The following is a 144,179-nucleotide window of genomic DNA, read 5'->3' on the forward strand; positions in this document are numbered from 1 at the left end:
ACACCATACGAAATGAGAAAAGGGCCTTAACTTTTTGTCTCCTATTTGGCGACAACTGGCAACTCATTCATATCCAAATGTGTCCTCAAGAATTTCAGACATCCAGCATATTTGTTCACTAAAATCACAATAATTACCACTATAAATTCGTAACCCTAAGACTTTTGCAATGGATGTTTCCATCCATTTCTGGAACAACTTCAGAAGGAGGAGGAGCACAGCCAATCTCCCAATCACTATGCTCATGTACATCCCGTTGCATAATTACAAACACCACATAACTTTTTATAAAAATTTGGTTCATATCATGAAAAAAAGTCTGCGTTATACGTTCAAACTTTGTACTCAATTTTTCAAAATTTTTCAAAATACATAAAAAAAATTTAAATATTAACGAACTTTAAACTTTTTAACCAGAATATCTTGAATTTTTTAAGGTTTGCAGTTTTATAGCCCATTGAATTTTATTTTAATAAAGTGCAGATTTCGAGGTATTATGAAATATTTTAGATTTTTTTGTAATTTTTCTTATTGGCGTTGCTGGGCTTATTCCATATAAAATTCGAGCTTTCGTGACATGCCAGCGAAAACAATTATCAGAAACAATGGTATGTTGCAGTCACTTGAAACTCGTTCCTTTATACTAAAATTTAAAACATATTTATTTATATATTCCATGCATAGTCTAAAATTTAAGTTCTGAACTCATGGACATTCCTAGCCTTACCAGCGCAGGCCTTAAATGAGTTTTCCAGAAAGAGAGTTTTGCTGCATACGTTTTTGTAAAAATGGTAATGTTCTCACTGTGCTGATGTAGATAATTTGATATGAAAATTTTTATAAGTCAATCAATATTTTTTAAATAATAATATAAGCTAGTATAATATATTAACCTTGACCTTCACTCAAATTTGTGAAAAAAAGTGCGTGTAGCGTAGTAACATAACATAGGTGAAACTTTCAAGGCAGACAAAGAAAGAGGGAGAGACAATCAGAGAGAGAGAGAGAAAAAATATGTATCCAAATAAATACACAGCGGTGGCAACAACGCGTACTACTCCGAACGTTTATCTCCCGCACAAAAGCAGCGATTCCAAGACCGCAGCAACGGCACAAATTACCGCAAGGCAATAGCAATAAATCCGACGCCGGAATGGATAGCACTTTATAGTACGCACAAGCACTAGCCAGGAAATGGAAATAAGCGCCAAAAAGTAGGCACCAAAAAAACGCCAAAGAAATATAACGCCGAAAAGTAGGCACCAAAAATATAGCAACCACAAGGAAAAACTCAGGAAAAATAGCATAAAGTGTATCTAAGATATGTTTAAGTTCGTGCGGTTTTACAACAGATGGCGTAACTTGATTATTATTCCATCGATCCACATTTCCAAACATTCATTGGAGAGCTACTGTCGTAAGGCACAAACGTCAGTATAAGTTTTTTATTTGAAGCGTAAACAACAATATTTTTACCACACTTGAAAATGTCGAATTTCGTGCCAAATAATGTGTTTTTGCGGGGAATTCTTTAATATGAAGAAAAAAGCAGCCGAAAGTCATCGTATCTTGGTGGAAGTTTATGGTGAGCATGCTCTAGCTGAGCGAACGTGCCAGAAGTGGTTTGCACGCTTTAAAAGTGGTGATTTTGGCTTGGAAGACGAAGAACGCGAGGGTGCGCCGCCAAAGTTCATGGATACCGAATTGGAGGAATTGCTCGATCAAGATCCGGCTCAAACGCAAGAAGAGGTTGCAAAAACTTTGGGAGTTGATCAATCAACCATTTCCAAACGTTTAAAAGCCATGGGAATGATCCGAAAGGTAGGCCATTGGGTGCCGTATGAATTGAAGCCAAGAGACGTTGAACGCCGTTTTATGGCATGCGAACAACTGCTTCAACGGCACAAAAGAAAGGGTTTTTTGCATCGAATTGTGACTGGCGATGAAAAGTGGGTCCATTACGACAATCCAAAACGTCGGTCAACGTATGGATACCCTGGCCATGCTTCAACATCGACGTCGGCGCAGAATATTCATGGCCTGAAGGTTATGCTGTGTATCTGGTGGGACCAGCTGGGTGTTGTGTATTATGAGCTACTGAAACCGAATGAAACGATTACGGGGGATGTCTACCGACGACAATTGATGCGTTTGAGCCGAGCACTGCGAGAAAAACGGCCGCAATACGCCGATAGACACGACAAAGTTATTTTGCAACATGACAATGCTCGGCCACATGTTGCACAAGTGGTCAAAACATACTTAGAAACGCTCAAATGGGATGTCCTACCCCACCCGCCGTATAGTCCAGACCTTGCGCCATCCGATTACTATCTCTTCCGATCGATGCAACATGGCCTGGCTGACCAGCACTTCCGTAATTACGATGAAGTCAAAAAATGGATCGATTCGTGGATTGCGGCAAAACCGACCGAATTTTTCACAAAGGGAATCCGTGAATTGCCAGAAAGATGGGAAAAAGTAGTAGTAAGCGATGGACAATACTTTGAATATTAAATTTGTAACCATTTTTCGTCAATAAAGTTTCAAATTTCGAAAAAAAACCGCACGAACTTAAACATAGTCCTATTATATAAAGTATATCTCTGTCTCTCCTTTTCCTCTACGTTATATCTTTTTTCTCTCTCGCGGAACGAATATGCTCAAAACGTTGCATGACCTTGAAATTTTACTCTCCATTCTCGCTCGTCCATCGACACCTAAGAAGTTTCACTTCAAAAAAAAAAAAAACATAATAATAATAATATTCCCTTCCCTCCCTAATAAAACTATTTTTATGACACAAACTTCCATTCCTCTGTAATTTCCATTTTCTGTCTTTGTATCTCCGCCTTTCCTTCCTGTTTTTCACCTCAATTGTCTACAAACTAACTGAAATACTCGTAACTAGAAAATCTCTTCTCAAACTTTATTGTATTTTACTACAGTTCGCGAAGTACTTAAAGTTTATTTTATCTCATAATTTGTCACTTAAATTTTCGGTTAGAACGAGTAGAGAGGCACAACAATCTGAACAATATGTAGACAAAAAGCAGCTGCATATCAGTGAAGTTTTAATCTGCTGAGAAGCTTGGAAAGTTTTCGGTGAATCGTTGGGGGTGGGCAAAAAGAGTTGCAGACGCATATTAGGTGACTTAAATGGAATATAATTAACCAGTAGTTTGACAAAATAGAACATTTACGAGCTCAAACGTACACATATACGCATAAAGGGAGCAATAAGTAGAGTCGATGCTGCTATAATATTAGATGTACAGGATCTAATTTGTTGGTAAACTGAAAAACTGAAAAAAATATATTGGGTTGGGAAATAAGTTCCTAGCGTTTTTACCGAAAACTTTTATTTAAACAAAAAACAACAATTATAAGAGCCACAAAATGGCTCCACGAAGTTTCCTGTGCAATACAGTGGTATCATAACGAAGCTATAAGGTCTAAGTGATTTGGTCGTATAGACCAACTATGAGCGGATTTAGCACTCCGAACTGAAAAATCGATTGTGCCCTCTTCATGGATTTCAAATATGTTTCTGAGTCCAACGTCTACAATATATTTAAGTATTGTCTTAATTTATTGAATTGTATTTCCTCCGCTGGTAAAATATATTTACCCAGGTGTTTGTTCAGCTTATGCATCAGTACTAGGCACTATGGCAGCGCATTATTGACGGCCTCGTCTGCCTACCTACAGAACCTGCAACCCAGGTTAGTGGACGGATGATCCAATCTCCAAAGCCCCTTTTCAATTCCTGTGAAGATTCTAATATTATTCCTAATTTAGTTCCATGCAATCATCAAATCGGTTTAGGTTATAGCTAACTCTCATTAATTTTGATTGCGATAAGCCGACTACATTTCCCCAGTATGACCTTCTTTGTCTTTCTTCAACTTCATGAAAAAGAGCGGAGGAGTTACCCTTCCCTATTATTATTATTAATATTATTAGGCAACTGCAACCAAAAGAGATTGCACAATAGATCTCTTTTGGTTGCAGTTGAGGTATCCTATAATTAAAGCCTTTTAAATTTTTAGCCCAACCTGTGGTTTATTGCTCCATAATTTATATGAATGCACGGCAATGCCCCCAAGGCGGGGGACCTAGTGCAGGGCATTGACAAATAATGAGTTTTGAATTGTCAGTATCCATTTCACAGAATCGGCAGATGATGATTTCAGAGAGACCAATTTTTTTCAAGTGATATCTCAGGCCTTTCCTAAGGCACAAATGGCTATGGGCCTATCAATGGGATGGCCACCTATTTCTTGGCTTATTTATATGCTACTTTATTCCGAGTAATTTCTATGTGCCCCATACGATATGTACCTGCTTTTTCTGGTGTAAGATATTCAGCTTATCTGTAATGGCTTGGGTTATGTAAGACGGTTGCCCAAGCGAGCACCCACTTGAACGAATGTAGAAAATTTCATCCGATAGATAAGATTGCGAGAATTCTGTAATACAAGGTGAAGCCCAAAATAAACAAGACTGAGCTAAAATAGAAACGGCAGGAGTTTTGTTCTGATAACTTCGAGTTTATTCACTTAAAATAGTCCCCCTTTGCCTCGATACACTGTTTTGCGCGATCTAAAAGCTTTTCGAAAGAGTGTTTCAGGTCATTGACCGGAATGTCCTTCAGGATATCGGTACAAGCCTTTTGGATGACCTCTACGGATGCAAAATGATTTCCCTTCATGGCCAAATGCAATTTTTCGAATAAATAGATGCCACAGGGAGCCATATGAGGCGAATACGGTGAGTGATTGATGGTTGAAATGCGGTTTCTAGTCAAAAAATCAGTCACAAGAGTTTATCGATAAGATGGTACATTATCATGCAGTAAGCGCCAGCTTCCTCCTTCGTGGTATTCAGGGCGAATGTGATGCAACAAACACTTCAAACTGCCAAGATAGAAAATTGCATTGACAGTTTGGCCCATTGGCATGAACCCCTTGTGGACATTCCCTTGGAATAGTAAAAGGAAAGGAGCATCGACTTGATTTTTGACCTCTCCAAACGCGGTTTTTGGGCGGTGGCTTGTTGGGGGCCTTCCATTCGGTACTTTGATGCTTAGTTTTAGCTTCATGTTGGAAATACCACGTTTCATCACCAGTTATAATGTTGTAAAGGAAGTTTTCGTCTCCTCTCGCCTCTTTAATGAGGTCTTTCGAATGTTGAATTCGGAGGAATTTTAGGTCCTCAATCAACTTCTGCGGAATGAAACGTGCACCGACCTTTCTTAAGCCCAAATGATCAGTTAAAATGCGATAAATCGATGTTTTAGAGATATTCAGCTCCGGTGTCATGAATTTCAACGAGATGATTTCGGTTCAGTTTTGATAAATTTACAAACAATTTTGATGGAGTTTTCGGTGATTACTGATTTTGGGCGGCCCGCGTGTTGATTGTCATTTATGCCCTTACAACCTTCCCTGAAACGTGTAAACCACTCATGATCTCTGGCACGAGATAGACAATAATCGCCATAAACTTTTCTCATTAATTCAAATATATCGGTAAACGTTTTACCGATATTAAAACAAAATTGGTATTAGCTCTTTGTTCGAAACTAATTTTTATACCGATGACACAAACATATTGACACTTTAGACGCACTAACTTCGCTTCCATTGAATCGAGTTTCATCAGACTTTCACAGGAGATCAGCCGGGGATGTTACTTCAAACGCACCAACTCATTAAAAAGACGCTAGTCCTATATAAATATTTAATAAATTAATAATAATAATAAAAAAAATATATATTAAAAAATAATTGCTTTAGCTGGTTTCGAAAATAGTTTCATGTGGAAAATTGTTTCGAATCACACGCGGCGGGTTCAAAATAACTAACTTTCGACCGATTGTGTACAATTTTACTTAGTTAATAAAATAAAATAAATTGCTAAATTGAACAAAAATGCCGAAATAAATTGTAGTATCCTTTTAAAATGCCTGCAACATAAAAATTTTACGCCAGACAGATAATTTTTGAAACGTAAAAAGTTAAATTGTCTCACTCCGCTGCTTGCCCATGAAACATCTTGTTTAATCTGTTTTAGCATTAAATCTCACACTTTCCAGTGTTAACATATGCATGCTTATTTAACGCTTAAATCCAATTTATATTCATGGAAATTGTAAATTAGCCTGTATGTCAGTCATGCAGACAGCAACGCTAAGTGGCAGGCCAAAAATATGCGACATAGGACCAAAAAAATTTACATACATACACATTTTGTACTTGCGCCACAACTTCGCAGTGCTGTCGAAAAATCAGTGCGTGGCGCTACGGGCAACAGCAGCAGCAGCATCATTAAAAGTTACATCATTAAAATTTAATTTAAATATTACTCATACGCCATGGCAATACTGCAAACAGTTAAGGGAGTGGTGTGGTGTTGGAGCTTTAACATGTCAATGCGTTGATTATTAATAACTGTTTATGACTTCTTTCATTGCAGTATATTGCGTTTTTATTGTTGTTATTGTTTTTTATTTGCATGAATGTATTTTAATGTTTTTTTTTAATAATTATTTTGGTTTTTTCAACGCTTTTGTGTGGTTATGGATCCTTTCATGCCATTAGTGGTAGCTATGTTTATTTATTATATTAAAATTTAGTTTTGCAGTTTGTTGCTGCCACTACTTTTAGGTTTGACAGCTACCTGATGACTTTGGTAACACAGTGCCACATAAAAAATACGCAGGTGTTCTCATAGAGTGCCATTTTGGGGCCTAAGAAACTCTGCTTTTTTGAAGTCGAAAAGGCACCAGTATATTTATGGTTTTTCCCCGTAACTTCGTTTAGAATTTTAGTGACTAATAAAATTATAGTTTATTACTCTTCTCGTTACAGCTTCAGGAAGCTATAGCTTTCATTTTTTACAGTCGATTCCCAAGTTTTTTCAGTGGTTGAAAGATAAGTTTTAGAAATCAGCTTGAAATTGGATAAATTCTGGTATTTTAACTAAAAGAAAACGATTCGAAAAGTCTGAATTTTCTGTCTCATTTGCGAGACCAGCTGGCTGCTGGCGTTCCTCTCTTAAGTGAAGTTTTCTTTCAATCCATGACTGTAAGGGAAAGGTAGGTGAGTATAATCTTCTTAGGTGACTGTCGCTACATCTCTCACCAAATTCGAAGTAAAAGCAGTAGTGACTTGAGTAGTAAGGCCCACTTATTGTGCCCTGACCTGAGTGTTCTGAAATTAAAGGTAAGTCAGAAGTTTCTTCTAACTTTAATCCGTCATACGGAATTACCATAAAAAAAATGTAAGCCAGGCTGAGAAGTGAAATATTTTTGGAGCGAACGAAACTACTTACAAAAAAAGTAGTGAACTAGAAGGTTACCTCTAAACCACATCGAATATAATAGAAAGGAGGAGGAATTCTAGGCTAGGCTTTATTTGTTTTTAGGCAAGAGTAATACCCTCGCTCGTGCAACTATCGCTGCTCGTTTGATCACAAAATCCACTAATGGACTGTGGTTATATTCAAACTACTGCTTGAAGCTTCGAAGCAGTAAGAATGTGGAGATTAATTCATCTATTCAACAATAGGCAAAATGATCGCAGCAAAGATTGATTTGCGCTGGTAGCCTGGTAGCACCTCGCGTACGTTGTTGCAGTTAAATCAAATGGAATAAAAACGCATAGGAGTTCATATACTATTGGCTCGCATTGACTCGCATTTGATCAGCTCTGCATATCCTACACATTTAGTTTTGTATACTTTTTATTATCTATCTTCCATCTAAGTCAGATTTAGATTTAGTTTTTTTTTTTCTCCTGAGTCCTGAGCTGTTTTTGCCCAAAAGCATTGTTTTTGCAGGATCATTTTTGAAAATTTATGTAGCGCCGCACTTAAATATGGTCTTTTGAATATGTCTTAGGTGAAGTTGTAAGCTATAAAAATCACAATTTGGAAAGCCAGTTCCTAAAGCGACACAATAAGATGGCGTATTTGTAGACAAGTGCAAAATTCTTTTTAAAAAGTACAACTGAGTTTTATTTACTTCATCGAACAGGTCAAAACATCAAACTTGAACGGTGTAACTTTGTATTTCTCCTGTTACTGCCAAAATATATTCCATTTAACTGATAATTATATTTTGTCTTTGGCCAATTTGTGCAATGACTTACAACTTTTAGCTACCTGCTAAAGAATACCCAATTTTACAAATTACTGTGACAAATTGGGATACATAGCCCAAAACCGTGTGCGTCGACGAGGAGGCGTAGTTGACAGCCTATTCTTCAGTCGGAGCTAAGGGAAAAGTTAGATATAATTGGCACCTTCTCCTATGTGTGGCGTGCGTCTCGATGTTGTTTCACAAGTGGAGGGAGCTACAGTTTTAAGCTGACTCCGAACGGCAGATATTTTTTATGAGGAGCTTTTTCATGGCAGAAATACACTCGGAGGTTTGCTCTTGCCTGCCGAGGGGCCTCTGCTATTAGAAAACACTTCTTCTTTATTTTGGTGTTTGACTGAGATTCAAACTTACGTTGTCCGAATTCCGAATGCCAGTCACGCACTAAACCATTAGGCTACGACGACCGCATAAGTATATACTCGTATAAAAAATGAACGCCAAAATAAGTTCACGCAAAACAATTTGTTCCGAATTGCGCTTACCTTAGAAATAGTCGATTTGGATTTATTGGTCAACAAAGCAAATTAATATCTTTTAATCGACAGCAGCAACTAAGTTCTGAAACAAAAGAAGACTTTGTTTTTTTTAACACTTGAATTGGCTATTTATTTTTTTATCAAAACTTTCTAGAACGTCGGCTGTGGGTTTAAAGTGCCGAAACAAATGAAACAAATAAGTTCCATTGCGGTCGATTTTCAGCTTTCAAATTTGTCTGTGGCCACGTGAGCGAATCGTCAACATCCTGATTTCATCACGTTCCTTTTGGCCGTCCTCTACGACAAGAGCCTTGCTGGCTTTACGATTACAATTTCGTTCACGAATCTCAGTTTAAGGGTCTTCGAGTAAGGGGCTCGTCATTCGATATCCAGTTAGGCTCTAAAGCAGCGATTTATAAAAGTTTGAATTCCTTTTGTGGTTGAGACCGCTACAAACCATGTATTACAGCCATATAATAGCACAGACTTAATATATGAATTGAAAATCCTTGAGCCTAAGCAATTGACTAGCAGATCAAGACATATTACTATTTTTTATTAATAAATAAAAAAATAATAATTCGTCTTGCTTTTTATATTCTTTGAGTAACTTAGAGTCTCGAATTTTATTAAGGGGTTATATACAGTTAGAAGACTAAAACAAAGCGAATTCTCCAGAATTTTTTCTTTAAACACACTTAAATTTATTGATCTAAAAATTTGTACACATATTATGTTATCTTTTAACTGTATTTTAAGACCTTGGGCATATGGAGGGAACACTTCTGCAATTTACTTGCTGGTGATGGCGCACACAATTCCGCCCCAGTAGAAGATCACCCGATACCACCAATCGACGATAATTTGGACGTTCCACCACCTAGTCATGACGAAGTCAGAGTTGCCATTCAGCTGCTCAAGAATAACAAAGCGGCTGGCGCTGACGGCTTGCCCGCTGAATTGTTCAAGACTGGTTGCGATGTGCTGATAGGGAGCATGCATCAGCTCATCTGCAAAATATGGCTAGCAGAAAGCATGCCCGACGATTGGAATCTCAGTGTTCTTTGTCCTGTACTGAAGAAGGGTGACCCGTCGATCTGCACCAACTACCGGGGCATCAGCCTTCTAGCCATCGCTTACAAGGTCCTGTCTAGCGTCCTATGTGGAAGACTTAAGCCGTTTGCCAACACACTGATCGGGCCTTATCAGTGCGGCTTCAGACGTGGTAAGTCCACCATCGACCAGATTTTCACATTACGCCAAATCCTGGAAAAGACCCATGAAAAGCAAGTCGACACCCATCATCTCTTTGTCGACTATAAAGCTGCGTTCGATACCCCGATAAGGGATTGCCTGTACGCCACCATGTCTAAGTTCGGTGTACCAACGAAGCTCATACGGCTTTGCAGAATGACGTTGAGCAACACAACCAGCTCCGTCAAGGTAGGAAATAACCTCTCCGAGTCATTCAATACCGTTCGAGGTTTCAGACAAAACGATCCATTGTCATGCAACCTCTTCAACTTCGTGATGGAAGGGGTGCTCCGAAAAGCAGGTGTTCATCGTAATGGCACTATTTTCTACAAATGTGTCCAGTTCCTTGCGTACGCCGATGATATTGACATTATCGGCCGCTGTAAGCGAGATGTCCCCGCTGCATTTTCTGCTATCGAAAAGGAATCCTCACGAGTGGGTCTGGCGGTGAACGAGGGTAAAACGAAGTATATGCTGTCTACAACACGGAACACACGGCGTGTAGGAACGCACGTCATTGCGGACAACTATACCTTCGAAGTTGTGCCAGAATATATTTACCTTGGCACCGCCGTTAACAGCAACAACAATATCAGCCTGGAGATCAAACGGAGAATCACTCTTGCTAATAGGTATTACTATGGGCTAGGTAAGCAATTGAGTAGTCGAGCTCTCTCTCGCATCACCAAGCTGACATTTTACAAGACGCTCATCATACACGTGTTGCTTTATGGCGCAGAGGCATGGGTAGTGTTACAATGCAGCCGCTCTTGGGGTGTTCGAGAGAAAAGTTCTTCGTAAGATCTTCTGTTCTGTGTGCGTTGGCGAAGACTACCGTTCAAGAATAAACCAGGAGCTGTATGAGCTCTACGGCGACATTGACGTAGTTTAACGCATCGCCATCCAACGCCTGCGTTGGCTAGGGAATGTCGTGCGTATGGATGAAGAAGATCCAGCAAAGAAGGTGTTCGAGGGCGAAGTCCAAGGGAGCCGACGCAGAGGAAGACCATTGCTTCGGTGGAAAGACCAAGTGGAGAAACCCTATGCTCGCTTGGTGTGCAGAATTGGAGAATGCTTACCTAAGTAAGTAAGTAAGTATTAGTAAAAATATTTATTTGGAAAGGAGCTACAGCTGATCTCCGGGGCTCCTCTCAAAAAAGACGTTTTGCAGTGACCACTATATCTCCGACCCGGATCCTCTGAAATTAAAAAAACCAAACAGATTTCGCTAAAGTAATGTTAAATCTAGTAAATAATCGAAGGAATAAGCAGAATTGGATTTTTTTGACAAAATGGTGGTTTCTCAAAAAAAAAATCGATTTTTGACCAAAATTTCGTCTTAAATTGTTTATAAAATGAAGAATATTTATCGGTGAGAAGAAATCTTCGATTAATTACTAAAAAATATATTTGAGAAGCTCGTGTTAAAATTTGAGACTTATCGGTTAAGTCGTTTTCGTGAAATGTTAGTCGCCGACTGCGAGAACACCATTTTGAAAAAAACGCGTTTAAAGTTTGAAAAGCACTACTGAAGCACTCTGAAACTCGCTGAAAGCACTCTAAAACGCCTTTTCGAATTTGCGTGTAACTTCAAAAATATTCATCGAAACGATATTAAATCTTCTGTGTGAATTCTTAAATACTCGTTAATGTACATTAACAAAAAAAAAATCAATTCTTTGAAAATGCTAACTGTTTATAACGCCTTAAATTCTATATTTTTTTAACCTCTTGCTCTTAGCTTCACAGTCTGGGGTGGACCACAGCTTCATCAACAATTCTCCTCGAATTCAATCTCTCTCTTGCCTCACTTCTCCAATTACGAACGTTCATCGTTGTTAAATCTGCCTCGACTTTATCACGTCATCTCTTTCATGGTCGTCCTCTCTCTCTTCCTCCAATTGGATGCATTCTTTCGTTGAGCATTCTTATGATGTGCCCAATCCATCTAATTCATCAACATTTTCACCACCAAAGGCTTTTAATTTCGTTGTTGTAACGGATGCGATATGTGCCGTCTTAAAGCCGAATAGGACCTTAGATTTTTCGCAATATGGTTCTTTCAAATCGCAAAAGCTGGTTTATATCATTAACTTTCAGTTTTCAGATTTCAGCACCATAAGTAAGAACCGGACGTATCAAAGTTTTGTAAAGGGTGGTTAAGTTCAAGGGTCGGTGTTGATTTTGAATAAAATACCATTATTTAGGAATTTATTGCCGTTTCTCTTTATTATGATAATATTGGTATGGCTCAATTACATATGGAATAAAATATCGGCCCAATGGCAGCCTCGGCCTCGGCGACACACCTCCATCCGAGGGTCAAATTTTCGATGACGCTGAGGCATAATTGAGGTTCTATGCCATTAATGTGCCGAATTATCTCATCCTTTAGCTCTTGAATTGTTGCTGGCTTATCAACGTATACCTTCTTTTTCAAATAACGCCAAAGCAAGAAGTGCAACGATGTCGGCCCTTGAAATTTCACCACCCTTTACATCTGCATTCGCGATAAAACCTTTGGTCTGACCAATTTTATATTTGCATGGTACGTCTTAAGTTAAATACAATCGTTGCTTTTAAGTATTTATTAGTAATTTGTTGATAGCTCAGTACCAAACAAACTTCGGATTCCGAAACCGAGTTCGTTTTTTCTTTCACTGATGTTGCTATCGTACGGCTCAGTAAGTTAAATTTGTTGGGTACTGCTGCATAGGTAAATCTTAATTTTTAAATATTTAATAGTTACCAATTGCTTAACGATTCTGCTGCCTTAACTTACTTCGCTCACCTGTGAATTTGTCACTTCAATTATCGCACTTAAATTTTCCGCCTCTGCCTCCGTCTCAAAGCTCATTTACACACATCCGACCTACTACATTTTTGTTCTTAACTTTACTGCGCTCGTGCTCGTGTTTCTGTTATTGCCCATTATTGTTGTTTTTATTACCCAGTGCGTGTGTCTTGTTAATATTTCACACACAATATTGTAATCAATTTTAAATGCACACAATCATTTTAAATATTCCATTGCCTACTGCTGGCTATTTTAATATAAAGTGCTTTTTAATGAAGTGCAACCCTGACAGGTGCCCGTATTCCCATTGCAGAAACTGTACACTCACACAACATACTCATGCGTGTGTATGCGTGTATTCATAAGAGCTGCAGTCACTACACGCCGTCTATACTTTGGTTATTGGGCGGAAAATATTGCCGTGGTGCTGCAGGTAATTCACATTTAAATGTTTAATAGTTGTAATAATTGTGCATTTGAGAGTTGCATTGTGGCGGCAAGTATATTATATAATCATTTTATTTTATGACGTTTAATAAACGCCCAATTGGTATTATCATTTAATATATGAAAATATAAAATTTGTTGTGCGTAATTCGTTTTTTTGTATAATTAATGAAAAACTAAATTAAAACATAAACACCTTAAGGGCCAAGCGGATTTGATGCAAATTTTCCCCATTGCCCAAGCAAATTTGCAACGTTCGCATCATGTTTTCATTTAAAAATTTTGTTACAAAACGGTGTGAAAGTAGTATAAGGTGGCGCAAAATTAATAATCTAATTTGTTTTTTTTTTGTTAACACTTTTTACTACAATATATAAAAAAAATATTGAGCGATGGAAATCTTTACTTTGGCCTTTGAATATTGAAGCTGTCCAGTTCAAATGACAAAGTGACAAATCTGGTTGACGTCGGACTGCAATTTCAAAAATTTTAAATCTTACGGGCAGGGTGATTAATTTCGCTACACTTAGTAATGTACTTATGCAAGCATATGTATTGATTTCCGAGCAATCGCCATCCGCTTTGTTGTTTATTTGGGATTTCATAACTTTTTTAATTATTGTAACGAAAATTGGACCAAAATTTTTTCAAAATTGCTCCGTATCCTTAACATAAAAAAAAGTGTATAGTTAAAATAAAATTAGAGTTAACCGTAGGTCCCCTCAAGGGAAGACTGGAAACAGAACGTTGTAAAATTTCGAAAAAAAAAATTTTTGTTTTCAAAAAATTTTAATATAATATAATACTTTAAAAATATGTCAAACAATTTTTAGAACGTAAATTGAAGTATTTCTTATATTATAGATTATATAGACGACTCTATTCTTGCTGAGAGAGGTACGAGTATTGTTGGTGTATTCAAACTTTAGACGCGTTTTTCTCAAAACTATATTTTTCGAATGGGCATACACGATAACTCGAAAAGTTATTAACCGATCTCCCTGAAATTTTGCACACATCTTTTTCATGATATTTTTTTCTATGTGTTTCAAGTTTTCGAAAATTTTTTGAAAAAATATGTTTTCGAAGCAAAAATAGTTGAAAAATTCGCGAATTAACCAGGTTATTCAGGTCACTGACGTCAATGCTACAATGCCCGACTATTGAGAAGCCCCGCTCCGGCCTGGAAGAATTGAGTGTACATCCGCCATTTTAAATGATTAAAATAAAAAAAATATTATATTATTTTAATGTATAAATAATGCCAATTTTGAAAAAAATATATTGACTTCTTCATTTTAAACAATTTTAATGAAAATCAGGGAAAATATGGCCGTTTACAGGTATCTCTCCCCTTAAAACAAGGTGAGTCGATCCGTGACTCAAAGCACGAGATCTGTGCGGGCGGAGGTGTACATTTCAAACATCTGAAGATCTCCTTCCACTTTGGACAACCCAACTATTGCAGGGTTTTTCAGGGTGAACTGCCGGAAATAATTAAGGCCCCGCGATACTGGGAAATGATATCTACATTTTCAGTGACAGCCAGGTGGCTCTTGAATCCCTCACACAGGAGTTGGCAACCTATAAAGTAGCCATAGAATGCAGGACTTCTCTTGACGAAATGGTTGAGTCATTTAACGCAAAGGTAACATGAGTTTCTGGCTATTCTAACATTGAGATGAGTTTTAGGGCCAATAAACTAGGGGCCAAAAGAATACAAAAACACTTATTGGTATACTCCTACAAACATGGAAGCTACTTATTTTTGAGAAATGTTTACGAAAAGTAAATGAAAGATCGCGTAACGAACCCATCTGCAGAATCGCTCGACATTTGTGGCTGACTTTCAATGCTAAATGCACAGCAATACTGCTAAGTCAAAGTAAGCATCTGTCGAAAAGAAGATACTGCCAGAGAATAGGCGTGCCGATGCACGACTTCTGTATAAGCTGTATAAATAGTAAAGAGGAATAGATGACCTCGGAACTTCAGAACTAGTCTTTGGATCTTGTCCTGAATGTCGCACAGTCGTACGGCCCTGCATGTATGTATATGACGAGAAGCTTTTTCATGACAGAAATATGCCGGGGGTATGTATGGAAAAAAAAATCGTTTCCATAATTTCATGTGTTTCATGCCCGCAGTGGACCTTTAGAGCAGACCCTCTCGAATGATAGGCAAGCACAATCCCATTTGACTATGGCGGCCACTTAGATATCTTTGAGTATGCTGAAAGTTATGATGATACTCCTTTTTCTAAACTGAATCCAATGCGACCCGTTTACACCTCTGAAGTTATCTTGAAATGAGCATTAAATCTCATCATATCATCGCATCATCACATCATCTTATCACATCACATCAAATTTTTTTATCACATCATGCTTTCAAATATTTTTAAAATAATTTTCGTATATGTTTGTTGATATAAAAGAGCAAAAACTAAGTGTTCTCTAGAAACATTTTTGCGATAATAATTAAAAACAAAAATTTTTTTTTCAAATAAAAAAAAAAATAATATATTTTTATAAATATTAAAAAAAAAAATTGTCATACGTTTTTTGGTAGGAATATTTAAAAAAAATGTTGATAAATTTGTTTGGTAAGAATATTAAAATAGTTTTTTATTAAATTCTTCTCAAATGATCCATTAGTTTCAATGGAGAGTAAATATGTATTCAAATAAATTTTCTTTAAATTGTCGAATAATTCAGAATGAAGTCGAATAATTGCTGATTTAAGGTAAAAAAAATTAAGTGTTCTCAGTAAGATTTGTTGTGATAAAAACTAAAAAACAAAATTTTGATAATATTTTTTGTAAGAAAATTTGAAAAAAATTTTGAAAAATTAAAAAATAAATTTGAAAAACTTTGAAAAAAAATTTAGGAAATTTTGAAAAAAATTTTGAAGAACTAAAAAAAAATTTGAAAAAAATTAACTTAAATTTTTTTTAATATTCTTACCAAAAATTTTGAAAGAAACATTTTTTGGTAATTTTGATAATTTTTTAGGTAAGAATATTTCAAAAAAAATTTTGAAAAGTGAAAATAAATTTTTAACAATTTTGAAAATTTTTGAAAAAAATTAAGGATTTTTTTTAAATATTCTTTACAAAAATTTTGATACATTTTTATTTTAAGTATTCTTACCAAAAATTTTGAAAAAAAATTTTTTTGATAATTTGTTTAGGTAAGAATATATTAAAAGAGTTCGAAAAGTGAAAATAAATTTTAAAAAATTAAAAAAAAAAAAAATTTTAGTAAGAATATTTAAAAAAAAATTGTAAATTTGAAGTTTTTTTTTGGTAAGAAACCAATTTTTTTTTTCTAATATTACAAATTTAGATATTGAACTCAAGTGATACTTAATTTTTATGGAGACATAATATTTCACGTAATCTTGAGCGTATTTGCATCTTAAGCGCACTCCTCCGCAACGTCATGGTGAAATCAACAAACTTACAGTTGTTAGAGAAAATCAAGTTGTGCGTTATAAATTTATTTATTTATTTTTTTAATAACCGTGTTATGGCGGGAGCGTCCATTCAAGAAAAAATTCGAATACTTTAATTCTTATTGTTTTTTTTGAGCGCTTTTCAACAAATTCTCACCCGTTAGAAGCACAAAAAGAAATTGGAGTGGCACTGAATTTTGAGGCTATTACAAGAATATTAGCAGCTTGAGTTCGTTGAGAGAACATTTATGTTGTTGTTATTGTATTTAGTTTGTTGCTGCTACAGTTTAGTGTCAACTATTATTTTTACACCCTTTTCTCTCTTCTACTTTTATTTTACTTTTTTCTCCTCGCTACCACTACGACTGCCACCTTTTTCTATTTTCCTATTTTTATTGATTCGCTGCAATACCCGTACTACAGTTTCTATAGCCTCTAAAACAGTTTTCTCCTGCTCAGACGCCCACCAAAGTACCGCTCACAGTCTGCCACTGGCGCTGGTCTTTCATCAATGTCTCTGATTTAAAGCTCGCTTCAAAGACTTAGTTGCACTTATATCTTGTTTGCTATTCATCTGTGCGTGGGGTGATAGTCGCATAAAGCCAATGACCTCCGCCTGCATTGCAATGCAATTCAATGAATGCAAAACAAAAAACGGAAAACAAAAATCGATAGCAATAACAACTCATATGTGCGCTTTTTGTTGGGTCGAGACGCGCTGTCGAGAAAATTGTTTGGGAAAAGTTGAAGTTGAGATTTACAAAAAAATGTTAAGTTAGATTTTTTTTTAATTCTTGTTTTTTTGTATCAGCTCTAATACATACATATGCATGCATTTTCGTTGCATTCCACCCACTACGGCAATCATTTTCAATAGACTGTTGCCCGTCGCCGGCATTTGAAGTCGTGCCTTTTCGCAGGCTCTTACTTATGCATACACGCGCACATGTGCATGTTTTTATATATTTTATTTACTAGTATTTCCAAGCGATTTCTTGCAGTTGCAACTTTTCGCGTCGGCGGTCGCAGCGCAAAACTTTTGAGACGTTTTTCGATTTGGCGACGAAAACTGAAACTTTTGTCACATATTTGCAGATGGCTTTTTGCTCTCTCTTTCACAGTCATCGGTTATTCATCTTCGCTAGAATTTCCATGCATGCGTGGGTGTCTAGTTGGTTGATGGCACTATGCCACATGGAAGGCAATCATACCCTGCAGGGAAATCCATTTGCATTGAACTAACGCAGTTTGAGTGATTTTTAAGTAATTGTTGCCAAAACATAGCAGAGTGCAATGCTCAAGCCAACGGATCTGTTAAATCGCAGCGCAAAGGATGACCATTGGTCATCATTCACATGGCAGCCGGTTCTATGACTCGGGTTTACCCCAGGTGAGGTATTCTATCGCTGCGTATGCCATAAACGGCTCCACCCGAACCCCACCTCGGTTAGGTGCACTAAGTGCAACGGGTGGAGCCACCAGACGACTGCACAAACTGACGAACGGTAGTGCGCCACTTACTTCCTCCAGTAACGGGGTTGATTTACTTTTACGTGAAAATATGCAATTAACTTTTATGCCAATATTTTTTTAGAAGTCCCATTTTTGTCTCATTTCAACTAGCAACTCTATTTTTCCCCCAAATCTGCCGTTTTTACTTAAAAACTACAAACTAAATCAAATTTTCTAAATACTTCATATATTTCCTGCATGGCAATTCATACCTACAAGCACACATATTTATTCTTGCATGTATGCGCGCTAAGCACTTTATATGTGCGACTATAACTGTTTGCTGCTGCCAGATTTACGCGTCTAATACCGAACTGATTACATCTAAACCGTTTTTGTTTTTCTTTAATGCTCAGCAATAACTTTCCAACACTGATAGCTATTAAAACTTTATCTACATAGTCATTCAGCGCTTCTGTGTATGTATGGGTGGCATGCGAAGGAATACTAAGTGCGCTTATTATAAGATGGGGAAGTGTCATAGGATATTTCACAAATAAGCTGTGTTGATTTCCTTCAAATCTTTGCATATGCGATACAGTTTGCTTTGTTATAAATAATTAAAATTTTTCCAAAAAAAATACAATGCCATCTATTGAGAAAGTAGCCAACATAGTAAGCACTGTAAAAGGCAATACGAATATATGATTTTTGAATTTGCCCATTTTCTTTTGTTACAGTTTATTATAATAGTTGTTAGTCGTTTATAATAAAGCTTTGAAGTAAGCGTTTGATATTCGGCTCTGTTAGGTTATGGGCCCAGCGCTCTAAAGTGAGGAATTTTAAATTGTCTTAAAGATAAGCACGCTCTCAGTAAGAGCACCATATGCCAGAATGTCAGGCTGGACGAACGAAATTATGATTTCTGGTCTATATAGATGCGTATATTGCTCGTCAATGCAGAACTTTTGGACGATGGCTAGCGGTCAATCGACGAAGAGTGACGATATGAAATTTGCAGACGTGTTTAAATGGGAAATGAAGGATGAAAAGGCTTGGCTTTAAATATCCTAATAAATATCCTATTTAAATATCCTGTCACATCAAACACGAAAACACATCCTTTGCAGCTTGGACCAAGTCAAAGCAAGCAAATTTTATAAAAATACGAGACATTTTTTTTAAATGAATAATTTTTTTAAATCAGGAGGCTTTTAACAACGTCCTCCTGGAGGTTATCACCAGATCTCTGGGTAAACTGGAGGTCGAAACCGACCTTATCAGATTTATCTATAAAATGCTTAGCGACAGAACTGTCGCGGCAGAATGCAGCGGCATCTCCATCCACCGGCAGGTGAGTAGGGGCACTCCGCAAGGTGGTGTTCTCTCGCCTTTCCTCTGGGTTGTTGTCGTAAATGACTTGCTGGAGGAGCTGGTGAAAGGGGGCTGCAGGGTGGTTGCCTACGCGGATGACGTGGCATTAATAGTTAGAGGAAAATTTGTGCATACTCTGTACAACTTGATGCAGGGATATCTGAACGTAGTTGTTAGATGGGCAACGGATTGCGGCATGTCGGTAAATGCTCTTATGACGGAGCTCGTCCTATTTACGAGGAAAGATAAAATACCCAGAGCTCAACTTCCTTCACTAGGGGGCGCTCCTCTAATGCTTTCTGACAAGGTGTAGTACCTAGGTATTATCCTCGACAGCAAGCTTACAAGGAAGCCCAATATTTAGGAAAGAGTGAGGAAGGCCACAATCACCTTGTATGGGTGCAAGGGCGTAGTTGACAAAAGATGGGGCCTTTCGCCTAGAGTTGTTTTTTGGCTATATAATACTATTGTAAAGCCTATCTTGTTATATGGAGTCATAGTCTGGTGGAACTCACTAGAGAAGACGACATTGATGAAGAAGCTGGAGAGAGTTCAGAGGTCGGCACTCATTTGAATCAGTGGGGCGCTTCGAACGACTCCTAGTCTGGTGCTCAACGCAATGTTAAATGTGGTACCCGTAGACATCGCAGGCAGAATTGCCGCTACACGTACCGCAATCAGACTGAGGGGCTCGAGCTATAAGCTCAACCTCACTTATGGGCACTCAAGCACCCTTAGAAACTTTGAGTTCATCCCTTTGTCAACAGACCAGTGTATACCCTCATTTAGTCCAACCGGAACATTCTCCACTCACATCCCGTCAAGGGAAGAATGGACGGGGGGCTACACTTGGGGGCAGGGCCTGGTGAATTTGTTCACGGATGGATTGAAGTTGGAAGGAAAGGTTGGCGGAGGAGGCGAGGAGCTTCCCATCAGACTCAAATTCAGGTTACCGGACCACTGCAGTGTGTTCCAAGCGGAGGTAGCCGCAATCAAAGAGGCAGCTGATTGGCTGCTCACATGCGTACTAACAGTCAAGAAAGTAAAAATTTACTCCAACAGCCAAGCGGCAATAAGGGCCATCGGGTCTATGACGATGCATTCGGAAGTGGTCAAGGAATGCTTGACCTTACTTTCGACTTCATCTGGGTTCCTGGTCACAGCGACATTGCACGAAACTGTGAGGCGGATGAGCTGGCCAGGCAAGGGTCATGTGAGGTGATTTCCCTGTGAAGGGAGAGAATTGGGATTCCTCTGACTACCTGCGGTCTGCTCCTGGAAAGATGGGCATCGCGCCAACTCAGCGAGCGCTGGGCAAGTACACAAACGTGTAAGGTCGCGAAATCCGTCGGGCGAGCTACTGAGGCTGACAAAATATCAGTTCTCTAATCTCATGGGTTCTCTCACAGGTCACAATGCGCGAGGAATGCATGCTGTGAGACTTGGAATCACCTCGAGTCCTTTTTGCGCTGGATGTATGGAGGATGAGGTGGAATCATCTCTGCACCTTCTCCTTAGCTGCCCTGCTCTGGCGGGGCTAAGATCCAGGCATCTTGGCTCTTACTTCTTTGCCACGCCTGCTGATATAGCTGGCGCTGACATTAAAAATCTGATGCATTTCATCAGCAGCGCAAAGCGGTTGGCGCAAACACAGCATAGCCATCGTTCGTAATCCTCACGTTTCTGACCATCCAGCACCACCTCTCCCCGCCCTCTCCCTGCATTCCATCGGTCTTTTTCCCTTTCACCTCACCTTCTTCATAATGGTATCACAAGGGATGAATCCTTTTCTTCGTCCAAGTGTACTTATTCCTTGGGCAACCATACCAACCTAACCTAACCTTTTAAATGAGGAGTAGGTCAGAAATAATGCGTTTTGAGGATGAAAGGCATACGATCTTTCCGTAGTATAAAATAACACATGAGCTGAAAAGTCCTAGGCCTAGCACATAAATGGCACTATTTTTATTGCATTAATCTCTTTTTCCGTTAGTACTAACTCTAAGAAGGCAGCTGCTGCAGTGACGCTACTTTTGTTATTTTCAAAACAATGGATCAAAAAGAAATCCGTGTTTTAATTTTACACTGCTTCTTGATGGGGAAAATTGCCGTTCAAGCGAAGCAATGGCTTGAAAAGCATTATGGGGACTCCGCTCCATTTGAGACAACAACGTAGAGACACCGACGATGCGCAACGCAGTGGATGTGCAAATGAGGAAAACATCAAAAATATCCACAAAATTTTGAATTTTCCATTTTGAATGATTGAAAAGTGAAGTTGCGTGAGTTAGCTGACATCGTAATGATATCAAAAGAATGCGTGGGCTATATATTGAATGAGCATTTGACTATAACACCGCCGTGGCCGATAGGGTTGGTGCGTGACTACCATTCGGAATTCAGAGAGACACCGTCGGTTCGAATCTCGGTGAAAGATCAAAAATTAAGAAAAATCGGTCGTCCCTAGGCAGGCAATGGCAAACCTCCGAGTGTATTTCTGCCATGAAAAAGCTCCTCATAAAAATATCTGCCGTTCGTAGTCGGCTTGAAACTGTTGGTCCCTCCATTTGTGGAACAACATCAAGTCGCACACCACAAATAGGAGGAGGAGCTCGGCTTAACACCCAAAAAGGGTGTACACGCCAGATATATATATATATAATATTGTATTTATGTTGACTGCCAATATTACATATATTTTCCTAATTTGGCTTGCTTTTCTTTACATTTGTGCCCAGTCAGTAAGGCAATTCGTACTGTAGATTATTAAAATAAATAAAATATTGTTAACACTGCAGTGTTTGGTACAGACTTTTGTTGTGAGTGATGCCCTTATTAAACTTCTTTGTTTAGATATGCTGCGGAGATGTTTATTTCGGTTGTAGTGGCATGAGCATTAGCGATCTTTTAGCTGCAGGCTGCATCGAGTCCACTTTCTTGTGGGGTTCCCTTTCGGTAATGAATATGGTCTAAACCTATCGCGAGATTGAGCCAAAAGCCTCCGACAAAGATTTTGAAAAGGAGTGCGCTATTGCAATTCCAGTTGAGCCAGCCCCATTAATGAAGTTTTGTTTCAATAAATATTGGGGATATTTTTTTTTTCCAAGTTAACTTCATACTATTCTATTGCTGCAAAAAAAATACTTGTATTTAGGCCACCTTTTATTGCTATCAATACTCGCCACTCACGTCCCAGCAGCAGCATATCAACAGTTAAATATGACAAAAAAAACTTTATATAGAATACAAAAATGTCTAAATTTGTCACTTCTAACCTTCACATTTTGCAGTAGTAGCAGAAGCAAAAAACATAGAAACAAAAACACCAAAGAAGACTACACCGATCAACCCAGGCACAGGCAAAAGCACGCACTTCCCTGACAATGTCTTTAAATGCAGTTGACTATGCGCGTGTATGTGTGTGTGTGTTTGTGCATTCGATTGCATTTTAATGTATGCGTTTGGGTTTGTTGGCTTCTCTGGTTTGTTGTGTGCTTTCAGTACTGCACTGCCATCTCATTGATTGCATGCCTCATACGGCAAATGAAAACGATTTCGAAATTGCAACTTGGCCAAGACTTAACGTCTAAATCCGCTTGCAAGTGAGACAAGAATTTGTGGCAATTGTGTAAAGCGAACGATGTGAGTTCAATATAAAAAGACGCACTCAATGATAAATGCACGCATGCACGCATGCACGCATTTGCAACGACACACTCACGTATGCACAAGCGCAAGCTCACATTGCAACAAAATATACTGCATTGTGGAAAAAAGTGTTATTGTATGCTGGGGGCACACATCGTTGGAATTGCTGTCATGAAACTTATCAGGCTTATTCCTTTGATTCTCTGCGCTATAAATCGTGCACCATCCCTCACCTTCTTTGTTGTTTTTGCAGGCGCTCCAGTTTTCAACTTTCAGTTTTCAGTGCTGTCTCTCCACCTGCTCACTGCAATTTGCTTTACGCATTGAATTCGTGTGGCTGTCTCCAACTTACATACGTCTGCACCGAGCAACGTCCACCACCCGCCGCCCATTGCCTTTGCTGCGCCACTTTAATCAACTATACTGCGCTTAGCATTGATTGTACGTCAACTATTTCTTCACCAAACAGTTTTCGAATTTCGAGAGGTGCCTCAATGTAGTATGCAAATCTCAAGCTGGTTGCATGTTTACTTGCCTCCGCCCTCTCTTTGCGCTTGCTTTCGATTGCATCTCTTTCGGTCTTTAATAGCGGCAATTTTAAGCTATCAACAACAATGTGTGCACTTGCCGTATCGCATCGTTTCGCTGCTCTTTTTTATTACTCTCCACTACGTGTACCTGCTGCAAGTCACGTTACGCACACAAGCAATGCAATCACAAGCTTAAGAGCGCATGGTAATAGTGTACCATATCCCTGCAGTCAATGGTAGCAGTTCTGAACTGCCTTCCATCCAACTCCCTTTGAAGATGATGTAGTTCGTCTTTTTCCTTTTTCAATGCTGGCAACTGGTATTTTTGGTATGTCAGTGCTATATGAAAATTCTCGCATGTGCAATAGCCTCAAACCATTTAAAACTACTCAGCTTCTGCCTCAGCATTATACCGGTTAATGGACTATTCAGATCACGCATCCGTACTATACCACTTAATCATCTGGTAGGCCTTCGCATCAGCATTTCAACAGTTAATCAACTAGTTAATAATGGGCAAAAAAGGCGACTAACCACCACACCAATAATTGTATTACCACTTGAGACATTCTTATTTATTGTAAATAGAAGAATATTCATGCAGCATACACTTCCATCTGATCATTTTGCGACTAGTACAAATATAGTTACTCTCGAGCTGGTATAATTTTCACTCTCAAATATGAGTCCACGAACTGAAGTATTTTCTGAGTAATTTAGCTTTTTAGTGCAGGGACATTACTTAGATCACAATGATATTTAGGTATATAGTATATTTTAGGTGTATGGGAATAATCGATGTCGATAACATTGGTTTGAGAGCTGAGAATGGTAAATTGTGTTGACATTTCTGTTCAGTAAGGTTTGGCCAAGACGCATTCATTAAAAGTGGTGGCATTACGACAACAACACTGTTCTGTACGTTTGATTGTCAAAGCAAAGTATTGAGAAACTGGAAAATAAATAATGAATTCGCCGTGTTTCATTCTAAGGTGACAGCCACATGGGCACAGTGAAAAAAAAAAAAACACTCAGCTGATTTACGCAAACCATCTTTAATAGATTCGCCTTGGGTTTGGCAAATTGAAAATCGAAACTATGGAAATTTACTTTGAAAAAAAAAAAAAAATTTGTTCAGACTGGTGACATCATAAGTCCTTATTTTTTTCGAAATGAGAAAGGAGCTACCGTTACGGTGAATGGCGAGCCCTATCGAGCCACACTGACTGAATTTTTGTTTCTAAAAATTAATCAGCTAAACATGGACGATATTTGGTTCCAACAAATGAGCACGAACTGCACTGATCAAACCTAACATAAAACTCGTAGTCACGGGAGACACATGCCGGTTATCATATTCAAAAATTGAATGCCATGAAATTATCTAAAAAAATCATTCCAACACAATTTTTTTTTTTATTATCTCTGTAAGTTCGCAAGCTCTTGAAAAAGCGCCTGACACATACAGATGTGCCCTCCTACTATAAATTCGTACCCGCACTACTTCTTCTTATATACACCCTATTAAAAAATTAAAAACGCAGCACTTCTTTTTCATAAAAATGTAGTTGATATAAGAAGAAAACCATATAACACAAAATTTAAAGATTTACAGATTTTTCCAAATTTCAACAACATTTTTAACCAGAATTTTTCGAGTTTTTTTGGTAAAAAGTAAGTAAAAGATAATCAGATCGGCTGCGCTTTTTTCAATACGGTTTTTTGACAGATCTCACGTGACTACTGTCAAACTAAATACATTATTTTTTTCAGTATTCATTCAAATTTTATCTTCCAAAGACCTACGCCTTAACAATGTTTACAAATCGTTTAATTTTGTCACGAAAAGCGACGCTCTGTGAAAAGTGTCCATTGCGCACGCCGACCAACTAAGCGATGATCAGCGATGATTCCCATTTTTGGCTTAATGGCTTCATAAATAAGAAAAATTTCCATATTTGGACTGAAAGCAACCCGAAGACGTTCAGGAACATTCAATGAAAATAATCGCTTAGTGCAGTCCATGGGCTAGAGGAATCATCGGCCCATATTTCTTCAAAGACGAAGCTGGCGCCAATGCAACCGTGAATGGCGAACGCTATTGCGCCATGATAAACGATTTTGGATGCCGGAAATTGAATTCCGTGATCTTCGTAACATTTGGTTCCAACGTTCCAACAAGACGGTTTGTCATACAGCCCGTGAAACAATGGACCAGTGGACTGGCTACCAAAATCGTGTGATATCACAACTTTGGACTTTTAGTTGGGAGTATGAAAAATCTGAGTGCTTTGTGAATAAACCAGATTCGATTGAGGCATTGGAAGTCAGCATTACTGAAGTTATTCACGACATACCGACCGAAGTCCTTCCAGCGAGCCATTCAAAATTGATGTTTACGGATGGACGAATTACGGCGCAGTTGCGGCCAACATTTCAAAGGGATTATCTTTTAAAAAACTTAACCATTAATGCCATGGTTCGACACAAAAATAATAAAAATTGTCCAATCAAGTTTAATTTTCGTTATTTTATTTCAATTTAAAATTCGATATATCTAAAGTGGTCACCCTTTACATACTCGAATTTTTTATATAGAGTATGACGTCGTTAACAAAAAATAAGGGATCAAAAATCGGTCGAAAAATATTATTTTAATAAAAAAAATTTATATAATTTTATTGAAGTTATTAATTTATTTTTCTAAAATTAGTACTATTTTAATAATATATAATAAAAAAATATTTTTGGGAGTTTACTTATTTCGGGATTTTACTTTGTAATGCCGTGCCAATAAACTAAGAGCCTTTTGATTTTGTTAAAATTAGTCCCGTGTTTTTCGGGACTGACATCTCCAATACAGACATATTTTATTACATGGGCAAAAGACTCTACACAAGTGCTTGCCTTCAATGAGCAACGCTTTTCGTCACTTTTGTCAGTTTATGGCCTTCCACCTGTGCTCGCTATTGCAAAATGAAGCTGTGATGATAACCAAATTTTTATGGCCGATATTGGGAAAAGTTGATATGGACAAAGTCCTTCTACTGAATGCATCTTTGGTCATCCTTCGAAATTAACTGGTTCAGCATAGTCGGTATGGGTTACCTTGAGATGCAACTACATCTTCAGGAATAAGAAAAGCGGCAGAGGGTAGTATCCAGGGACTTCTTTCGCCAACAACTCTTGAACAATGAAAGAAAGAAAAATTCAACAGTTTAACCGTGAATGGTTTATATTTATTTCAGTACCTAAATTCTTGGACCAAACACTGATATGTCGGTATAGGCCAGCGGTGACTAGAGCAGGTAGACGGCCGATATTTCAGGTGACTTCAACTTCTTCATTTGAATTGGAGTTTATCAATTTACCATAAACGGATTCGTCCATGCAAGTAAGTTATTTGGGAAAAGGTACCAATCTTCCTATACAATGTGCAATTTTTAAAGGTTTTCTAAGGATTCCAGATTTCACTAAAAATTGGATTTAAAAAAATTGCCTGTAATGTGTTGTCTGATCCATTTCGTGAGATCCAAGTACAACAGCAAACTTTTTATCTCTGTATCTGAGATTTCATTAATTTGCCCTAGGAAAGTTAAGTCGGGCTGCATGATTCCCTTCCTTCTATTGACCTGTAAAGGAGTAAAGATTGCAGCGATACGTTGCCTGTTTGGGTGTTAGCACCTTAACAGGTAGTTCGTCCTTTGAAAGTTGTTCGCTATGACAATCGTTAAATTGTATTTGTAAATCCTCTATGGAAATCTTGTTTCGCGGTCTACATAAAACTTTATTTAAATTTTCATACAAGAAACCTCAAATCCTTATTCAAGTCTCGTACCGAAAATATAAAACCCCGCTTACATCTTCCAACACTATGAAAAATGTATTTAACTTTTGATCTGGTTGCCTACTTAAAGTCAGTTTTTTCGAATTTATATATATTTTTTTTTGCTTTTTTGTGACATTTTGCTTGATGACAAAGCTATTGACTCACAAAATTTTACTCAAATAGGAAAAAAGGTATGACAAAAAATTTATTTTGACGCTCAACCTTTCTTCGTATTTACACCACATAATGAGCGATAAATCACGGGGAGAGCGGTGAGTTATTCCTTACTTATCACTGCATATCATCCATTATTTTTTTCTCTTGAATTTCTACAGCAGACCAGAGGATGCCTCAGCATCTTCAACAAACGATATCACGCCATATTCTTCGGTGCAAAGTTTCACCTCCCCTCTACGTACGGATGCGAATGCGTCATCTTTTGAATCTGCTTTGTCACCAACGCCTCTGCCCTCGCCTATCCATGGAAACGACGAGCGCAAGATAATTACAAACGTTTTGACCTCAGCATCAATTGGCACAGCAACTGAGTACGCCAATCGAGATTTAAGTACACAAACTTCGTTTAGTATAATTCCTCCCAGCATAACGCAACCCGGAACCAATGAGTTCTCTGGACAAACTTCTCTAATCCCCATAGAAGATCGGCAGAGTAGAGCAGAGATCGAGGTGCAGACCATGTCTAGTACTGATCTACTTCAAGTGGCACAATCGGGTACAGAGAGTGCAGCAGATATGGTAGACGAACGAAATACCAAAGATGTCGGTGCCCAAACAACACAAACCACTGCCGAATTTGGCATGCAAACCGTGGAGCCTATACCCGAAAGTAGTATCGCTGAGACTTCATTGGATAGTATGCTCTCATCAGTAGATGAGGTGCGCCTCTATGATGAGGAGTCGGACCAAACGTTACAGCATCGTCCGAAGAAGCTAACGAAAAAACGCACGAGTGTTAACGAACCTGAATTACGTGCTGGATCTTCCTATATATTGTCCAAAGTAAGAAGTCATTCTCTAGAGGATTATGGTATCCCCAGTTACGGTGCCTCAGCCAGTGTGGACAGCCAAGGAGAACGAAACCTTCTATATAGTACTGAACTGCTATCCACTACAGAGGCAACTACGGGAATGGAAGAACTTTCTTCACAGTTTATTAAATCAGTAAACGAAACCGAAAGTTTACAGGACTCGGATATGCCAGCAAAAAGGCCGGTAGTAAGAATCCTAGTATCTGATAGTTCATCATCCTTGTCCAGTGAACCGAATTTCGAAGATGGGCTTACAGATCTTGACGATGGAATTGTAAGTACCCATGTAATACAATTAGAATTACTCTCTACCGCTCACCTCCGCATCTTTAGTTGTATATGATTGTGCCACCGGATGGCGGTTACGGCTGGTTCATTGTGCTCATGTCCTTCCTGTGTCAGGTTGTTGTGGATGGCATCATTTTTTCGGTCGGCATTTTGCTGCCCTATATTGAAGACGAATTTGGCCAGACGGATACGACTATAGTACTCGTCGCTTCGATTCAAGTTGGTAATGAGCGCAACATATGCACAATTCTCAATGTAATTTAATGGAAATGCGTTGAAAGGTTGCTATTTTCTTGTAGCACCTGTGGCGAGCGCATTCATCAATAGGTTTGGCTTTCGATCAGTGGCATTGGTGGGCTCTGTATGTTCGATTGTCTTCATATTGATCGGTACCTACAGTCACAATATCGTAATGTTGATTTTCTTTTATAGTGTGCTGGGTGAGTTGAAGGTGAAGCCGTTTTTAATTTTTTTTTTTGTTTTTTTTTTTTTTTTTGTTTTTGATGATCTCACTTTTGTTCGGTTTCAGGTGGTCCTTCGCTGAGTCTCATTTGGGTCTCCTCACAATTGATCGTTGGCTATTATTTCGAACGTTATCGTCCCATCGCCAATGGTGTTTCGTGTGCTGGCGCCGGTGCTGGTATTTTAATATTTTCCTTTATGAATGCAATAATTTGCCCAAAAATTGGTTGGCGCAACGCCTCACGCATTCACACGGCGCTGTTGCTGTGCGTTCTCCTCATGACGATCACGTATATTGAGGTTACACCGATACCAGTCGCAACAGTGGAAAAGGTGAGTTCTTAATATTTCATCAATTAGTTTGGAGAAGCTTTATACTCACTCTAGAACAGGAATTGTGAAAGTAAAAAAATGTTTATATAATAAATTGTGTTACAGGAAGCCACTTCGTCTTCAACAAGTGTATCTGAAATCATAGTGCCTTTTAACGAAGTGCGCTATTCACAGTTTCATGTGCCACTACCAGCGCCCATCACCAATAGAGGATTGGAGCAAATGATTGGTAAGATGAACAATTTTTTCTTCAAATTTTTGCGCAAGCATTACTTTTCATTATATTTTTACGCTTTTGAAACAAAATGAATTAAGGTAGATGAAGTAAAATATTCGGAACATTTTTCACTTAATTTCGACGCTGAAATGTAATTTTAATTATACAAGGATAAAACTAAATTTGGGCTAAGCTCCAGTTGCTGGGCAATGAAATGGGTACCCGTAGGTCTTTGCCACAGCATGATTTTATTGAAATTATTCATGATTTGCCAACCGAAGCATGTCTTATTGCAGATTGGTCACAGGCCAGCCTTTAAATATGAAGGTTATCTCTCGGAGAGGTGATCACAATTGGCCACCGAGATCTTGTGATTTAACACCTTGTGACTTTTCTCTTTGAAGCCACGTGAAATAGAAGATCTACGCCAACAGCCCAGGGTCGATTCAAAACGTCAAAGGTGGAATTCGTGAGGCTATCGAGGACGTAGGGCAGCCACTTTGCAATTCGGTTATGGAAAATTTCGTGAAAAGGATATTGCCTTGTAAGCGTGGTCGTGGTGGTCATTTGCCTGGTGTTATTTTCCACTGTTATACTTCTTTATAATGAAATAAAAATCCGATCATTTATATTAAAAAATAGCATTTTTCTTTGAATATCAAAATAAACCCTCTTATTAAAAACCCCTTTACAACGTGTTTGTCACTTCATCCTAAGGTTTCATGCCATGCAGGTATTTTACTCTAAAGACACTTTCTTGTTGCGGGTCTCAAGCCAGAGCATTTGAAATTTCGAGATTTGTTATTTTTTTCTATTGCTCGTAACGCTTCATCGCTGAAATCGGGTTGCTGTGTGATATTTTTAAGAGCGTCTTACCCGTCTTACTGGATTCTCATTGATTTAATCTTGTAAGTTAGAGCTTTTGTCTGTCGCTCTGTGATTGGTTAGTACTCAAGCATATCATGGATGTTTTCGATAATAATTGTTCGTATTTGATGATTTATAACAGAATCGACTTCATCTCATGATTGTGTGTGCTTACAAAACAAAAACTAGTGAGCGTACTTTCGAGTTCCATAGCTCAATTATAAATATTTTTTGGGTAATTTCAGATATGGCTTTTGCCATAGTATCTTAGAATCTTTATATAAAATGAGAATTGTAGACTTCGAGGTGGCATAAAATCATTAAAATTGCTGATACAAATACAGGTATTTGGTAAAATACGTGTCTCCTTATTTTTCACAACCCATCAGAAAAATACTATGAGAGCACAGAATTAAATTTTGTTTTTTTTTTTTCGTTTGACTCACCGTATTATTTCACTATATCACTAGGTTATAACATTCTGTCCCTTCCCTCTTTAGAACAAGTTCAGCTATACTCTCCTATTTCCTCTAAAATGGATGAAAATTAGTATTATTTGTACTAATATTATATTATATTTTAAACTGTATTTTTTTTTTTTTTTTTTTTTTTGTAAGACCTAATCCTGAGAATGACTTTACCGATTTCGCAAAATTTTTTTATATAAATAGCTTTCGAACATCTCCCGGTTATAAGCAAAAACAAGTCTTTTAACACATGTCTTAGTAAGGGAAATCCACACTTTTCAAAGTCCCATAGTAAATACAGCCGCTAATATTTGTGAACTTTGAAAGCGTTGCTAAATTGTAAAGCCCATTGGATAATTTTCGCTGCTCTTTTTGTTTACAGCCTGTTCAATTTTTTTCATTCCACTTACTTACAATTTCTCTTAGACTCAACCGGACACATAGCTACCAGCAGCTGTTTTTTGTATTTCATTAACTTCAATCCACAGGAATATTTAACGCTAATTTTACCCCATTCACAGCCATTTTAATACTCATTTGTTCGCTTTAAATCCATTTCAGAGGTATATGACCCAGAAAGATTACGGACTGCTGAAAGAATGTGCCCTTGTTGCTATCAACGAAAACGTTCAGCTTCCGTTGATACTCAAGTCGTGGAGCGCGATGATGAGGTAGAGGAAGATGTTGCAAATACGAGTATACAAAGGCGACCCACCTATTTCGTCCGTTTAGATCCAATCGAAAGAGAAGACCTTTTCTATACTGGAATCGCTCTATATGAATCTGATGAGGCAGTCACTACACTCCGTTGCACTACGGGTCATCGAATTTTAATCGATAAAGAGCGGGTAAATTCACAAAAAAAAATAAAAGTAAATAAAAGTTTAAAAAAGTTTGAATTGTTTGGCACCTCTAGGCTCCAAGTATTGAATACTCATTGTCGGTTATGCGCGCACAACGTCAGCATCGGACAGTGCGTCGCACAGTTGTCGAGCTGCGTAATCGCCATAAATACCCCTACTTGGCGTTTATATCTCCGCGAAATTGGATGCCTTCGAAGATGTTTAACGCATTTGCGAAGCTGTTCGATATGAATATGTTGAGTATTATGGAATTTCGTTTGTTGGTGCTGTCGGCTTTCTTCTTTCCCATGGGCTTCAACATACCTTTCGTGTACTCCAGCAGTGAGTGACAGCAAATGTGAAAGATATTTTTTTTATTTTAGATAAAATCTATCAACCTTTTATTTAGTACGTGCTGAGGTGGATCCGTTTAACTCGAGTCTTATCTCACCAACTATTGGTCTTTCCAATTTCATTTTCCGCATTATTTCCGGTTTTGCTGCCAATAAGTATCGCTCCCAAACGACTTACATATGTGGTGGCGGCATCGTCTTCGGCGGCTTGGCAGTCCTTGTGAGCGCATTCTATGGCGAGGATGTGGTATGGTTTCAGTACACATATGCGGCCTGCTATGGAGTGGCGCCAGGTGAGTGGTTATCAGTTACACTAACTATATTGCTCACTCAATTCAAGTCTAGAAGGTCTTACAGAGAGTTCTTTACAATGCATAAAGCATTTTTTATTTTAAACTTTTAAAGTACTTTTTTAATTTTAAAGTACTTAACCAAACATTCCTAACTCAACAGCAAACCCTATTCAGGTAGGTTCTTTAAATCATTGCCGATTGAATTGCATCGAATTTTCTGACAACTGCATTGAAATTTACTCGGAAGTGAATTACGGAACCAGCCCGATCACTTCTTTTTTCATGCCAAAATACTCTCTTGCACGCTCCCTATTTCATAAGTGGGCACACTTCTCTTTAACTTTGCTTTTTCTCAATCATTTTTTCTCTCCCCTCTTCCAGCCTTCTTTTCAACCTTACGAGCCATTATCTATGTTCGCGCTATAGGTTTGGAGAAACTAACCAATGCTTTTGGTCTCACCACTCTGGCCATGGGTCTTGGCGTATTTCTGGGCACCACTGCTGCCGCAATTCTGAATGACTTAACTAATCATTATAATGCCGCATTTGCCTTCTCTGGGGTTTGTTTGATAATGGCTGGTGCATTAAAATTGATTTTACCAACCTTGATACGTCAGAGGACTGAACGTTTGAGTGCTGAGTGGGATGGTTACACAATGTGAAATTAAGAAATAGTGTTTTAAGAAAATGCGTTAGATTTAAATTGATGAGAATAAAAACCTTAAAAATAAAAATTGTGTTTTTTATACAAGTAAGGAATTATACAAGTAGGACCTTTTCAAATTGAAGAAGAGTCTGTCAAAAAAGTACCGGGAATCGATCGACATCCTCGAGATCAAATGCTTTTTTTTTTTGCTATTACCCACGTCTTGGTTTGAAACTAATTGTGTAATTCTAGTTTTAACAGTAAACTTAAAATCAGTAGTCAATTTTTAAAGCAATTTTTATCAGATTTTTGATTTCCGCACTAGAAATTATTTATTTAATAATTTTTTGGCCGCCGCGCCGAATGACTTGGTGCGTGACTATCATTTGGGAGTACGTAGGTTCGAATCTCCGTGCATGAAACACCAGACCGATAGAAAATTTTTTCTAATAGCGGTCGCCCCTCGGCAAACCTCCGAGTGTAAGAGCTCCTCATCAAAATAGCTGCCATACGGAGTCCGTTTAAACTGTAGGTCCCTCCATTTGAGGAATAACATCAAGACCCACGTCACAAATAGGAGGAGAAGGTCTGACAGAAACCCAAAAAGGGTTTACGAGTCAATTATATATATATACGAGTATATATTATATATAATTCTTTTTTGACATATGTAGGTGGCAACCCTCGGAAAATTATATTTTGTTTAATGCTCTATCAAAAATCTTTTGCCAATTTATATTGTTTAGATACCACATTTTGTTGAATAAAATTTTGGGACAGGTGGCAACACTACCAAAATATGTGTATTACCGGCTTAAAATGTTTAAGAACAAAAACTTCTCGTGGGATACCCACATTGTAATATTTTAACTAGCTTACATATTTAATTTAATAAAACTCTTGGATGGGTGGCAACCCTATGTGGAAATAAATTCGATTCAAAGTATTTTTAAAAACCTTTAGAATGATAGTAACCTTGTAATATTTTAACCAAGTTACATCTTTATTTAACTAAAATTATTGAAGAGGTGGCCACCCTATATGGAAATAATACCAATTTAAAGTAGCCTCAAAGGCCCTTCGCGTGATATCCACTTTGTAAAATTTTTACCAGCTTACATATTTAAAGAACTAAAATTCTTGGGGAGGTGGCAACTCTATTTGGAAATAATACCAATTTAAAGTAATCTTAACCACTTCTCGTGGGATACCCATCTTGTAATATTTTTATCAGCTTGCATATTTAAAGAACCAAAGTTCTTGTAGAGGTGGCAACCTTATATGGAAACTAGCAAACCCGGCCCGCTTCGCTGGGCACAGTAAAATAGAATCTCTTTTCTTCTGAAAATTGTTGACAATTTGCATGATAAGTCTATTAATTTTTTCATTAAAGTTACGCATTTTTCGTGCTCTTGTTTTGCATCCTTTAACAATTCCTTTTGTTTTTTCATTTTTTTTACCACTCATGGTGTATCGTAGCTTATCGCATATGAACCGAAAAAATAAATCCACAAAACATAATTTCATTTGAGCACTCGGATTTCACATTAAATTCTCAAATTTCGTAAGAAATTATTCACTGTTCCAAAATCCACTCCAAAAAAATTCACAAAAAATGTTTACACTTTGCACTTAAGTCTTCTCCTTATGGCGTCCATATCAGAAAGAAATATTGACACATTGTAACTCACACTGTCAATTTGACAGTTCAGTTCCACCCCAAGCGTTAAAAAAGTAAACGACATTATGGCTGGTTCAAAAGAACGCTGTACGCGTTGCCGGTGTTCCGAATTGCAACCAACAACAGCTTCCATTTGATATCCATATTATACAAACTCATCCTAGGGTTACCCGGGTCCACGTTTTGGCCTATTTCTCGAGACCCTGGTATCCGATTATTAAAATTTCAAAACACAAACCTGCTCCACATGTGTCTCTTCAATGTGGCAAAGTTTGGTTAAAATCGGTTAAGCCATTCTCCGTAAAGTTCATCATAACACGAAAACCGGCTGAATTTTTATATATATAGATAATACCAATTTAAAGTAGCCTCAAATGCCCTTCGCGTAATACCCACTATAATTTTTGAATTAACTTATATATTTAAAGAACTCGAGCAGATGACAACACTATTCGGAAAGATTTGCAGTTCAAAGTGTGCTTCAACACATTTCGTCTGATACTTACATTGCAATATATAAATTTATTATAATATATACATATGTATATTATAGCAATAAATCATTATTTAAATTTTTTAGATTGTTCGGAATCCTATTGAGAAATATGCTTATATTTAAGATTTTTTAAATTGTTTTCAACGATAAGTTTCATTGCTGTTTGTCGGAAAAATGTGCTTATTAGACCTTCTGTATGTCGCCCGCATTTTATATCGCCGTAATAAAATGATTCAAATGAGACTCACCTACCTTCTTTCAAGTTTCTTCAAATCCATTTCTCGGATTAAAACAAATAATATTCCTTGCTTTTTTGTTTTTGTATTTCATATATATGTATCTCATTCACATTATATATATGCTTATATATTTACTTATTTCATACTTTATACAAAAATCATTTAATTTTACAGTTTATAGATTACTTTTATGTTTTTTGCGTTTTTTGTTTTTACATAAATTTTAATTGCATTTATTATCATCTTCATCATTATATTGATCAGCGAGATAACAGTGAAACGAGCTGCCAATTTTTTTCCGTTCTGTTTTTTTTCGTTTTTTTTTGGTTTTTGCTGTATCTGTCAACTTTTTCAGTTGCTTAAATATGAAAGTTATTTTTTAAACGAATTTTATAGCAATTAGTGAAATCAGCGCCAGAATTCATCGCTAATGAAAATTAGGTGATAGAGCTTTGAAATGTATGGGTATAATTAGATCAATCGTCATTACTACTGTCGTTTGCCAAAAGATAATGAATATATACCTAGGGTCGCCCTACAGCTAAAATTTAATATTTTTCGTACTGAACAATGGTTGATTTATAATATTAGACACTTTGGCAGAGCCATAATCATGACTTACTGACCGTTCATTTGTTATGGCTGGAGACTTTTTTCTAACTCAGAAACTCTTAGCTATTTATGTTATTTTTTTCATTTAGTATTCATTGAACTCTTTTATAACCAGTAAATTTTATATTTAAAAATTAATTTTGTAAGACAGGCTCTAACTATTTACAAAATTAATCATACAAATTAAAATAAATTTTTAAAATTTGTTTCACACATTCAATGTTTCAAAAACAAAGCCGAAATGCCTTCCAAATACTATTGTGGATTAAATTCACACAAACAAAACAAAAAACACCAAAATCTCCAAACACAGTATTTTGCACATATTTGCAAGCTGAATTAATCAGAAAAAGCAAAACCTAAGTTTAAAAAATTTTCTAAAATTATACTTTCCCAGCTAATTTTCAAAATTAAACAAGAAAAGTGTTTAAAATTAACTTTTATGTTGTTTTTTTTTAAATAAATTTTTGTAATTTTATTTTATGTTCTTCTAACAAAAATTATAAATGCATGCCTTAAGCTAAAATATGTGCCAACGTACTGGAAAATTTCAGAGGTAATAATGATACCAAAACCTGGCAAAAGTCCTCACGAAGTGTCATCATACCGTCCAATCTCTTTGCTACCTATAATGTCCAAACTAGGAGGAACACTGATTTACATCGTGAACTAAAGATGTCATTAGTATCAGAAGTTGTTAAACATTACGCTGTAGCTCATGCCGAAAGGCTCGAAAAACATACTAACCCGGAGGCTCGGCGACTTGCCAATTTAGATGACCAATGCCGGAGACTTAAACGAAAAAAAACCAAATGATCTTGTTCCAGAAATTTTGATGACAGACAAATATATGTAAATTCTGTCAGCTGTCTTCCAGTTATATACGTATTTCCTGTAAATACTGTTGAATTTAATAAAATAATATTACTTGATAGTTGTGAACTAGGTGTAATTGAATGAAATGTATTTAAATATTAATAACGTTTCAATAAAAAAAAAAAAACAAAAAAAAAATGTTCTTCAAACTTTCTTCAAACAAAATTTTATAAAGCAATGAAAACTACTTTCAAATAATTTTTCAGAATTAACATAACCAAAAAAAAAAACAAAGAACACAAAAATTTTACAAATCTCACAAAAATATTTTTCCATACATTTTCAAAACAAGTTAATAAAAGGAAGTAAAAACTAACTAGTAAAAAAATTTTAAAAATTATTTAAACATATAAAAATTTTATTTTAAATATCTAAATTATTTTTGAAACGTTTTTACTTTTATATTCAAATAAATTTTTAAAATTAATAGTTATTAATATTGTTAATTAATAAATCTAATTTAAATATTTAATAATTATAAAAAAATTAAGTTATTTCAAATTATTTAAATAAGCTAAAAAAAAATTATTTGAAATTTAAGTTTTAAAATATTTTCAAAACCAAAAAAAAAGTTCCTTAGAATTTCTTTTTAATTGATTTTAGTTATGTGGCTTCAATTACATTTTGATTATTGTTTTAAACAAAAATTTTCAAAACCAACAAAAAACTGTGCAAAACCACCAAAAAATTACCAGGAATATAATTTTTTCAGAAATAATTTAAAACAAAGAAAGAAAAGAAAGAAAAACGGAATTTTACAGAAATGTATTCTCAACATTTTTTCCAAATAGTGTAATTAAAAGGAGTAAAAACTAACTTTGAAAATTATTGAAATATTTTTAAATTATATCAAAGGTTAAAATTTAATAAAAAACAATATTGAACTTCTTCTATTTCAATGCATTTCGATTGTTTTTTTTTTAATAAATACGTTTAACCGTTTTTTTTATTATTATCAAAATATTTTTTAAATAAAACTTTTATAAACAGTAAAAAAATTCATACATTTTTCTTTCAAATTGCCTTTTTGTTGCTGTATTTCAAATAAATTCTTATAATTCTTTTGATGTTCTTCTTTCTTTTCATGTTTATGAAAAGATTAAAAGAACAAAACTAGCATCCAAATAATTGTTCACAATTAATATTTAAAAAAACAAAAAAAAAATATTCAAAACCAACAGCAAAATTCTTTCAAAATAATTTTTAAGAATTTATATTTGAAATAAAAAACACGAAACCTCAACAAAATATATTTAAACAAATTAAATTAAAAGAAGTAAAAACTAATTTTGCAAATAGGTATTTTGAAAATTATATTGAATAGGTTAGAAATTAATTCAAAGGTTTTCAAATTTACGAAACAAAAAAGTTTTCAAAATCTATAAAAATTACTGACTTTGTTTTCAAAATAAAAATAGCTTCAAAATAATTTTTCAGCATTAACACTCGAAAAAAATTTCAAAATCAACGAAAAAAGAAATCAAAAAAATTTTAAATCATTTTCAGAATTAATATATCGAAAAACAAAAAAAACCAGATCCCACAGAACTATATTTTCAAAATGAATTAATTTAAAAAAATAAAACCTAATTTTAAAATTTTCTTGAAAATTATTTCAATATCTTAAAGATTAATTCAAAATTTGTGTAAACAAAATGCTTTCAAACTGAGTTTTGAATATTTCAAATATTTGTCCAAAAAAATTTTTAAACTGATTTTTTAAACGAAGTTATTATAATAGTTTTTTATGTTTTACTTTCTAAGTTATATTTTCAAAAGTAGAAATTAATTCTCTCAAATAGTTCTTTTCAATAAACTTTTCAAAAAAAACAAAACAAAAAAAAAACAACGGAAACCAGAAATACGCCTCTCAAAACATATGAAAAAGTATTTAATAAAGAATTAATTGACAAAGTTAATAAAATTTAATCTTCACAAGATTTCGAGCATTATTCAAAAATTAATTACATAAATGTTTTTAAAATTTAATTTAAAAAAATGGATTTAAAGTGCATTTTCGAAATATTTTCAAAATAAATATCCTATGATCCAAAAGTATCGGAAATGTTCAAATAAAACAAAACAGAGTTAAATTTCAGGCAAATTTATTGTATCTCCTTCAAAGTATGACCCGTCTGAAGCAACACACATGTGCCATCGTTTAACCCAGTCCTCCATGCACCCCTGGTAGGCCGACGAAGGGCTGGCCTTCAGCTCCTTCGTCGCATTCTCTTTGTTCTTCTCTATCAACTGAAATCTCCTTCCACGAAGTGGTAACTTCAACTTAGAAAACAAAAAGAAGTCGCGCGTGGCCATATGAGGTGAATACGGGACTTGCACGATGGTATTTACTTGGTGTTTGGTCAAATAATCCAGCACAATTTGAGTTCGGTGCGATGGCGCGTTATCATTATGCAAAATCTAAGAATGATTTGCCCACATTTGCGGCCGTTTGCGGCGTACAGCAACTCTCAAACGCTTCAAAATGGATAAACAACATTATTTATTGACTGTCTGGCCCGATGGAAGGTACTCATTGTGCACTACGCCTTGGCAATCGAAGAAAACAGTTAACATACCCTTCCCGGTACTTTTTGATCATAGAGTAAAAGCAACTTCCTTTTATATTTTTTGTAATATATTTTTAATGTTTTTTTCCCCTAAATATTAAAAAAGGTAATTGTAAAAACAAAAAAAATCTTTTTAAAATATATGTATGTGTTAGTTTCCTAATTTTTTTTAATGAACCAAAAAAAACAATTAAAATTAATTTTCACACAATTTTTAAATGTACGTAAATATTTTTAAGACTAAATTTTCAAGATAAGAAGCAAAAGACATTCGACATTAATTTTTTTTTGGAATTTTTATTATATTTTTAGCAAAATATTTTCAAATTAAATAAAAAAAATTGCCTTAAAACTAATTTTCGAAAAGAACTAATTTCATTATTTTATATTATATTATTTTGCGCTGCACTTATATTTTTTCATCTTGTATTTGTAATTCTTGATTATCTTATTACTAAGTTTCTTAATTGCATTACTTTTAAGGTTGCCCTTAAACGCTCCGCTAAGTCTACTGCGATCCGTATATTTCTTATATTTCTTTCGCTCAAACAGTTTTTCTTAGGCTATATTTTTAAATCTGGTTTGTTTTTACGGTTCACTTAAATTTGTAATCAACGTTACTTTTACCTTGTTTGGAGTTGCAAATTGTTGTGCACTAAGAACAACAACACACTTAGCAAAACACAAAAAGAAAACAAAACAAAAATTAAAAATAAAAAAACCAATTTAAAAGTGCGCATGCGAATCCGGAGAAAGATAAAAAAACTGACTTAAGTTTTTATAAATTTTTGTTTTAAAGTTTAAAGTTTTGTTTTAAGAAACTCAGCACGGCGCGACCATCGTACAATGGATAGTGGAGGAATAAGATTTAATATTAAGCAAAATCCTAAGATTTCCAAAAAATACTTTCAAGTAATGCAAAGTTTCTTGTTCGTTTTCCGCTTAGCATATCTGGGAAGGCTGACCTGGAATTGGACAGCATTGATAAGCCAATAGTTTCAAGAACGGGAGTGAAACTGGTCTCTGAATCGTGAATCTGCATGTTAGGTGAGCCTACCACAATTTGCTTCACCAGTAAACTTCGCCAAATGTCTCGCTCTTCTCTGCGTCAGATATGCACACCAGGTACTTACATGTTTGGCCCTTGCACTGTATTTCCGGGTGCCCTTGAGTTTATTGTGTACTTACGGATATCAAATTTATATGTGTGGTTTAAGGAGAAAAAAAAAACAAGAAAAAAATATCGCACACGTCTTCTATTGTCTTGCAGCAATGCTTCAATCTTTCCATGCACAAAACCAAAATCTGAGTGTGTGGTTGCACAGTGCACGACTTTATTCCTTCTTCTCTTTGCCTATGCTTTTCTTTCAATTTCATCTTTTCTACACTACTTAATTTTATTTTTATTTTTCTTTTTTTGTTTTTACCTTCGATTAAATTTCTTACTTTTTTACGTCTACTATTTGAGTTTTATATTAATTTACAATTGATTTCATTTTAAATTTTTGTATTATTATTTTTTGTATTTTCAATTCAACAACTCAAATATTTTCCTTGCGTACTGAGCTTGAAAATATTATATATCGAATTGCATGGATTTCAAATTAAATCTGTAAATGCCTTTATGATTTTTACATTAGCATCTTAAATGCATACATACACACACATATTTGTCTATGTATTAATTCATTTGAAATATAATATTAAGCATTTTTGGGTTTTCTTTTTTTATTGCATTTTTTTGAATTCTAAGAAAATATGTTACATTTCTGGCTCCACTTTCATTTCTTTCCAAAGCTGTGTTTATATTTTTACATTTTATATATATTTTTTAATTGAAATATTTGAGTTGCTTATTTCAATTAAAAGTTAAACAGTTGATTTATTTGATTGGCTGAAATGAAGGAAAATGATTTGGTGTACGGAAGTCCAAGCTAGTGGGGGCAGTTTTCGATTGGTATTGTCCAGAAAGTGGACAGAAAGAAATGTTTTCCACATGTAGCTTTCCTCCTGGGTCAAGTATTTTCTAGGTACCCAGCAAAAGTTACTAAATCACAAAGGAAATAATGGCAAAATATAAAGTAAATAAAAATAAAAGAGATGTAAATAAAACACAAATATAAATACATTTTTACAGCGCAAACAGCCAAAGCACAAACAAAAAAAGAGGAAATCAAAATAAGCAAAAAAAAAAACGAGGAAAAATCGAATAATTATATTAATAAATGAAAAAAATTAATTTTCCAAATGGCAAATAAATCACCGTCAAAGGTCCGGCCACAAGAAAAAAAAAAAATCAGATATCAAAATAAACAAAAGAAACATAAGAAAAATAAACAAATCAAACAATTAATAAAAAAATAAATAATTTTCTAAATGAACAACAAATCAAATTTCAAGATCTGAGTTAAGCAACAAATTGAAAAACAAGGACCAGCGAAGAAGTTTACATACATAAATTCAATTGTATATTAGAAATTTAAAAATGAATAAATTTTTTTTTTTGGTTTCTTTTGCTTCAAATAAATCAATATATTAATAATAAAGAGGTAGGACAAAAGGAAAAAATACTTTGAAACTAAAACAGGGAACTAAAATTACCAAAAAACAAAAACACACCGAAAAAAAATTTCTGTAAGCAATTTTGTGCTAGAATAAATCTTTGATGACCCGGATCGGGTTAGGTTTTAAAATTTGCCCACAAATATGGATGCCAAAAAAAACGGCCTTGAAATCCAACGAAGAATTTCCCCACGGTAATGGATGCCTAAAAACAAAACAAAAAAAGGCCTTGAGTGACGAAGAGTGTGCTACTTTGGACTAAGTCCTCTCTCGACGAACAAAACTAACACTCTACAAAGCTCAACAAACGACTGGCTGATTGTTAAGCTTGGCCAAAATCGCGTAAGCGGTTATCCCGCCAATTAAGGAGAAGAAGAATGGATGCATCGCTCCACGATGAGATCAGGACTGTCGTAAGTAAGTAACTAAAATTGTCACCTCAGTTTATTGCCAATGAGCGTTAGGCTGTGCGAAGCGAATACAATGTGGCGCAAAATGAATCATCCAATTTGGTTTTTGAGTGACTTTCCTATTAAATGAAAAATAAAAAATTATTCTGAGTAATGGAAATGTTTAATGTGACCTTTACGAGCTTGCTTATCTGTTCGTGTGCAGCAGCTGTTTAGTGAAGAAGTATAAAATTTAATATTAAAATTATAAATCTTCCAATAGGGTGAATAATTTTGTGCCATCTTGTACAGAAACGGCTGGGTGAGAATGGAAAAAAATGTCGTTATTTCACTCAAATTTATTGAGGAAGTTGGGGCCAGGGAAATATTCTGAACACATGAAAACGGCGCAATAGATCTTTTAGGTCGGAGTGCTAAATCGTCACATAAAAATAATAACACAAATAAAATACGAAATATGAAATACAAAATACGAAAAAACGATTAAAAATAAATCGATAACCCTTAATGCTAAAATTTTTTTTGGAATCAAATTTTTGCAACAAATTTATTATTATTATAATTATGAATAATATTAGTACTTTTAATCACGAAATTAGTTATACTAAAAAAATTTCAAAAGTTAAGGAACTACAAAAAAAAAATAAAAAATAAAGAAATATAGGTAAATTCCTAAACAAAGAAATGCTTTAAAATTCAAACAAAAATTAACAAGAAACTTTATTTTTGTGTTGCAAACATTGAAATAAACAAGAACAAATAAATAAACACAAGCAAAAAGTTAATATGTCAATATATAGTTTTTTTATCTCCTATGGGAGCATAGGGCTAAAAAAAAAAAATTAAGCCAAAAATTAATTTCTATATATATTTATATATATATAATTGGCGCGTACACCCTTTTTGGGTGTTTGGCCGAGCTCCTCCTCCTATTTGTAGTGTGCGTGTTGATGTTGTTCCACAAATGGAGGTACCTACAGTTTCAAGCCGACTGCGAACGGCAGATATTTTTATGAGGAGCTTTTTCATGGAAGAAATACACTCGTAGGTTTGCCATTGCCCGCCCAGGGGCGACCGCCGAGATTCGAGCCGACGTTCTCTCTCAGAATTCCGAATGGTAATCACACACCAACCCATTCGGCTACGGCGGCCGCAGAAAAATTACATTTTGTTAATATATAAGAGACTGTAATAAAGAGGATAAAAAAAAACAAGTTAAAAAAAGTAACTTTTTTTGGGGAAAAAATAATATGCAAAACATTTAAATAATAAAAGTTAATAAAACAAAATTAGTTATAACTTAGGCAATATCAAAAACGAAATTTGTTTGCTCAAAACTTGAATTCAAAATTAAAAGAAAATATTGTTTCTTTTTTTTTTGTAGAAAAACATGTCTTCCTTTCCAGGCCAAATATAACATGCAAAGCATTTTAAATAGAGTAAAAAAAATTATCAAAGCTCGAAAAACATATTTCTTTTGCAGAAAAAAATGACGTGCAAAGCATTATAAAATAAAGTAAAAAAAAAATAATATTAACTAAGACAATATCATAAAAAAAAATTGTTTATCAAAGCTCTAATTAAATATTTAAAAAAATTATTGTTTTCTTTTGAAGAAAACAACTTATGTTTGCATAACATAAACTCCAATTCAAATAAAAAATGTTTAAGAATTTTTTTTACAATACATATTTTCTTTATTTAACATTTCTATGCCAAATAGTAGCTGCGGCGAAGATTTACAGATTTATGCCTTTCTTATATTTTGTTTACTTTTTCTCGATCTGAATTTTTTCTATATATTGTCCATGTGTTTTTTTATTTATTTATTTTTTTTGTTACGAAACATTGCATTACATATTTATGTGTTTTATTTTAAATAAGAACTCGTTTAAACTATTATTTACTTTTATTTCCAAGTTTTGATGCAACTAAAAATTATTCATCTTATTTTTTTCGAACTCAAGGCTGTGCCTCATTAAAACGTATTTTTTTTAGTACAGCTTTTCACATTTTCAAATTACAAAGCCAACAAAGTTCGGTGTCTATTTCCAAGTATCCCTCAGGCGGAATTTGAATTGTCCCTCAGGCGGAATTTGAATTGTTAACAAAGAAACATTTTTGTTTTAATGAAATGCTGGCCTAGAGCTCTACGGAAAACATAAAATCGATATTCACAGGTTTCCTATGCCTAGGCTACTTACATACAAACTAAAATAATTTGTTTTGCTCATAAATTTTGATCATTCAAATTAAAGGTTGTAGTTATTCATATTTCCATTTTATTTAAAATATAATTTTTTTTCAAACTTTATTACATTTAAGGTCGTTCGTGTTCTTCGTAAATTCTGAATTCGCGTTTTTTAATTTTTTGGAATTTTTACTTAGTTTTTCCATTAAATGTTTTTATTTTCAGCTTTTCCTACATTGCTGGTATTTATCCCTTGTTCTATTTTTTGTAAGTTTTGGTTTCAGTTTTTTTATTACTCCTACATTAAAACATAAACCTTTTTTATTTAACTTTTTTGTATTTTTTTTTATACTTTTTTGTGTTGCAAGTATTGCATTAAAATCGAAATATGCCTACTCATATCGGGTAGTGGGTATTTTGCAAAGCGATTAATAAAAGAATAAGATAGAAATGTTAAAACTGTTAGAAGGAAAGAGATTTAAAATTAGTGAAAAAAACATATTAAACAAGTCTTTGTAATGTAAAAGAGTTTGAAGTATTTTAAATTTTCAATTTCTTATTTAAAATTCAAGTTTTAATTCCTTTCGAAAAAAAAAAATAAATAAATAAATGGTTGCCCTTGATATTTTGCTACTTGATTTAAATATATATTTTTTTTAATTAAAACTTTATTGTTTGTAAAAGTATTCTTATGTTTTTAGAGAAGAATTTATTTTGATTCAAACTTGCATATTTTTTTTTATTAAAAAATTTAAAACTTGAAAATTTTGTTTTCTAAAAATAAAAAATATGAGCCTTTATTTTTATCAACATTTAAAATATGTAAAATTCGTAGATAATTTTTTTTTTTAATTTTTATTAAATAATTTTTTAAATTTATTTTTAAGCTTACAAATATCGGGTGTACAACTAATTAATTTGTATTTGTTACTAACCTCATATCTATTTATGTAGTCAATATTTTGACAGTGACAGCTATTCTATGTTAAAGCACGGCAAAAAATCAAATAAATTTGATATGCCACAGTGAATATTAGTAAACACACAAATTTTTTTTATTACAGTCAAAATGTCAAATTATGTTCCAACACAACAACATTTGCGGGGAGGTTTGCTTTTGTTCTTCAATTTAAAGAAAAGGCACCAGAAGCACATCGTTTACTCTCAGAAGCTTATCCTGAATATGCTCCAGAGGTTAGAGTGTGTCAGCAGTGGTTTGCACGATTTAAAAGTGGTGATTTTGACACAGAAGACAAAGAGCGATCAGGTCCATCAAAAAAGTTTGAAGACGAAGAATTTTACATTACTCGATCAAGATCCATGTCAAACTCAAGAAGAACTTGGAAAAACATTGGAAGTCACTCAACAAGCCATTTCTAAAGGTTTAAGAGCAGCCGGATACATTCACAAACAAGGAAATTGGGTGCCACACGAATTGAAGCCAAGAGACGTTGAGAGACGATTTTGCATGTCTGAAATGCTGCTTAATCGCCAAATCGTTTTTGCATTGTATTGTCACTGGCGATGAAAAGTGGATTCATTACGACAACTCAAAGTGTAAAAGATTATATGTGAAGCCAGGCCAACCAGCCAAATCAACACCAAAGCCGAATATTCATGGTTTGAAGATAATAGTCTGTATTTGATGGGATCAGAAGGATGTGCTGTACTATGAGCTGTTAAAATCGGGCCAGACGATCACGGGAGAATTGATACGTTTGAAGCAAGCAATAGCTGAAAAACGGCCAGAATAGGCGACGAGACACGAGAAATTGATTTTTCATCATGACAATGCTCGGCCACATATTGCAGTACCGGCCAAAAATTATTTGGAAAATGCCGGACGGGAAATCCTACCTCACCCGCCTTATAGCCCAGACATAGCTCCTTCTGATTACCACTTGTTTCGGTCGAAGCAGAATCACCTTTCTGGAATACGGTTCACCAATTTTAAAGGTATTAAAAAATGGCTTGATGAGAAGTTTTTTTGGGATGGAATCCATAAACTGCCTGAAAGATGGAAAAAATTGCCGCTTCCGATAGAAAATATTTTGAGTAAATTATTTTTTCATTTAAATAAATGATTTTTTTTTAACAAAAAAATACGAAATTAATTAGTTGTACAGCCAATAATTTTTCAATAATTTTAAAAGAATTTTCAACTTTATAAAAAATTTAAATTTTTAATCTGAGAATTAGAGCCCCCCCAAAAACGTTGAGTATAATTTTCTTTGTCTAAAACCAAACTCATTCTCAACATTTGTTGGAAAAAATTTTACAACAAATTAAAAATTATTATTTAACGCAATTTTTTCACATTAAATCTGAGAACAAGAAAAATGTACATATCATAAAATTTTCGAAAAAAAAAAAATTTAAATTATAATCACAAAATAAATGTTTCTATTGTGTAAAAAAAAATTATAAAAAATATCGTTTATTATTGGTAAAATTTTTTTCTTTTAAATTTGAAATTATTTGCATTTCTTAACGAAAAAAGGAGAATAATAGCAAACTCTACCTAACATACGAAATTTACTTTAAATTAAACAAAAACAATATAAAATTGTAAACTAAAAATTGTTGGCTTACATTTTATATCGTACTTTTTTTGTTTTATTTAAAAATCTTTTTTTGATGTTATTGTTTAAAATAAAAAAAGTTTTCGTTTGAGATATCGCAAGTTGTATCTGAAAAATGTAATATTTTATTTTTTTATAAAAATTGTAAATTTAAATAAAATAAAGGAAAACTAAAATCTTAACTTTCATATAAAACGAAAACAATTTCAGATTCTATTTTACAAAATAATGAAGCATAAAGCTAAGTACCAAGTATGTGTTTCACGTGCAATGGCATTCAAAATGTAAATTTTATCATGAGAATTGTAGCCTATTGTGACTAGCACTAATACGAGGGAGGGCCAATAAGCCCGTGACTTTTTGTATTTCTGACCTCTTTACTGAAAAAGAAATACTGCTCCTGTCAACAGGCATCTGTTAGTTGACAGCTACCTTTATCAGACTACCCAGTAATTTGAGGAAAAAATGGAAAAAACTGATTTTCGTGTGCTTATTAAGCCGATTCATCAAACCCACTGTTTCGACTGTGGTCTGATCTCTGGTGTGTGGTGATGGATCCATGTTTCGTCTACGGTTACAAAACGGTGCAAAAACTCCTCCATATTGCGATTAAACAACGCCAAACCTTCCTGTGAAGTTGTTATACGATTGCGTTTGAGGTCGACTGTGAATTACTGGGTAGTTTAATAAAGGTAGCTGTAAAACACAAACTAACTGACGCAGCACGTTCAAATTTTGACAGCAGTCAACTAACACATGCCTGTTCACAGGAGCAGTATTTCTTTTTCAGTAAAGAGGTCAGAAATACAAAAAGTCACGGACTTATTGACCCGCCCTCGTAATTATAAGGTTCATGCTTGCTATGTTAGGATCAAATCATTAAATAAATATTTAAAAAAAATCCGTACAATTTGCATTGCCATGAAATATGCGTGGATTTTCGTATATATCTCATACAAAGTACTCAGTGTACGCCGTGAAGACACCACGCAACATGTTGCCAGCAACATTTGTTGAGAATGAACATCTCATTTGCGGGTAAAGTGTTTGAGTTCGAATACTTCGAAGATATGGCATTTTTAAGCAAAACTTTTTCGCAAAGAGCGTAAGTAAGTCTTCTGTATATTTTTTGTGTCAATATAAATGTGCCTTAATTAGTTAGAAAAAACTTTTCTTGCCAAAATTTGTGAATTGATTCAGGGGTGATGCTCACATACTTGACATTTCTTCTCATTTGGCAATGAATGTTGCTAGCAACATTTCACGGCAAGTCAGATGCAGGTTGCTGGCAAAATTTCGCGGCTGTAAAGTTAAGATTGTGGAAAAAAATTTTTAAAATTTTCAAATATTTTTTGTCTCATAAATTAAATTTTAAACATAAATTTTAATTATTTAATTTTAATTTTAATTTTATTTCATCGGCTTGTCAAATATATATTTTTGACTCAAACTTTTTTTAAATTTTTTGATGATCGCAAAATATAATCGTCATCGCAAAATACCCATTCTCTCGCGTACTAGCAAACATTAAACGGTTTTACATGTTTTTGTATTATTTTTCATGTAAGTGTGTATATATAGCTTTTAAATATTTTTTTTAAATACTTTTCACTGTTTTTATATATTTTTTGCTGCACTTACTTATTACTTTCATTTTTTTTATTTGTGTTTTTTGTATTTTTTGTTTCTTATTTTTTGTAAAAGAAATCATACGCTTACGTTACAAACTACGCTTGCTCGCGCTGCGTCCTTCATGTAGTGGACCTGGAAAGGTACGAAAAAAATATGTTAGCCTTTTAAATTTATTGCCATAAAATTCACAACCATATTTATGTATACAATTTGCGCTTTGAATTATGTGCCTTCCATTCCATTTCCATGCAAATTTTCTTTAAAATGCAGTCTCTCATTCCTCGCGCTGTTTTCAATAAATCCAAATCCAAATTGATATTTCCAATATTTTTTAAATTCGCACATTTTTTTATTCCTTCTTACTTATGACCACACATAAAAGTTGAACTGTCAATCTTTGTCCTGCTGAATGTCACTGCTTGTCCAACTGTCAATCCAACATTTCAAGCCACCCCACTGACAGCACGATAAACTCGAATGCACATTTTCGCACACACACACACACACACTCTCATGCACAAAAATATTTCTGTAGTGCATTCAATTCACTTACCAATTGAAGTAGGTCGCCGGCGAGTGGCAACCCTTCTCTGTGCCGCACCATTTCGACTCTTGCAGCGCAGGACATGGCCGCCCGCCACGCTTGCCATGCCTGATGACCTTCCGATATCGATGCATCTCACCGATGCCGCAAGTTTTGCTGCAGGGCGACCACTCGGACCAGTGGCTGACGCGGCAATCGCGTGACTTCGTACGAGATTTCGTGCGGCGACGTTTCGGCAGCGGACCCATCCAGTTGGCAGCAGCATACGAGGACGGCAAAGAGGATGCTGGTGCTGATGAAGAGGAATTGTAGTTCGCCTCCGAGCGACGATAGCTGTTGGCAATGTTTTGCATGATGGCATTTTTATCATTTTTCGGCACTACATTCGCGTTATTGCCATTGCTGGCAATGTTGCTGCTATTATTGTAGCTGTAAGCAAAAGCAAGGGGAGAGAGAAAAAAATTGTGTCAGCAATTACTTATGGCACATTCGTGGGTGCATGTATGTGTAGATAAGCTGATATGTGATATTCTATAAAGTGTTCGTGTTATACGCTCCCTTTCCCCTCCAAATGCCTAGGCTATAATTCTATCCAGTATTCTGTGCATGTACTCGTATGTGTATGCTTCTTCTCTTTTACTTGTCCACTTTTGCATGTGTAACTAAGTATGTGCACCTATGTATGTGGCACGTATGTGTGGTGGCATAGTGGCAGCAAGAATGTGAATGCCGAGTTGCTTGCGCTGTTACAATTTTACATGAAATTAATTTCGCGCAATTTCCATTAACCTCAATTGAAAACGGTGAATCAATATTTGTGTGAGTGGAGTTGGGTAAGATGAGTCAGGTGGTAGTTGTAGGTGAGGTGAGAAAGTTGAAAGTTGGAAAAACAATCAGTGGATGGTTTGGTGGATAATGCAAAAAATCGGAGGTGACGAGAAGAGGAGTGCTGGTGTAAAAAATAACTGCTGTAACGAGAAATTTTCACTGGAATTTGAATGCGTGTTTTCAATATTCGATTATTTTTTTTTTTAACTTGCACTGACTTTGATTGACTCGACGATATTAAAAGCGTAGGCGCACATAGGTAAACACGCAGAGGTCTATGTAATGAAAATACCCTACAAAGAAAAACTGAAAAAGTAAATCACATGAGGAATTCCAGTATCGCACGATTTCGGAATACCACCCAACTTGCCGCTGACTACAGTTTAAAAATTTAATAAGGAAAAAAATGTTTATAATGTTCGTTCGTCAGGTTCTGGGAACCATTTTTGATTTCAAAAGCATGGCCTTTTAATCGTAGTTGGGGGAGTGGAGCAATAAGTTTAAACATTTTATAAGGAAAAAATGTTTATAATGTTCGTTCATCAAGTTCTGGGAACAATTTTTGACTTCAAAAGCATGGGCTTTTAATCGTAGTTGGAGAAGTGGAGCAATAACGTCCACTGATTCAACTGCTGATGCTTCTGAAATTTATATCGTTGTGTTGTTGCTGTTGTTGTAATAGCATAAAACATTGCTTCGTCATTTTTCTAAAAACAGAACACCTTTTGTTGTTTCTCTTCATAACTTGTGAAAGAATCGGAGGCGAGAAAAGCCGAGGGGCACCGAGTTGCCCGTGTTCGAGTAAAACGCGTTGTCTTCCCGCTCTTCTCAATGTTGTTGTTGGCTGTAGGCTGCAAAAACTAAAGCAATTTCCAGTAACAGAGTTGCCATGTGTGAAAATGACGGGCAACACGAAAAGAGAATTGGAAAAGTGCAAGGAGCAAATTATTGCCTGTATGAACGCTTTCAAAAAATGCTGCTGAAGTGAGAGTTATGAAGTTATGAAGTTATTTTAAGCGTATTCCCTTTCTTCCCCTCTACTATCATCACCTCTAAGAAATTATTTTGCTTGCCTTCTTCGGCTTCATCATCATCTTCTGAAACGAACTATTTTTCTCTCCATTCTTCTTCTTATTTTTATCATCATCTTAAACGTAGTATTTTTCTTCCCCTTCTTCTTCTTCTTCATCATGTCCATCATCATTATATTCGTCGTATTAATTTTCCCAAACTTCTTCTTCTTCATCATCTTAAACGTGTTCTGTTTCTTCCCCATCCCCTTCTTCATCTCCTTCTTCTTCTTCCTAATTTTCTTTGTCGTATTAATTTCCCTCAACTTCTTTTTCTGCATCATCATCAACTCAAATGTATTAGATTTCTTCTTCTTCTACTTCTGCTTCTTCTTCCACTTCTATTTCTATTTCTACTTCTACTTCTACTTCTACTTCTACTTCTACTTCTACTTCTACTTCTACTTCTACTTCTACTTCTACTTCTACTTCTACTTCTACTTCTACTTCTACTTCTACTTCTACTTCTACTTCTACTTCTACTTCTACTTCTACTTCTACTTCTACTTCTATTTCTACTTCTACTTCTACTTCCACTTCTATTTCTACTTCTACTTCTGCTTCTACCTCTACTTCTGCTTCTGCTTCTACTTCTACTTCTACTTCTTCTTCTGTTTCTGCTTCATCATCATCAAATTAATCGCTTTTCTTTTCTTCACCTTCTTTCCTTATTTCGACTTCCTCTTACTCATCATCACCTTTTCAATGCAATGACCGATTTCGGCTGAATTCCTCATAACGCGTCAGTCGCTTCTTCTTCCTCATGCTAATTAACCGGCGCCAATTCAAAGCGTCAAGTAAAGCCAATCCTTCTTCCATTTGGTCCGTGCGGGGCAAAGCGCAGTTCTACCACAACCAGCAGCTGCCTTGTCGAATACTTTCAGGGTTGTATAGTAAGCTACTAATAGATAAACACACCACAAAATCTGCCTACGCGGCATGGGTTCAGTCCCTGACTTGTGCAACAGGCTGACGTGGTCAGAATGGAATATGGGTCGCACAAACTGACTGTTGAAACTAACAGGAAGGAGGTGAGAAATCTTTTTGGGATTCTTTTTAAGGGGGGGGTAGGGTCACAAAATCGAAATTTTTTTTCTTCACTCATCTTATAGTACATCATTTCAAGAATGTTGTGTCAAAATTTTAAGTGGATCGGAGCAGAACTCTCAAAGTTATAGCCTTTGTAGGCACTCTACCTCGAATGCGGAGCATCGATAATTTTTCAGAGTCATTTTTTCAAACGCGTTTTTCCCGAAACGACTTCTTAAAATTCGGTGCCAATCACAACTCCGAAACTATTCAACCGATTCTTTTCAAATTTAGCACACGTTTTCTAAATCAAAAATACCTCCTCCCCCCACTGGTTTTTTTTTATTTTTTTTTTTAAGGTTGTTTTTCACTTACAAATATGGCGAAATTTTTCGCCAAAAATGCTCGTTTTACGTTTTTTTGCCACCAAAACTACAAAAATGAAAAACAAAAATGTTATTAATGGGGGGGGGGGGGGGAGCATTACGTCATACTTTAACTGAAAAATTCGACTTTTTTAGTTTCAGATGATTCTACGACGAATGCCGATTGGCACCGCAGAGCACCTCTCGAAAAACATATCTCCAAAAAAAACTCTGTCATGGGCTTATTTGTCAATATTTTATTATTAATATTTTTTAAAAACTTATTGAAAAGATGTACAATAACATGCAACTGATTTTATTAAAGTATCTTAAGCCATATTTCTGTAAAAAATTAAAAAAAAAAGTGTTTTTTTTAGCGCTAAACCCTACCACCCCTTAAAGACAGATATGCCAGTGGACTGGGGCACCCTACAACGGCTACTGCAGAAGATGTAAAAACGTTCAAGAAGAAGAAACTGTGAAACACACTCTATGCAGGTGCATGGCTCTCGGTAGAAGAAGGTTCAAGATTCTAGGATACGTTTTTTTGAATCATTGGGAAGACGTAGCCAATTTAAAACTAACAAAGATTTCTAGGTACATTAAAGCCACAAGTTAGTTGATTGCGGATAGTGAAGAGTAAGGAGAGTGACAGTACTGAGGAAAGCTCAATGGGCCCACAGCTGGTGCGTCAGTAGACAAGCACTATACCTACCTATCTATAATTGTATTCATTCGTTCAAGTTGACGGAGCTAGAGCAGAATCGTCGCTCTAAAGTAATGTCCTTGTAAAGCTCATGCGAGCATTAGCAACATCGTCTGCGATACTCGCCTTCGCCAATGTCGCATATGTGTTTATGTGCATATGTATGTACATTTTCCTTTCTCTCAAACACTCCAAAAGCTATCTAATCTGAGTTTTGTATAGTTCGAACATCTATATACGTCATGCATTAGGCCGCGCTTCTTGAGGGAGTAACCGTTCTTAACCCTTCATTAGGCACGTGGTCTACAATCGTAGACCACTTCTTTTCAAAGTTGTGCAACTCCTTAAATTTGTCTCTTAAATTACCTAAGCTTTTTAATAGCTGTTTATAATTAATCTTTTTATCCAAGTAGTGCATTCAGTGCGGGTTTGACGTGCAATTGAAAATTTTATCAAGGTCTGAACAGTACTGGTCTACATATGTAGACCAAGTGACTAACGACGTTACTTTTTCTTGCGGCAATATTACTTGATATATTAAATATTTGAATTAAGTTCAGGTAAGTTTTGCTTATATTTTTTTTACAAAAGTGTGTTAATTTAATTAGTTTCAGATAATATTATATCTGATTCCAAAAAAAGACGATTGGAAAGCAGCAAAAATCCTGAAGTATGGGAAAGATGGCTCTCCGAACTATCAAGTAGTGAAGAAAGTGCTATGGATGAAGAAAACGAGACGGAGGTTGACGAAGATACGGATATCAATGTGAATGCTGCTGAAGAGAGTGACCACGAGACCGAATCGGAATAAGAATAATAACCGTTTCCACAAATTTGTATATTCAAAAAGTACGGGGTAACTTTCAAGAAGATAGAATGAATCAGGATGCAAGAGAAACCGATGACACCGAAATTCGCGCTTTCATTGGCATTTTGTTTTTGATTGGTGCTCTTAGAAGCTCGAGAAAAAATCTTCACAAAATTTGGGACAATTCCCAAGGAAAAGGTGTTGAATCGTGCTACCTAGCGATGAGCGAGAAACGGTTTCGATTTCTGATAAGATGCCTGCGATTTGATGACATCAATACACGACAGCAGAGAAGAGCAATTGATAAATTGGCGCCTATAAGAGAACTTTTTGAAGTATTCCTGGTCAACTTTCAAAGTAGTTTTATTGGTAAAGAGTTTCCTACTGTGGATGAACAACTATTAGCATTTAGAGGACGTTGCGCGTTTAAGCAATACATTCCTAGTAAGCCGGCCAAGTTTGGCATTAAAACTTTCGCGATGGTGGATGCAAAAACGTCTTACACTTTTAATTTGGAAACTTATGTGGGAATTCAGCCGGACGGACCATACAAACTTAGCAACAGTGCGGAAGAGATAACTCTTCGATTGGTAGAGCCAGTCGCAGGAACTAATCGCAATATTACTGGTGACAATTGGTTCAGCAGCTTATCGTTGGTTAATAATTTGCTGAAGAAAAAGCTTACATATTTGACAACTGTGAGAAAAAATAAACGCGAAGTTCCCAAAGAATTCCTTCCCAGGAAGAGTCGTAAAGAAAAGTTAAGTATTTTTGGTTTCCAAGAAAATTGTACACTAGTGTCGTACTGCCCGAAAAAAAACCGGTCAGTGATGATAACGCAATAGATGAGCAAACAAATGATGAAAAAAACTAATTATGATAACCGATTATAATCACACAAAAATTGGTGTAGATCTTGTGGACCAATTACGTCAGAAATATAATGTTGCAAGGAATACGTGTCGTTGGCCAATGGTAATATTATATTTTACAATTTACTAAATATCTCTGGTATAAATGCTCTTTGTGTATAAATATAAAGCAAATAATCCCCAAAATAATATAAAACGGAGTGATTTTCTTGAAAAATGCGCTTGGGAGCTCATTCGACCACAAATTGAAGTTAGATCAAAGAATCCTCGACTACCCAGGGAAATGAGGCAGCGAGCCCACAAACTTCTTGGCATCCCACGCATTGCACCACAACCCACTCAATCACCAAGTAACTATGTCGGACGTTGTCATATTTGCCCTCGTAATATGAACAAATCATTCCGAAAGTCGTGTACTAAATGCGCCAGATTTCCTTGCAAAAATCATATGAGGGAAAGCTGCACGGAATGTTTCAGTGAGGAAATATAAGCAGTTTTCAGAAACCACAACATATAAGTTTTGCACTGAACTTTTATTTTTGAAGTGAAAGCTTCTTTAGAATCGTTGGGAGTTATTTGAGAAAAAGTGAAACGAAAAAAGCGACACTCTTGGCTACGAATATTACATATAAACGTAGCGACGAACTAAATAACTTTTAGGCCAGCGCCGACAGCATGGCGCGATAGCCGAGTGGCTAGCAATGTGAGCTTCCGATCCAAAATTCTTGGTTCGAATCACAAGAAAAAAAATTTTTGTATAGAGTTATTTTATTTTATTTTATGATATGTTTATGAGGAGCTTTTTTTCATGGCAGAAATACACTCGGTGTTTTGCCATTGCCTGCTGAGGGGTGAGCGCTATTAGAAAAATAGTTTTCCTTAATTTTGGTGTTTTCACCGAGATTCGAACTGACGTTCTCTCTGTGAATTCTGAATAGTAGTCACGCACCAACCCATTCGGCTACGGCGTTTGTTTAATTTTGCTGATGCAAAAATGAGGAAAAATATATGAATAAAGTTTGCTTACTGTTAACACATTTTCCAAAGGTGACGGAGAACCAAAAAAAAAGTCGATTTTCAAACAAATACGAGTGCATATGTGTAATTGTGTTAGAGTTTCGGTCACGCCCCAGCAAAACCTGCGTGCATATGTGTTCGTAACATTCAAAAAAATGTAATTGTGTTAGAGTTTCGGTCACGCAGGTTTTGCTGGGGACGCTCATAATAGCAACCGCGTGTGTATTTTTATATTCGTAAATATTTTCATTTTTAAATATTTACCGCAATTATGCCGAAAAATAATGCAGAAAAGTGTCGTGAATATCGACAGAAAAAAAATCAATAAATAGCATCACGGAATTCATTCACGAAAATTTAATAAAGTATACACCAGAAGTATCGCGGATACTTAGAAAAGATTACAATAAAGTTCCAATGATTTTAAGTGGCGATTTTAACGTAAATTTTGCATTGGACACAGCGGTTCCTTTAATTGACGTTCTCAATACAACATTCAATTTAAAAATGTGTAACAATCGCACTGAATCGACAACACGATCAAAAACAACCATTGACGCGGTATTTCAAAGACATGTTGACAACATCGAAACCAAAGCATTTGTATCATATTTTATCTATCATAAGCCACTCGTATCATTTGTTGACATTGAAAACATTGAGGATGAATAATAATAAAATGAAGGAAATAAAATATGAATTTTATAGCAATATTATTATATAATGAACCTATAATTATCCCGCTCCTAATGCTGCTTTCGTCTCATTCTCTCTCAGTTTGTTTTACGGAAGGTTTCACTTCTATCGCGTCTAACCGTTAGACTGGTATTTTTTTTTATTTAAAGAAGTGAATTTTACATATTTTTATTTTAAGTTTTACGAATAATAAAAACTCTTTTGTAAATCGACCATTAGTTATAAGTAAAAACTTTTATGAATTGCAATAAATGTTAAAAAACACATACATTAATGTTTTTATTGAATTTACAGAAGATACACAAATATTTTAGTGAAAATATTTGTTTATATTCCTCACATTAAATCACAGAATATACTTATGAAGTATTATTAAGAAACACAAATGAATAACTCTTTTAGTCATAATATTAAAATGGTCTACGATTGTAGACTACGTGCCTAACCACGTTACAAAAATCCACGTGCCTAACGAAGGGTTAAGCGAATGTAAATATGGTTCCTTCTGGTTTTAAAGACCGGACTGTCGTAGGAAGGTTTAGTTTCTATCTACATATGACTTGGATTGAACATTTTGGTGAGAAGTATTGCATGGCCAAAACTCACATAGAAACTTACAGCCGCTTGTTGATGAACGACAGGTGTAAGGATATTATATTTTCTCCCAATTTTTAAAGTTTTCTATCCAAGAACTAGCAATCAAACTAAAGACCTTCCAACTAACACTCAATATGCTAAGCCTAAGCACTACTTGCGATAATGATAGTTCCAAGATTTTCCTTTACCGAAAGTGTGCTTTCCAATTATTACGAATTAATTTGCAAATTATTTCATTTTCGCTTCACCTTTAAACATTTGTTCTTCTTCAACGCGAACACACACCCTCACAATACAGCGCCTATACAACACCTATTCACATGCCATCGCTATGTAGCCCAACCTGTTTGTTGGTCTTTTTCTACTTTGCGTCTAAGAAATTTTCAATTTCAATTTAAATTTGCATTCCAAATTTCCATTTTTATTTTCATTTGACGCTGCCACAGCCTCGTTTAAAACACTTGCCATTTCAAGGCGTGGAATAAATAAAAATAAAGGTGTTTGCGTTCAACATAACCGTTTTGTATATGAACATACACACTTCAAGAGGATTTTCAACACATGGATATGTAGGCATCTTGTTCCGTGAGACTATGCTCGTTATCTCTGTGTCGAATGCTATGTACCAGATACAATCTCACTCCCTCTGCATATCTCTTTTTTTTATTTCCCGCACTTATTCCGTTAACCAAAGGGAGGCACCATGGTTTCCTCTTCAGTTACACGACGCCAATAATAATAAAATTCCAAATAAATTGGCTTTCGAGCATCAAAAAGAAAGTGAAATGAAGAAGCAAATACAAAAGCAACAACAACAGTGCGAAGGAAAAGGCAAGTAAGTTTAGCAAGCATTTGTGGATTTGTTTGTTTGTTTGTTGCGATGTTTCGATCGAATCGCATAAGCGTGTAATACAACGGTACGCATGCTAGTGCTTCACCAGAGAAGTATCGGGTGATGTTTTAGCTATATACGAACTGTCAACATCGATAACTATGGTGTGACAGCTGAGAATGGAAAACTGTGTTGCAGAAAACTTTCAAATGTCGATTAGTCGTTGTTCTCAACTTGTCTTTACCTTTTGGCCTTTATTTTTCGACTATATGGAAAACTTTATGTAAAGGTCTTGGCTTGTCGAGCTAGATGAGGCAATGATTTAGATGGCGTGGAAAAATCTAGCAGATCATAATAAAAAAAATTCATTCCCACAATATTTCTATTTTATAAAGGGTGGTTAAATTCTAAGGGCCGATGTTGAATGTGAACCACACCTAAACGCTAAGTTCTTTCTCCATTTTATTTGACATTTTTAATTCCAGGCTAACTCAATTTGAATTATGGAAAGACATATAATCGAGCAAAGCGTTTAAGTCATTCAGGCTTATTATCAAAACGGGCGTTCAAATCAAACTGCATATCGCGCACTTCGTGATTTTTTCGGTCAATTTAATCGTCTAAATGTGCGTACAATCGGAAAAATGGTGCAAAAGTTTGAGCAAACCAGGTCTGTAGGAGATGTGAAAACACAAGTGCATGCTCGTACAGCTCGTACTGCAGAAAATATTGCTGCGGTTCGCGATAGTGTGGTTGAAAAGCCGTTCACCTCAACTCGTCGTCGTGCCCAACAATTGCAGCTCTCACGCTTGTCGTTGCTGAACATTATACCTAAAGACTTGCATTTTCACGCTTACAAGGTGCAGCTGATTCAAGAACTAAAAACACTTCAAGCGTCGTCAATGGTCAGAATAGTGGCAGGAAATGGCAACAGTGAATGACCAATTTTCGAAGAAAATCATCTGCAGCGATGAGACCCATTTTCCCCTCAGTGAATTTGTCAATAAGCAGAATTGCCGCATTTGGGCCAATGATAACCCAAGAGCCGTTGCCGAAAAATCAATGCACCCACAAAGAGTGACTGTTTGGTGCGGTTTATGGGCCGGCAGCATCATTGGGCCGTGTTTTTTCCAAAATGAGGCCGGTCAGGCAGTTACTGTGAATAGTAGATATGAGTTTGGACGATATGTGGTTTCAACAGGACGGTGCCACTTGTGACACAGCTAACGAAACAATGGCTCTTTTGCACGAAAAATTTGATGGCCGAATAATCTCACGTCGCGGCGATGTCAATTGGCCGCCAAGATCATGTGATTTGACACCGTTGGACTTCTTTCTGTGGGGTTATTTGAAGGAAAAGGTGTGCGTCGATAAGCCAGCAACAATTCAAGAGCTAAAGAATGAGATAATTCAGCACATTAACGGCATGGAACCTCAATTATGCCTCATCGGAAATTTTGACCATCGGATGGAGGTGTGCCGCCGAGGCCGCGGCGATATTTTGTTCTATACGTAATTGAGCTATACCAATATTATCATAATAAAGAGAAATGATAATAATTTCCAACAAAAAATTGTAGTTTATTCAAAATTAATACCGGCCCTTGAAACTTAACCACCCTTTATTATCATTTTGATTTCTCAAGCTCTTCAAAATACACCATTTATTTTCCACTGATTTGCTATAGGTATTTGAGTATAACCGAAAAGTTATGGGAACTCCAGAGGTATTAACCTGTAGTTTTACATGGAATCCAAACGGCAGATAGTTTTTTATGAGTAGCTTTTGAAAGGCAAAGTTTGCACTTAAAAGTTTGCTCTTGCCTCCATTTCTAGGATATTCTCAAAAATTTTGAGTAATTTAGAATAAAAGATAAGAGCTTAGGAAGTATAGTGTTTCCAATTATTAGGCCAGAGCAGCCAGGTTGGTCGCATTTTAATACATTTTTGGTAAGACTGAAATTTGAATTTGGTTGATATGATTTGCTAGTGCTTGAAAGAAGGATTCTCGTTTGTTTACAGCAACTATTTATTTTTATTTATTTATATGTAAGAGTAATAGTTGTAAATAACCAATACACTAAAATTTAACAAGAACTTTGGCTACTAAGGCCTTCGCCTCGAGATTTATACTTATAAGACTATTTCAGATAATTTAGAGATATTTTACATTAAGTATTAAAAAACAAAAACTTTCTGTTATGTCGGATGCAAGTAACAATAATTTTATATATTTAGTTTAGCTAAGATTTGAAATTTAAGGAAAGCGTTAATTTTATCTGAGTTTGCTAATTTCAGATGGTCAGAGGGTTTGCTGCTTCCAAAAACTGTTTGGATGGGACTTGGGCCAGGGCATTCGTCCAGGAGATGTTGTACTGATAAATCTGGTATATTGCAGTATGAGTATGGAGGCTTCAAGGCTCCATTTAGTAAATGACTATGAGTGGGAATTGAACGTCTGATTCGTAGACGCACAAAAGTTCTGATACCTCCATATTAACTTTTTAACTTCTTCTGTTAATCCCAAAAATTTTACGTTAAAATTTATTAAAAACATTCGCTTAGCCTTTCTCCAAAAATAAACATTACTCAGCCATTTTCCAACACTAGAACAAAAAAAAAAAAAATATTTCGCAGGTGCAGGTAATATGCGAAATTGTATGACGTGTCAAATATTTTATAGTCAATTCATTAATCGATCTGTTATTCATTGTTACATAGAAAGAAACTGATGACAACATTTTTCTCTAATTGCATGTAATTAAGTTAAATTTTTAAGCCCTAAAATCGTACAGAAACAGTTAATGTGATTTTTCATACCTCGTACCAACCTCCCTATTGTTGGCGACGCTATCGAAGCGGCCAGCTTAAGTGCCAACTGATAAGAGATGTCACGAGCCGATGACGAACCCTTTCCCATACATCCAAATTATAATTATACGTTGATTGATTTGCCGCAAAAGAACTAAAACAAGTATTTACTCACAAGAAAGTCTGCTGCCAATGCCTTGAAAAACCTCAAGACAGTTGGAAACGATTTCTTCACGAATCTGAACAGTTACACACCTAGCGCGAAAAGCATGAGTGAAAATTTATTTGCAAACTTTTAATTTTCGCACAAATCAGAGAACGCTCGCCACCATAATCGAAATATGCGTGGACACGGTGGCATGGGATTTAGAGCCGCTCCCGGTCCAGTTAGAATGAACATGGGTGGCATGGGTGGTCCTGGACCAGCAAGAATTGGTATGAGTGCAGGCGGTCCTGGTCCAACAAGAATTGGTATGAGTGCAGGCGGTCCTGGTCCAGCAAGAGTTGGTATGGGTGGCCCTGGCGGTCGCCCACCTGGGGCAACTGCATCAGGTCCTGGTCCCGCGCGTCCGCCACCTGCGCCTGGACCCACACAAGTGAATGTGAACGTTAATGCAGCACCACGGCCAATGGTAAACGAGGTAGTTGTGGTTGGCGGTGCTGCACCTCTACTGCCGGCCGCTGGTCTGATGCTTGGCGCATCAATGGTTGCCGGAGCGGCAATGGGAGCAGCTGCAGCCTCAGCTATGTCTGGACCGAGAGAAGTTATTGTGAATGCACCACCTCCTCCTCCATCGTCGACTGTGATTGTGAATACGCCGGGCGTACAACAGCCACCTGCATCGACAGTTGTTGTAAGTTCATCAGCAGCAGCGCCAATGGGCTCTAATGTCGTTGTAAACTCTGGTATGGGCCCTGCTGCAGCCGCTGCTCCACCAACAACGGTAGTAGTAGAAGGAGGCAATCAGAGGCAGCAGCCTACAACGGTGGTGACAGAGACGGTGGTCATACCGCCGAAGCCGAGTAGTTGCTGTTGTGTGATATTATGAGGTGTGGACGGATATGACAAGAATATTTGGACCCTGTTTATTCTCATTTAGCTATAAATTATCTGTAAATTAAAAGAAGAAACTGACTTATGAAATTGGTTTTATGTGCAATATTTTGTTTATATTTTTAAGTGAAAAAAAGAAATATTAGAAAAACATAACTAAAAATACTGAAAGTTTGTATTTCCATTTGCTTTCAGGCTTCGAACTTCAAAGCAACAGATTACTTAACAATGTTAAAGATCTGAATTACACCTGAATTGTCGACACCATATAGATTCTTCTGGGGAAGTCAACATAAAAACACGATCTAGCTGGTTATAAACTCTCCCCCGAGGCGGCCAAATGCCAAACTTAGCGCAGAAAAACCGATTATTTTACCTTTCAAAACATGCTTCTGTAACCACAGTTCGCACAGGTCCTGCCCTTAATAGTGAATTGGGCCATACCTTTGTCTATGATCATTTTGCTATACCTTTCGTTAAGCGAAATAGGTTTTCCAGCAGTAATTACAACAAATGTCTTGAGCTAATGATGCCATCAACCAAAAAAATGCATTCAGTTATAAGGGCCAACGGCTACAAGACTTTCTCCATAATTTTAGCTAACATTAGTGATTTCGTAAAAATTATATCTATACTTTGCCTATTTTAGTGTATGAATCGGTTCTCAAGATAAATGTGCAATAACAAAGTGAGTAATATTTGGGTCGAGGATCTCAGCGTATGGTATGAGAAAGAGCAGCAAGCTTTTAAAGCTTTTTCAGGAAAAAAAATTCCAGAAAAATTTTAATTCGAAAAGCATTGTAAATATCTACTATGTTAACGAAAAAATCATGATGCACGCAGTTATGCTCGTCCTGTATATATTTATATACTACTATAAGCAGTCTCTTCCTTTGAATTTTTTTTTTTTATTGAAATGTTATAAATTTTTATTTACATTCCATAAAGATTACACCTAGTATAAAACTAAATAAGTAATTTTCATTTCACAATTTGAAGTAGCTTAAATAATATTGACAACTAAGTCTTGAGGTTTCTTTCTTTTTAATCTTCTTTTTACAGTTGCTTCATCGCTTAGTACGGAAGCTTCTGCGTTAATGTGTTTTTTTTACTTTTAAGCATGCTTAACTGCACAGAGATTGGCTGTATCTGAGACGGTTTTTAAATTTAAATCCTTGTGCAGATCTTCATTACGCACGTACCAAGGAGCTTTAACGATTCCCCTGATTACTCTATTTTGGAGGCGCTGTATAATGTCGATATTGGTCTTTGCAGTACATCCCCATAATTGAAGACCATAGGTCCACACCGGCTTTAGCACTTGGTTGTAAATGAGGAGTTTATTTTGAGTTGATAGCTCAGAGTTTCTGCCAATTAGCCATTGTAGTTTTTGCGTCTTTAGATTCAGCTCAGCAGCTTTGATTTTCACGTGCTCTTTTCACTTGAGCTTTACATCTAAAATCGTGCCTAGATACTTTGCACTATTAGCATTTGGCACTATTGCTGACAAAATATGAACTGGTTTGTAGATAATTTTTTTATTAGTAAAATCCACGTGAACTAATTTGGTTTCATTTAGCTTTATGTTCCAATTTTCAGTCCATATGACTACTTCGTCAATGGACTTCTGCAGTTTCTGGATGGATTCGTTTTCAGTTGATCCAACAGCTAAGATGCATGTATCGTCAGCGAATGCAGCTACTTTGTACATTTTCGGTACTGGCAGGTGTGCGGTATAGAGTAGGTACAGTACTGGACTGAGTATGCTGCCTTGTGGTACTCCGGCCAATATTTGTTTTATTTCCGAATACGCCTGCTTTTGCTTTACGATTCCAAAATGTCAGTGAACTGCAACGGAAGAAGGGCTTTTAATTTACAAAGTAGTCCTTCGTGCCATACTTTATCAAATGCCTGGGCAACGTCAAGGAATATTGCTGAGCAGACTTTATTACTCTCTAGCGCGTCTTCTATTGTATGTGTTATCCTATGTATTTGTTCGACGGTAGAGTGTTTTTTCCGGAAGCCAAACTGATGTGAGGGTATGATGTTTCTACATGCAGTTATATGGTTTACCCATTACTGGAAGCAGAGCGATTGGCCGGTAAGATGACACTTCATTCGGATTTTTGCCTGGTTTAGGTATCATTACTATTTCGGATAGTTTCCATTGGAATGGTATATATTATATTTCCAATCTAGGCATGCATTCATTATAAAAGTCAATTTCATTAGCGCCTTAGTTGATATATTTCTCAAAACTTCGGCGGTTATTAAGTCGAACCCTGGACTCTTCCTTAATTTTAAATTGGAAATTTCGGTAGCAACTTCATCTACATATACTGAAATGCTTTATTTTAACGAACTCTTGTACAGTTGATGGCGGAGTGAAATTTATTGTTTTTCGGTGCATTTGAAAGATTTTCTGCAGGTGGTTGGCAAATACGTCAGCTTTTTCTGCATCGCTTTTAGCCCAAATGTGAATACCATTTTGCTGTTTTATTGGCGGAGTATGTTGAATTGGCCGTTTGACACACGTCATCGCTTTCCAAAGCGAGAAATCACCTGTTTTTTCTGCTGATAAGTTTTTCAGAGTGTTTTTTATGATATTGTTTTTATGCTCCTATATTTTTTCTCTGAGCAATTTTGTTAATCTGTTTAGTTCAGTTTTCTTGGAGGGCAACCTTGTTGGTTGCCACTTTTTTCTTACTTTTCTTTTTTCTCCTAATATTTCTAATATTTCTTGTGGATATCTTTATAGACAGACAAATTTTGTTCACCTAATAAATAAAAATAACTTTACGCCCAAAATTAATCATTCAATTTTGTGTTTGAATAACTCTTTTACTTAGATAAAGAATAATTTTGAGTGATGGAATTTTGAATGAATAATTTCGACTGTTACGCACCCCGTTTGTATGCTGCAGCAGTCTAGTTTATAAAAATGACTGATGTGCTACGCCATTTGCAAAAACTATAAGTTTTCCGATAAGGTGATTAATTTTGTGTGTGTTTTCACCCCCCCCCCCCCAGTCTAAATGTTGGATCTCAATTCAAAATTAAGAGTTTCCAGTATTTTTCTACTTAACTAAGTCCATAGCATATTCAAGACTGGAAAAAGTAAATATAAAAAAACCTTTTTTTGCTCTACAGTTAATTTTTGTTACATGAGAAGCTTCAATTTTTTACAATAATGGCATTGAGTTGAGTTTTGCGGAATAAAATACGTTGAAACATAATATCTTTTTTATATTTATTTTACATTTCAGCTATTTGGCCATTTTAAAATACTCATACTACAATTCGGAATACTTGATTTATCGTGAATCATTCCTGCCCGCAAAATATGAAAAAATAATCACTCATCAGATAACCCAAATGACTTCTGCACAAAATAGCATTCCATCAATTTCGCTTTATTTGCACTTTTTCGTTTTATATTTTCTTAATATTTTATTTAAATACATTTTTTCACAAATCAATGTAACTTTTTAAAACTATTGCCACTAACACTACAAAAAAAATTATAAAAATCGGCAGCATCACAAAATCGCACAACAGCCACCTGAAGTGGTAACCGTCATTGCTGGTGGCCGTGGCATGCCCTCAACCACCACGGTAGTCGGTTGCGGCCGTGGTGCACCTACAAACACAGTTGGTGGCGGTGGCGGTGGACCACCTCCAACGATAACAACATTGGCGCCTTGTGGGCGCGGTGGTGGTCCTACGTTGATGTTCACTTGAGCGCGTGGCGGTGGTGGTCCATAGCCGGGCGGTGGTGGTCCGTAACCAGGTGGTTGTGGTCCATAGCCGGGTGGTGGTGGCATGCCGAACTACTGTGTGTGTAGAATTGATGGATGTGAAGTGTCAAAACCGCACAACAAAAACTTTTTTAAACAAATATTTGCAGTTAATTTTGTTGCTGAGTATGACAGCAACCGTTCTGCTCGCCACTGCAGTGATGAGCTGACTGATGCGGTGCAGCCATTTCGGTAGTAAATAATTTTTGGTTTTTTTATTAATATATTTTCAGAAAAAAAATTCAAAATAATTTAGCGTTTTGCTTTTTTTCTACAGCTGCACATCCATCAATTTGTAATTAAATGCTTAAATACACATTTGCCGGTAAGCGTGCATGTGTGTGCGTGTGTATGTGTAGTTGGTAGATAGCACTGATGTCTGTTTATACTGTACGCACCGCAAAGTGCGATATTATCTTATCTTAATGAACTAAGGCGACGATATCGATATTGATACATAGGTACATATGTAGGCAGATATTTATGTAGATCTCCATTCATACGCACATATCTGGGGTACTTTCCAACGGCTGATAAGCGGCAGCACCAGTGGCAAAGGCAACGGCGCGATATCCAAAGCTTGTCTAAGTTATATAGGCAGATGTGTTTGCACATTTCTCAACTAGATATGTATGTATTAATGTACTACTCCAAAATTCACTAATTACGTATTTATATTCAATTAAATTGGCTTTATGAAGAGTCTTTCAAAAGACGCGCCTAATTAAAAAAAATTATAAATATTTAGATTCTTACAGGTTTCACTAATTTTGTTCAAAATGCGGTTCTTAACAAGTGTCTGTGAAAAATGTCATCATTTAAATGTCCACCATCAGCACGTCTACAGACAAAAGCCGCCAAACAGTCGATTCACGATTGCCTAATTGTTGAGAACGTTGAACGTCGAGATATCGATGTTGTTGCTGTTGTTCAGCAACTTTTTGTGCTACAGCAGCAATATTCTCAGCAGAGCGCCAGTTTTCGGTCGGCCAGTAATTTTTATATCCTAGACAAAATCAGGTTTTTCAAATTTTCCACCAACCTTTAAATTCTCCATTCTCTATCAGACGTTTATTTCCACCAAAAAAATCACGAATTTCGCGATATGTTGTCCTCAAAGATAGACCATTTTGTTAATAAATTTCAGTAGTTCTAACGCGTTGTTCTATCGCATAAAAGTTTTACATCTGTCTACCCGACAAATGTCAAAGACGACGTAAAAAAGGGCACCATTTAGAAATTATTCACTATTGAAATTTGGGTGTCGCTTTTGAAAGGCTCTTTATTGCTCTGGAGACAGTTTTCTTTATTTTTACAGTTTTTTTCTGGAAACTGTTAACGTATAAACTGCTAATAGACTTCGAGTTTATTTTCAGATGAGTGCTTAGAGGTAGAAAAAATATGTTTTTGGCAAAATTCTGGCCGAAAATTTTTGGCTCAACATTTATTATTTTTCTGCCACCTCCTAAATTTTTGTATGGCAAATATTTTTTTATTTCATACTTAGTTTTTCATGCCTAGTTTTTATACGACCACTGAAAATTTAGTTTTAATTTTTTTTAATTATTGACGGGAAATCTATAAGGAGATTAAGTATTAAATGTCTTTAAAAATTGTATACCAAATTTAAGGGAAAGCGCATTTTCCCAAGGGAATTTAATGTTAACTTTCGAAGCGTTGACGACACGGCTGTAATTTTTTTTAGATATGAGATAAATTTAGGTGAAAACATCAAGAGAAAGTACATAATTTTGGGTCATGCTAATATGCAGGCTATCCAATCTTAATCTGCAGTGCAATTCACCAACTTTAAGCGATTCGACAATTGTTATTTTTGCCTCCATTTAAGGGGTTACGGGTAGTCAGCATTTTCAAAAAATTGAATTTTTTTGCATTTTCTTAAAGTATAATATCATAAAAATATTACGTGAAAGTGAAGTGAAAAATATTATGTTGAAGTGAATCTGATGAACACTTTTCGAGTTATTCAACAATTAACAAAGGACGCTCGGGCGCTCAGCGAAAAACTTTAAATGCGTGTCTCTCAAAACTATGTTTTCTGAATTGGTGATCACTGTAACCTTAAAACCGCTTGGTAGATTTTAATAATAGGACTATGAATAAGTTCGTGCGGTTTTTTTCGAAATTTGAAACTTTATTGACGTAAAATGGTTACAAATTTAATATTCATAGTATTGTCCATCGCTTGCTACTACTTTTTCCCATCTTTCTGGCAATTCACGGATTCCCTTTGTGAAAAATTCGGTCGGTTTTGCCGCAATCCACGAATCGATCCATTTTTTGACTTCATCGTAATTACGGAAGTGCTGGTCAGCCAGGCCATGTTGCATCGATCGGAAGAGATAGTAATCGGATGGCGCAAGGTCTGGACTATACGGCGGGTGGGGTAGGACATCCCATTTGAGCGTTTCTAAGTATGTTTTGACCACTTGTGCAACATGTGGCCGAGCATTGTCATGTTGCAAAATAACTTTGTCGTGTCTATCGGCGTATTGCGGCCGTTTTTCTCGCAGTGCTCGGCTCAAACGCATCAATTGTCGTCGGTAGACATCCCCCGTAATCGTTTCATTCGGTTTCAGTAGCTCATAATACACAACACCCAGCTGGTCCCACCAGATACACAGCATAACCTTCAGGCCATGAATATTCTGCGCCGACGTCGATGTTGAAGCATGGCCAGGGTATCCATACGTTGCCCGACGTTTTGGATTGTCGTAATGGACCCACTTTTCATCGCCAGTCACAATTCGATGCAAAAAACCCTTTCTTTTGTGCCGTTGAAGCAGTTGTTCGCATGCCATAAAACGGCGTTCAACGTCTCTTGGCTTCAATTCATACGGCACCCAATGGCCTACCTTTCGGATCATTCCCATGGCTTTTAAACGTTTGGAAATGGTTGATTGATCAACTCCCAAAGTTTTTGCAACCTCTTCTTGCGTTTGAGCCGGATCTTGATCGAGCAATTCCTCCAATTCGGTATCCATGAACTTTGGCGCGCACCCTCGCGTTCTTCGTCTTCCAAGCCAAAATCACCACTTTTAAAGCGTGCAAACCACTTCTGGCACGTTCGCTCAGCTAGAGCATGCTCACCATAAACTTCCACCAAGATACGATGACTTTCGGCTGCTTTTTTCTTCATATTAAAGAATTCCCCGCAAAAACACATTATTTGGCACGAAATTCGACATTTTCAAGTGTGGTAAAAATATTGTTGTTTACGCTTCAAATAAAAAACTTATACTGACGTTTGTGCCTTACGACAGTAGCTCTCCAATGAATGTTTGGAAATGTGGATCGATGGAATAATAATCAAGTTACGCCATCTGTTGTAAAACCGCACGAACTTATTCATAGTCCTATTAAAATTTACACTGCTTTTGGAAAACATGAAGAACTCGTGACTATTCAAAGGATTTTTTTCCAAAAATTTCGATTTTTTTTAAATAATTAATTTTCGGTATTTTTCTCGAAAGTCTGAAAAATATTTCCTGAGGCCGCCATGTTGTTAATTTTGAAAAAAAAGCTTCGATGAGGCACAAGATTATCTATTAATAAAACTAATTTTTCTTGTGTGATTGATTTTAGATGAATCTCCAAGGACTTGTGATGATCATCGCAAAGCACTTCTGGAGAAACGGACTCCACACAAACAACACAAATTTTGCCAATTTGTCAAGTCGAAATATAATCCATTAGTGCTATGTAATTATATAAAATAAAGCAACTGACTAGCAAAAAAAAAAATGATAGAAAATCATCATTTTTTCGGGCCTCTGCCCCTTTAGTATGACATCGACAGCTCCTAAAAGAAGCCGCAACACAGCCGAGAAACTCAATCCAATGTTTCTTTTACAGCTTTCCGCTCTACGTAGGTCATAGTAAAGATAGAGCGGTTGTGCGAAACATGGAGCGGTTGACTGTATCTCTTTCACGATGTATGCTACAGCTCACGTACGACTGACTCATAGATATCCCCCATTGCCACCAAAAGGCCGTTAATAACAAAGGCGCAATGTCGCTAGAATCCCTAAATTGACTGACGCGATGAGAAATTAAGGCTGAGCCAAGTCTGAAGTTAATTTGAATAGTTTTTTAAATTCCCCTGCAGCCAAATGGTAAAGATTGCCCACATCCCGGGGCACATTACGTGCCATTGTTTGCGGGTACGCTACCTCCTTCCCACGCAATAAGTCATAAGTCAAATACCCAAAGGACATATTTGTGCTTATTTATAAGTTTATGTTAAAGTAATATCAAAATTTTAGCTTAAACTACTAATTTTTGTTTTCTCGTTTAATTTAACGACAACAAAATTGTCGTTATCGTTAATTTAACGGCAAAAAAATGTAACGAAAAACAAAATTCTTGTCGTTTAGTTTGCAATAATTGACAGGTTAACCAAACAGCTGATTGTGTTTTATCGATTATCGTTGCGAAATGGGTTAACGAATAGCAAAATCGTTAAAATTGTGCTTCAGGAAAGATAACAATGCGAATATCGTTAAAATGTGTTAGTGATTCGCACTACTGGATAAAGAAATTTTTGAAGACACATAAATATTTTTCTGCGAAGTTTTTTTATTGGAAAGAGTAAGCCTTGCATAGAATATAATTTCGTTCCATTAAAATGGCAGTAGTGACAGGCGTCAATATACTTTTTCTGTACATTTTCGCGAGTTCCGAAATTTATCGTACGACGACTTGAATTTCATGTTTCATCCCTCTTGGACCATTTCTGGATGGTTGACTTACGTCACTTGTTGTTGTTGCAGCAGTAACTTTGCGCTGTCAGTTTAGCGTAATCACCGATCGTCTTCGTCTAGCTCATCTAACGGTAGGCCCAGGGAACTAGCTGTTTCGACGGGTTGGGTCCAGAGGGAGAGGTGTGTTAGATGTAGGTTTAATGGGGCATGTGAAAAGGTGGTTAGTGTCTTCACATGCTGGATATATGCTTAGTATGTCGGGGTCGATTCGGTATAAGTAGGAGTTTAACCTGATACAGTATCCAGAACGTAATTGTGCCAAGGTTACGCGGGACTCTCGGGGAAGTTGGAGCTCTTCGTCTGTGTTTGCTGGTGGTTGGGCTCCGATAACGGCATTCGTCCTCGTAGTTGAGAAATGCCTCCTGATGTGCCTGGGAAGCGGCTCAGGCTCAAGCAGGTGTCTGCATGGGTGAGGCCTGCGGTAAAACCCTAGCAGAAATTGCTTACTCAGCAATTTGTTATGCTCCTTAACAGACAGCATAAGGCCTCATCGTGTAGGTGATGTATCGGTGACATCATAAGGCATCCTGTCGCGGTCCTTAAAGCAGTGTTTTGGCAGGTTTGAAGCTTTGTAAAAGTAATTATTGCCAAATCAATCGAGCTTAGCTTTCAATTGGTATCACCCTTTTGCTGATTATTCAAAGCCAAAGCAGAAGAGATTATTCTTTTGAAACCAAATTTTGTCTCTGGGTGCGTGAATACAAATGAATGACAAATCTTGGAGTGTATTTCAGCCGCTCATAAAAAACCATCTGTTGTTTGGAGGCGGGATAAAACTGGACGCCCCTCGATTTGAGGATTAACATCAAGACACGAACTACAAATAATATATAGAAAGAGACCGACCAAAGACCAACAAAGCGTGTAAGCGCCAATTTTTAGTATTTGACAAAAGAGAAAATTGGTTCACATGCCACGGTAGTGCTCATTATTGATAGTAATGAGAAATTTATTGTCTCTTGCGCTATTTCGAAATATTAAGTAGAATTGCCACCCGATCAAAATCCATATCAAAGAGTCACTGATTGTGGATGCCTAGGCTTCTTTGGGGCGAAATGTGAATTTTTTAACTTCCAAATCTGATCTGTTTATTTGTCGCTGCTCGGCAAGAAATGAAAACAATTCGAATGTATTTCTGCCAAAAAAAGCTCCTCATAAAAAACCCGTTCGGAGTATTTTTAAACCTGTAGGTCCCTTCATTTGTGGAACAACATGAAGGCGCACGGCACAACTAGGAAGTGGAGCTCGGCCAAACACCTAACTGAAGTGTATACGCCGATTACTATTTACACATTTTTTATTTCATTTATCCGCCGAGCAAAATAAGCTTCATTCGAAATTATGATATTTCGGTACAAATGCGTGTCTTGAAGCAAGTGTTGTTCAACCCATTGGAAGAAGCGACCCATTTTATAATTTTCTAGCAGTAAACTGAATTTCTGACACATCGCGGACGTTATTTTTGTTGCTAATGTAAAAACAAACATAGCGCAGTATTCAAACTCAGTAGATAGGTCCGCTGTACTATATTAAAAAAATTCGACTTGCCAGTCACTTCAACCATCGCTTCCATTATCTGGTGCCTCTACTGTAGTTGTGAAGATGCATGCGAATCAATACCACAAAGCTAACTCCAACACACCACCCATCATCTTAGCTGGAAGAACGCACTATCCAGCGTCAAATCGCAGCCGGCCCACTGTTGGCAGTGATTCATCTCGAGCACTCGAACACGTCCGCTTCTAAAGCACTTCACTGTCTTTATTGCAGTTTTCGCTTTTTGTGTTCAGTTATCATACTCGCTAGTTTTCTTTTCCTTTATTTCTTTTTACCTTTTTTATTTCTTAGTTTTTAGTTTTTTTTTTTACATCCCCAGTGACTTAGTGACACTTTTTCATGCGTTGCATGCTTTATTCGTTCTCATCGTTTGGTTTTGCTGTTGTCTATTCATTAAAGATTCAGGTTACCAGTGCCAAAAGCAGAGTCTGTTACAAGTAGTAGGAGGAATCGCAGGCAATGCTTGTCACCTTCGAACTTTACAACTTTTATATTCCGAACCGTCGTGTGGCACTGCTTCCTCCTTCTGTTACATCACCTTCGACTCCTTCATTCACTGCTACTTAAACTACTACTTGTACTCCAATTCTTCTATCTTTTTTTACTCAGCAACCGTAGCACTTCATTTTTTAGTTCACACTGCTTCCTTTTGTTACTTCCCGTTGCTCCATTTTTGTACTCCACTTCAAGTGAATCTCTAGTTTTCGTTGAAGCGGCGAAATGAAGGAGTAGCTGCTGCCTGCAAATTTCACTTTTTTGTACTTTCTGTGTTTATAGTTGTTGTATTTCTGTTGAATCTGTTTTGCCAGCGTTCAGATTAGTTAGTTTAAAAATGCAAAGCGGAAGCTGTTGTCATATTTTTTTTTTGTTCCTTTGTTGTTTTTTTTTTTGTAACAAGAAGCGTTCTTGTTGTACAGTACCAGCGGAAAAGTAGCTACATCGACTCGCTGCCAAGTGCTATTGACCCTTTAAGTGGTTGGTGACGGTGGCTGAAAACGTGCCAAATAATGCTGCTGATTGTGAAGGAAGTCAATAATTTTAGTTGGGATTCTAGCAACGCCGGGTAAATCAGAAATATGTCGGAAAGTTTGAAATTTACGCAGAATTTTAAGGTCCTATGAGACCTCGACTGGATAAGAAAAATATATTACTTTATTATTGAGCTAGATATTCAGCAACACATTTAATAATTTATAGACGTACAACTGAATATGCGAATGGTTTAGTTATTTGTCGAGCATTCAGAGCATTCGAGATATGCTTGCAGAGCCTTCATTAGACAATTGATCAGTCGACTCGTTATTTCAGCTGACTACTCAGCTATTCAGCACACTATTTGGCACACTATTCAGCCTCACTCGAATACCCGAAAAAGGCGTAAAATGAAGCTGTAAGTCATTCAAAAGTGCTATTCTGTCCAGGCCACTTACTTGGTTAATCAGTCAGTCAGTTAGTGTGCCAATTTTATGGGCGTACAGTGTAGGCCATTTAGCCTATTTGCATAGCATGGAAAAGGCGTTTTCGAGCTATTTCTGTTTTTGTATTTTTTTGTTTTTTACTCTGCCCATCCGCATAGATTTATGTGTGCCGATATTGCAAGCAAACGCTGCTTCTAACTGTATATCTAGCATTTCTAGGTAGAGAAATTTATTCAAGCTGCTTTTATGGATTTGTAGGTATGAAAGTTAATTTAATCCCTGGTGCAGTTGGCTCGCCTTCACATGTTGCAAATAGCCAGCAACTAAACACCGTAAATCACTTGCATGTCATTTTACCATGCCACAGTAGTTTGCATTTCCGAAGCAGAATTGACGGATTAAAACTAGTCCTTATTCCAGTATTCCACTTAGTAGTTGGCGCTTGTAACTATGAATGTTTGTGTGTACTTATATATCTGCCCATTTAAGTATTTTGCCAGATATACTCACACAAATGAGTGTCCTTCTGAATACAACAAAGTTGTTTGCTCCACCGTTTTAAATTATTCAGACTCTCAAATCCATCCAGTTGTCAGTTGTTAAGTAGCCTAAGTAATGCGGCCTAAGTTTCGACTGGTGTCAAGAGGGTATCATTAAAGCTTAGATCAACATACTTGGCTCTGTATTTGCATGTAGATATGTGCACATTCAATTAGACTTTTGCTTATCTCAATTAGAGAATATTTTAAGTAGAGAATTAGTGTTGGACGCTGATGTAATGGCATCGCTAATACCAAATAGCGGCTAAGAGGGTAAAGCGACGTATGAGTATGAGTACGAATGCTTTAAAGTAAGTCATTACGAAGGGAATGCAAGTGAACATACCACCTTGATCAAAAAGTTTCCGGTATATATTCAGAAAACTCAAAGTACAAGTTTATTCCTCAAAAGTGATATTATCGCCTTCAAAGTACTTCCCAGCAACTGCAACGCAGTTACAGCTTTCGAAACATTTTAGCAACTCATTTTCCGTCAAGTCATTTTCATTACTAGAAATCACTTTTGCTATAATTTAATGTTTCATGTCCACAATAGATTTTGCACCGAATGGTAGTCACTCCCAAGCTAACTTTACCATTGCAGCCATATTAACTAACACACATTTGTCTCTCTCTCTCTTTACTAATGTTAGTTCTCCTCTGTTAACTTTTTGTAACACAGAAATAATGAATAGAAAATTGCCCTATTTAACAGAAATGTTGGTAACATCTGTTTAACATTGATGAGTTTGGTACTTTGCTACGTAAGACTTAATACATTTTTCACCAGCTGCAGTACCTGTAAACAACACAAAAAAAATCGTATGACAAATCATTTGGAGTATGATTGCCATTACAAATATCTAATTTTATTTGACATATAAATACTTCCGTTGCCATATGTCATAACTTAGGTAGCCTCAAAGTGTTTGAGGCCATTTTTCTGGCATGTTCTAATAATTAAAATGTAATGTTTATAATTTTGTAAAATATACATTTTTTAATAATTATTTAAATAATTCACTCAGTTTTATTTAGCTTTACTTTTTTTTAACATCTGGTGGCATTGCCCGCGATTGAAGGTATTGTTGGTGTTCTTCTGCCTTCGGCAGTCAAATCTCTCTCTCGCTACTGCAGTGTTACCTAGCTTTGGATATAAAAGCGCACTAAAATACCCATTTAAAGAAAATAAAACACTAAATTTTTATTGAATCACTTAAAGAACTTTGTATGCGTGACAAATTGTTTTTAGAATGTGCGTTTTTTAAATAAATGTGTTATGCTTATGTACAATTTAATTTATGAGTTTTTTTGTTAAGCGAGCCTTTTTTTGTTAAGGGAACGACTTATTTGCTATATTTGAGGTTATGTAAGAAGATTTTTGTAAAAATGCCAGCATGGTTTCTTTGGTATTTTCTGATAGTTTGTGGCTTATTTTTACAATGAATACACCTCTTGATGCCCTATGTCCCACTAAGGATTGATGACCGGAAGAAATGATTACACCTCTATGGTTTTAATCCGCATTCAGAAAGCTCAAACGCTTTTTAAAATGTGTAAAAAGGTTTTCAATCTTACGAAAAGTTGAGAGAGGGACATTTAATATTCTTGAATAACCTTAAAAGAAGCAAAACATTAAATTTTCACTTTCAAAATATCAAATTTTATAAAATCAACAAATTTTCATTGGCACTAAATTCTTCTCAGAGTGACCTTTTTTAACCTTCTTTTGTATAATAGTAGAGCTTTTTTTTAACTTAAAGCATCGGTAGCTTTAAATTAAAAAAAAAGAAATAAACACGAAACTTCAAAATGGTTGGCAATACTGAACAACTTGGAAAAACGTGACGTCACGTTCTCTCTGATGGACGCAATCTTCTTTCTATTATATCATTCTTGATTCAAATGTGTGTTATATGTATGTAAAATATTACGTACTCTTCTACTTTTTCCTCTTACCCCCAAAAACTTGTTTGGATTCGTTTCAAGCAATTTTGCCATTCTTCAACAATTTTCAATACTTTTACTCACCCCGGATTCATTTTCGCCAACAATCGCGATCGTATGCGATCTTTTTCCGTCACCGAAGTGGGTTGTGCAGATATTTCATTTTGGCGTTCACGTTCAATGCTCGCGGAGAGTTCGTTATTAGTAATGGTGGAACTGCGGAATAGGGAAAGAAATTTGAAAAGCGCGTGCAATTTTATTGTCAAGTAAATCAAACAAAAAACACAAACAAAAGTAAAAAATAAATAAAAATAGAAATAAGAAGTACACAAAAAAAAAACTACAAGAAAGGAATAAAAGTTACAGTTTGGTGGGCACCACATTGAATGAGGCTATTAGTCTTTTTTATTTAATTTTTTTTTTTGTACAGCATCAAGATTTGTGAAAATTTGCAAATTTTTCTATTGTGTAAGTTGTAATTATGGGGGAAAAATCTGATATATTTTAGTATTTTTAAAATAAAGGTTTCAAAATATTTAGGTATAGAATTTATGAAATATATGGAGCTATTTTTAGTTATCGACATCGCTAATTATAGTTTGACAGCTGAAAATAGCATTCGAAGTTTCTATTCAGAAAGCTGTGACAAGTCATTATGAATCGGTTAAGGGGTTACATACGTTTAGAATTTTTCAAAAATAAATTTTTTTTAAGATTATTATTCTTTATAGTTTTAGGCGTATCTCTGTGGAAGTCGATCTTAAAAATTTCGCATAGATACAAAGTTATGGAGAAAATGTAACTGTCCGACGAGAGTTTGATGCGCACAGGTAGATGCACTTTATCAAGCTGCCAGACTACAGCAGTATTTTCCAAGCGGAAGTTTTTGCTTTGAGGAAAGCCGCGGAGCTAGCCTACACTAGAACAAGAAAGAACTCAACAATTAATATATACGTGGACAGTCAAGCAGCAATAAAAGCAGTAAGCTCATATTGTATTAAGTCCAAAAATGTTGGACGGAGCAGGGAGGCCATGGAAAGGCTAGCCGCAAACAGTAGGCTGCATATCTTCTGGGTAGCTGGTCACAAAGGCATTATGAGGAACGAAATAGTAGATGAGATAGCAAAAAGTGCTGTTAGACTACCTTTCGAGCAAGAGAACGACATTCCAAAACCGCTAAACACAATATACAATGAAATGGGCGACTACATGAAAAGGCGAGTGGAAGCTAAGTGGACTAACCTGACCACATGCAAAACAGCAAAAGTCATGTGTAGAACTAGCGACAAAAAACTGACTCAATTCGTACTTACGCTCTCGCGAAAGGACTGCAGACCTATCATAGGTATGCGGACAGGTCATAATCTATTGGCTGCACATGCGTACAAGATAGGGATTGCTAACACGGACAAATGCAGGAAATGCAAAGAGGATTTTGAGGAAATTTTAGAACACCTTCTGTGCGTTTGTCCGGCATTATTAAAAACGCGACTAAAATGTCTGGGAGCCCCACTGTTTGAGGGCCTGAAGGACGTCTCAAAAGTGGAGCTCCCAGCCCTACTTAGATTCGCTGAAAGCCCTGACATCCTACATGATGTCTACTTTCAGTATTCATATAGGTCGGTCCTCATCTGGTATCGCTGGGTACCGAAAGGTCTATGCGTGGTTTGTTGTCAACCAGGCTAACCTAACCTAACCTAAAACTCCAGCTCGACAGACTATAACAACAACTTTATTTTCCAAGAATTGCTTACTTTTTACAAATCCGTCAACATTTCATAGGGAAATGGTGCAGACCGTGGATCAACTTTTTTTTTCATTGTACTTTGGGGTACGTGATTTTTTATATACTAATTTTGTAAAGAAAAATTAAAATAAATTGTTTTATAATATAAAGCTTAAGTACTAATAATAATGTATACATTTTTTGATATTTATTTCTATTGTTATCCCTTTTAAAAGCAGTTTTTCTTTTAGCGCATTTTTGGTGCTGCTGGACGTATGTAACCTCCTGAGTGTACGGCGCTGCAGCAGCTGTTTCTAAACGCAAAAAATATGAGGAAGAAAAAAATGTAATCAACAAGTCCAGGCGAACATTGAGGAGGCTCTTCAAAATCAATGAGTGCTCTTGCACGGGAGCTTAATGCTTCTGAGGGTCTTATCCGTCGACTTGTCTATGGAGATCTTCGGTATACTCGTTATATGCCTCAGACATTTTATATCGGAGAAAACACGAGTACAGCGAATTAACCGATCAAAATGCCTTCTAAACAAAATTAAACAACTTGAAGCATCTGACATTTTATGACTTTTATCTGACAAAAAAAAACTTTCATCTACACCAAGCGCAGAGATTACAGATTGGCTATGTTTCAATCCTACGGCGGTTCCTATTGTCATGCACAGGAAGTTTCCAGCCACTGTTAGGGGTTGAGGTGTTGTGAGCAACAAAGGCCATGTCATGACAAAACGCTTCTTTACTCAAGGATTTCGCGTGAATTCTGCTGCACATGTCGAGATTCTAGAGCCAGTGGTGAAATCTTGAATTGATAATGTACGCCATGATAGCCCATAGATCTTTCAGTAAGACTCTGTACCGTCATACAAAGGGATAGCGACGCAAGATTGGATACCTGAGAATTTCCATGACCTCATTACACCGAACTTATAACCCCCTAATTCCTCAAAGCTTAATTCTCTGGACTACCACATATGGGAGGTAGTTGAGGGTGAAGCCAGGAAGCATTCTCATAAAATCACTTCTTCTCTGAAGGCTGCAATTAATACCGTTATGGTCAATATGATTAAGAAGCACTTGCACTCGGCCATGCAACCGTTTCGCTACCCGGGTAGAGGAGGTTAGTGCAGCTAATGAAAATTTTGGTGCAAGATTTTTTAGTGTATAATAAATTAATGTTGTGTCAAAAATTCGTGAAGATTCACTAAATTTTGTTCAAGGTAAAGCTAATTAATTTTACTCTGAAGTTGTGTTCAAATACCGGCCTCACTAATAAGGAAATGGTCCCATAGAGACCACATCTTTAGATATTCATACCGACAAAATCTGGCAAATATTTAAGTCAAATGAAGTTGAAAGATGTTCTAAAAATTATATTTTCTTATAAGTTTTTGAACTTCAGTGGGTAGCATTGCAGAAAATATGAACTAAATATTTGGGTGGAAGGATTTGAAAATAAGTAAATTTTTTTTGTGTTTCTTTTTATGCCAAAATTTCACACATTATAAATTTAAAAACTATTTTTAACAAAAAAACGAAACATATTTTTCCTCTTAGTGTGCTTAATGAAATTCTTTTAATCACTTAAAATTTCATCACTTAAACTTTTGTGCTTCCTAATGACTTACTCGTGTTCCGCTTCCAAATGCGTTTGTGTCTTCACCGTCTCATATTTGCGATCATCTTCGGCAAAGTTGAAAACTTCACTCAGCTCGTACTCCTTCAGCTACAAAAATAAATGCAAAGAGAAATAATTAGAGCACAAAAAAAAACAACAATAATATATGTAAGTACATAAAAGTTAGTTTAAAACGTGTAGGTAGAGAGAAAAAAGGCAGCGCACGAAATAAAAGGAAATTGGCACAAATTTAAACGCCAAAGCCGCAACGAACTAAAGCACTATTTTCGTGTACTGGTATAGTATAACGGCAGTCGACAAAAGGCGCGACTAAAATGGCCAATTAGCAGAGCAATCAGCTTAAATGGGAAACGCTCAATACGGCTCATCTCAGCTCAGACAGGCAGTGAACACGGCGCTGGCGTTAAGTCAACAAAAGTGGCAACTCCAGTGCGAGTAGTTGAATGTTAAGGTGGTGTAGGTGTGCGCGAGTGTTAGTGTGTGCGTCTGTGTTAGTGTGTGCGTCACTGTTAGTGTGCGCGCTTTTGTTTGCACGGCTTGAACATTTAATTGTATTTTGACAGACACTTAGTCTCGTGAATTCTATTGTTCGCTGTTTTTGTTTTTTTTTTTGGGAAAGTTGTCAAAGTTTTTTGTGATAAATGATGATGAAATGAAATTTGTTTGTGTGAGTGAAATTTGTTTCTCTTTAGTTAGATTAAATAATGTGACTTGCATGAAAAAAAAGTTCACCAACCAGATTAGTGGCTTCCGCTTTAGGCGTAGGAGCTCTTATTGAATGCCTACCGACATATAAAATAAGGATGAAAATATACATTGTAAGTAAATGGTTTTGTTAACGAATTTTGCTTGTGTCTACAATTTTCTGACAAATATTTTCCTGGGGCAGTGTAGTCCTTGCACTTCTGGCTCATACACCGGGAGACGGTTAGGGTTAGAGTTTTATAAAAATTATCCTTGTGAAATTTCGCTATAGCACATTGATGATAATATTTCCATCGGAAATGAACTTAGAATACTTTTTAGATATACTCCAACAAAGTTTTTTTTTCATTTTACATTTTTTATTGGTTTTTATTTTTATTGAAACGTTAAAATAATAAGCATATTTCAATTTATATGATGAGTTTCTATGCAAAATAAAAGACATTTTATTCTATTACACTTTCATCAAGTTCTACCTCCAATACCGACATTTCTTTGTAAAGCAAATCGAAGAACACGTTGACAGTTTACCTGGTGTACCCCAAGGCAATATAATACGCCCAATCCTATACTTGCTCTACACCCACGACTTATCACTCGCTGAGGAAACTATCCTCGGAACTTTTGCAGATTACACTGCTGTTCTCGCATTTAACTCTAACCCCCAAGAGGCTTCGATTAATCTCCAAAAAGGACTTCATGTTGGGTATGGAAATTAGTTTCCTTCCTTTCTTAGCCAAAGTTACGAATTACTGAAACATTTAAACAATACATTATATTATGTGAAGTAAGTGTCATTGGAAGCTTCAACTTTATTCCATCTTGCACGCTCCATACGGATTCCTCTGACAAAAAATTCGAGTTCTTTTGACTTGATCCATTCATTGAGCCAGTTTACGATGCTCTTGGTAGAAGTGAATCGCTCTCCAATAAGGGCTGACTGCACTCATCGGAGCAGATGGTAGTACGAAGGTGCAATGTCTGGCAAGATTTTCTCATTCCATCTCTGAATATTTCTAGACCGATTTAACAACTTGTGACCTGGCGTTGGCATGCAGAAAAATCAGTTTGGCATGTCCACCGTCCCATTCCAGCCGCTTTTCTTTGAGAGCTCGATTCAACCGTATTAGCTGCAATCGGTAAGGATCGCCAGTGATGGTTTCAGACGGTTTAAGGAGTTTATAATAGATGTCACGCTACTGAGCCCACCAGATACACAACATAAACTTTGAAGCATGAATATCTTTTTTCGCTGTCTATGGACCGGGTTCACTTGGCAGGCTCCAAGATTTTCGATGCTTAGGGTTATCATAATGGATCCTTTTTTCATCACCAGTGACGATGTGATGCAGAAAACCTTTTCTGCCGTTGAAGAAGCATCTCACACGTCACCAAACGTCATCCCTCTCCTTCAATTGATGTGGCACCCAGTTACCTGCTTTCTGGACCATTCTCAACGCGTGTAAACGTTTTCCGACGGTTGATCTGTCAACATCTAACTCAACATCTAACTCAAAATCTTTAGACATATCATCAAGGGTTCGACATGCGTCTTCATCCAATAATTGTTGTAGTTGAGTATCTTCGAATTTTTTCTTAGAGCTCTACTGTCTTGGACCACTACTTCGAAACAATGCGTAAGCAATCACGAGATTAAGGGAAAAATCCAAGAGAAGAGGAGGGAGGTTTGTAGTGGAATCACCTCACACGTAGTAGCGACGGTTACTATATGGTGCGAAGGCATTTTTCACCCAACCTCACCGCCAAAAAAACACAAAAAAGGAGAAAACAAATTCCCCCGTATCGAGGTGGTACACTACTCACCTGATTTATTTCACTTATCATAACCTGTCTCGTTAATCACCTTTTCTTCTCTTAATACTTTTATTTGTGTGCTTTCTCCGATTTTTTCGTGGTGCAGAATATCCCTGTTTAGTATTCTGCTGTGCTTTGCCAGCACTTCAATCTACTTTTCGCTTCTCATAAAGTTTGCTCGTGCACATTTCCTTTTAACGAAAACTATTCAATAAATTCTTTATTTAGTAAAGTTTTTGTTTGTTTTGCGCTTCAAATTCGTATAAGCTAACACTTCGAGTTTCACCTAGAAGCTACCAGCTTACCTACCACTAGCAGGGTTATCTGCTACCAAGCAGTAAATCGTACCACTTTAGAACTAGTACCGAATTAGCTCTTTAAGAGTATAAGGTGCCATTTTGGTACATCTCTAGTAAAACCACTGCCGTTATTTAGTCAAACCATCTTGATTTGACTATAAATTTGCCCATGTCACTTATTTTCTTTCCTGCATTTTCTACCAAGTTCCTCATTGAGAATTTTCCCAACATTCTATGTCGTAAAACAGCCAGACTTGGGAGCTCACACAGATAATAGAAGACTGTCTCCCTAGAATTTTCTTGATTGCAGCTTCTACATCTATCGTTATACGGCCAGCCCATCTTGTTGACGTAATTCTAAAGATGTATGTTTTTTCCTTACTTAACAGCTCGTCAGTTCTGGACTTGTTAAAATCTGGCCATGTTTCCATCGCTATTTTGCAGATATCCGTATTGATCCAACTGTCAACTGTCTGCTTCTGGAATTACAAAAAGCTTTCCCTTGTGTAGATGCTTCGGGGGCAGCCTACTACTACCACTTTGGTAGCCCTGTCTGGCCAGCTCATCAGCGTTGTCATTTCCTTCTATGTTCCAGGTACCCAGATGAGAGTGATTTCTGCCATGTGTACTAATTCATTTAATTCTTCTTTGCATTGTCTGACGATTTTTGAATCGGTTGTTAGTGATTAGATTATGATGGATGCTTGAGTAACTGAAAAATACTGGTTTCTGATAGTTGTTGTGGATGGTTTATGATTATTCTGCAATCTTCCCTTATCCCGAGAGCCTTCGTAATCCATCTTGGATCGATCAGTGGAAAGTGCGGCAGTACCTTCCTTGACTACAAAATTTAAATCCCAATCCTTTCGCGTGGGAGACATAACCTTAAATTCTAGTCTGAAGTCTTGGGTAGCGGTAATGTAATCTGATGGATTGACGGTTAAGAGGACGAAGACTTGCTTTGGTGATGATTATGGGAACTTGCTGTATAATTAGCTTAGGAGAAAGAGACCGAAGATGGAGAAACCGCCTAATGAAAAGAAATTATCTGAATTAGCAGCTTAAGTAACTAAGATTAAGAAGACGAAGCCGCCCACCAAAAGCGATTTCTTTAGATGTTCTAAAAGATTTTGTTAAATACCTAGTCAGCATCAAAAATTCCTGGAGTTCTAAGATGGACCATAGGGCCACCAAAGGCTCGTGATTTAAAAACTATGACAAATACCTTTTCGAACAACCAGGCAACCATGAAATCAATGGAGGCAGTTTTACTAAGATCAAAGGTTGCTCAGGAATACCTGACAGCTCTAAATGATATCAGCACCGTCTTCAAAGTCATCCTTATATGAGTTCCGAGACGTTGAGGTATTGAAGGAAATTGCAAGGCCGATGAGCTCGACCTACAGTTTACTGTGAACTCAGAGTGACAATCAAAGAAGCAGCTATTTGGCTACTTACTTGCGTAATAACAAGGTAAACATCCACTCCAATAGCCACGCGGCAATTAGAGCCCTGGGCTCTATTATGGTGCACTCGAAACTGGTCAGGGAATGCCTGGTTTCACTTTCGACTGCATCCGAATTCTTTGGAATAAGGCCAACCCGGGTACTTGGTCATAGTGACATTACGGGAAACTGCGAAGCGGACGAGCTGGCCAGGCAAAAGACCTATAAGGTATTGTACCCGCGAAAGGAGAAAATCGGGATTCCCTTGACAACCTGCGGTCTATTCCCGGAAAGATGGACTTCGCGTCAACTCAGCGAGTGCTGGCAAGTACACAAACGTGTATAGGCATGAGTGAATCAGAGGTATTCGAGGGATATTCTGATGATGACAAAATCTCAGCTCTCAAATTGCGTGGACATCCTTACGGAGCACTATCGACGGGGTATACATGCGGTGAGACTTGGACTTTACCTCTTTTCGCCCTGCGGTAGTATCACAAAGGATGAACTAAATTTCTTCGTTTACGTGAGCCCACTTTCTGGGAATCCATTATAACCTAACCTAACCTAACCGAGCGGTAAATGGTTTTATTTTTATGAGAAGCTTCCCCGTGGCAGAAATTTACGCGGAGGTCTGCTATTGCCCGCTTTAAAAAACAAGTCTTTCAATTCGGGTTACATGTCTAATATTCGTACCTGCATAAAACGATTACTCCACCCCACATCTACTTTTAACTAGTTTAGAAATAGTCATGAAATGGATTGTGTCGCATTAGCCCTTCTGGTGGTCTCTTACCATTCATTCTGTACTGCGGGGTGTTTTCTCGCTATCACATCCACACACACTCACATTGTACGCCACTAGCGCCTTCAGAAGCCTTGCACGAAGAGTGACTTCTTGCAGACGACTGCCGGCAGCCAACGCAACATAAAATATGTGGTGTCGCGCATTTTAATTTGTTTTTAGCTGAGCTGCAGAACAATGTGTTTCTTTTTGTTGTTGCGCTTGCTATAGCCGTCGTCTTAAACACAAGCGGCGCAGTTTGTTAAGTATTTGTTTGTGGTTATCGTTACAATTTTGTGCTTATCGTTTTTTGCTGTTACTGCAGGCAGCTCAATTTGCTTGTCGTGGTTTGGCATTACTTGCGCGGCAGACTTCAGCATACTTTCTTATAAGCTTGCTGTGGCTTTCTTTTCTCTTTTATCGAGCCCTTCAAATGCCTCAGCATTGTTTGTTTACTTATTTCTTGGCTTTGTATGTATGTAGGAATGTATACATGTGGCACTAAGAAAATTCCTGCTGCTTTAGCTTAAGCTTAACGCCTTTTGCTTGGCTTGACTTGTAGAAGCGAGCAAATGAGCAACAGCAAAATAAATAAAAACAACAACAACGAAAATAAGCATGGCAATAATCATTCCAGCAGGCAACCCACCGGCCTGTAATCCGTGCAAAAACTGTGAAATTTTCTACGCTGGATTATCGCAACGCTGAAAATTCCTTGCCGCAGAGATTAAGTACGATTGGAATGTGTAAATGAGCTGTGTACCAGGCGGCTTCGTGTGCGATGGCGGGTATGCGGGATGTAAGCGCAGCAGGAGGACAAACAAATATACGCATTCTATCCTACTCTGTGTAATTTTGCTGGCATGCATTTGTTTATTCAATCTTTTGTTGTTCAAAAATTTCTGTATGCTTTGGAGTGCAGCAGGAGTTTTTCAGTAGTTTTCTTTTATTTTTGGGGTTTTCTCACATTTACATTTTTTACTTTTATAGGTCACTTACATATATCTTATACGGGTCTTACTCCATATCTTGATTTCATATTTGTTGCCCTTTTTTAATATGTTCCACTACGAATTAGTAGCGTGGCATTGATAAGAAATGTATTCATACCACATCTCAGAAATATGCAGTGTAGAAATTTTGGTTAGTATGGGAACTGTCAGGCTCACTTTCACAGGAGCTAAGGTGGCTAATGAAAAAATTTCTGGTAATAAGCCAGAAAGCGGAGTGAATGCCGAAATTTAAGCGCATAGTCCTTATCTCAGTACTCGTAAGAATGAGTTGCACATAAAGCGCTTGCAGCCAACATTTACCATAAAAATAAAATACAGTTGCATGAATTTTTGAGTAATGAAAGGTCGCAATGCGTGCCCTAACCCAAGACCCACTAGCTGTATATCGTACACAAACTCCTTACTGCCAGATTGACCTCCCAAAATATGGAGCTAAATTTGTCTGCCCGACTTTTGAACCAATCTAAATTTTCCACTCGCCTGATTGAACGCTTCGCGCATAGCTAGAGGCTTGAGTTACGATACGGCTATAGAAGTAGGTATTTTAAATGCTACACCGAGTACTGGCGTGTTTGCTAATGGTGATGAGTGAAGCTACCAGCCTTAAGCAGACTGTATCAACCCGAGACCGTTTGCTGCTATAATGGCAAATTTAATGTGGGTTACTAACGCCAGCATTGTGGTTTAGCTGCTTTCGCAATTACTTTCTAACTCTTAAAGCTGCATTTTCTAGCCAAATAGCCGTACATTGCCTGCCTTCTGCGGTTACGACTACTGCCGTTGTTAGCTTCCAAATTTTGTTCACTTCACCATCGTACGCCACTCTCCGACTTTGATGCTCAGTTAGCATCGCTTGCGGTCATAAAATAGAAATTGGAGGCGTTTGTATAATTACAATGAGCCCTTGCGTACTTTCGTTGAAATGGCCTAGCCGCAATACACCACCCACACACATAAACCGAATGGCACATAAATAGCGGCCACTGTAATAAAGTCAACGCACACCAAGATGTATAACTTTCGCAAAATTACGCCCACATACATACACGCACTCATATTTATGGAGCTATTGCGGTAGTAAAGCTAACGCACACGTATGCATTTGCATTGCTTACATTAGCATCATCTGTGTGCTATTTGCAACATCAGTTAGCCCCAAGTAGATTTTTGCATGTGCGTGTAACTACTTGGCTGTGTTGGTGGGCGTAATATTTGTGGATTTGTGGTTATGTGGGACACTTTAATGGGCGTATACATGAATTTTGTTTTAGCCCAGTTATTTTGATGATGGTCAGGCAGCATTTAAATTGATGGTACATCTACTTTTAGCTGCTCAAGGCACCATATAAATCTTATATACCGGGATGAGTATACCTATAAGTTTACAAACCCTTATATCTATTTTTAGTTATTTACATACCCATACATATGTAATACATATACGAGTACTTGTATACCAGCACAGACTTCAAGTATTCCATTCGGCTTTATGGAAGAGAGCTTTGGTTAGCTTCACCGACACACTACGTACTTATACATTAGGGTGGGAAGCCTTTGCCGTATCAAATGAGCAGTCTATACATAGATGGTTCTGATTTGTAGAGATTCAGTTTTGTGCATTAGAGGGTTAATATTAATCAGGCGGCTTTTTTGTTAATGTAAGAAATGCATTTCTAGATCTATCTCATATCTAAACGATTTTTTTTTGTTGTTATAAGATGAAGTGTTGCTTTTCTTCAGTTTATTCTGGTGAATCTGCTGAAATTCTGATATAATTTTCGCTAATATGCTATAATTATTTTTAAACCGCTATAACTGTGCTAAAATTCTTTTTATTCTATTATAATTCTATTATAGTAGGTATATTATAATTTTTTTTATACTGCTTTAATTCTGCTATAATTATCTATATTCTGTTTTTGTTCTTTTAAAGTTATACTATTCCCTAAATTGCTATAATTGTGCTATAATTCTGCATAATGTGCTATAATTTATTAGAATATTTTGATAAGCCTATTGCAATTTTACTATAACTTCCGCTAATATGCTACAATTATTTTGAAGCCGCTATAATTCATCAAAATTGTGGTATAATTCTCTCTTAAAACGTACAGTTATTCAATAATCATTTCTAATGTTTTTTACTTCATCTAAAATTATACTATAATTCCAAAAAATAATGCCATAAATTGTGCCATAGTTATCTTTAATATGCTATATATCTACTATAAACTTACTAAACTGCTATAATTACTTCTAATCTTGTGTATTTATTCTAAAGCTATACTATAATTGCATAAAATCTTGCCATAAATTGTGCCATAATTTTCTTGAATATGCTATAATGAATATATATAATGTACTATAATCTTTCTGAACTGTTATAATTCTACTATAACTTTCTCTAATTTTTTATAGTTCTTCTAAATTTCTACTAAAATTCCATAAAATCATGCTATAGTTGTGCTATAACTCTCCATAATGTGCTACAATCATGTTAGTTTCTTTATATTATTCTGTTATTTTACTATATTGACATTTTACTGTAACTTTCATTAACATCCCATAATTATTTTCAAACTGCTATAATTCGACCAAATTGTAATACTTCTGCTATAATTATTTCTAATATTTTGTAGTTCTTCGAAAGTTCTACTATAATTCTCTAAAATCTTGCTATAATTGAGCTATAATTCTCTATAATTTGCTATAATCATGTTAGTTTCATTATTTAAATATTAATAATTAATATTTTAAACTGTTAAATAATTGACATTTTACTATAATTTCCGTTAGTATGCTATAATTATTTTCAAACTGCTATAATTTGATAAAAATTGCTATAATTATTTCTAATATTTTGTAGTTCTTCGAAAGTTGTACTGTAATTCTATAAAATCATGCCATAAATTGTGCTATAATTACATTTAATATTCCATGTATCTACTATAATCTTTCTAAACTCCTATAATTCTGCTATAATTATCTCTAATCTCTTGTAGTTCATCTAAAGTTATACAATAACTACCTAAAACGATGATATAACTGTGCTATATTTCTCTCTGGTGTACTAAAACTATGTTCGTTTCATTAGATTATTCTGATAAACCTCTTCTTACTACAACTTCCGCTGATATGCTATAATTATCTTGCTATAATTATATTCAAACCGCTATAATTCTGCTAAAATTGTGCTTTAAACTTTTTAAAATGCTATAGTTTTACTATAACCTTTCTAAACTGCTATAACTTTCTCTCCAACTTTTGTAGTTCTTCTAAATTTATACCATGATTAAATAAAATTATGCTATATTTGTGCTATAATTCCCTGTAATGTGCTATAATTTTGCTGATTTCATTAGATTATTCTAAAAATCATATTGTAATTCTACCACATAATCCAAACCGCTATAACTCTGCCAAAATTGTGCTATAAATCTTTCTAAAACGCTATAAGTATACTAAAACTTTTCTGAACGGCTATTATTCTAATGTAGTTTTGCTATAATCCCGTAAAATCTTGCTATAATTTGTCTACAATTACCTCTGATCATATATTTATCTATCTCTCTCTCTCTCAATAATTCTCTCTAATTCTACAATAATTCGACTATAATTCTTTTTAGCCTGTGATACTTTTCTTTAATGTGCGTTAATTCTATCTAATTTGCTATAAAACTATATAGTATTCCATAATTCCGCTATAAATCTGTCATCTCACTTATGTCAAATTTTACTATAACTCCATCTAATCTGCCATAACTAAATAATTCTTCAGAATTTTAATGAAAATAACATATTTAATCCATATTTTCCTGCTCAATTTTACAAAGAATTATCTATTCACTACGTTTCTTTTTGTACCGAAAAATAAAAAAAACAGTCAAAATCAAAGAAACTCAACCCTAGTAATTATTATATTTTACATACACACATTTAAGTATATTTGCATGCCTTTTATTTTATGCACAGTCAGTGTTGACATCGTTTATTTGTTATTGTATTTGCATTGTATTGTACGAATCTACGAATTTCGCCGTCAGCTCCCAAATGACCAAAGAAGCTTTAGTCATCAAGAATTTGACCTCGATCACAATCGCTTGGCTGCTTGATTGAATCGCTTGTAGTTGATTATTTTGCTTGGGGATTTTCAATTCCAATAAATCTCAGGCTTTGTTGTGTCAATTAATCATTGAATTGCTTGCGCAGTGTGGGACCCACGGAACGCGGTTAAATCTCGGTATGTTGATAAATTTACAACTGGAATTCCTAATCAATCGCATTGGGTCAGGTGAATATCGAGATTGACAAACATATAATTCAAATTAGCAAACTGGGAATAATTAGCATTTTAGTGAAATATTTTGGAGATTATTTAATTAATAAGAACGGAATAATAAACAAAAAGTAAAGGTGTGCTTGCCGCTATTTTATAATTAGCTTATTTTCAAAGTATATTTTTTGGTTATATACCCAGCGCACCATTACAGTGTTCTTCTTTGTCTGAAGGAAACTAAGCCTTGACAGCTGCTTATCAATGTCTAACAGTGTAGCATTAAATTCGCCTTTCAGATATTTGCCAATGTTTCGGACGATAGTACAGGGTTGCCCATATTCGACGGACCCATCTGGCAACCCTGTATTTTTGACAGAGACGTCAGATCGCTTAATGACATATCGCGTTGGAAGCGTCAGTCCAAGCAGATTTTTACCATGGAACAGTACCCGCCACGCGAGCGCTCCCAAATTGTTGAAATTTACATTGAACAAAAGAAGAAGAAGAACAAAAAAATCATCATGTCCGAGGAGGCTCATTTCTTATTGAATGGGACGGTAAACAAGCAAAATTGTCATATTTACGCCACTGAAAATCCTCGCGAAATTCAAGAGGTACCTCTTTTCGACGAAAAAGTCACTGTTTGGTGCGGCGTTAGTGCGAAAACGATTGTTGGGCCGTTTTTCTTCGAAAACGAAGATGGTTTACCGAAGCTGTTACCGTCAATCAGGAGCGTTATCGCGATATGATAACTACTTTTGTGATGCCAATTGTTCGTCGAAAGCGTATGAGGCAGTTGTGGTTTCAACAAGACTGCGCTCCACCACACACAGCTCGCACCACAATCGATTTTTTGAAGAAATTGTTTCCTCGTCGTTTGATGTCGAAAAATGGCGATTTTGACTGGCCTCCGCGTTCGCCCGATTTAACGGCACATGGCTTATTCTTGTGGGGATATTTAAAATCAAAGGTTTATATTAATAAGCCAAAGACCATAGAAGAGCTCAAGAGCAACTTCAGTGAGGAAATATCTGCTATTCCAGCTGAAATGTTAGCCAAAACTATAGAAAATACTGCAAAACGGGCACAATACGCCACACAGGCTCAAGGCGGCCATTTGAGAGATATCATATTCAAAAAGTCATGTCAACAACTTGAACCAAATAAAATGATTATTATCGTCAACATCAAAAGAGTTGTGTTTTTCTTTGATTAAAAAAAAACTACATGGGTCCGTCGAATATGGGCAACCCAGTAGTGGTAAGGAACAAAAGGTATCTCATTGAAACTTTCTATAATATTGAATGTCATGCAAAAGCAGTAGGCCTTAGAATAAATGAAGGCAAAACTAAATGAAAATGAAAGTCTCCCGCAGCGAAGAAAGAAGAAGTACTGAAAACATCAAATTCGGGGCATTTATCTTTGAAGGTGTTCAACGCTTCAAATATTTGGGAGTGTTAATAAAATAAAAAAAATATAAGAGAGAATAATGGCAGCAAACAAAGATCACAAAATTGCTGAAGTCCAAACTGCGAACGCGTGAATGTAAACTCCGCCTCTATCAGTCAATAATATTACCAGTGCTGTCCTATGGCTGCGAGTGCTGGACACTAACAAGCGAAGACGAAACGAGCTCAAAAGTTTTCGAATGAAAAGTGCACCGAAGGGTGTTTAACCCCATAGAACGTCCCGGTAGAACGTACCCAATACGCTACAACGATGAGTTGCTAAGCTTATGCCAGGGAGAAGATGTCGTGAGACACATTAAATCACAAAGGCTTCGATGGTTAAGGCACATTGCGCGCATGGAAGACAGCCACCCCCAAACCTGTTGCTTAACAACGAATTACCTAACAACCCGAGCCCAAGAACGTACAAGCCTCATAGCCGACCTGAAAAAGCTACAAGTTAGAAGCTGGAGATTTATTGCTATGAACCGCACAGATTAGAAGAGGATTTTGGATGAAGCTAAAGATCACCCTGAGCTGTAATCGCTCCTTGATGATGATGATTATGATTGTTTTCCTAAACATCAAGCATTAGAAAAAGTTTTTTTCTAATAGCGGTCGCCCTTCAGCGGGCAATGCCAAACCTCCGAGTGTAGTTCTGCATTGAAAAAGCTTCTCATAAGCAAACTATCCGCCGTTTGGAGTCGGCGCTTTGTGGAATATCATCAAGGCGCACGCCACAAATAGGAGGCGGATCTTTTCCCCTAAGTCCCCAATAAAGGGTCTAAGCGCTAATGATACATGTATACAAGCTTTAAGATACCGTTAGGGTATTTTGAAAAAATAAAAAATATCCATGATGGTGTTGCATTGCCTCAAATATAAATGAAAATTGTGGTTTTTGCACACTTTCAAGCCGGAATTTTTCGAAGATGTGACGTGCAGAGGCTATTCTAAGTGTGTGTGTACATTCGGATTCACGAAGTCAGAATTTAAACTCAAATTATTGTAGTTTATCTGATATCTGCAGCTAAAAGGAAGCTATGAGTAAAAATCACGCCCCGATATTACGCCGAGTCGAATCTTGAAAGCAAAAAAAAAAGTCAACCACAAAATTAAAACGCTTTTTAATGTCTGCTTAGTGCGACGTTTTCTATTTCCCAACAAGGCAATAAGAATCGCACACGTACACACAATTCACGCCCATTTCACTCAGTTTACTATAAATTTGCGCACATTTCAACGCCCCTTGTCCCGACTTTTATGTGCTACACTGTAATTAAGCGGATGTCCCCATTGCGAGAGCAAAGGAAACGGCGTAAAAGGGCGAACACACTGTAGTAGTTGTTGTATGTGTATGTGTGTGAGTGTAATGAATCCCAGCGCCTGCATTTAACTTGTAATTTTTATGTAATTAAAAGCTTTTTTTTTTTTTTGTTCTACCTCAAATGGAATGCGAAGTCATAAAGGCGTTTGTATGGATGTATGACTGAGCCGACGTTGCGGTGGGAAGTTTTGCGTGATTTCTTGCTACTTGCAGGCCATAAATGTGCGCCGACACATAAGTAATTTTTAGTTTTTATGCACGCACATTTGATTTTATTTATTTCAATGCACGCACACGCGCCGACACAGCGCAACCACGTGAAGTTGCGCAGCTAAGGTGGCCGGTGCCGTTAATAGGTCATTAGTATGCTCGTTTTTATTCTATTTCATTTCAACTGCACGTCTGTTACTATTTTAGTCACTTTTTTTCATGTCGTGTGTGCGTGTGTATGTGAAATATGCCACACGCATTAATATTGGTCGTCGTAAATTGCTGTATGTGGCAAGTGCAACTGATTTGCTGTTAATTAAGTGCGGCAACAGCTGCCAACGAAGCACAAAAACAAAACAAAAAATAAATAAAAAAAATAAAAAATAATAAAAAAAATCAACAAGCAAGCCTGCTGAGAGGCGCGCTGTTTGACTACATTCAACATTGGCGCTGTGTTGTTGTTGGTCAATTAATCAACATATCAAAGGAAGCGCAGCGGGCGGCAATCCACGCATATGTTATCATTAACTGGCCTATGTGAGCGTACATGTATTCGTCCACACACACACATGCACACATGCCACACACCTCCACGAAAAATATATCTGTAAGGTATTTGCCATTTTCGTCACACTGCCGTATTTAATTGCCTACTTTTACGGTCGCCCAATTTCATCAGCGCTCATTCGCTTACCTTAATAAATTGAAATGTCGCTATTGGCGGTAATCGTTTGCTCTTCGGATAGAAGAAGCTGCTCGCCGGATGTGCTGGATAGCGTGATGTGATGCGATAGATGACACCTTGCGGCGATGTCGGCCAATTGGGTGCGGTGAAGGTGAAGCCATTATCGGTGCCCGCATCGAGTGGATCCATTTCAATGGTCACAGTGTCAATCCAGGAGCCGCCGACGCAGAGCTGTAAGTAATTAATTGAGAATAATTAAATAATTTATTGCTGCACATTTTAAGATCGTAAATCGCAGTTAAATGCGGAAATAAATTGAGTAAAATCACAGTTGATTTGTGGCATCAATAAACAATTTTACGCGTACTTTTATTAACTAATTACGCTTCTGGAGTATCAGGCACTTTTGCTTGAGAGAATTTAATATTTATTCATTTATTTGTTCGCTTCGACAGGTGATGACATGTATTTTTGCCATGAAAAAGCTCATAAAAAACCATCTGCCGTTCGGAGTCGGCTTACATTGTGAAACAAATCGACGGAGGTCGCCCAAATGCCAAATAATGGAAGTGAGCACAACAACTCAGAACCTCTGGACTAGTACTGTGTATAGCAAAGTTAGTCCCAAAGATATCCTTTTCCATACCAGAATTTGCTTCTTTTAAGGAAACAGAACCCCACCATCGTAACGGAAGATAGCAATTTGTAGAATAGTCTTTTAATAAATACAAGGACGTCTAATCGATTTTGTAGTAGAGCATTTTCTAATGGTTAATAATCTGACAGTCTTGAGTTTGATTCTTACTGAAAAGCTGAAACAATGAAGTAGTAGTAAAAGCTATTTCTATCAGCAGTGGCCGCTCACAGGCGTTAATAGTTTTATCGCAAAAATCTGCTTTGTCGGGAGAGCTGCTGTTTTATGCATTTGCTTGCATGAATATTTACTTTTGCTAATATGGGGATATAAATTATTTACCCTACAAGACAGCTGATTATCATATACCTAAGTACTCATATTATCATCATCACTATGCTCATCGAACTTCACATTTTCGTTCTAGCCATCGGAAAGTTCTAATAGTTTCCCCTTGTCGGTGTGTTATTCCATCTCTCTTTTACCAATAGCAATTTCTTACAACTAAGAAATATATCTACTATGCTCTAAAAGTCAAGGGAACTAATAATTTTTATTCCTACAATGTAATAACTACTGACAACTAAACTCCTCATTTTCGTTAAAAAGTAATCAGCACTGATGACAAAAACACCTAATTTTCGTTAAAATCGTTTAAAAGTGATCAGCGCTGATGACAAAAACTACTCAATTTCGTTATCATAAAATGTTTTATTTAGAAATATATAAAATTTTCATCATCACAAACTTCTCATTTTTGTTATCAAAAAGTAATCAGTACTGATGACAAAAACTCCTCATTTTCGTTAAAATCGTTAAAAAGTAATCAGCACTGATGACAAAAACTACTCATTTTCGTTATTATAAAATGCTTTATTTAGAAATATATAAAATTTTCATCCTCACAAACTTCTCATTGTTATCAAAAAGTAATCAGTACTGATGACAAAAACTCCTCATTTTCGTTAAAAAGTAATCAGCACTGATGACAAAAACACCTAATTTTCGTTAAAATCGTTAAAAAGTAATCACCACTGATGAAAAAAGCTACTCATTTTCGTTATCATAAAATGTTTTATTTAGAAATATATAAAATTGATATCTTTTTGTATTCATTAAAAAACCCTTACATATTAATTCGGTATTTCATCCACAGAGATACGAACTTAAGCTAATTCAAATGTTAGCCAAGCATCTACTCATTCGGCTATGGCGATCATATAGCAAACACAACAAAATTTCACACTAGAACTTTCTTCAGAGCAGCCAAATTATAGTCAAATTTCATATAGCAGCCAAATGAGTTGCCTTGCCATTTGAAGTACAGTGGATATATTTTCACCTATATGAAAAAGTGCTCAGCACTGTCTTCTAGGGTATGTATGTATGAACATACAGTCACTCAGACTTTATTGGAGCACCTCGGACGAAGCTGCAATGGTGATCGCAGGCATGACGCCCGCCGATATATTGGCAGAAGAGCGAGCAAGAGTGCACGCGCTAAAAGAGCAGGGTCGAACTAACATAGCAACGATCATAAAAACAGAGAAGGCTATATCCTTACTCAAGTGACAAGAACATTGGGAAAACTCCACAAAAGGAAGGTGCACCTATATGCTAATCCCAAACATTGAGATATGGCTAAATCGAAGCTACGGTGAGTTTAACTTCCACCTAACACAATTCTTGACAGGTCATAGTTGCTTCCAAAAGTACTTACACCACCTTAGGATACGTGACTCGCCTTTAGGTACAGTATGCCACGAAGAGGAAGATGCAAAGCATGTATTTTTCGTATACTTACAATTTACAACTATCAGAGACAATTTAGCTGCACTATCAGAATATCTGATAGTACCAGGAAACATAGTCGACATCATGTTGTCTTCAAAGTATGTGTGGGATAAAATTTCGTCAGCAATCAGTGATATACAACATGCATTAATGCACGCAGACATACACGAGGTAAGCGGTAGCTAAACAGACGATTCTTGACAAAGAAACGGACTCTAAGGTCGAAGTGTTACAAGTATGGTGGGAGGGGGTAGACAGGCCCAACCGAGGGAGGATTAAAGTATATGCAACTTTTGACGGACTGCATGTGAAGAGTAACTGACGTAGAGCTTAGTGCTCAACCGCCTTCCCGACAATTAACTTAACTGTTACACCGGTAGGGAATCGTTACATTGACGGTAGGAGGTGTAGTTTGGGTTAAAGCCCTACACTGACAGGGTACAGGCTTTCGATGCTTCCTACTCGTCAAAAAACAAAAAAAAAAAAACGCCCTTATGGGATTTAGATACGATTGTTTTGTAAAATATTCTATAATATTTTTCATAATATTTTGCAAAAAAGGAAAAAGAGAGTATGCAGATATTTTATATATTTTGCTTTATTTCATTTCACAACATAAAACTTACAACATTGCCCACTCTTTTTAATGCAAAAACATACAGAGAATTCACGTCGCAGCTTAAATGATATAGTTAATAGTATCGCTATTCCCTGCACAAGTTTCAACAAACGAAATTGTACTTTTATATTTCGCAAAATATTTTGAAATATAGAACATTTTACAAAAAAATCGTATATGTATCAAATAAAGTGTGAGTGACTGTGGGCAAAAAGTAAGGTGAATTTGGTTGTAAAATGAAAAATCTGTATTTAGTTTTGTAAATTAATTTCATCCCCTTCAAAATAATCCCCTCTCGATGAAATACTCGTACACTTATGCCAACGATTTTCCCAATCCCCAAACATGCCATCTTATCTTCTCAATCGACTCGAAACGCGTACCCGGAGTGGTCTCTTGAGTTGTGGGAATAGCCAGAAGTCACACGGAGCCAAATCAGGCGAATACGGTGGTTGCGGAACGATATGCGTGGAATTTTTGGCGAAATGGTCACGAAGAACGAGTGCAGTGTGAGCCGGTGCATTATCGTGATGCAAAAACCAAGAGTTGTTGGCCCATAATTCTGGTCTTTCTAGACGAATTGCTTCACGCAAACGACGCATAACGCTCAAATAATATTCTTTATTAACAGTTTGGCCAGGTGGAAGGAATTCATAGTGCACCGCACCACGAAAATCGAAAAAAACTGTCATCAAGACCTTTATTTTTGAACGACTTTGACGGCCTCGCCTTTAGCACGATATTCGTTTGATTGGTCCGTTGTTTCAGGGTCGTAAGCATAAATCCAACTCTCATCTCCCGTAATGATGCATTTGAGCTTGTCCTGATAGTCTGAAAGCATTGTTTCACACACATCAACGCGACGACTTTTTTCCAAGAAATTGAGAGTTTTCTGTACCAAACGAGATTTGACTTTTCGTAGGCCCAAATGGTCTTTCAAAATGGGTTTCACAGATCCTTCTGATATTCCGATCATATCAGTAAGGTCTTTAACATTCAACCGACGATATTTGAGCACTAACTCCTTCTCTTTATTGACGTGTTGGTCATCTGTTGATGTCGATGGTCGTCCGGAGCGCTCCAAGTCATCAACACGTTCTCGACCCTCTTTGAAGTCTTTGTACCACTTGTAAACATTTTTCTGCGACATGGTCGAATCACCAAATGCCTTCTGCAACATGCTAAACGTTTCCGCAGCCGAAATTTCATTCCGTTAAAAAAATTTGATGGCACTTCTCTGCTCAATCAAATCAGACATTGTAAAAATCGAAAAATGCACTCTTGGTCGTTTGGTAAACACAAGCGTAAATATATTACTGATATTGACATTCACATGAAAGTTGGCCCAGATGTTATTAACAGTGCTGCCAACTCATGAAAAAAATAACTAGAGCGAAATTTTAATCCCGAAAAGTTTGACAAATAAATTCACCTTACTTTTTGCCCACATTAGTATATCTCGTTAAAGGTTTTAAATGGAAAACCTGCCGAAAGCCAACTTACCAACCCTACTCGCTCAAACTGCCACTCCCACTTCCATCTATATTACGGCTTAGTGCTTAAAATTGAAGCATACCTACAAGCGCCACTTGTAAACAACTTTTCGAAAATCACCAGAAAAGAAGAAAATTGTATTTACCGCGCAAATAAGCAATCGAATTACTTTCCTTTTCTATAATTTTTCATTACTTATTTCAAATGCGATAATCAAACAACGCATAAAGCAACATGACAAAGCATACTTTTAAGCGCAAACATACAAGGTAAATACATTAAATATATTTCCCCCCTCACAAGCTGATAATTGAGTTTCAATTTGAATGTGGCAATGTATGTATGTATGTGTGTATATGCGCGAGGCCCATTAATTGGAAGAGCATTGCTGTCAGCTTAAGGCTATCGAAAATGATATTCATTGCCAGCGACTACACCAATCTGAATTGCTATCTGAATGCGCCTAAGTGTATGCTATACAGACACAAAAATCTTTAATGTCAATGTTATTAATGCAAATCGTCACAAATCGCATTAGCTAGAGTGATATGAACCGCAGAAAGATTGAGCGTAATACGAGTGTGGCAGGAGCAGTAAAGGAAGAATGAAGAGGAAGAAAGGAAAATAATTTACAGAGAGAGAGAGAGAGAGAGATTGAAATAGAGCCAAAAGCGACATTAATTTAGGGCGATTCAAATATAATATTCGACTGTGGTCAATTTAGAGGGGTTGTGGTATATGAAACTTCTGAAAATGTGTATTGACAGGAAGCTGATTGCTACGTAAAGCTGAAGTTTACATGAACGCGGCGCCGACAGACGAGCACATCTACATATTCACAGTCAGCAGCAATCAAATTGAAATCAAAATCCAAATACAAATCGAAAGCAATTGGAGATGAAAGCTATTGATGACATTCTAGACATATAATTCAGACAGCGTTGTTGCTGTTTTTATTGCATGTCATAAAAATTACAAGAAACATCAGCATAAAAGCGAAAAGCTACCAACCAAGATAATGATGACTACACAAATGAGCGCTGCGGTGAGGAGTAGCTGAGTAGATGAGTAGTACAGCGACTCGCTGCTTGTTGGTAGCTAAGTTGTTAGGGGGAAAAATGATAATGCGTTGGATTTAAGTGTGACTGACGGTTGCAGACATTTATGCTATTTGCTTTTCTGTCTTTTTTTTGGTTTTTTTTTTTTTTGTTTTTTGTTTTTTAATTTCGAAAAATCAATGTACCTCCATCCTATTCGGCTCATCAACTACAAAGCTTCCTCGGTCAGGGTATTAGCAGTTACTTCACTGGCTTGTGAGGTTGTAGCCTATTGCTTTGGCGCCCATTTACATGGCTCCTCTTATTGCCATATTCGTCTATAATGATATTCACCCTCCACATCTCACCTCTTCTCGCCTACACTAACTGTCACATTGCATTTAATTTGATTGGTTTGTCTCACACGCTTGTTGCTGTTGTTCTTGCTCTTGTTTGTCCTTTCCGCCTCTGTCAACCAGGCTGCGCCACAGTACACTTCAACATAATCTTAATGACATTGTCGCTGTATATTTAGCCACTGGGGTTGCATGCAATTTGCTTCCCACCACTATTTTACATCAATAATCAGCTCAGCGCGTCGACAGCCACAAACGGTTGCGGTTTATGCGGTGAATGCATTAATATCGCCACTAATAAATTGGTTTGACATTTTGAGTGAGCCGACCGAAAATTGCCAGCGCATACGAATATATTGTGTGGCATGCAACAATAACGCTTCAGAGCACACTTATGATGCACGCTTGTCTTATGCATAGGTATATACAGATGTGTGAGATATTTTACGTACAAGGTGTAGCATAAAGTTCCCTGAATTTAGGCAAAACTCCACAGCCGAAGTTTGAAAGCAATGGTTTGAGTTTTACGCTGGTTTTTCGAATATAAGTCTTTAAGCCATGCCGTGGAAGTGATTACTTATTAAAGGTAAAGTTATGCGTTCCAAGTTTTTTCTGTCTCACATTAAATTGTTTTAATATGAAAATAGCAAAGTGCCGAATCACGAACATATTTGCCATAGAAGCTAAGCTGCAGGCTACTGGACGAGTCATGGCCGGCATGTAATGGAAATATTTTCTCTGGAAGCCAAGCTGCAGGCTACCGGACGGGTCATAGCCGGCATGTAACGGAAATATCCTCTCTGGAAGCCAAGCTGCAGGCTACCGGACGGGTCAGAGCCGGCATGTAACGGAAATATTTTCTCCGGAAGCCAAGCTGCAGGCTACCGGACGGATCATAGCCGGCATGTAACGGAAATATTTTCTCTGGAAGCCAAGCTGCAGGGCACCGGACGAGTCAGAGCCGGCATGTAACGGAAATATTTTCTCTGGAAGCCAAGCTACAGGCTACCGGACGGGGCAAATACTTCTAAGTATAAAGATTAACTGCAAATAAGTTAGAAATAACAAATAAGCAGTCCCGGGAAAACGGCGGCTGCTCCATCAGACTTTAGTGGAGCTCTTAAATGGGTTCTAAACTCCTCTTATTAACAAACTTCAGGGCGGGAGGATGTCGCCTTCAAATAAACATCTAGCCCAAGAACCTTCCACAACATCTCTTTCATAGTGGACGGCTGCGAGCAGCCTCTAACTTGTAGCAATCGGTTGAATTTGAAATACTCCTCCCTCCAGCTAAATCGAAGATGGCCATCGAGTGGCTTGGGACGCTGGTCTAACAACTTATCGCTCCTAAAACGTAATTCCTACTGAAATTTTTATATAATGTGCTGAAAATTTCTTATGGGCATTAAGTCCAAATCTGCAGACATTCAAAAAAATCTTTTTTAATACAGGATTATTACGTTTTAGTCTGAGCGGGTCAGTAGCAGAGATAATATTTTATGTTTTCCACTCCTAATTGAAGAGAAGGTCATGCGTTTTCCATCCACTCACATGAGACAGAATGCTGCATTGATACGGATCACTAAACCAATGGAGAAACTGTGAACTAAGCAGGAGTTGTCTTGTATCCCAGTATATGGACTTCCCTGGCCCATTTGTTGTTTTATATTTCACTGAAAGCCAAGTTAAGCGGAGGTTTTCATGAGGATATAGAGGTGCGCTAGTTTTTTTCCTTCCAGCGAGATTGTTGGCCAGTTCTTTTCCTTCCAGCTCATCTGCGGTGCAGTAACTGTGAATATATCTGTGTCTGAGGACTCCAACTATATTTGTTGCACACTTGTAGCCAGCTCGTTTAAGGACTTCCCACATTCTCTATTGAAGAAGTGTTGTGGTGCAGTAGTGTTTTTATAGCAGCTTGCGAGTAGTAAATTGTCATAGTCTATTTTGGACATGCGAGCCTCCCTTATTGCTTTTAATACGGCCAAAAAGGCGTTGCACCAGTCAGAAAGCCGTTGTGGTTGTTGTTGTAGCAGCATAAACATTCCCCATATTCACATACGGGGAATGCTGCTGGAGTGACAGTCCTTGGCCGGATATAAATCCGGGTCGTTTCAGTAACGTAGAACCGACTGTCGTGGAAACGGTTAGAAAGCCGTAACAGTGTGAGCTCTTCAGTTCCGGCCACATATATTGCGTATCTTCGCGCTACCGGTAAACTAGGCACCACATCCTTGGTCTAGGTCCGCAAAGTTTCCCTTTACGCTCTCTCAGTGCTTCCTGTGAGAAAATTTTTCCAAATCAGAACTGTTGGGTAGTGTGGTTTATATATGTATTTGTTGTTTTTGGTGGGACAACTAGCAAGCACAGCACTCAAACAACATTAAGACAATTGTACGACACTCGGATTTCCTTTTCAGTTTTCTTTAAATCTACCCGGCCTCCGAAGAAATCTGAGTAGATCTCGTAGAGCCAAGGAGCCAAGATGGTCGCTTCTTAACACATCACTGCCAAATACCTCGAGCCTGATTCGAGCGAAGCCCGGGCAAATACACAGAAAGTGGTCCGCCGTCTCATACTCCTTTCGAGATGCTGGGCAGAGGGCACTGTCTGAGATGTCTACCTTTTCCATGTGCTTCGCCCATAGAAAGTGACCCGTCATCAGTCCAACCAGCTGCCTATAGTCCCTTTTGCTCAATGATAGGAGGTTCTGCGACAGCCGCTCGGACTTGACAGGTAACATCAGTTTTGTCCATCTGCAGCTTCTCCCAGTCTGCCAAGCTTGTTTGTGGGTTGAAGTAACCCGTGTGCTAACCGTGGCCTCGATGGCTGCAGAAGGGAGTGCCCCTGCCTAAAGAAGTTGGCCTCAGAGCCCATTCCAGCTAAGAGTCAGAAGTTCGTTATCCGCGAAAGCCACGTGCCCCGAGACCCATGTTAGCATCAGGTTATTATGTATACTGACATAGTTCAGCCTAGATTTACAGGACTCAACCGGCCTTGAAGCGGTTGGAGGGCGGTTTAGGGCCATGAGCGCAGCTTTGCTGTCGCTGCAGGCACATATCTGCCTCCACAGATCTGCCTCTCCCCCAGTTTTCCACAACAAAGTTCATCGCTTCTTGAACAGCATACATCTCTGCTTGAAACACAGATGCTTAAATTCCAAGTGCAAAGTGTAGTTTTGTTCCGCTAGATTCCATGTAGTCAACAGAGCTCGATAATGGAGCCGTCTGTGAAAATGGGAAAACGCTGTTTGCCGGGCTCATTTTCAGAGTCTGACCACAATTGAGTCTTAGCAGCCCCATCCTGTATATCTTTTTAAGCACGACTCCATATGTCATGGAGTCAAGAGACAGGGATAGAATTATTGGATAGAAGTCCATGCGTTCTCTGTTAGCCAATGTCGGACAGTGTTCGTACCAATTCTCATTGTGTTTCAGGCTATATGGCTGAAAATCAAGTGATGATAGACTATCCCGAGCATCTAATACCGGGCCGAAAGTAGTAGGAAAAACTCTGGTGCAATAGATGGTCACAGTGCGTTCTAGTCTCGATAAGATCCTCCTGACTCCCACGAAAGAGAGAGTCTACTCGACCAGACCACTGATGCACAGGTGATGAGAGATCTTATCATAATATAGCTTTTCTTATTACCGGAGTTTAAACAAAAATGATCAAAAATTTTAGAATGTCGAAATCTAAAGTCTCTTACAGATTTGATTCGCACGCAATCTAGTGGTTTAGCAGCTTGCTTGAAGTTTATTATATGATACAAATCTATCTAAAGAAGATTTAATAGGATTCCCAAAACCTTTACCGATCAGACGAGACATGCCTTGGTGCCACCCGTTGTAACCCCTTCGTTTCTGCTAGCAGATGTGGTAAAGTCTAAGCTAATAAAGTTTAAAAAAATTTAATTTGAAAATTTCCTATAGGAAGCGACATCAATACTTTCTGTATTTAATGTAATTTAATCCAAGCAGTTTTGCAAATCCTCCTCAAATTTACCTGCTCTCTCTTTTCACTAATCAAACAGCGGCTCAAAATCCTCTTCAGCCTTCAACTAGTCTACACTACTCATTCTCATGCAAGCACCCATTTAATTTACGTCATTTGAAAAACACGAATCACCTCCTACTTCATTAATTTTCTTAAAAGTACTACCATCCACTTACCTGAAACGAATCGACGCCGATAAACCAATCGGGCGATGGTACAATGCGCGTCATTAGTGACACCAGACTGTGATTGCTATCCACAAAGAATTTCGCCTCTTGGCGTCCATCGCCCACTAACACTGCCGGTATGTTGAACTCATCGAAAACGCTGCGTTCACCAACAGATCCACTACCGCTACCACCACTACCCTTCATCGTGGTGGCTGTGGACGTTGATACAAAGCCGCCAAATGAATTTCCGTTTGCGGCATTTTGTTGTTGAAGCAATTGTTGTTGTTGGTGCATTTGTTGTTGTTGCTGTTCACCAGTAACACTGTCTAGCAAATCACTCTTGCCTGTTTCGGTGAATTGTTTAACGCCCGCTGTGGCCTGCTGGCCGATGTGATAGAGCGCGTAGGATGAGTCGTGTGTGCGGCCTGCAAGTAAGAGAGGGTAAAACAATGTGAGAAAGTGTGTATACGAGAGAGAGACGGAGGGGGCGAGGGAGTCAAAGCGCGCTGAAAGTTTAAGTGTATCCCGCATATTGAATGAATGAATAAGAATAAATTAATAAAGCAGCGCGCTGAAGCTCAAGTTTTTATTCAAAGTGCACAATTAAAAATCTATTACAGAGTTTCGCGAGCGTAGCAAAAGTGGAGGGAATCGAAAGAATAAGAAATGCGGAGAAGGCATAAAATTAGAAAGGCTAAAGGCATATTCCATCTCTAGTGAAGAATTACGTAAATTACTCAAATAGCGCAAATGGCTTTTACAAAGCAGCCGACACGAACGAGGCGAGCATGAAGCGATGCTAGCCTGACCGCTTGAGACAATAGAAATAATTAAGCAGTTGGTGGGACAAGTGGAGGTGCGTGACATTGAGGTCAGTGCCCGTCGGTGAATGAAGAAATTCAGAAGAAGCAGCGAAGACGCTGAAATCAAAGCAGTTCAGCGAACTCGGAAACGGAAGATGTTACAGTAAGAAAATATAAAATTAAGTAAGTAGAAGAGAGAGCCAGAGCTAAGAAAAAGTTGAGGGAAAGAAAAGAATTAAGCATGAAAATTATAATTAAATTAACAAAGTTTTAGTATTTTCGAGAATATTTTTGTAGTAAAAATGAAAAGAAGTAATACTAATTGAGCTATGCGCACAGTAACCCGATTGGTTGGCACATATGTATGTCACCTTTAGCCCAAGATACGCTGGCGTTCCCATAATTAAATCACCTCAACTTTTTACAGTATTCGCAAAAGTTTTCATGCTTAAATTTTTACAAATATATTGTTCATTGCGTTACAAAAAACTCATAAATCGAACTTCCAAACCGGTATAAAAATCACAAAAATTTTAAAAAATGTAAAAAGTCGCCCACAGAATTTTCTACTTTTTAATTAGAGGGAGGGATTAGTTACGCTCTCAAAAGATCTAAGTGGTTTGAGCAACTTGGTAAGGGGAAGAAAAACAGATGCAGGTACTTCAATGGGCCTTACGGTCACGGAGTGTCTTGTGTTAAGCAGGCAACCTGTCTAACCTAGCCCAATTAGAATATTTACAGAACTTCCGGGTATGCAATTTTACAGTACAATGTGCAATAATTTATAGTCATAGATTTTAGTGTAATAAAGTGTAAGTTTGAAGTCCTTGAAAATTGCATTAATTTTGGACATTTTTTTTCATTCAATGTTGGGCATTTTCTTATATATAAAGCACGTGTGGCCTTTGGTGATTTAATATAACTGCAGCTTCCAAAAATACAAAAACCCAGTATTGCAGCCATTAGTAAGAAAATCTTTTTCAAGTTTTTTTGTTGGAAATAAAAGCGCAAGCTTAGAATTATTAGGAAATCGACCTGAGCCATCAGTCTCGCCATAGCTTAAATTCCTTGCTTCATTGATAATTAAAGTTTGGCAAGGTTTTCATTTTAATCCCAAATTTAGTGCATGAAAAGTCTTATAACTTAAAAAAAAATTCTTCTTTTTAATAGTTTTGCGAAATATTTTATGAACACTTTAAACTTTGAAAAATGTAAGTACTACTTTTTTCTTATATTATTTTTTACCTCATTTTTTTTAATTTTTTTATAAAAAAATTTAGATTTTATAAAAAACTTTAAATGTTTTATTCAAGAATTTTTTATCTGTTTAATCAAACATTTTTAGTTTCCATATGAAAAATTTTATAATTATATTTTATGAGAGCTTTACAATTTTTAATTTTACGAATGTTAAATCCTTTTTGTTTCGTGTCTTTTTTTGCCTATTATTTTTAACTTCTTTTATGAAAAATTTTAGATTTTGCATACAACTATTTTATTGAAGAATTTTTATGAAATGTTTTTCATCGAAACATTTTTAGTTGTCATATAAACAATTAACTTTTTTTTTAATCATGGTTTTTCGTTAATTTTATGAAACATTTGATGAAAGCTTTAAATTTTTTCATGAAGCATGTAAACTATTTTTTGTTCTGAATCTTTTTCATTTAATTTTTTGTGAAAAATTTTATAGTTTATATACAACTATTTATATTAATTTTTTTTTAAATTATTATTTTTATTGAAAAATTTTCAGTTTTCATTTAAAAACTTTATAAATTGTTTAATACAGTTTTTTTTGTTCTCATTTTGATTAATTTTGCGAAATATTTTATGAATCTTTTAAAATTTATATTTAAAAAATATTAAATAATTTTTGCTTTTAATAATTTTTACTTCATTTTTTTCATTTTTATGTGAAGAATTCTAAATTTTCAAATCTTTTTAATATTTTCTTCATGAATTCTTTTATGAACATTTTTTTAATTAAATGAAATTTTTTTAGTTTTTATATTAAAACTTTTTAGTTCGCATATAAAAAATTGTATTGATTTTGTAAAATATTTAATGACAACCTTAATATTTGTATGTGAAGAATACTAATATAGATAATTTTTGTTTTGAGTATTTTTTTAATTAATTATATTGTTTTTTTTTGCAAAAAAGTTTAAATTTCATACATTTTTTTAATAATTTATTGGAGAATGTTTCTATGATATTTTATGTTTTATGAAAAGTTTTTATTTTTTTCAGTTATGTTTGTTTGTTAAATATTTTACGAAAGCTTTAAAATTTATATATGAGGAACATCAAATACTGTTCACTTTGAAACGTTTTTCACTTAGTCTGAATAATAAAAAATTCGTTTAATGAAAAATATTGGATTTCATATTAAATGATTTAGTATTTTTATGAATATTTTTTCTTGTAACTTTTATGAAAAACTTGTGATCTTCATGTAAAAAATTGCAAAAAATAAAAATTTCATGACAGCTTTAAAATTTGTATATGAGGAATATTAAATTATTAAGGTTTTTAAAATTTACGATGCAGTTTTTTTTTTTAATTTTAAATTTTATAAGAAATGTTTGTACTTTATTGAACAATTTTCTATACAATTTTTTTTTGTTTTAAGAAAAACGTTTCGTTTTAATATGAAAATTTTTTTAATGAAAATTTTTTAGTTTTGATAAGGAAATGTATATATATATATAATAATATGTTTATGCAGATTTTTTCTTTTACTTTTTTTATGAAGAATTTGTGGTTTTTCATCTGAAAAATGGAAACAAAAATTTTATTATTTTCTTGTCAAATATGTATTTCTTAAAAGCTTTATGAAGAATATTAAATTCTTTCGGTTTTTAAAATTAATTATTTTATTTTCACAAAAAAATTTTTAAAGTTACGAAAAATTTTTTGAGAAATTTTTTTTTAAGAAAAATGTTTCGTTTTCATATGCAAATTTTTTTTAATGAAAATTTTTTAGTTCTGATATGAAAGTTTATAAAAATATTATTTTGAATTACATTTTTTTGTTAATTTTGGGAAATATTTCGTGGAAGTTTAATTTTTACATGAAAGGTATTCTATAATGTTTGCCTTTAGTCTTTTCTCACTTAATCTAAAAAATAAAAAAATTTGTGTTATGCAAAATTTTAGATTTTATATAAACTTATTTAATATTTTTTTGAAGATTTTTTTCTTCTAATGTTTTTTATGAAAAATGTTCGGTTTGAACAATTTTATATATTAATTTTTTTAAATATATCTTTTTGTTAATTTTTTAAATATTTCATGACATTTTGTTTTTATTAAGTTAATTTTTTCTTTTAATTTTGTACAGAATTTATATGAAGAATATTAAACACTTTCTGTTTCTAAAATTTATTATTTTATTTTTTTCATGTTTCATTGAAGAATTTTTTATGAAATATTTTGTTTTTTTAGATAAATGATAAGTTAAGTAAGTACATTTTTTTTACTTTTTTACTTAATCTAAAAATTTAAAAATTTGTTTAATGAAAAATTTAAGATTTCGCAAAAATTTATTTAATATTCTTTTTGAGATTTTTTTATTTTAGTTTTATTTTGTAAAAAGTTTTTAGGTTTTATAATTTTTTTTAATTATGATATAATTATGGCTTTGTTAGTTTTAGAAAATATTTCATAGAAACTTTAAAATTTGTACGTGAAAAATATTAATTCCTTTTTATTTTTAATATATTTTTTTTTAATTCGTGTAATAATTTATTAATGAAATTGTTTAGATTTTAAATAAAATGATTTAATATTTTCTTACTTAATTTTTTTTTTTTTTATTTTTTAATGAAACATTTAGATTTGATAAGGGTTTTGTAATATCATGTTTTATTGAAGAGGTTTTACGAAAGTTTTGTTTTAATGAAGAATATTTCGTTTTCATATGAAGAATTTAAAGTTAGTTTTGCTTTTATTGTCGACTTTAATTTTCATACGATTTTGTAAGTTCGGTTGACACAACCCCAGCAAGCTTAGTGTTCTTCGTTCGTCGAAAGATGGTCAAAGTGAAAATGATATATTATTTTACAGGTACACAACTTAGTCCACTTGTTATTTGTAGCTGACCCTAGAGAATAATGTAGCCAGAAAATTTCAAGTGCAATTTGTGAATCAATCTACTGGAATTACACAGATCTACCAGCATTTGCGTGACTGGACTAAATTTTGATTGCGTTCCTGCCTCAACGTCCACAATCACTTTGTGCGCCATTATTGCATTTCCTTTCACTTATTTTTTATGAAAAAAAAACAATTCTGCAGCAATCTTGCTTTCACTGGCTGAGCGCTGGCAACAAATTGAATTAAATATTTCAGCAAGGAAAAATGTTGCGCACCACAGCACAATGCGCAAATAAGATTTGACTCCAGCTGCAGCGCGTTGGATCAAAAATTAATTTCACTATTCTTAATGCGAGTACACAGTTGCGCACACCTACATTTGCGTTCGTATGCTTGCACTAATGCAGAAGTATGCACACAGGTATGTCAGCAGTTTGGTTATGTAAGCAAAATCTATGCATACTTTTGCTGCTGCTTTGCTTAATTTTGTGGCAAGGTGTTCCAGCTGAGCAGTGCACGGAAATTTACTTAAGCGAGAACACTCTTGCATATGCATGTATATATGTATAAGCTTATACATATGTACTGAAGTGTATGTATGCGTGACAGTAGTACCCTTTCACGCAAATACCAAGCATACTAAAACTCGCAGCAATGCATTTCGCTTTCTCGCACTCCCTTTGTTAGTGTGTGTGTATGTGTGTATCTATGCATGAGTGCCCACCTGCGCACCTCGAAAATTTACTGCATTTTGCACGCCCCTTCATTTTCTTTACTACCTCACTTGCTTCGTTTCTATGCCAGTTAAGTGTTGATTTACAGTTTAACTTCCTTTTAAATGAATGTAAAGGCGCGCGCATGTATGTGTGTGTGTGTACTTACGCTGCTTTTGCTTTGTCTCATTATCATCACTCTCATCACCATTATAATTTGCAAATGCACGCAATTTTCCAGATTTTAGCGCCCTCGTTATGTTCAAGCACTCTATCTATATAATTAATGATTGTTGGTGTGAGTTTGGCACCCTAAAATGAGGCAACAGTACTTTGCTAAAAACCGCCAACGTGCGGCAAAATGGGGAAAAACGCAGGCTGCGCTGGTAAGGCAACTAAATTACGACAAATGCAGCGAAATGCTGAGGCATACTGAGACATGAATGTGCATGTATCTGTGTGTGTGTGTGACCAGGAGCTATGGTTCTTCGTATGTATGTGAGTACTTGGATTTATTTGGAAATCAAATGCACAAAATACATTCATTAGGCAGGAGAGCTTTTGGAGGGGCAAGCGCGATTGCACTATCTGCACTTAATTACATATTTAAGTGAATATTATATGAAAGTACTTTATTACTTCCTATTCAAAGCGTCTAAGAAATAATTTTGTCTTAAATATAACTCGTTTTCTTTTCATACTTTTTATCGAGTTGCATATTTGTTTGCATCAATTTTTTCGATTTTTTTTTTTATAGATCTTAAATATTGTGTTAGCCATTTGTCATTTGCTAAATATTTGTTTTATGCGGACTAATGTTTACTTCAATAAAAAAAAAATACTTTGAACGCTAAATTGAAAGTGGCTCCCTATGGACATCAGCTCCTACTCAACCACCATCCATGCGACTGCTCGTAAAAATGGCTCAAATGTTGGAAATGGTTCCAAGTCCACGAACATTTCACTCAACTTTCACTATAAGCGTTTGTAGATTTTGAATATAATTTATATTTTTTTATAATACAACCAGGAGGCACAAAATTAATCGGCCAATTTAATTTTCAAATGCATTTCTTAGAAAACGAAAAAAAATATTTGGGTGACCGAAATCTTTATTTTGACCTTTACTCGCTTATCTGCTCGTATTTTGTAGCTGTTCATTGTTCACAAGTGTCAAATATGGATGGCTTACGACACCATTTTTAAAATTATTATTCTTCCGATAGGCTGATTCATTTTGCTCCATCTCCAAGCATGAAAATTTATGCAAAGTTTTTAAATATCCGACTAATTTCCATCAAAATACTTTCTATTCAAAATGTTGAGAAAGTTGTGAGTATGCCGTGGTGCATACACCGTTTCTGGCTGTTTGGCCGAGTTCCTCCTCCAATTTGTGGTGTACGTCTTTAAGTTGTTCCATAAATGGAGGGAACTACAGTTTTAAGTCGACTCCGAAGGCAATTATTTTTTTTATGACGAGCTTCTTTATGGCAGAAATTCACTCGGAAATTTGCCGCAATCTGCAGAGGGGCGACCGCTATTAGAAAAAAATTATCTTCATTTTGGTTTCAGAACTTTTTTTAAAGCTTATTACCTCTACCATCATCCACTTCAGTCTCAATTAACCAACAAACGAATAAGCAAAGCAACTCAATACAGTGAGCTTGAAAAAAGGCACAAAAGATTTTACGAGAAAATTAAAAACTATATGAATTGCCCTCCATTTTTCTTCTCTGACCCATTTAAGTTGCACACCATTTGCTTTAAAATAGTCAAATAAAAAACAAATGCGCACAAAGACACAAAACAATGCAATAAAGTTTTGAGAATCTAATATTTCACGCAAAAGCATTTTTACCCTCAGGGTTTTGTCTCTGTTCGTTTAATTTCTTTTGCGTTTTTTCGTTTCAACTTTGCTTTCATTTCAACGTTGCTTTCATTTGCACAAATTCATTGCTTTTCTTCCAGGCAAAGCAGGCACTTTGACCTATGAGCATATTTTGTAAGCGCAGTGAAGTAAGGCAAACAGTTTTTGTAGTTTTTAAATTCGCTTTTTCGTTCTGACTTTTCGCAAACAATGCACAACTTTGAGTTTTTGCCACAGCCATTTGTGATTGTTATTTTTTATAATTCTAATTTTCTTCCTGTTCTTTTCTTTTCCGCTCTCTTCTACATTAAAAATTGCTGCTTTGCCTTATTCTCCAACCACGCCTACTTTTTTGGCACCTTTCTTTGCTTCCAACAAAATTTAAAATATAGTTTCTTTATTTGTTCTGTTGGCGCAAAACAAATAAAAAGTTGAAATATGTTTTCTTCGCTCGTCACACCGCACATTGGAGAATTGCAATTTGTCTTGAGTTTAAATTGAAAAATTCTGCACATATGCAATAACAACAATAAAAAATTATTAAGCTGCCAAACTGAGTAGCAAAAGAGAAATAAAGACAGCAAACCAACTCAACAGCGCTGCGTCGACACTTGCCGAAGGCGAATTGCAATGTAAAGTGCGACGTGACGTATGAGTTACGTGCAGACAATGTGTCCATTGCCAAAGGGAAACGCAGAACGCGTACATTTTTCAAAAGTAGCACAACTAAAAATTTTTCAAAATCGAGTTTCTTACATTTTTGCTACGCATACTGCGTAATTCTACTATTGTATTTAGTATACAACGAAGATCAGCTAATTCTTTGCTGTAAATTCCTTTAAAAACATAGTTATGTTTCTCCGCGTGTTTTAGTATACCAGATGGGATTGTGTTGAAATTTTTCTTTAACATTTTGTGGCAAAATCAAGTATTTAGAGTTATGTTTTTTTTCCGGAAACTATGGAGACATGTTTGCATGTGCTCACTGCTACTTTACTACTACCTCGCTGGCATGTTGCGTATACGCCACGTTGTGCGGTTGTGCGAACGAATGGGATTATAAACTATTGCACTATTTTTTTGGATTTTTTTTGTTTTTGGGAAAGTAAGAAGAAGCGAGTAATAACTTTAAAAAGCCATAAACATACTCCCTGTTGACATGTCGCTGTGACTAATTTGGGGAAAGAGCCAATAGAAACTTATTGCCATGAACTCTCTTGCGTAACGCACGTTAACTTTAATAGAGTAAACCACTTGCATGGTATGTAGGTCAAGGAATATGAGCAAATATGGTGATCATGTCTGTTTCGTATTAATTGCGGCCAATTAGGAGTCAACAAAATGTGGTTTAGCTTATGGGAATTTATCTTTAGTGGAATCGGATATGAATTGTGGGCGAAGCTTTCCTGAAATGTACAGTAGATGACAATTAATTAATTTAACGAATTAACAAATTAATAGGTTTGCGGTCACAAGTCATAGGGGAACAATTATTGATTGTGCGTCTGGCGGTTGGTTTGATGAAATACTACACTCTTCCTTTCTGCCCATTCTGAGCGCCTGCGGTCTATACCCTGCTGCAATGTGGGCAGTTGCTGTAGTAGAGGTTGTGATAGTAGAAGTTCGAATTGAGTGTTTGGCTTCATGGAATCAGCTCAACGTGCATGAATCCCTTCCAAATTTACCAAACACACAGCTCAGCCGAATCGGGGATCAGAAATCGGTTTGTGTTGGCTCATTGCAAGTTCACTACGAACTTTTCCAGCTGTTGATCTTGCGGGTGAGCCATTTTTCATAACCAGTTACTATTTGCTTAAAAAATAGAGCGTTTTCGTTTCATATTTCAGCAAAGAATCGTAGATGCCAATTTGGATCAAAGTGCTTCTTTGCGTTAACTTCTGTGGCACCCACACATAGAGCTTTTTCTTGAATTTATTTTGAAGTAAATAATACCTGGTTAAATATCGGCCCTCTATCAATCACATAAGCGCTCAAATGCGGGATAGTCTTCTCGATCCCAATAATTTTATCAACATTTTCGACGCTTTTCTTACCAACACAAACTTACCTTTCAACGTTTATACAAGCGGAACAAAATCATTGAAATTACCGCTTTGCTGTTGCTTTCGATACTCTATTTGGTCCAAAAATTGATTACCTTCTTTGATCGCTTGCTCCGACTTTCCATCCTGTCAAGAGTGATACCGAATAAGTTATTGAAATTTCACTTTTCTTGCCACCAATTTGGAAGGCTGCAACACGTAGCTGGCTTTACTTCAATATACTCAGATACGATGCTTAAATCGTAAGATAAATATGACTCACGAAAAACATCTCAGAGGTTTTACTTCATCTAGTACTTAAATCTGCATGACCAGCATGAATCTTAGTGCAAACCAAAGCTCAATTCTATACAATATGCAAGTATTGCGGAAGCAGCAAGCCTCCTATGCAGACTTGGCGAGCACGCGATAAAGAGACGCTGCACGGGTCGATCATCAGAATACAAACAAGAAAGGGTCAAGCCATACGCTTTTGAACTTATTATAAAGAAGACAAAACGACTCAACCGATAAAGTTACTGGAACCAATACAGACAACGCTCGTTTTCGATCATTTTCATCACCCAAGAAAATAATTGAATTTCTTAGCATCACTCCAGTGGTCCTGGAACCAAATTAATGTAATTTAAAGTTCAGATATGCCACTTCCAATTTACTCCAACAGCTGCACCTGCACACGTATAATTAAATTTTCATGATATGTATGTATATATGTATGCATAAAATATCATTCCTTCTCGTATGAAATTAATTCAGAGCTGAAAGCAACTTTTTTAATTCGCTTTTATTTTAATTTAATTTTATGCACCTGACGCTGTCATGCAAGCACTACTGACCCGCTGGCATAGTAAAGCTCTTACGTTGCAGCAAAGAAACATTCATGCACATACACAAGCACACATATTCACGTATGTGTGGGTATGTAGAACTTCTTTATTGGCCAACTGCGTCTGCAATGGACTTCAAGGCTGGCATATGAGCCCATAGCGCAAAAGCTGCAGCTGTGGCAGCTACAGATTCAACTATAGCCACTAGGGATTCTTTCTGCTTGCCAAAGTCACGCTGAAGTCACTTGCTATTATTATTTATATTGCATACGATTTTCATTTTTATTTTTTGCAACTTTTTTTTATATTTTTCAGAATATTTTTAAGCATCTCCATGGACAAAAGAGTGAAATTGCGCTGTACGCTTGTATGAGTACTCGTTATGGCATTCAACAGAATGTGTGTCAGCATCACTTACATATGCACACACACACACACACACACACATATGCAGCATGGTAGTTTTGCATAACCGAGAGCGTAGCATATGCTGAATATCCTTGCTTCCTTGCTCAGCCAGTTCGTTAATGTCAACTCTAATAAAAGTTAAGCACCACAAAAATGTGACAACAATGAACAGAAATATCCTCATATGCGCAGCTTATGCTAGTAGCTGTTATGTGGAAAACAGATTACATTAGCTTTGGTGTGCATGTATGTATTTAGTTGTATGAGTGTGTGTGAGAATATGTAAGCTGCCACAAATAGATACTTTGATTAGCTTCACAGGAGTGGAAAGGAATTTGTTGCAAGTGGTATGAGCAGCAGGTAAAGAGTTGCAAACGAAAAGTTTTTTTAGCAAAAAAAGGATTTTTTTAATTATACACAGAACTAAAATATTTAAAAAAAAAAATTATTGTACACAAAACTAAAATAATTAAAAATAATTACTGCTGGCAGTACTGTAACAGTAAAAGCTATCCAGAACATATTTTATATGCGCGTGAAACTATAGATTTTATATATTATATATTCGCCTGATTTGGCTCCGTGTGACTTCTGGCTATTCCCAAAACTCAAGAGACCACTCCGGGGAACGCGTTTCGAGTCGATTGAGGAGATAAAAGCTGAATCGAAGAAGGTGCTGATGGCTATACCGGAAATGGACTATTTGGCATGTTTCGGGGATTGGAAAAATCGTTGGCATAAGTGTATTTCATCGAAAAGGGATTATTTTGAAGGGGATGAAATTGATTTACAAGAATAAATAAAAAATTTTTATTTTACAATTAAATTCACCTTACTTTTTGCCCACAGTATACATAGCAAATCTACATACTCAGTTTTTTTATTTTCCCATCAATTTAATTTTTTCACGGTCTTTAAATTTTCATAAGAAAAAATTTTTGAAATAATTGTTTTAAATAGTTATGCTCAAGTTATGATATTAGTACGAAATAAATCTGACCAACTATTGAAAAAATAGTTTGTTCATTTTTCTTTGTACAAACATCGTACAAAAGTGTACTTTACAACACGTATACATAAGTATCCTTGGTATTTTTTAAAAATTTATTTTGAGAAAAAAAAAAACATGTGCATATTTTAAAAGTATGTACTCGTAGTAATAAAAACCTCAACTTCGTTCTACTCGCTGTTTTATAGGAACGTAAAAAAATAGTTCAGCTTTCCTCCCATGAAATAAAGTATACGCAGTGGATACTTCTCTTCTTATCCCTTCGAAATTTCAAAGGCCTTAAAAATTAAATAGACGAGAAAATTATAAACTGAATATGCGACGGTACTACATAGTACGAGGGGTGCCTTTTATATGTCGGGATTAGAGAACAAAAACAAATTTTAAACATCGAAAATCACTTTATTGTTTTTCAAAATATTCTCCATGAAGATCTATACACTTTTGCATGCGTTTGAACCAATTGTCGAAGCACTTTTGCCACTCTGAATGAGGTACCTCCAAAACATGCATTCTGAATGCCGCAACCGCTTCTTCAGGTGTCGAAAAACGTTGACCTCTCAGTTTGTTTTTTACGTACGGGAATAAAAAGAAGTCATTCGGTGCCAAGTCAGGACTATACGGCGGATGACCCATTAATTCGATGTTTTGGGTGCTCAAAAATGCAGTTGTTTGAGCCGATGTGTGAGAGCTCGTATTGTCCTGGTGAAGAGTGATCCGCCTTTGGCGATTGATTTTCCTAATTTCTTGGAAGACAACTGGCAAACAAATGGTTGTGCATCACTCAGAATTTACAGTTCTGCGTTGTTTTAGTGGTACGGTTGCGACATCTCCAGTTTTTCCGAAAAAACAGGCGACCATTTGCTTGGAAGTGCAGGGTTGGCCATCTTAAACTGACCCATGTGATTATTAAAAAAATATGGAAAAAGAAAAATTTTTTTGTGTTTCATTGTGAAAAACATTTAATTTAGTTCAAGGAGATTCGTTTACATCACTTTTTGAATATGATATCGCGCAAGTGGTCGCCCTTAGCACGTATTTGGGTATGTACAGGGTTGGCCATCTTAAACTGACCCATGTGATTATTAAAAAAATATGGAAAAAGAAACATTTTTTTGTGTTTCATTGTGAAAAACATTTAATTTAGTTCAAGGAGATTCGTTTACATCACTTTTTGAATATGATATCGCGCAAGTGGTCGCCCTTAGCTCGTATAGCGTAATGTGCCCGTTTTTCGGCTTTTTCCATAGTTTTGGCCAGCGTCTCGGCCGATATGGCGGCTATTTCCCGTCGGATATTGGCCTTAAGTGCGCCTAGTGTCTTTGGCTTGTTGACGTAAACCTTAGATTTCAAATTACAGTAAAAAGTTATAGGGTTACTCAATGGGTCAGTTTAATATGGCCAACCCTGTACTTCGTGCGCGAACAACTTTTGTTGGATTTGGCTCATCTTGAAACACCCATACAGTCGACTGCTGTTTACTTTCGGGCTCATACGCGTAAATCCATGATTCATCACCTGTCACGATGTCATAGACGTGCTTCGATCCCCGCGATCATATTTTTTGAGCATTTCCTTCGACCAATCGACACGAGCCTTTTTTTGAGCGATTGACAAATTGTGTGGGATCCAACGCGAACAAATTTTTTTGACAGTCAAATTTTTATGCAATATTGAATGTATGCTGGTCCCACTAATGCCTAAGATTGTCTCAATCTCACGATAGGTCACGTGACGATCTTGCAATATCAGTTCACGCACAGCATCAATGGTTTTCGGAACAACAACTGATTTTGGACGACCTTCACGAACTACGACCACGACCTTGGAGTGAACTACGACCACGATTGAATTCACCATACCATCGATAAACACTGGTCCTTGATGGAACTTCATCGCCAAAAAATGAATTAAGTTCATCCATGCAATGTTGCTGAGTTAATCCAAGTCGAAAGTTGTAAAAAATAATCGCACGAAAATGTTCACGATTTAATTCCATTTTTGGACCGAGATGAATCTTTTAAGTTACTGTAAACAACACAAATAGCGCTGGTATTTCAAAACGTTCTGAGTTCGTAAAAAAAAATGTCAAACTTTGCGATACAGCTGTCAGCTGCCAGATTGCAACACCAGGGTTGCCAAATCCCGACGTATAAAAGGCACCCCTCGTATCTGTGGTTTTTTCATTTATATGAAACTTTCCAAGATATCAAAAAAAAAATGTTTGTGTTGAACCGGACGAAGGATGCTATTTAACCACTCGACACTCAAACTTTTTTCGTAAAAAAGTGGCCAATAACATCAAGCTTTTTATTTTGTTATTCAAAGAGAATATATTGTTTAAAACGTGACCTATGTAATACGAACATGACGATACCTGCGAGCAGCACTCTGGTTGGTGCATTAGAGGTTGTCTGCCGCATGGGAGCGCTGTTCGTTCCAAATCATTATGCGGCTCAACAAATCATTAAGCAGTTAAACATTTTGTCAGATAAGTCCTAGGACAAACTGGTGTGCCATAGTAATAGTGTGCGGGCAGCTGAATAAGCTTCTATATTTTCAAAATATATTCCGATCTTCTCAACGCGCGTGTACTCGTATACTCATACTCATCCTCATTATGAAGGCCCTTACGACACCAATCCCCCAATGCCTCACCTAACGCCACTCTCTCTCTCAGGTCAAATTTCTATGAAACAGCAGATGGCCTCAATGAACACTTGACAGTTTCACTGAGTTTCGCGGGGTATAAATGCGGCAAAAATTATCAAGAATTCGCAAAAATATATAAACAAAATATTTTCCAATTTTTTTCTGAATCGCAAAATAATAAATTCTTTACTCTTTTGGAAAAGTGTTAGTTGATATTCATCTCAAGTTAAATGCTGTTCGTTGACTTTAAGAAGCCATTCCATACAAACTAACGCTACGCAATAATGCAGAGCCGTTTATGAGAACTCCGAACTGGCAGAGCTGTACAATGATAACATCAGTAACCCAATCACCCCCAATGCCCAATCCTATCACCCCTCCTATTCTCCATATCCTGACCAAAAATCTTGAGAACCTGGATATCGGCAATAACGTCAGCCCCTTCGCTCACAAACTCACTGACATAGAAATAAAGGCGGACAGACTAATCACGCTGGCACGCACTGTAGGACTGGAGGTCAACATCGTCAAGGTGAAGGCTACGAGCGTCAACCCCAATAATGCGAGAAACATTTTGCTAGACGGGTACACGGTGGAATTTGTCAAAAGCTTCTGCTACATCGACAGACGGCGGAACAGAAGAAGATGCCAACTGCAAGCTTAGCAATGCAAGGGTGGCGTTCGGTCGAACACATATTCGTATAGTATAGATGAGCTCGCTCATCATGGTGCAACTGAAGATATTATAAAGTCGCTTTGCGGAGGGTAGCGCGCAAAATGAATGATAGTATACATAAAATTTACTACGACCAAAAAACGGTGCTTTTGACGAGTTCTGCTCAAACGAAAACAAACACATACTTTTTAGCTGCATTCCTAGCTCAATGTGAGGCACTCGCCTCCCCATAATCTTTATTTACGACACCACTTTTGCGCCTTAGCCACATGCTCGTGCCGCGTAGTTTTTATTTTCAATGAAAACCCACTCTTCTCCTCAGCTATTCCCATTTTCCTTTCACTTTTCCTTAAACAATTTTTCACGCTCTTCTTCTTCTTTTAACATACCAATTGCTTATGTTTCCACTTTGACCCAGCATGTCTACGAATAACACTCGCAGCTTCTTGCGTAATTCTGTTCACGCTGCTGTTATGCAAATTAACCAGAATTTTATGGGCTTTCCGTGTTTCTTTGAAACTTTTACAATTAATTAAAAATTTCCTCACTAACTTTTGCTGCACTCTTGCATACAAGCCAACTGCGCTACTATAGTCTGAAAGAGGATTCCCTGCAGGTAGTTTCACTTTTTTGCTCTTTCCCAAATCTCTTTGGTTTTTTTTTTAGCGACAACAAGTCAAAAACTGCACTCTGGCTTTTATTTTACGCTTTTTATTTAACGTCCTTTTTATTTTTTATTTGTGTCTTTGTTGCATGCATTATATTTTTCCTTACCGAAAGGAGTAGTGCAACTAAGTTTTGTGTAAGAAAATTCTGCATTCGAAATTCAAAGTTGTGTCTTTTGCGTTGAGCGCATGAATTTATAGTTGTTGTTATTATTCGTAAATTTTGTTTGTGGGTGCTTCTTTCGACCTCCAAGTTTATGACTTGCAGGCGCTTAAAACTTTTTCGGCATACTTTTTTCAAATTACTTTGCGTGTGTGTATGTGTGTGTGTGATATATGAGCTGCACATTGTTTCGCTGAATTTACCAAACTTTCGCCTTCAAGTCGCCGTAAAGTATGCTACTAAAAAAGAACGCTCATCTTTTCATATTTAAGTATTTTTATTTAATTAAATAGCTGACAATTAATTTGAGGTATTCATGGGCCAAATTTAAGTGGCTGTCAACGGGAAAAACTTTGCGCACTTAATTGGGTTTGATTAAGAAAGAAAAAACTGAATTAAAGTATGTCGGAACAAGCGCGACCGGTTAAAGGAAGATAAGTGTGTCAAGAGAAGGAAGGTATATGCAGTTGGAAAAATGGTAGATGGTAGGTATCGATACTAGTCGTAAAGAACGTGACTTTATTTGCGACTCATAAAAGGAAAGAAAATAAAGCTGAACTTTAATAAAGGTATCTAAGAAGCCCACTTTCCACAGTCCAAAACAGAAGCTCAAATAGGAAAATTACTTTTGTGGGGGCGATCATTGTTAATGTTTGAAGAACTATGATTTTAAGGCAACCATTTATATATCTCAGGCGTTTGACAGCATCCATAGAGAATTAAGAATTAAGAATCCCATCAAAGCTGGTACGTTTGATGATGCTTACGCCGAAAGACATGACAGGAGGGGTTTCTATACAACAAAATATGACCAGCTCATTTAATATCAACAGCGATGTAAAACAAGCTGATGCCTTTTCAGAAACCATCTTCAATCTATGTAGTTTTGCATTATGCATTAAAGATTTCGCGAGGTCGGGGCATCTATTCTCCAACTCCCTTTTGACCATAGCATACGCGGACGATATAGCCTTTGTCGCCCGTGGTAGACGCTACCTAGACGCCATCTTTCTAGCGACGGAGAGAAATAATCGAGTTTGGTAGGGCTGGCAAATTGGTAAGCAAAACCAAATATATGAGGATCTCAAAAGAGGAAAGGAAAAGGCATTATTCCCAATGAAGACTTCAGTTTTGAGAGCTTGTCCAAATTTACATATATTGGCGTACTAATAAGTAACGACAACAGCATGCAGGACTATATATTTGACAAGATAAAGAGGGCGAATCGTGCATACTTTGCCAACATAAATCTCCTAAAATCCAAATCTCTCTTACGTAAGTGCAACCTCGATATTTATAAATCGCTCATTCGACCCGTGTTGACCAAAGGCGCGGAAATTTCAAGCACGAATTTTGCAGACGAGGAGCGCCTGAGAATATTTGAGCGCAAAACATTCCGTAAAGTATTTGGCGCAATACGCAAGAAAGAGGGAGAGTACAGAATCCGGCACAACAATGAGCTGCTAAGTTTCTGCAATGGCGATTGTAAGATTCAGCAAGCCGCAACGCACCAGACGGGCAGGTAACGTCGTCCGTATGGATGACGGTAGGCCACAAAACCCGCTGCTGGACTAAAATCCTTTATGGCAGGCCACAAAGAAAATTGGTTTCGTATCGACTTAAAAAAATTAAGAGTCAAAAACTGGAAATCTCTAGCGCTGGCTCGTGTTGAATGGAGGGAGATTGCCAGGGCCGTAGAGAGCATATCCGTGCCCCGGGGGAAAATTCCAAATGCGGGCCCTTTCCAATTATGTTTGATTCATATAATTCGAATTACTCTCGAGTCCGGGCCCCTCTGAGAACTCCGGACCCGAAGGAAAAAGTACCCGATCGCCCCCCCCCCCCTCCCCCCCTCTCGTCGGGCCTGAAGATTGCTGAGGCTGCTAGAGCTCACTCCGGGCTGTAACGCTAATAGATGTTGATGATGACTTATATATCTTAATATCTGCTTCCTTAGTGCGAATGAGTAAATCTTCCAAGTAGCTTTACGCTCTCAAACCACCATCCAGGAGCCGAGAAGAATTGCTAAAGAAAAACAAACAAACTGGTACCTTCGCTCTCAAGTACAAACAAGATTTGAGTTATAAAGAAGATTTTGCCGCCAAGTGCTGTCAAAACTACATATTCTGGTAGCTTCATAAATGGCTCTCAAGAATTTACATAAGCTTTACTCACACGGACACGAATAGACACGAATTCTTCAACTCTCCGGTTGACTTGGATTGGAGCTTAGCGTCTACATATTATATAAGTGAAGCAGCTATAATGTTAAAAATATACCCACTATTTTCCAGTATTAATGAAATGCTGCTTTGATCCAACCGTCTGCTTATGGTAGTTCTCTCTTAGTGAAAAAACCACTGCTAAGCGATTGATTGATGAACTTCTCCAGAAAATGGGTGCTGGTTATTTGTGCAGCAGTATTAGCTGCTACCCATGAAGAAATACATAAAACCATGACCCACTTCAAATTATATGGATTTGGAAAATATTTCAAGTTTGAAACGGTCATACTGCCTTAAGACCAATCATCCAACTTCCACCTATAGAAAAATTAACCAGGCAGTTTTTGAGAAATCGAAGCTGCATTGCTAACTTAAATAAGTAAGAGAAAATGAAAAAAGAATTACGTATGTATTTTCTTGGATTTGTGAATCACCGTGAAGTCTGAGTGAAGGCTTTCACCACAATTAATTCAAACATCAACAAAAAACCACACTTTTGAAGTCTGTCAGAATACCTGTCGTATTGAACAATGAATGTACCATTTCTGGACGGTGAAAAATCGATGTTGCTTCGTTCATGCGTTAGAAAAATGCAGCTGCATTGCTTTCACATTTTTCACCAAGAGGATGGAAAAATGAGCTGTACAAGGAACTGCGAATCAAAATTTAGAGACCCCGTTGAAGGAGTATTGACGTAAATCTTTCAATAGTGCAAATACATGGAAAAGAGGTTCAGAATTTTCAACTGAAGCTCACAGCATTTCGAGATTTCAATTCGCGTTGAAATGCATAATACCAGCGAGTAGAAAGAGAGTAAATGACTTAATATTATAAAAAATCATTTTTGTGGCAAATAAGAAGCTTCCTGAATTTATTTGGCGCTTGGCATTTAGCGAAAAAAGTATGTTTGCGAGCCACTCTACGCCCCGTATACCAGATGGCGTATTTCAAATATGTATTTGCCTAGTTCAGTAATGATATATACAAGACATAATGTATGTAGGTATATATGTATATACATGCACACATATACGTGCATATAATGCGAGTATGTGTGGCAAATTTAATGCTTCCATTATCTAAGTGGCGTATAAATTGTGGTGCTAATTAAGCGAATAAATTTGTTGAGATTAAAAACGAATGCCGCCTGAAATCACAAGCAAATAAATCAAAGCGAAAATACTGATATTACAGCCCACGGCAAGCGATAGCACATCAACACTTGCCGGTTTTTGCTATTTTCTCTTTTTGAATGTTCATTGATTCTCTTTAGAAATAAATACATTTTTTAAAATTAAGTATATTTTTATAATAAATATAACTCCTGCTCAAATATGAACGAGACTTTATCAATAAAACGGTCCGCGGATGACATATGGCAAAAATAAATCTTTTGTTATTTGGTAAGACTGTTATAAGCTTACATGGCAAATTTCAGCGTGATATGTCACATAGTTTGTTTTCTTTGCTACTGTAAACAAGTCAAGCTCGAGTGTGTTCTTCGAATTTAACGATGGATATTCAAGTTGAACAAAGAATTTGTTTGAAATTTTGTTATTCCAACAAAATTTCGGCTTCAGACGCCTTAAAAATGCTGCGGACAACCTATGGGGACTCTGCTCTATCACGTGCACATGTTTTCCAGTGGTACAAATCGTTCAAAGAGGGCCGTACATCAACCCAAAAAACCACGCCAAAGTCGCTCAAAAATGAAGGTTATTATGACTGTTTTTTTCGATTATGAAGGTGTGGTGCACTCGGAGTTCCTTCCGCAAGGCCGATCGGTTAACCGAATATTAACTGAATATTATTTAGACGTTTTAAAGCATTTGCGCGAGAACATTCGTCCTAAAAGGAACGAATTGTGGGACAACAAGTCATGGTTCTTGCATCACGATAATGCACCAACTCACACATCACGTCTTGTTCGCGATTATTTGAACGAAAATAATGTTAATATCGTTCCGCAAGCACCGTATTCACCTGATATGGCTCCATGTGACTTTTTCCTGTTTCCCAAGCTCAAGTTGCCGCTCCGTGGAAAACATTTTGAGATAATTGAAGTCATAAAAGAGAATTCGAAGAAGGAACTGAAATCCATACCGAAATCGGCCTACCGGAAATGCTATGATGATTGGAAAAAACGTTGGCATATGTGTAACGCCTCCAATGGTGATTACTTTGAAGGAAATAAAATAAAAATTGAACAATAATTAACCGTTTGTGTTTTATTAAATCAGTCTCGTTCATATTTGAGCAGAAGTTATTATAATATAAAGACAAGTGTGTCTTAAAAAAAACTATGTAAATTGAAGTCTGAAATTTTATACAAAAATGTAAAATATACTGCACACTTTGCATCCCAATTCCATAGGTTATTGATTAGAATTTCTGGAACAAATTGTAGTAAACTGTTTTTTAGCTCATTAAATTTTATTACAATAAAGTACAAATTTGAAAATACTGAAAAAGCCCGCTGATTTTTTATAATTTTTTCCGTTTGACGATGTTGCGAATTTTCTCCATGTCAAAAAAAAATGTCGTGTGAAGGAAAAATGAAAAAAAAGAAATCAAGACAATTTTTCGCAAATTTTAAACTGCTAAAAAGTCCAGTTTATTTTTTATAATTTTTCCACTTGACGGTATTGCGCATTTTTTCATATAAAAATAATGTCGTGTGAAAGAAAAAAATTAAAAAAAGTCAATGTAATTCTAAAATGTAAGAATTCATATGAAATATTTTTCTAGAAATTATAAATTAAAGGAAATCGAGCAAAATCTGAAAATTTGGTTGGTTGGCTAAAGCAAAGATTATTCCAGAAACCAACTAGCGCTACCGCAGCATTTTGTTGCCACATCATCGTTACCAGCTTGTCTAACAATAATTTTCAGCAAAACTACGATATATCCAGTCTGTGCGGTTTAAAAACCTAATTAGGTTGATAACGACTTAGCCAGACAGTTGTACGAGACTCCCGAACACGGGCTTAGCATTCTGTCCTTCCCTAGGACTGAGAATTAGTACTGCAAAATTGGTGCAACAAATCGCCGAGACATACAGAAAAAGTTTTCATTCAAGAACTATTAGAAGATATCTTAATAATAGTGGACACTTCAGCAGGACACCACGTAAAAAGCCTCTGATTTCAGAAAAAACAGTTGCCTCCGGGTTGAGTTTGCACAGGCGCATATAGGCCAGCCAATGAATTTCTGGTGTAAAGTTTTATTTATTGATAAATTGAAGAAATATTGAACTTGGAAGTGATGGCCGTACTAAAATACGGAGGAGAAGAAATGCCAATATGGAAATTTGATGAAATATTGAATACCAACTCTCAAGCACGGCTGTGGTAGCGTAATGATTTGGGGAACTATAGCTGCATCTGGCGTTGGAAAGAAGGTGCCATGAACCGATATACAATAAAACGATATTGGAACAATATTTGAAGTCATCAGTAGAATGCTTGTGTCTTGGGCAAGGTTGGGTTCACCAACACGACAATCACCCTAAACATTACACGTCAGAGAATGACTCTTATATTACGCACCCAGGCAACTAAATACACCGCCGCAGAGTCTGTATTCAAATTCGATAGATCATATTTGCGAGCTTATAGAGAGTTAAATTCAACGCAAAATCGATAAAGAGCTGACTACTGAAGGCATTGAACCAAATAATAGAATAAGAGCTTACTTATCCTACTAATTGGATCAATGCCACGATGTCCTCAAATAGTGATTGATTGGTGGCGGGCCTACGAAATACTAAAAGTCTTCAAAAAGCTAGTTTTAAAATGTAAACATTTGTTTTTAAGCTAATTGAGCTGTATGGAGACTTTTGTCATACCATATTTTTGTACTTTTGTTAATTATTTTGTTAAAAAAAAAGTGAAGTAAATTTATAAAAAAAATACGAATTCTGAAAAAACTTCCTCAACAGTTTTTTTTTCAATTATTATTTACCTTCTACGAAATAAGAAAATATCCTGCTGTATGTAGACCGCCGTAGCCGAATGGGTTGGTGCGTGACTACCACGCGGAATTCACAGAGAGAACGTCGGTTCGAATCTCGCTGAAACACCAAAATTAAGAAACACATTTTTCTAATAGCCGTCGCCTCACGGCAGGCAATGGCAAACCTCCGAGAATATTTCTGCCATAAAGAAGCTCCTCATAAGAAAAATTTCTGCCGTTCGGAGTCGGCTTGAAACTGTAGGTCCCTTCATTGGTGAAACCACATCAAGACGCACGCCGCAAATAGGAGGAGGAGCTCGGCCAAACACCCAAAGAAAAAGGGTGTACGCGCTATTTATATACATATATATATGTAGACCTAAGTCCTTCACTGTATAAAACTTAAAAATCCTACTCATACAGCTTTGTTAGACAACGTGCTACACTTTTCTACAAAAAAGTATGAGAACTCAAAAAAACCAATAAAAAAAAATTTGGTAAAAATGTTAATGTGCTAGCGTGTTGTCGCGCGGTATATAAGTATACCCTGAACGAGTATACTCGTACACAAAAAATAGAAATAAATAAATAAAATGTAAAATCCAAATGTTTTCTTTCAAAAAAAAAGTTGAAAAAACACAAATATTTTAAATATCTTTCAAGCGAAAATTCAGCAAAATAATAAATTTCTACATTTTAGCGGCTTTACTTAATTTTTCATTGAAAATTCCGCGCATAGTAAAATTTGCAATAAATAAACATTTTAAATGTGGCTGTTAATGTTTTCGATGATTTTCCTTCTCAATTTACTTGCATATCTTATTTTTCTTACTACAAATTTAATTCGGCAATAGACCAGCAGATTTTGCTGACTCAATCGAGATGCTGCTGCTGCCATTATTGTTTTTGTAGCTCGGATAGCAAATAGCGCGTGCTTTCTTGCCGGTTATTAGTCATTTGCCGGTTCGCTACAGCCGGTGCGCCAGCATACAAATTAATCTACTCTAATTCATATAAATCGTATTTACTATATAAACATACATACACACATTAAATACATATAAAATAATATATAGGCATATAGCCAAATATGAGTTTGTATTTGTGTATTTTTGTATGTATGTAAGCACAGCGCAGCAGATGTGCGATGGCACAAATTAATCATCACCGCTGCCAAGACCGTGGCTGGCAAAATGCCCAGCGTGCCACACACAGTCTGTATGTAGGTATGTATATACATATGTTGTGTACTCATATAAATATTGTAGAGAAATCGCACAGGTAGATAACCAAATGTGAACCCAACCGCTACCCGTGTTGATGATGCGGGTGGTGGTGTCTTGGCAGCTACAATAACAACAACTGTGGCTAGGACACCTGCGAATCGGCCTCATTGTGACAAATCGAAATGCTATGTGTATATGTATATATATATGGAGGTGTTGTAGCTAATGTGCTGCCTCTTAATTAATGTCGGTGTCAATCTATGCTGCTTGCAGACACCATCACAAATGCACACACACACAAATACTTAGCTGCTGGCGGTTGACGCTTCTGTATGTGGGATCTCTAGTTTCATTGCAGCTGCCAAGAAACGCCGCCATGTACCCGATTCAGTTGATTGGTGGTGATTGAATAGTTTCGCATGAGATATTTAGTTGCGATTGTGGAGATAAAAGTATTTTTGGAGGAAATTTTTTTTAGATTTTTTATAATGGAAAATTTCTTGCATATACATATAAGTACACTTATATATATGTATGTGTGCAAAGGTATATATAGAGCGTTTTGCAACTATTTATATAGCAGGAATTTGTGGAAAATTTTGACAATATATTTATTTCTTATATCGCTGTTTTTTTTTTGATGAAAATACAACTTTATTCTGAAAAAGTGGTTACAAGTGAATCTTTTAAAGTATTGCCCATCGCTCGCTACTACTTTTCCCATCTTTCTGGTAGATCTCGTATACCGTCGCGGTAAAATTGTACATCTTTTGAGGCTATCCACGGATCAAGCCATTTTTTGATCTCTTCATACCTATGAATGGAACTGCTGGTCAGCTAAGCCATGTGCCATCGATCGGAACTGGTGATAATCGGAAGGAGCAATATCCGGAGAATATGGCGGGTGGGGTAGCATTTCCCATTTCAGTGCTTCCAAATAGGTTTTAACGGGTTTGGCAACGTGAGGCCGAGCGACGTCATGCTTTAGAATGACTTTTTCATGCCTCCCGCGTATTGCGGCCGCTTCTCGCGCAGTGCTCGGCTCAATCGCATCAACTGAAGTCGATACCGATCCCCAGTGATGGTTTCCCTTGGAGCAGTTGTTCACATGCGAAAAAACGGAACCGAAGTCCTCTGTTTCTGAATCATTCCCAAAGCATGCAATCGCTTGGAAATGGATTGGCGGGTAATTTCTTATACTTAACACTCTTCTTTCGTTTAATACGGATCCTCATTGAGTAATGCCTCCAATTCAGCGTCTTCGAAGGTTTTTGGCCTTCCTTCACGCGGACGGTTGTCAACATTAAAATCTTTGAAGCGACGGAACCAATCTCGGTACGTTGTTTCACTTAAAGCAATATCTCCATAAACTTTTTTTAGCTCTCGATGCGCTTCAGCCGCCGTTTTTTTCGAATGAAAGAGGAAAATCAACACTTCCCGCAAATGACTATTATTCGGCACAAAATCAGACATTTTCACAAAACCAAAAGTTTATGATACCAAAACTAAATCATTAATGTGTCGAAGCAGTTTGTTTACTATATGTTTAAGCTTGGCTTATGTCGTTTAGGTTATGTTAGAATCGACTAGCACACACTGCTGGCGGCATCTATTGACGAACAGCGGGAACTTAGTTGCGCACCTAATAACTGAAAATATTTATGAGTCGTCAGCATAGGACAGAAAATTAGCAAATGAGAAGCAATTGCTAAGGTCGTTGATAAATAACACAAAGAGTAGTGGACCTCAACCATTTCGCCTACATCATTTCCAGAGCAGGCAATAGATGTTTCAGAGAAAACTCCATCAACTGTGAGCACACAATGCCTGCTGCATAAATATATTTTAAACAATGCAGTAAAACTGAGTGAAACCCATAATAAAATTACATAATATTCTATTCTATTCGGTTCTATTCCGTGTAGTCAAGTAGCTGCAAAGAGCAATTGAAAATGTTTATCATTCAAAACTAAATTCAAAATTTTGAACGATTCCACCAAGCGGCTTACAGTTAAAGACATATCAGCTAAATATGGATTTCTGAAGTCATCGGTTTGTGCGATATAAAAATTTTAAATCGGGAAATACGTTAAAAGAAATGCATCCAGCGAAGCAATAAGTAAGTCTCTGCAAGAAAATGAATTTCCTAAAATGCAGCAGGCTTTCTACAAAGGCTTTATAACTCAACGTCCAAATTATATTTCTGTTAGTGGTGTCATTTTAAACACAATGGCAAAATAGTTTCGTTCTAAATTTTGCGAATGTTATTTTTTTTTGCCGGTGATAGTCAAATGCCTAAATTAAAATAAAAACGTTTCGGAGTACGTTTCTTTAAAAAATGTGGGGAAAGGCTGTCAGCTAATGCTGATAGTGAGGAGCTATTTATAGAAAAGCAAGAGAATGTAATAAAAATTAATGATCTTCACGAGTGGAATTATAGTGAGGACTCTTCAAATTCCGAGTAAAGCGGGACTGAAGATGATGTGCCTTCCACTACTGATGTGGATGACGCAGCAAATAACATAAGATAAAACACGAGAAAGCAATAAATGTTTGGCGAAATGTGTCATTTGGAAAATAGCAAACAAAATTGAACTATCAAAACATAAATTGAAGGCTTTTTCTGTTGTTCCATTGAATTGAGGCGAATACCCACTTTTTTCAAATGAATACATTTAGTTTTTTAATTGAATGAATAGTTGTATAAGCTGTGAAAAAAATTTCGCGATTTTTTATCGATTTAATTTTATTCGAATTAACATAAAAACATCAAATAAAAAAATACCTTCGAAAGAAGTACGCATGGCAATTGAGACAATAATTGACGTAAATAAATCCACAGGAACCACAGGAATAATTCAAAAAGAGTTAACTGACAAAGCCAATCTCTACTAAATTTATTTAACACTGCATTACGAATGAAGTATTTTCCACTGCTTCCATGGCAGAAATCATTGCAATACCCAAACCTAATAAAGACGCCTCTGAAGCTTATTCATACAAACCAATTAGCTTATAGCCATCATTATCCAAACTTTTTGAGAAACTTATTCGTAAACACCTTGACCTCATACTACTGGCGCGTAACTTCGGACTATGTCAACAGGTACAGGTACATTAAGTAACAAATAAATCATTGTCATTGTTGCTGTGTATCTTGGCACAAGGGACTTTTACTTAAATGTAAACAGTACGTCCCACTAGACTACTATCAGATAATAAAAAGCTATTTAGCAAACAAATACTTTTGTGTAAAATATGCAGACAAATTCTCTAACATTCAACACATGGAACTCGGAGTCCTTCAAGGCAAGGTACTAGGGCCTGTACTATGTATATGTGTAGCACACATCTGATATTCCCTTCTCTGCAAGTATAAACAGGATAACTGCTTTCTCATATGATACCGTGCTACTGGGAACTCTGAAAACTAAGCAGCAACAAACAAATTGCAGCAGATCTTAACAAAACTTAAAATTGGTTTATTGCTTGGGGTATGGAAATCAATAGTGGCAAAACAATTCATTTAACTTATTCTAACAAGAAAAGTGGACATAAGAACCTGACAATAAACAATTCACAAATCCCGAAATACACCAAAGCAAGATACATTGGAATGACTATTGACTGAAAAAACTGAAAAGAAATGAGATAAAAAACAGATTTAGACAACTTCACTGGCTACTTGGCAAACACTCGAAAGTGTCATTGCAAAATAAGATACATATACAAAAGTAAGGTGAATTTATTTGTCAAACTTCGCGGGATTAAAAATTCGCTCTAGTTATTTTTTCATGAGTTGGCAGCACTGTTAATAACATCTGGGCCAACTTTCATGTGAATGCCATTATCAATAATATATTTACGCTTGTGTTTACCAAACGACCAAGAGTGCATTTTTCGATTTTTACAATGTCTGATTTGATTGAGCAGAGAAGTGCCATCAAATTTTGTTTGCGCAATGAAATTTCGGCTGCGGAAAGTTTAGCATGTTGCAGAAGGCATTTGGTGATTCGATCATGTCGCAGAAAAATGTGTATAAGTGGTACAAATACTTCAAAGAGGGTCGAGAACGTGTTGATGACTTGGAGCGCTCAGGACGACCATCGACGTCAACAGATGACCAACACGTCAATAAAGTGAAGGAGTTAGTGCTCAAAAATCGTCGGTTGACTGTTCAAGACCTTACTGATATGATCGGAATATCAGAAGGATCTGTGAAAACCATTTTGAAAGAGCATTTGGGCCTACGAAAAGTCAAATCTCGTTTGGTATCGAAAACTCTCAATTTCTTGGAAAAAAGTCGTCGCGTTGATGTGTGTGAAACAATGCTTTCAGACTATCAGCTGACAAGCTCAAATGCATCATTACGGGAGATGAGACTTGGATTTATGGAGAATTATGGGCCAACAACTCTTGGTTTTTGCATCACGATAATGCACCGTCTCACACTGCACTCGTTCTTCGTGACCATTTCGCCAAAAATTCCACGCATATCGTTCCGCAACAACCGTATTCGCCTGATTTGGCTCCGTGTGACTTCTGGCTATTCCCAAAACTCAAGAGAACACTTCGGGGAACGCTTTTCGAGTCGATAGAGGAGATAAAAGCTGAATCGAAGAAGGTGCTGAGGGCTTTACCGGAAATGGACTATTTGGCATGCTTCGGGGATTGGAAAAATCGTTGGCATAATTGTACTTCATCGAGAGGGGATTATTTTGAAGGCGATGAAATAGATTTACAAGAATAAATAAAGATTTTTCATTTTATAACCAAATTCACCTTACTTTTTGCCCACAGTAGTATACAGAATTGTGATTGTGCCAATCTGAGCATACGGCATAGAAATCTGGGAACTACAAGCAAAACTAACATCAACATTATTGAACGACTACAATCGAAAATACTCAGAACAATAACGGATGCTCCTTGGTACGTCCCAAATGAAGATATTCATCGCGACCTCAACATCGACATACCTATACCGCATGAGTAAGGTAAGTGACCCCAGGTGCATACACTGCGAAGCACCGAACGATGACGCTGAACACACGTTATTTAAGGGACTGAGCAGATTGGGGACATCGTGCCGACCAATGTTAACGGCAGGCTGCGTGAATTCGAGGATAACTGGAATGCTGTTAAAAGATACGTTGAAGGCGTATTACGGAGAAAAAATATAGACCTCGTCACAGTACAGTGAAGCGAAGCCTCACAGACAGAGGCATAAGAAGACGATCCTATAGCATGAAATTGGTTAGAAGTATAGTGCACCCAGACGTGGATGAATAGAACTGGTCCATTTTATGGATGTCGTTCTGGGCTCACCCGAAGTAATGCAGAAGGGAAGGAAGTCTCCCCTGAAAAGGAAGAGGGAATGTTTTAGTAGTAGACACACGTCGCAGTAGACGACGGTCGCTGCATGTACGAATTCATTTTGAACCAGACCTCACATACCAAACAAAAACAAACAAAAAACATCGATACAGTAGCAGAAATCATCCGCAAACGCAGCACAAATCGTATTGCCCGAATACTGGCATGGGACAACTCCCATCTACTGAAAGCGCAAGCTCTAGGCGGCGCAAACGACCAACACCAACTCAGCTGATAACTAGAAAAATTTAAAGTTACATATGTACATACATTGGAAACTAACACAAATACTCAACCAAATTGCAACATTGCAAATTATTAATGTTATGAAATCCAAGCTGTAAAAAGAATTGCTTAGTGTCATAAGATATACTTAAGGGGTTAGGAGTAGTCAGAGGCCCGAAAAAATGATGATTTTCAATATTTTTTTTTTTGCTAATCCATTTGCGCTATTTTACAAAAATAAAATTAGGACAAGACAAATTACGCACAAGAGAAATTAGTTTTATCAATAAATAATCTTGTGTCTGATCGAAGCTATTTCGTTTTTTTTTTTCAAAATTGACATCATAGCGGCCTTAGGAAATATTTTTCAGATTTTCGAGAAAAAAACCGACAATTAATTGTTTAAAAAAATGAGACATTTTTGAAAGGAAAATCCTTCGATCTGGCATGATTTGTTATGTTTTTCAAAAGTAGTATAGATTTTATTGAAATCTACTATAGCGATGACCAGTTCAAAAAACATAGTTTTGAGAAAAACGCATTTAAAATTTTACTATCGAACTCCGGAGTGCCCGAGCACCCTTTGTTAATTGTTGAATTACTCGAAAAGTAAAGGCAAATCTGCATTTCATTTAGCATTTTTCAGTTTCAGACTGACTTAATTGAAACCATGGAAATATACACAATCGAGCAACGCGTTAAAGTTATTCAGGCTTTTTAGCTCTTTTGCGCGAAAAATTTGATGGCCGAATAATCTCACGTCGCGGCGATGTCAATTGGCCGCCAAATTTTATTTTATTTAAAATCAACAACGGCCCTTGAAACTTAGCCACCCTTTATTTGTCGGATTTACTTCAAATTTTCCTACAATATTTTCAAGATAATATACTTTAAGGGAATGCAAAAAAAATCAAATTTTTTTAAAATTCTAAATACTCTTATCCCTTAATAATAGAGACAAGAAAAACAATTTACGAATTTTTCGATTTTACGAATGAAGCGCTCAATGTTTTCAAGTAGCAACAGCCCAGCCTTTTTGTGTGCAAAGCAAAGCATTAGAAGAAATTGATTACCCAATGCATAAATTACTTCCCTTTTGCTGCAGTTTAGCCAATTTTTTTTTATCAGCCACCAGATATTTACCTGCAAACTGTTAAATTTTTTGCGTTTCTCAATTGTTTTTCACTTAAAGCTAACATTTCCCTGCGTTGGCTGTGCCACACTTTTTTCATGACTCACTGAAATGTTAATCAGTTCACATACGCACCTTTGCATGTACACCGCCAACTTGTTAGCGCTGACACAGTTTGTTGTTGTCGCCTTTTCATGTTTTGCGGCCTTCTTTGCAGCTGTGTTAATTTTTGTTAATTTCACGCAAATGATTTTCGACGCTTTCAAGTTTTTCTGCTAATGCAATAAAGTATGCTTTTTAATGGCTCTTTCACTCAAACATAGGCGCGCAAGCATATGCGGTGGGTAGTTGTATTTGTATTACTTGTATATAAGTAGTTGTATTTGTATTACTTGTATACTTAATGCATACATGACTTCCAAGCGCAATATGAGCACAATAACAAAATCATAATGAACACTACAAACATAAAAATTATGAGCATAAAATTTAAAGAATTAATTAAAATACAAATACAATACGAGCGCACACAAAAACATGTGCATGTAGGCGTGTGTTTGTGTGCATTATTAAAAAAAAATGTGACTTTATGTTTTTTCCGCCCATTTGCGAGCACTTTTGCCATGATTTACATTTTATTTGCTGTTGTGGCCAGCTGGCATTCAGCGCATTTATGGCAGTGGTTAGCAAGCACACATACCGAAGGACTACTAACATTGACAGCTGTGACAAATGTGCTTGCAAGCATTCGATTTATTGTTTTTCGCATCTGATTTCATGATGTTCGCAACTATTTTTTTTTTTTATTATTGCTAGAAATTTTCATTGTTAATATTTTTCTTTAATTTCTTGTGTGTGCTTTTGTGCTTTATGGTCTGCCATTCATTTGTGTCACTATGAAAATATGTCCCATAACATGCGCTGAATATGAAATATGCCAAGTAATTATAATTGATGAATTACCTACATATTTTTTAACTGCAGGTATATAAAATCCAGAGCTTTTCACATTACTGATGGATAATCCCCACAATATTCGCCCGCTGATCATTTAATGCTGAGCTGAATGATTGAGCCTTTAATAACTGGCGCAGTGGTTGCCTGGTAAACCACAACTAAATGGAATGATTATAACTTTTTTCTTTTCAGATTATGCACTTTTTCGCGAACTCAGTAAAAAAACAGGTCTTATATACAGCTCTGTTCACACTGTTCATTAATTCATTTCACTTTTTTTTTTTAATTTCAAACGTTTATTAACAAAAATTGAAATTATCGCTAGCGACACATTTTTCCCATCTCTCAGGCAATTTGTGGATGCCACGCCAAAAAAATTGGCAGTCTTTGGCCGCAAACCAATCATCGAGTCATTTTTTGGCTTCTTCGTGAGAATTGAAGCGCTGCTCGGAAAGTGCGTGGCCCATTGACGCAAACAAATTATAATCGGAAGGCGCCAAGTCTGGTGAGCAAGCCGCATGCACCAAAGGTTAACAATCGTACGTCTCCACCATTTCTCGGGTACGTCTCCACCAATTCCCGGGTCGCTCTTGTTCGATGTGGCGGTGCATTGTCATCAAGAAAAATTACTTTGTGACGTCGATCGGCATATTCTGGGCGTTTTCGGTGTATAGCGCTGTTCAAATTGGCCAATTGTCGTTGGTAGCGTGCACCGTCAACTGTTTCACCTGGTTTTAATAGCTCGTACCAAATCATACCACGCTGATCCCAGAAAACACACAGCATTGCCTAACGGCCGAAGCAATTTGGTTTGGCCATTGTTTTTGGCTTGTGGCTGGGTGGACCATACGATCGTTTACGCTTAGGATTGGAGAAATACACCCATTTTTCATCAACCGTAACGATTCGATGCAAAAAAGACTTCCTTTTGATCCGGGAGAACAGCATTTCACAAGTGGTTTTCCATTTCTCTTGCTGCCTTTCAGTCAGTTCATGCGGCACCCATCTTCTGACCTTTAAATCATGTCCATGTCTTTCAATGTGGGGAAATGGTATTTTGGGTCACTTCCAACTGCTTTACCATCATTTCTTGCGTTTGACCATCATCTTCATCCAAAAATGCTTACAATTCGGCGACCTTAAACTTTTTCGGTGGCCGGCCACGGTTCTCTTCGCCACCTAAAACCACCACTTCGGAATTTTCCAAACCACCCGAAGCACTGTGCTCTACTTAGAGCATGTCCACCATAAGCTTCTATAAGCATTTGATGAGCTTGAGAAGCGTTTTTCCTGAATTTGTAACAGAAAATCAACGATGTCCACAAATCGTAGTTTGAAAGCACGAAATTCGACATTTTTAAGAGCGACAAAAATGCATTGTTGTATGAAACGTAACAAATAATGAACTGAATATTGTGGAGAGATGACAGACGAAGCATTTGGGAAGGTTTAAAAATGCTCCTAGCGACATCTGTGGACTAATAGCTAAAAGTCTCATTTCATAGGTATATACCAATAGCATCATGACATATTACAAAGTACCTACTATTTTTTTTTTTCATTTTATTTTTTCATATTTTATCAAAAACAGCTTTTATACTACAACTGAAACCATATAACTCAAAATTTCACACTTTCGTACAAAATTAACGAAAAAAAATTAGAAAATATTTTTCAAAATTTCAAACTTTTTTGCCGAATTTTTAGAAAGTTTCTTGGTATGCAGTTGAATAGCTCATTAAATTTTGTTTTATTATTGTGTGAACGGTGATTGACCCAAAATTCTCGTTGATTTTTAATAACTTTTTTTATGATGGCGTCATGCATTTTTTCCATATAACGAATTCTCCAAATTTGTTTTATATGGAGAAAATGCAGAAAATCGCTAGCCAAATTAAAAGTTTGAAAATTCAGTGGAAATTAATAAGAATTTTCAAATTTTTCTTCGAAATTCCGAATTAAAATTTTGAAATTTCGTTAAACATTTTTTGAAGAATTAAGGTTAGGTTAGGTTGACCTGGCTGGCTGAAAGCCATCACATAGACCTATTGATCCTTAGTGTTACCAGATGGAGCTAGACCCTTACGTTTCCTTGTAGTAGACATCTTGTAATACGTCTGCGGCTTTTGCGAATCTAAGTAAACTTGGGAGAGGTGTTCTAACTTCCCCGAGAGGTATTCTAACTTTTCATATTGCAAAGCTCCTAAGCATTTTAATATGGTTCTAGCTAATGCAGGACAGGAACATGGAAGGTGTTCTAGCGTTTCTCTCTCTTCTAGTTCATTGCAAAATCTGCAGCTATCGCTGTTCGTAATTCCTGTCTTGTGTGCGTGCGCCGCTAGCAAATTGTGGCCTGTCGGCATACCTACCACAGACCTGCTTTCTCTTCTAGGCAGCGCTAATACGAATCGGACGTATTTATCTGCACTCTGTGTACACATGATTTTCGCTGTTTTGCAAGTGGCTAGATTATTTCACCTCCTATCTATCCGTGTTTTCATGTCCGCAGTGATGTCTTTGTATATCGTATTTAGAGGTTTCAGTATCTCGTTTTCTTGTTCGAATTGTCTGTAAACAGCGCTTTTGGCAATCTCATCTGTAATTTCGTTTCCTGCCATGCCCTTATGTCTGGGTACCCAATAGATATGCGACCGTCTGTCTGCGGCTAATCTGTCTATGGCTTCCCTGCTTCTTAGAATATTTTTAGATTCAATTTCATATGAGTTTATTGCTTTTATCGCAGCTTGGCCGTCAACGTATATTTTTATTTTGGAGTTGCTTGATGTCTTTGCGAATGCTATTTCCGCAACCTTACCTACAGCAAAGACTTCTGCTTGAAAGATACTACAGTGGTACAGGAAGCTTAAATGGCTGCCTGATGCCTAGCTCTGCGCAATAGATCCATGCCCCTACTCCGTCTAACATTTTAGAGCCATCGGTAAATATATTAAGAGTATTTGGGTTAGGTTTCATTCCCTTTTTCCCATCACTCTTCTTCTATTGTTGGTCGGAATTTCTTCACCCAATTGCATTTCGGAGTCATATAGCCCGTTTGGAGCCTATAACTAATGCCTATTGAGCTATGTCCGAATGTTTTACAGGTAAATTCGCCTGTCGCGCTGAGTCTTACGGCGGATTTAGCTGCTAGGCATTCCGCCGCAATATCAATCGGTGACAAGTTGTGTATTCTTTCAAGCGCTGTCGTTGGAGTAGATCTCAATGCACCGAGCACCAAGACGTTGGATACTTTCCATAGGCTTTTTATGTGTCAGTTTTCTTAGCGCAGTGCACCTCACCATAGCGCCGTATAGTAATATTGGCTTTACCATAGCTAAGTAGCACCAATACCTTATACAGGGTAGGCCATTTAAAGCGGGCCCATTTGTTTCTGAAAAAAAACATTGAAAAAAACATTTTTTTTTGTGTTGATATGAAAAATCATTTATTTTGATTCAAGGAGATTTGTTCCAGCTAGTTTTTGAAAATGATATCCTTCAAATGTTTGCCTCTGGCCTTGATGGCCAAATGTGTCCTTTTTTCGGCGTTTTCCATCGTTTTGGCCAATATTTCGGCCGGTATGGCGGTGATTTCGCGTCGGATATTGTTTTTAAGTTGAGTTAGAGTCCTTGGCTTGTTGATGTATACCTTGGATTTCAGATAACCCCACAAATAAAAGTCCGGTGGCGTCAAATCTGGTGATCTCGGTGGCCACGGAAAATCACCATTTTTCGAAATCAACCTTCCAGGGAACAATGGCTTCAAAAAATCGATTGTAGCGCGTGAAGTGTGGCATGTAGCCCCGTCCTGTTGGAACCAGTAGCCTTCCATGTCATTTTCTTCGATGATTGGCATAACAAAATCGCGTATCATGGCACGATAACGCTCTCCATTGATGGTGACAGAGGCTCCATTTTCATTTTCGAAAAAGAACGGTCCGATGACCATTCCCGCACAAACACCGCACCACACAGTCACTTTTTGATCGAAGAGAGGCTGTTCTTCAACTAATTGAGGATTTTCGGCAGCGTAGAAGCGACAATTTTGCTTGTTTACGCCTCCATTCAACTGAAAATGAGCCTCGTCTGACATGATGATTTTTTGCCAAAAGTCGGGTTCATTTCGAACGGTTTCGACGGCCCATTTGGCATAATCAAGCCGTTTCGGGTAATCAGCCGGGTTTAATTTTTGTGCCATTTGAATTTTGTACGGAAACATTTTCAAATCGATGCGAATTATGCGCCTGAGTGTTGTCCTGGCGATGCCTAATTCCTGAGAACGACGATAACTCGATGTTCGCGGAGACTCCTCAACACTGGCTCGTACAGCCTCGATATTTTCAGCAGAACGTCGTGTACGTTGTCTGGATGCGTGGCTGGTATTGCTGAGACTACCGTGGTTAATAAATTTTGCGTATAAACGCTGTAAAGTGCTTTTGGATGGCGCACTTTTAACTTTATTTTTTTTTTTAAACGCACGTTGAGTTTTCACAATTGAGAAGTTATTTTGATGTAAAGCTGAATTATTTCAGCGCGTTCTTTTGGAGTGTACTGCTCCATGGTAAAAATTGTCTTGGACTGACGCTTCCAACGCGCTATGTCATTAGTCGATCTGACGTTCCTGTCAAAAGTTATAGGGTTGCCAGATGGGCCCGCTTTAAATGGCCTACCCTGTAGCAGGAGATAGACCCTTTGTAACTCCCAGCATCTGTTTGCATGCGTATAGTTCTTTGCTGGCCTTTTCCTTCCTTTCTAATATATTTGAATAATTTAGGATGTTGCACGAACTTTAAAACTTTAAGTTACATACATATATGGTTTTTGTTGTAATATAATTTTATAAATATAAAAAAATTTCGAGTAAATTTAAGACTTTTTTGTCCTAATTATTAGAATATTTCTGGGTACGAAGCTTAATATCCCACTTCGTTTAATATCGTGCAAGTGTGGGAAGGCTCAAAATTCGTGTTAATTTCTGTTAACTATTCTAGTTCACGTTGTCATTGTCTTCCATTCTTGGAATACTCTGAACTATGAAAATCAGCTTATGTGCTTTTTTCTCGTTTTTTGGAAAAAGACAAAATAAACTTTAATATAATATATTAGCAAAAACGAGTAATTCACTGCCAGTTCCGCCCAAGAACTCACCAACCAAAATCCGGCACTAGTTTTTGAATCAGCTTAAATTCCAACTGATTGTCAGTACATCATTTCTGAATGTATCACATTGCTTGCCCCAAAGCGCAAACTAAAATTTTAATTTATCAATTGTGGGCCTCCTTCTCAGCAAACGCATACATACACACATGCACATTACTGATACGCACTGTCAAGCCATACCTCTGAAGTCCAAAGCAAATACGTAGTTTCGGCAAGCTGAAAATCTACAGCCACTTCATTCGTATACACTTTTGTCCAGAATTGCTATTTCAATTTAATATCATGCACCTGCTGCAGAGCTTTTGCCTAATAGGCAAATACCACCACACAGCCGTACGCACGCATCGATGTACATCTACTATAGAGGTGACCTGCCTTCATTACGAATGCGCAAATTCCAATGAAATGTTTATTTTTTCTCTACCATCTATGCACTGCGTACGATTCGTTTTGTGTGCATCTGTTTGGCTTCTGTGTTGACTTTGACTGTTAATTAAAAACATTTTTTGTGTTTGATATACCAAAATCATTATTTGTACATTAGAAATACATTTGGCAGGTTTTTTCGGAGAGGCAGGTCAATAGTAACTGAAGCTGACCACAAATGAGTGGATGCTACAGGGCGACATATACTTTGAAAGCGATTTCTATTCGCAAATGTAGTTTTTGCAATCTGGCATAAATGTATGGGTGTACGAGTGTTTATTTAGTGCAAGGGAGACATGAAAAGGGAAAATTTCAAATATTTGACTGAGGATAAGAGGAATGAACGTTTTCGTGATAAAATTGCTATAGAGGTTTAAGTATATATTTTTTGTACGAACGTTCTGAGCTTCATTTTTATCTTTTTATATGGAATTCAAAGTATTTTGTTTTTAAAATTTTAATTTTCTGCATTTCGTATAAATTTAGACTTGCCAAGTCAAACCCAAAGGTTCGCTTTTCAGCTTAAAAAAAATATTTTCACAGTTTAGGAACTTTGATTTTTTCAACGAGAAATTTAAAATGCTTTATTAAAAAAAAATTTAATATTGTTTCAAAAATTAAAATCTTTGCATTTAATTTGATTTCAGTCTTTCGAAGCCAAATTCACAAATTCATTTTTCAACACAAAAAGCAAATAATTTTCGAAATTTTCACCTTTCAATAGGAAATTCAAAGTAGTTTATTAAAAAAAAAGTGAAATTTTATTAAAAAAATTTAATTTTCTATATTTAATATAGATTGGGCGGCATTGCACATAGGAACAGCGATGAAAGTCTGGGCTTCCTCTTTCTGTTTTAAAGTTTTTATATTTCATTTCAAAAATTTAAATTTTCTGCCTTTCATATAAATTCGGTCTTACCAAGCCAAGCCCACAAGTTAACTTTTCACCTTTTTTTTATTTCCTCCAAAAATATTACACCTGTCTATATTAACAATAAGTAGTTTGTTTTAAAGATATTTGGATATGTAAGTGATACTCTAAAGCCATTGCTCTTCAAAATCATTTAAGAATTTGTAATTCACTTGTATCAGGTCAGTCCATAACTTCGTTTTGAAAATTCTGAAGTGGTAACTGCGACGTGGAGGATGCCCCGCGCGCTGGTCGTTCTGAAGTCTTTAACTCCGACGCCTTGCTCGAACTCGTGGAAGCTGAGCCAAATTTGATAGTCGATATGATATATTAGCTCAGAGGTTAAATTCAACGCATGGAACAGTTCACAGGCACCTGGTTCAGTTGGGAAAGGTTTCAAAGCTGGGAAAATGGGTTCCGCATAGACTTTCCGTCGCCAACCTTCAGCAGAGAGTGAATGTGTGTTCTCAGCTGCTGCAACGGCTTGAAATCGAAAGTTTTTTGAACCGTATCGTTACTGGTGATGAAATATGGGTTCTTTACAATAATCCTGTTCGCAAACGCCATTGGTTAGATAAAGATGAAACACCAGAGCCGACCCCTAGAGATGGCCTTCACCCCAAGAAGATTCTCCTGTCTATTTGATGAGATATGGTTTGGCTTCAAGGAAAAAATATTTTTTGAGCAGGGAATTAAAAATTTACCTAAACGTTGGGAAGACATTGTAAATAATGAAGGAAAATATATTATTGATTAATAAATACTGTAAACATCTTTTTTATTAATTTTAAAACCAGCTTTAAGAAACGCACGAGTTTATGGACTGACCTAATGCAATATTTATTATGATATTGTAATTTAGATAAGTACACAAATATAATTCTTATTATTATGTTACAAAAGATCAGTTGGTGTTTTTCGTTTAAGTCTCTTCTTATTGAATTTTTCTTCAGCATGAAGCTTCCTCTTCGTGGGATTTGTGTGCATCAGAAGTCTGCTTATATGCCTTCTGCACGCAATTTGTATTGCTTCGTCAACTGTGTCGATGTGTAAGTCGCGGTGAATGTCAGCGTTTGGTATATACCAGTTTGTTATTGTCCTAAGCATCGTCGGCTGTGCACGTTGCAGTATTGTCAAATTGCATTTAGAAGCTGTGCCCCAAACTTCTATACCACACTTCCAAATTGGTGCAATTGTCGTTTTGTAAATTAAGGTTTCGTTTTGCAGCGAAAGCTTTGACTGAGGTCCTAGCAGCCAGTACAGTTGTCGAAAACGATTTTCAATTTCATTTATTTTTTTATTATATGGTTCTTCCAGTTTAGTTTAAAGTCAGTTGTAATGCCTAAGTATTTAGCTTTCGTATCAGTTTTCGCGTCGGAATTTCCAATCTTTAATGAGTCTATGGTTACCTTTCTGTTGAAGTGTTTATTCATTTTGTGAGTGACTCTGTGCACTTCTCGATTGTTTTCGCCTAAATCCGAACCGATGTTGGGAAATTAAATTTATTTTTGTTATAATGGGCTCTATGCGATCAAAGAGTAGATTCTCAAATATTTTTGATATTGTCGGCAGCAGACTTACTGGTCAGTACGACGATGTAAACGTGGCGTCTTTATTGGGCCTTGGGAATCGCAATGATTTCGGGAATTTCTTTCAGCTTAAAACAAAAAATTATTTTCACAGTTTCGGAATTTTGACTTTTTCAAAATGTTAAAAAAAACAAAAATTATTATATATTTTTTGCTAAAAATTAAAATTTTTACATTGAATTTTGCCAAGCCCTCAGGCTGACTTTACAGCTTAAAACGATTATATTCGCAATTTAAGAATTTTGACATTTTTAACATGAAATTTAAAAGGAATGAATAAAAAAAATATGAAATTTTATTTCAAAAAATTTCGCAGAGTCCGAATTTAGACTTTTTCAAAATGTTTTTTAAAAAAATAGTGGATGTTGAAATTCAAATCCTTACATAAAATTTGTATTCAGTCTTACGAAACCAAAACCACAGGCTCACTTTTTGCCTTCAAAAATTATTATTTTCGCAATATCGGAACTTCGGGTTTTTCAAAATGATATTTAAGGTGTTTTATTAAAAACGAAATATATATATTTTTTTAGTTTCACCAAGCCACACCCACAGGCTCGCTCTTCAGCTAAAAAAATAAACTTTTTTCACAATTCAGTAACTTTAACTTTTGCAGCATGAAATTTAAAATGTTTTATTAAAAACAAAATGTATGTTTTATGTAAAAAAAATAGTCAATCTTACCAAGACACACCCTCAGGCTCGTTTTCAAACTAAAAAAAAATATATTTTTTTAATTTCACAATTTTTCACGTTCTAGGCATGAAACTCGCAATAGGGTTTGCATTTTTTATTATTATTTTTATATATTTCGATATTTTGAAAATTCAGATTTTTCGACTAATTTTTTAATAAAACTTTAGGGCCAATAACCAACAGTAAATTTTCTCTTTCTCAAATATTATTAATTCTTAACTTTTGGATTTTAGTTGCATGCAATTGACACTCTTTTTGCTTTTTTTAATTTGAAAATTTTTTAATTAATTTGATATGGAAATTTTCAACCAATTTCTTGCATTTTTCCCTACTTTTAAAATTAAAAATTAAATCAGAATTCATTTAAATCAAAGTTTTCTCTTAAATTTTCTCTTAAATTTTCGATATAACACCAAATCACTTTTCCACTCAACTATCCTTGAGCGCCCAGTAGAGCACTTTTAAATTACACTTATGTCAACGCACACAAGCACATATTTGCATAATATG

The 144,179-nt window shown here is 36.3% G+C and overlaps 3 protein-coding genes across 3 annotated transcripts; 2 read left to right on the forward strand and 1 right to left on the reverse strand.

Annotated features, from left to right (window-relative positions):
* The first annotated feature begins 27,601 nt into the window (after positions 1–27,601).
* Positions 27,602–33,287, forward strand: LOC129245035 (uncharacterized). The gene is made up of 10 exons (XM_054882997.1): positions 27,602–27,702; positions 27,766–28,753; positions 28,813–28,990; positions 29,049–29,207; positions 29,297–29,562; positions 29,668–29,791; positions 31,675–31,961; positions 32,030–32,297; positions 32,365–32,601; positions 32,983–33,287. The coding sequence occupies exons 1-10, from the start codon at positions 27,677–27,679 to the stop codon at positions 33,261–33,263; spliced, it is 2,814 nt and encodes a 937-aa protein (XP_054738972.1). The 5' UTR covers positions 27,602–27,676; the 3' UTR covers positions 33,264–33,287.
* Positions 33,288–48,835: 15,548 nt separating this feature from the next.
* LOC129244283 (uncharacterized) lies at positions 48,836–108,905 on the reverse strand. Its single transcript, XM_054881899.1, has 7 exons — positions 108,824–108,905; positions 103,857–104,275; positions 93,763–93,984; positions 79,736–79,833; positions 76,454–76,585; positions 49,652–50,071; positions 48,836–49,230 (listed from the first exon to the last, which is right to left on the reverse strand). The coding sequence occupies exons 1-7, from the start codon at positions 108,903–108,905 to the stop codon at positions 49,218–49,220; spliced, it is 1,386 nt and encodes a 461-aa protein (XP_054737874.1). The 3' UTR covers positions 48,836–49,217.
* Positions 61,615–62,322, forward strand: LOC129245481 (basic proline-rich protein-like). Its single transcript, XM_054883661.1, has one exon. It carries the CDS (start codon positions 61,615–61,617, stop codon positions 62,320–62,322), a length of 708 nt encoding a protein of 235 aa, XP_054739636.1.
* Positions 108,906–144,179: the final 35,274 nt, after the last annotated feature.

Source organism: Anastrepha obliqua, chromosome 4 (assembly GCF_027943255.1).
Source record: "Anastrepha obliqua isolate idAnaObli1 chromosome 4, idAnaObli1_1.0, whole genome shotgun sequence".
NCBI lineage: Eukaryota > Metazoa > Arthropoda > Insecta > Diptera > Tephritidae > Anastrepha > Anastrepha obliqua.

Coding starts and splice junctions, on each gene's coding strand:
- LOC129245035 (XM_054882997.1), top strand. CDS start 27,677: ATGAGCGATAAATCACGGGGAGAGCG. Junction 28,991..29,048: donor CGTCGCTTCGATTCAAGTTG/GTAATGAGCGCA, acceptor ATGCGTTGAAAG/GTTGCTATTTTCTTGTAGCA. Junction 32,298..32,364: donor ACCTTTCGTGTACTCCAGCA/GTGAGTGACAGC, acceptor CCTTTTATTTAG/TACGTGCTGAGGTGGATCCG.
- LOC129245481 (XM_054883661.1), top strand. CDS start 61,615: ATGCGTGGACACGGTGGCATGGGATTTAGAGCCGCTCCCGGTCCAGTT.
- LOC129244283 (XM_054881899.1), bottom strand. CDS start 108,905: ATGGCGCACAAAGTGATTGTGGACGTTGAGGCAGGAACGCAATCAAAA. Junction 104,276..108,823: donor GCAAATGCTGGTAGATCTGT/GTAATTCCAGTA, acceptor TCTTACTTGCAG/GCCGCACACACGACTCATCC. Junction 93,985..103,856: donor TCGGCGTCGATTCGTTTCAG/GTAAGTGGATGG, acceptor AATTACTTACAG/CTCTGCGTCGGCGGCTCCTG.